General features: G+C 46.1%; 1 long non-coding RNA gene across 1 annotated transcript; it reads left to right on the top strand.

Annotated features, from left to right (window-relative positions):
- Positions 1-42,154: 42,154 nt before the first annotated feature.
- On the top strand, positions 42,155-122,954 carry LOC139274758 (uncharacterized). The gene is made up of 3 exons (XR_011595594.1): positions 42,155-42,190; positions 64,347-64,583; positions 122,218-122,954. It is a non-coding gene; the product is annotated as an uncharacterized lncRNA (long non-coding RNA).
- Positions 122,955-144,179: the final 21,225 nt, after the last annotated feature.

Genomic DNA, 144,179 nt, shown 5'->3' with positions numbered 1-144,179 from the left:
TGGTAAGCGAGTGGGGTCATGTCGTGTAATTGATCAGCACCCTGGATAGGCGGGTTTGTAAGGAGCCTTCTGTGATGCGTTTCAAGCTCTGTTTTATGGTTTGGCTTCCCGCTCCGCTTGGCCATTGGATTCAGGATTGAACGGGGCAGCCCTGACATTCTTGATGCCATTGCGGGTCATGAATTTATTGAAGTCCAAGCTGGTGAAACACGGACCATTGTCGCTGACCAGAATGTCAGGCAAGCCATGGGTGGCAAATATGGCCCTGAGGCTTTCAATGGTGGCGGTGGACATGCTGGATGCCATTATTATACAGTCGATCCACTTAGAGTAGGCATCCACTACAACGAAGAACATTTTTTCATGAAAGGGGCCCACATAATCTACGTGGATCCTGGACCATGGTTTGAGGGCCAGGACCACAGACTAAGTGGAGCCTCCCTGGGGACATTGCTCAATTGTGAGCAAGTGTTACACTGGCGCACGAACGACTCCAAGTCTGAGTTAATACCGGGTCACCAGACGCGGGACCTGGCGATAGCCTTCATCATGACTATGCCTGGGTGGGCACTGTGTAGATCGCGTATGAAAGTTGCCCTGCCTTTTTTTGGCAGGACGACGCGGTTATCCCATAAGAGGCAATCCGATTGGATGGACATTTCATCTTTACGATGGTGAAACGGCTTTATCTCGTCTTGCATTTTCCTTGGGACCGCTGACCAGCCCCCAATGAGGACGCAACTTTTTACAAGAGATAACACGGAGTCCTGGTTGATCCAGGTCCTGATCTGGCAGGCCATTACAGGTGACCCTTCGCTTTCGAAATGTCCATGATCAGGCACAGGTCTGCGGGCTGCACCATTTCCACCCCGGTGGTGGGCAACGGTAGCCGGCTGAGGACATCGGCGCAGTTCTCGGTGCCTGGCCTGTGGCGGATCATATAATCGTAGGCCAACAGTGTTAGTGCCCATCTTTGGATTCGAGACGAAGCATTGGTGTTTATGCCTTTGCTTTCTGAAAACAGTGAGATTAGGGGATTTCTAACTCGAACCTGAGTCCAAACAAACACTGATGCATTTTTTTTACCCCAGAGACACAGGCCAAAGCCTCCTTCTCGACCATACTGTAGGCTCTTTCGGCCTTGGATTGACTTCTAGACCCATATGCAACCGGTTGGAGCTTGCCCGCTACATTTGCTTGCTGTAAAACACACCTGACACCGTACGACGATGCATCACATGCTAAAACTAGACGTTTGCCTGGGTCATACAATACAAGCAACTTGTTAAAACACAGCAAGTTTCTGGTCTTTTTGAAGGCGGCCTCTTGATTTTGACCCCAAACCCAGTCGCCTCCCTTGGGTAGCAACTTGTGCAAAGGTTCGAGCAAGGTGCTCAACCCTGGAAGAAAGTTACCGAAATAGTTGAGGAGTCCCAGGAACGAGCGCAACTCCGTTACATTTTGTGGTCTGGGTGCATTCTTGATGGCCTCTGTCTTCGAGTCCATGGGCCTGATGCTGTCTGCCGCAATCTTCCTCCCCAGAAATTCTACCTCTGGTGCCAGGAAGACACACTTGGATCGTTTCAGCCGGAGTCCGACTCTGTTTAGTCGACTTAAAACCTCTTGCAGCTTGTGCAGCTGGTATCACGACCAGTGATTAGGATGTCATCCTGAAATACAACGGTGCGTGGAACCGATTTCAACAGACTCTCCATGTTCCTTTGGAAGATGGCTCCAGCCAAGTGAATCTCAAACGTGCACCTGTGATACAAAATCAGTCCCTTGTGTGTGTTAATGCAGGTTAATTTTTTCGACGACTCAGCCAGCTCCTGGGTCATGTAAGCGGAAGTTAGATCCAGCTTGGTGTACGCCTTTCCTCCTGCTAATGTCGCATCGGCATTGGGTAGCGGGTGCTGGTCCTGTAATGAAACTCGGTTGATCATTACCTTGTAGTCGCCACAGATTCTGACCATGCAATCGCTCTTAAGTACCGGAACAATTGGGCTGGCCCACTTGTTGAATTCGATTCCCTCGTGTTGAAGTCTGTCCAATTCGATCTCCACTTTCTCCCTCATCATATAAGGGACCGCTCGAGCCTTGTGATGAACAGACCATGCTTCGGGGACCAAGTAGATCTGCATTTTGGTGCCTATGAAGTTGCCGATGCCTGGTTCAAATAGGGATGGGAACTTGCTCAGCACTTGAGCACAGGAAGCATCGTTCACTGAAGATAGCGCTTTGACGTCTTCCCAGAATCTTCCCCATCCAGCTTCTGCCATGCAGTATTGGCCTGTCGCCTGGTACAACCCACAGTGGCAATTCATGTATCTTTCCATCATAGGATACCTTTACGTTCGCACTGCTGATAACTGGGATCAGTTCCTTGGTGTAAGTGCGCAGCTTTGTCTGAATTGGGCTCAGCTTGGGTCTTTGTTCGTTGTTGCCCCACAGCCTCTCAAATGCCTTCTGGCTTATAAGTGACTGACTCACCCTCGTGTCCAACTCCATGGAAACAGGAATGCCATTTATCTTGACTTTCATCATCATGGGGGGACTTTTGGTAGTGAAGGTGTGCACCCCGTGCACTGCTTCCTCGGGCTGAGTCGCCTATTTAGCTTGTACTTTATGATCCTCGCTGGATCGGAAACCTCCTGCCAACTCCTCTGCCACGTTTTGAGTCGCAGTTCTTCTGCACATTCGCTGTGGGTGGCCCTTTTGGCCGCAGCCTTTGCACACATAGTGTCTGAATCGACACAGATGGATCCGATGGTTACCCCCGCAATGCCCGCATGTTAAACGATTCACATTTACACCCCTTGGCGGACTCTGATTCGGACTAATTCTTTGATAAATAGTTATTTTCTGCACAGTACTTGCAAGTGAGTTTTGATTCTGGGAGAATCTCAACGTTAAGGTCGTGAACGCCTGGTTTAAGGTGATGGTCCGCTTCACGTCCCGTCCCGTCGCGAAAACATCCCGCAACATATTGTTGAGGAGTTCGCCAAATTCGCCTGGTTCCGGGAGCCTTCATAGGTTTGCGACATATTCCGCTAAATCCTGGCCTTTGGTGCGGCAGTGTGTGTAGAAGCAATACCTGGCCAGTGAAACCCGAGTAAAGGCTTCACCCTCTGTAAACTTTTCTAAACTACCAACGGCAGCCATCTCTGCGTGTAAGTCCGTGATCTATTCTCGTCGCCAGTTAATATGTCTCTACTTATCTGTCGAATACCTCCACAAGGCCTAGTGCTATGCTTGAACTGCTGTGACCTTAGTCCTTTATTAGTTAACTCCAGAGTGAGGCAGCAATGTGGTGACCAGCCTTTTATACCGCTCCTGCCTAGGCCTCCCACAGTTGCATCCTCTAGTGGTACCAGCATAGTATGTACAGAGTAAACATATATGACAGACGTCGGCCTATATGACGCAGGAGTTGGTCGAGATGTCAAAGAGACTTACATGCATTAACACGTGCAAAGGACTGTTTATTTACCACAGGTGCCCATTTGGAATTCACTCGGCTGCAGCAATATTCAAGAGGAATATGGAAAGTCTACTGAAGTCCGTTCCCAGAACCGTCGTGTTCCAAGATGACACCCTGATCACCGGTCGTGACTCCAAGGAACATCTGAACAACCTGGAAGAGGTTCGACTGCGTTTGGACAGAGTGGGACTCAGACTTAAACGCTCGAAGTGCGTCTTCATGGCACCGGAGGTCGCATTCCTTGGGATGGAAATCGCCGCTGATGGCATCAGACCTACTGATGTGAAAACCAAAGCCATCAAGAATGCTGCGTTCATTCCTGGCTCTACTCAACTACTTTGGTAACTTCCTACCTAAATTGAGCACCTTACTTGAACCACTGCACATGCTATTGAGAAAAGGCAACAACTGGGTGTGGGACGCATTGCAAGACAGAGCTTTCGAGAAAGTCACCAATCTGCTTTGCTTGAACAAGCTGCTGGTACATTATGACCCATGTAAACATTTAGTTTTGGCCTGTGACACATTGTCATATGGAATTGGTTGCGTGTTACAACAAGCCAATGAGTCGGGGAAACTTCAACCTGTCGCGTATGAATCCAAAAGTTTGTCTAAAGCAGAAAGAGCCAACAGTATGGTAGAAAAAGAAGCTTTAGCATGTGTGTACTGTCATGTATTCTACTGTCATTGTAATCCATGTCTCAACTGACCTAAGTTGTACACCGTGAGAACACTGACCACTAGGTGGTGAACTTGTGGGAAACACTGCTAACCTGGACTTTCAGGTATAAAAGGGGAAGCTCCACCCATCTTCTCCACTTCAATGCTGGTGAATAAAGGTTACTGGTCACAGAGTGACCTTCTCTCAAGTATGGGCCTCGTGTGCATTTATTTATACTGTATAGTAAGGACATATTATGTACGGTGTTAAAAAGATGCATCAATACCTGTTCGGTCTGAGGTTCGCAATGGAGACCGATCACAAGCCGCTCATTTCATTGTTTTCCGAGAGCAAAGGTATCAATACCAACACTTCATCCCGCATCCAAAGGTGGGCGCTGACATTATCTGCCTATGATTATGTCATTCGCCACGGACCTGGCACAGAAAATTGTGCCGATGCTTTGAGCCGGTTGCCGTTGCCCACACCCAAGGTGGAAACGCCACAACCGACAGATTTAATGTTAATCATGGATGCTTTTGAGAGTAAAGGTACCCCTGTCACGGCTCAACAAGTTAAGACCTGGACCAGCCAGGACTCGATATTATAGGTGGTAAAGGGTTGCATCCTCAAAGGGGATTGGTCTGCCATACCTAAGCAAATGTGCGAGGAGGCCAAGCCGTACATTCATCGCAAGGACAAACTGTCTATTCAAGCAGATTGTATATTGTGGGGCAATTGTGTTGTAATGCCTAAGAAAGGGAGAGAGAAGTTTGTGTTTAAGTTACACAGCACACATCCTGGTATAGTGATGATGAAGGCCATCGCCAGGTCCCATGTATTGTGGCCAGGAATTGATTCTGAGCTGGAAACATGCGTGCATCAGTGTAACACCTGCATGCAGCTCAGCAAAGCACCAGCGGAATTGCTGCTAAGTCTGTGGTCGTGGCCATCCAAACCTTGGTCCAGGATCCATGTAGACTTTGCAAGTCCCTTCCTGGGCAAGAGGTTTTTGGTGGTGGTGGATGCTTATTCGAAGTGGATAATCATGTCATCCAGTACATCCACGGCAACCATGGAGAATCTCAATGTCATGTTCGCGACACATGATCTGCCTGACATAGTGGTGGGCGACAATGGGTTGTGCTTCACCAGTTAGGAGTTTCAGGAGTTTATAAAACTTAACAGCATAAAACATGTAAAGTCAGCACCGTTCAAGCCTGCGTCCAACGGGCAAGCAGAACATGCAGTACAAATTATCAAGCAAAGCATGAGGAGAGTAACCCAAGGGTCACTGCAGACCCACTTGTCTTGCATACTGCTGAGTTACAGGCCAAGACCCCACACACTCACAGGGGTCTCGCCTACTGAACTCATGATGAAAAGAGGCCTTAAGACCATGTTATCTCTTGTACACCCGGATTTAAGTAATCATGCTGAATACAGAAGACAGAGTCAACAAGGGTACCATGATCGCGCAACTGTGTCACACGAGATTTCTGTTAATGATCCTGTATATGTGTTGAATTATGGTCAGGGTCCCAAATGAATCGTTGGTACGGTCATGGCCAAGGAGGGCAACAGAGTATTTGTTATTAAGCTCAAGAATGGGCAAACTTGCAGGAAACACATGGATCAAACAAAGCTGAGGCACACAGACGAGCCAGAGCAGTTGGACGAAGAAACTGTCGACGACCGACCAGCAGCATTCAGTGAACTCAAGGGTCATCAGTGAACTCAGAATTTCCATCACGGACTTGCTCAATAAAAATGGACTTTCAATTCCTGACATGGTCACTGCCACACCCAACAAGTCAGCCATCCAGCCACAACAGACTCCGCACACTCACCCAAGGCCGGAATTGAACTGAGACAGTCAACCCGGGAGAGTAAAGCACTGAACCTGTGAAAGACTGTGTTAAGATCTCAGAGGGCGGGTATTGTCATGTATGTACATACTGTTTGTAGCCACCAGATGGTGTCATTGTTGGAGACCACTTAGCAGCACGCACATGGTGCTGCTCGGTTATAAAAGGCCAGCCATTTTGTGAGTCAGGCACTTTGGGACTAAATAAAGCACAGGTAAGGGAGTACCATGCTTAGTTAAACAGTACTCAGGTTGAACCTTTATTGCATACATAATGTTACGTTTAGAATATCTCCACAGGACTGTACATCTTCAGCTTAAACTATTGTGACCTTGGCCTCTTTATTGTAACTCCAGAGTGAGGAGGCAGCATGGTAGTCTGCTTTTTATACCTGCTTGCCCAGGGTGTGCAGCTGACCTTTGGCTCTTCCACAGGTGCGCCCCCTGGTGGCAAGTCTTACACTTTGGTAGTGTTTACATAAATAACATAATTCCCCTCAAAGTCTTATGCACAAGTTGTTTGCAAGTTGAGGCGATCCGGGGCTCTGCGTTCCCAGGTTGATCGCCTGAGTTGAAGTCCTGGCATGGGTGAATTGGTCGGATCATTGCTGCACTGCGGTGTGGCTGGTCTGATCGGACTGTCTGGCATGGTGGGTTCATCCTCGTGGTTGACCGCGAGGTCGATTGCTGATTGGGTGTGTGTGGGTGGATCAATGATGGTAATGTCCTCTTCAAACTGTTCTTGGTTGTCAGTGAATCGCAGTTTGGTCTGATCGAAAGTTTGATAACAACCACTCTATTCCCCTCCTTGGCTAACACAGTGCCAGCAACCCATTTGGGACCATGACCACAATTAAGAACAAACACAGGGTCATTAACTTCAGTGTCACACGATACACCCGTGCGATCGTGGTACATGTTATGCCGGTGATGCCGGGTTTCTACATGATCATTGAGATCCAGGTGAACTAAGGAGAGCCTGGTTTTGAGTGCTCTCTTCATTAGCAATTCTGCAGGGGGAACCCCAGTAAGCAAGTGGGATCATGTGCGTTAGCTAAGCAGAATCCAAGATAACCGGGTCTGCAGGGAACCGTCCGTCACGCATTTCAAGCTCTGCTTGATGGTTTGGACTGCCCGTTCCGCTTGACCATTGGATGCAGGCTTAAACGGCGCAGACCTGACATGCTTGATGCCATTGCGGGTCATGAACTCGTTGAATTCCGAGCTGGTGAAGCATGGTCCATTGTCACTAACAAGGACGTCGAGCAAACCATGGGCGGCGAACATGGCCCAGAGGCTTTCAATGGTGGCAGTGGACCTACATGATGACATTATTATACATTCAATCTGTTATATATGCAATCCTATGCAACCTGTATCATACCACCACCAGAGGGCATACCTGTTGCAGTCCGAAGGGGTCCCAGCATCCCTTGGGAGCACTGTATATAAGCAGGCAACCCATGCTGTATCAGCACTCTAGAGGTTGAATAAAGGAGCTAAGGTCACACTTACTCACACTTACACAGACGAGCCTGAGCAGTCGGACGAAGAAACCGTCGATGACCAACCAACCTACCAGCAGCATTCAGTGAACTCAAAGGTCATCAGTGAACCCAGAATTTCCATCACGGACTTGTTCAATAAAAATGGACTTGCAATTCCTGACATGGCTACTGCCACACCCAACAAGTCAGCCATCCAGCAACCAGCCACAACAGACTCCGCACACTCACCCAAGGCCGGAATTGAACTGAGACGGTCAACCCGGAAGCGTAATGCACCGGACCATCTCAACCTGTGAAAGACTGTGTTAAGACCTCAGAGTGGGGTATTGTCATGTATGTACACACACATGGTGCTGCTCTGGTATAAAAGGCCAGCCATTTTGTGAGTCAGGCACATTGGGTTTAAATAAAGCACAGGCAAGGTCATACCTTGCTTTGTTAAACAGTACTCAGTTTGAACCTTTATTGCATACATAATGATACGTTTAGAATAACTCCACAAGACTGTACATCTTCAGCTCGAACTGTTGTGACCTTGGTCTCTTTATTGTAACTCCAGAGTGAGGAGGCAGCATGGTAGACTGCTTTTTATACCTGCTTGCCCAGGGTGTACAGGTGACCCTTGGGTCGCCCACAGATGCACTCCCCCGGTGGCAAGTCTTACACTTTGGTCGTGTTTACATACATAAAATCATTCCCCCCCCCGCCAAAGTCTTATGCACAAGTTGTTGACAAGTTGAGACGATCTGGGGCTCTGCATTCCCGGGTTGATCACCTGAGTTGAAGTCCTGGCATAGGTGAGTCGGTCAGATCATTGCTGCGCTACGGTGTGGTTGGTCTGATTGGACTGTCTGGCATGGTGGGTTCATCCTCGTGGTTGACCGCGAGGTCGATTGCTGGTTGGGTGTGTGTGGGTGGATCAATGATGGTAATGTTCTCTTCAGACTGTTCTTGGTTGTCAGTAAATCGCAGTTTGGTCTGATCCAAGTGCTTTCTGCACGTTTGTCCATTCAAATGTCTGATGACAAACACTCTATTTCCCTCCTTCGCTAACACTGTGCCAGCAACCCATTTGGGACCATGACCATAATTAAGAACAAACACAGGGTCATTGACCTCAATGTCACATGATACAGCCGCGCGATCGTGGTACATGTTGTGCCGGTGACGCTGGTTTCTACGTGATCATTGAGATCCGGGTGGACGAAGGAGAGCTTGGTTTTGAGTGCTCTCTTCATTAACAATTCTGCAGAGGGAACCCTGGTAAGCGAGTAGGGTCGTGTGCGATAGCTGAGCAGAATCTGAGATAATCGGGTCTGCAGGGAACCGTCCGTCACGTGTTTCAAGCTCTGCTTGATGGTTTGGACTGCCGGTTCCACTTGACCATTGGATGCGGGCTTAAATGGCGCAGACCTGACATGCTTGATACCATTGCGGGTCATGAACTCGTTAAATTCCGAGCTGGTGAATCATGGTCCATTGTCACTAACAAGGACGTCGGGCAAACCATGGGTAACGAACATGGGCTGGAGGCTTTTTAATGGTGGCAGTGGATGTACATGACGACATTATTATACATTCAATCTGTTATGTATGCAACCCGATGCAACCTGTATCATATCGCCACCAGAGGGCATACCTGTTGGTGTCTCAAGGGATCCCAGCATCCCTTGGGAGCACTGTATATAAGCAGGCCTCCAATGCTGTACCAACACTCTGGAGTTTTAATAAAGGAGCTAAGGTCATACTTACTCATGTCGACAGTACTCAGTTACATTGCTTTTTATGAACATAAAACAATCCATTTAGAGTAACTGTCCACTGCTACTAGGAACATCTTTCCAAGAAAGGGGCCAGCAAAATCTACGTGGACCCTGGACCACGGTTTGGAGGGCCATGACCACAGACTCAGTGGGGCCTCCCTTGGTGCGTTGCTCAACTGTGAGCAAGTGTTACATTGGCGTACGCATGACTCCAATTCCGAGTCAATGCTGGGCCACCAAACGTGCAACCTGGCGATAGCCTTCATCATGACTATGCCTGGGTGGGTACTGTGAAGTTCGCGTATAAACATTTCCCTGCCTTTTTTTGGCAAAATTACACGATTCCCCCATAGGAGGCAGTCCCAATGGATGGACATTTCGTCCTTGCGTCGGTGGAACGACTTAATTTCGTCTTGCATTTCCCCTGGGACCACCAACCAGCTCCCATTGAGGACACAGCTTTTTACTAGTGATAGCACCGGGTCCTGGCTGTTCCAGGTCCTGATCTGGCGAGCCGTGACGGGTGACCCCTCGCTCTCAAAAGCATCCATTACAAGAAGCAAGTCTGCGGATTGCGCCATTTCCACCCCGGTGGTGGGCAATGGTAGCCGACTGAGGGCATCGGCACAGTTCTCAGTGCCTGGTCTGTGGCGGATTAAATAATCATACGCAGATAATGTTAGAGCCCATCTTTGGATGTGGGATGAAGCATTGGTGTTAATACCTTTGCTTTCTGAGAACAACGAAATGAGCGGCTTGTGGTCGGTTTCGAGCTCAAACCGGAGCCCAAATAGGTATTGGTGCATTTTCTTAACCCCGTATATGCATGCTAATGCTTCTTTCTTAACCATACTGTAGGCTCTTTCAGCCTTAGATAAGCTTCTGCACGCATATACAACCGGTTGCAGTTTGCCTGACACATTGGCTTGCTATAACACACAACCGACCCCGTACGAACATGCATCACAAGCTAGTACTAAACATTTACATGGGTCATACAATACAAGTAACTTGTTAGAACATAGCAGGTTTCTGGCCTTATTAAAGGCTGTCTCTTGAGATTTATCCCAAACCCAGTCGTTACCCTTGCATAGCAATAAATGCAATGGTTCCAGCAAAGTGCTCAACCCCGGGAGAAACTTACCAAAATAGTTGAGGAGTCCCAGGAACAAATGCAGCTCCATCACATTCTGTGGTCTAGGTCCATTCTTGATGGCCTCCGTCTTGGGGTCCGTGGGTCTGATGCCGTCCGCTGCAATCTTTCTCCCCATAAATTCGACTTCTGGTGCCAGGAAAATACACTTGGAGCATTTCAGCCTGAGTCCCACTCTGTCCAGTCGCTTGAGAACTTCTTCTTATGTTCCAGGTTGTGCAAGTGTTTGGTGGTGTTGCGGCCAGTGATCAAGATGTCATCTTGGAACACCACGGTGCACAGAACCGATTTCAGCAGACTCTCCATGTTCCTCTGGAAGATGGCCACCACCGAGCAAATCCCAAAGAGGCATCTGCGGTATATGAACAGTCCTTTGTGCGTGTTGATTCACGTCAATTTTTTCCTGTGTCATGTAAGCAGAGGTTAGATCCAGCTTGGTGAACAACTTCCCCCTTGCTAGCGTTGCGAATAGGTCATCCGTTTTGGGTAGTGGGTACTGGTCCTGTAACGAGACTCGGATGATCGTTATCTTGTAGTCCCCGCAGATTCTGACCGTCCCGTCGCTCTTCAACACCGGCATGATTGGACTGGCCCATTCGTTGAACTTGACTGGCGATGTGATCCCCTCTCATTGAAGTCCGTCCAGCTCAATCTTGACTTTCTCTCGCATCATGTATGGAACCGCTCAGGCCTTGTGATGAACGGGTCATGCATCAGGGACTAGATGGATCTGCACTTTGGCCCTGTGAAGTTGTCAATGCCTGGCTCGAATAACGACGGGAATTTGTTTAGCACTTGGGCGCACGAGGCGTCATCCTCCGAAGACAGTGCTTTGATGTCGTCCCAGTTCCATCGGATCTTTCCTAGCCAGCTTCTGCCAAACAGCGTTGGTACAACCACAGTGGTAAATTTTGCACAGCTCCATCGTACGATATCTTCACTGCCACACTGCCAATGGTTGGTATGAGCTCTTTGGTGTAAGTGCGCAGCTTGGTGTGGATCGGACTTAGTTTTGGCCTTTGTGCCTTATTGCCCCACAGTTTCTCAAAAGCCTTCTGGCTCATAATTGACTGACTCACCCCCGTGTCCAATTCTGGAACCTGGAATGACGTTTAATTTGACTTTTAACATTATCGGAGGGCTTTTGGTGGTGAAGGTGTGTACCCCATACACTTCCTCTTCAGCCTCGGGTTGAGTTGCGTCACTTACTCATTCAGCGTGATCCGCGCTGGATCGATCATCTTCTGCTGACTCTGCCACGTGGTGAGTCGCAGCATGTCTGCACATTTGCTGGAGGTGCACCATTGTTCCACAGTCCTTGCACACGTAGTGTTTGAATTGACATTGATGGGCTCGATGATTACCCCCGCAGTGCCAACACGGTGCTAATGAATTCGCATTCACACCCCACGGCGGGCTCTGAGTCATCCTAGGTCTGGCCTCTGCGGGCGTGTAGGTGCTGCCATGTACAGTTCTGCCCACTGAAGGCATTATTTTATGCATAGTACTTGCTGGTAAGTTCCGATGCTGCAATGATATCTGTTTAGTGTTATCGTTCGTGGACAAAAAAGCTTGGGCTATCGTGATGGCCTTGCTCAGATCTAGAGATTCGGCAGACAGCTGTTTTCGAAGAATGACCTTGTGGCCGATTCCAAGCATGAAAAAGTCCCGCAACACTTCCCCCAAAAATCCAGCAAATACGCACAGTCCCACAAGGCGTTTTAGGTCGGCGACATAGCTTGCCACATTCAGGCTCTCGGAGCGGTGGTGTGTATAAAAGCGATCCCTGTCCTTCAGCTTGGGGTGTTCCCAGACCACCGTGCACAACTCTTCATATGTCTTCTCCGTTGTTTTCGTCGGTGCGAGCAGATTTTTGATGAGGCCATATATCGTGGACCCGCAAACGGTGAGGAGAATCGCTCTGCGCTTGACCGCGGTTTCTTCCTTTTCCAGCTCGTTGGCCATTAAGTACAGGTCAAGACGCTCAACGAAGACTTCTCAATCATCAACCTCAACAAATCTCTCAAGAATACCAACGACACTCTAACTGCGTGAAAGTTCGTGATCTGTTCCTCGTTGCCAATTGTTACGTTTAGAATAACTCCACAAGACTGTACATCTTCAGTTCAAACTGTTGTGACTTGGTCTCTTTATTGTAACTCCAGAGTGAGGAGGCAGCATGGTAGACTGCCTTTTATACCTGCTTGCCCAGGGTGTGCAGGTGACCCTTGGGTCTCCCACAGATGCGCCCCCTGGTGGCAAGTCTTACATTTTGGTCGGGTTTACATACATAACACATAATAGCGGGTTTGGCCGCAGTCGCCATCAGCGGAAGTAGGTCTCCATCCTGTGTAAATCCCTGGACAGGGTCTTTTCGGTGATGGACAAATGTGTGTTTTGTGTGGCCAAGGCAATGTCATCAGCGTATACGAACTTGCGGGACTCTGTTTCGGACAGAACACTGGTGCAAATGTTGAATAACATGGGTGCCAGGACAGAACCCTGTGGGAGTCCATTGTTCAATGTCCTATCTGTGCTCTTCTGGGTGCCAGAGTACACCCGGAAGCATCAGTCACTAAGCATGGAGTTGAGAAGATGGGTCATTGTTCTGCAGGGTAAAATGGTGGAGAGTTTGAAAAGCAGTACATGCTTCCACACTGTGTCATACGCCGCTGACAGGTCCACATGTGCTACGTCAGTCTTGAGCTGGCGCTGGAAGCCTGCTTCGATGTGTGCTGTTAAAATTACCACTTGATCGCAGAAGTTACAGCCGCTCCGGAAGTCTGTTTGCTCCTTAGGGATAGTTGGCTCAATGATGGGAGTTAGTCTATAGAGCAGTAGCCTCTTCAGCACTTCATAACAAGTGCAAAGTAAGGAGATAGGGTGGTAGCTGGAGGCTTCACCAGCATTCTTCCCCTACCTAGTAGAATAGATAAAAGGGAACCAACAGATGTGGTGTATTTGGATTTTCAGAAGGCATTCGATAAGGTGCCATACGAGAGGTTATTAAAGAAAACTAGGGCTCATGGGATTGGGGGTAATATACCAGCATGGATTGAGGATAAAAACATAGAAACATAGAAAATAGGTGCAGGAGTAGGCCATTCAGCCCTTTGAGCCTGCACCACCATTCAATAAGATCATGGCTGATCATCACCTCAGTACCCCTTTCCTGCTTTCTCTCCATACCCCTTGATCCCTTTAGCCATAAGGGCCATATCTAACTCCCTCTTGAATATATCCAATGAACTGTCATCAACAACTCTCTACGGTAGAGAATTCCACAGGTTAACAACTCTATGAGTGAAGAAGTTTCTCCTCATCTCGGTCCTAAATGGCTTACCCCTTATCCTTAGACTGTGACTCCTGGTACTGGACTTCCCCAAAATCGGGAACATTCTTCCTGCATCTAACCTGTCCAGTCCCGTCCGTATTTTATATGTTTCTATGAGATCCCCTCTCATTGTTCTAAAGTCCAGTGAATACAGGCCCAGTCGATCCAGTCTCTCCTCATATGTCAGTCCTGCCATCCTGGGAATCAGTCTGGTGATTCCTGCACTCCCTCAATAGCAAGAACGTCCTTCCTCAGATGAGGAGACCAAAACTGAACACAATATTCCACGTAGGCCTCACCAAGGCCCTGTACAACTGCAGTAAGACCTCCCTGCTCCGATACTCAAATACCCTAGCTATGAAGGCCAACATGTCATTTGTCTTCTTCACCTCCTGCTGTACCTGCCAAGTTTCAATGACTTATGTAACATGATGCCCAGGTACCATTGCACCTCCCCTTTTCCTAATCGGCCGCAATTCAGATAATATTCTGCCCTCGTGGTTTTGCCACCAAAGTGGATAACCTCACATTTATCCACATTATACTGCATCTGCCATGCATTTTCCCACACACCTAACCCGTCCAAGTCACCCTGCAGCCTCTTCGCTTCCTCCTCGCAGCTCACATCGCCACCCAGCTTAGTGTCAGCTGCAAACTTGGAGATATTACGCTCAATTCCTTCTTCTAAATCACTGATGTATATTGTAAATAGCTGGTGTCCCAGCACAGAGCCCTGCGGCACCCCACTAGTCACTGCCTGCTATTCTGAAAAGTACCCATTTATCCCGACTCTCTGCTTCCTGTCTGCCAACCAGTCAATACATTATCCCCAATACAATGTACTTCAATTTTGCACACCAATCTTTTGTGTGGGACCTTGTCAAAAGCCTTTTGAAAGTCCAAATACACCACATCCGCTGGTTCTCCCCTGTCCACACTACTAGTTACATCCTCAAAAAATTCTAGAAGTTTTTCAAGCATGATTTCCCTTTCATAAATCATGCTGACTTGGACTGATCCTGTCAATGCTTTCCAAATACACTGCTATTTCATCTTTAATAATTGATTCCAACGTTTTCCCCACAACTGATGCCAGGCTAACCGGTCTATAATTCCCCGTTTTCTCTCTCCCTCTTTTCTTAAAAAGTGGTGTTACATTAGCTACCCTCCAGTCCATAGGAACTGATCCAGAGTCGATAGACTGTTGGAAAATGATCACCAATGCATCCACTATTTCTAGGGCCACTTCCTTAAGTACTCTGCGATGCAGACTATCAGGCCCTGGGGATTTATCGACCTTCAGTCCCATCAATTTCCCTAACACAACTTCCTGAATAATAAGGATTTCCTTCAGTTCCTCCTTCTCACTAGACCTTCTGTTCCCGAGTATTTGCGGAAGGTTATTTGTGTCTTCCTTCGTGAAGACAGAACCAAAGTATTTGTTCAACTAGTCTGCCATTTCTTTGTTCCCCTTTATAATTTCACCTGATTCTGACTGCAAGGGACCTACGTTTGTCTTCACTAATCTTTTTCTCTTCACATATCTGTAGAAGCTTTTGCAGTCAGTTTTTATGTTCCCAGCAAGCTTCCTCTCATACTCTATTTTCCCCCTCCTCAGCAGAGGAGGACAAAGACTTAAACCCTTTGTCCTCCTCTGCTGAATTCTAAATTTCTCCCAGTCCTCAGGTTTGCTGCTTTTTCTGGCCAATTTGTATGCCTCTTCCTTGGTTTTAACACTATCCTTAATTTCCCTTGTTAGCCACGGTTGAACCACCTTCCCCGTTTTATTTTTACTCCAGACAGGAATGTACAATTGTTGAAGTTCATCCATGTGATCTTTAAATTTTTGCGATTGCCTATCCACCATCAACCTTTTAAGTATCATTCGCCAGTCTATTCTAGCCAGTTCACGTCTCATACCATCAAAGTTACCTTTCCCTAAGTTCAGGACCCTAGTCTCTGAATTAACTGTGTCACTCTCCATCTTAATAAAGAATTCTATCATATTATGGCACTCTTTCCCAAGGGGCCTCGCACAACAAGATTGTTAATTAATCCTTTCTCATTTCACATCACCCAGTCTAGGACTGGTTAACAGACAGAAAACAGAGAGTAGGAATGATCTGGTCATTATTTGTGTTGGCAGGCTGTAACTAGTGGGGTGCCACAAGGATCAGTGCTTGGGCCTCAGCTATTCACAATCGATATCAATGATTTGGATGAGGGGACCACATGTAATATAACTAATTTTGCTGATGATACAAATCTGAGAATGCAAGTTGTGAGGGAGATGCAAAGAGGCTTCAAGGGGATATAGACAGGCTAAGTGTGTGGGCAAGAATATGGCAAATGGAAGATAACGTGGAGACATGTGAAGTGATCAACTTTGGGAGGAAAAATAGAAAAGCAAAGTATTTTTTAAATGGTGAAAGATTGGGAAATGTTGATGTTCAGAGGGACCTGGGCGTCCGTGTACATGAATCCTGAACATTAACATGCAGGTACAGCAAGCAATTAAGAAAACAAATGGTATGTTGGTTATTGTAAGAGGACTTGAGTATAAGAGTAAAAACATCTTACTGCAATTACATCGGGCACTGGAGATACTGCGCCTGGCGTACTGTGTACAGTTTTTGTCTCCTTGCCATTAAGGCAGTGCTATGAAGGTTCACCAGACTGATTCCAGGCATGGGGGGATTGTCCTATGAGGAGAGATTGAGTAGACTAGGTCTATGTTCTCTGGGGTTTAGAAGAATGAGAGGTGATCTCATTGAAACATTCAAAATTCTTCCAGGCTTGACAGGCTAGATGCAGGGAGGATGTTTCCTCTGGCTGGGGAGTCTAAAAGCAGGGGTCACACTCTCAGAATAAGGGGTCAGCCATTTAGGACTGAGATGAGGAGAAATTTCTTCACTCAGAGGGTGACGAATCAATGGAATTCTCTACTTCAGAGGGCTGTGGATTCTCAGTCTTTGAGTATATTCAAGACAGAGATCGATAGATTTTTAGATATGAAGGGAATTAAGGGATATGGGGATAGTGTAGGAAAGTAGTGAGAGAGGGGAGAGAGAGAGGGGGGAAGAGAGAGAGCGGGAGAGAGAGAGAGGCCGAATGGCCTACTCCTGCTCCTAATTATTATGTTCTTATGTTCTTAAAAAGAACAAAATAAGCACTGGGTTTCAGTTCAAGAGAAATAGCATTGCAAAGCTGAGAAGTTCTGTTAAACTTGAATCGAACTCTGGTTAAACTACACTTAGAGTACTGTGCACAGTTCTGGTCTCCATATTATAAAAAGGATATAGTAGCACTGGAGAAGCTGCAAAGAGATTCACGGTCTGCTGCCAGAACTGAGAGAATACAGTTAACTGGAAAGGCTGAACAGGCTGGGGCTCTTTTCGCTGGAAAAGAGAAGGCTGAGGGGTGCCCTTATAGAAGTCTTGAAAATTATGAAGGAGTTTGATAAGGTAGAGAAAAGAAGAAAGAAAGACTTGCATTTATATAGCGCCTTTCACGACTACCCGACGTCTCAAAGCACTTTACAGCCAATGAAGTACTATGAAGAGGTAAAGAAGATGTTTCCACTTGTGTGGGAGACCAAATCTATTAGCCATAAATATAAGATAGTCACCAATTAGTCCGAAAAGGAATAAGGATCAATGGGACATTCCCCCCCACCGCCCGCCACTGGATCAATGGGACATTCCCCCCCACCCCCGGTCACTGGATTAATGGGACATTCCCCACCCCCCCGTCACTGGATCAATGGGACATTCCCCCCCCGTCACTGGATCAATGAGACATTCCCCCACCCCCTGTCACTGGATCATTGGGGCACTCCCCCCCCGGTCACTGGATTAATGGAACATTCCCCCCCACCCCTATCACTGGATCAATGGGACATTCACCCCCCCGTCACTGGATTAATGGGACATTCCCCCCCACCGCCGTCACTGGATTAATGGGACATCCCCCCCCACCACTGGATCAATGGGACATTCACCCCCCCCCGACCGTGGGGCATCTCCAGCGCAAGTGTCCGCAGATGAGCAAGCGTGCTGCAACACACCACGTGGCAGATGATGGTCAGACTAACGCGGATATGGATACACAATCTGAGATACCAGAGGAGGAAGTGAATGGACTGTACGCATTCCTAACGAAGAGCAAACCAATAATGATCACCAGTGAAATTTAATGGGGTGCCGGTATCGATGGAACTGGACACGGGGGCGAGTCAATTGATAATGAGCCAGAGGGCATTCGACAAGCTGTGGGATACTAAGGCTGTGAGGCCCAGGCTGAGTCCAGTCAATGCCAAGTTGTGCATGTACACCAAAGAACTCATAATGGTGACTGGCAGTGCCACAATTAAAGTGTCATATGACGGTGCGGTTCACGTGTTACCGCTATGGATTGTCCCAGGCAATGGCCCAACGCTGTTTGGCAGGAACTGGCTTGAAAAAATCAGATGGGACTGGAATGACATCAAAGCGTTCTCATCAGAGGAAGATAAATGTGCCCAAGAATTGAGCAAATTCCCCTCGCTGTTTGAACCAGGCATCGGCAACTTCATGGGAGCCAAGGTGCAGATCCACGTGGACTCGGATGCAAGATCCGTCCATCATAGCTGTTGTGTATGGAGAAAGAGTCAGACTGAATACTGTGAGCTCAAATTAATGTGTGACCTTAATCTTTTATTGCAAGTCCCCAGTGTGCCTCTCCAACCTGTGAAGCCTTCTTAAATACCTGTGCTCCCAAGGGATTATGGAATCCCTTGGGACTCCAGGGAATGAGCCCTCTGGTGGCTTTACAGAGTAAATACAAGTCCACATATATAACAAATTCCACCCCAAAGTCAATAATGTAACTATTTACAATGTGAGTCGATCTGTGCCCTTCTTGCCCTGATTGATCGTCTCTGTGTGAAAGCTGGTGTTGTTGAATTATTTGTTGGGCCCTCGCTGGGCTGTGTAAGGTTCGAAAATCCACGGCCACATTTGAAACACCCTAAGGACAAGAAAACTAACATGGGATCATTCCATACACTAAATGAACATTTTTGGCCAAGTAAAAGCAGGCTGGGAAAACGTGTGGGTGGACACAGACATTGTGGAGTCTGGCTCACAAGCGAGACAGAGGCACTGGCCAATGGGGAAAAAGTTCATTCTGGCAGGCCAATCAGGGGTCGAGTCGGGCCTGAAGTGGGGAAATCCTCAACCAATAAGGACTCCCCGGCCCAGTTTGAAAATGACTTCCCCCCCTAAATCAAACGACGAATGTGGACCATTATCTACCTAATTAATATGGACAATAGCTCTGAATAAAAACTATGAATCACTGCAGGAATGGCCCACTGACTCCCAGGACTATAACAAAGGACCCACAGACTTTCAGGCACCAATGTGCCCTGTAACAATAACCTGGTCCTCACACCTGCGTGTACCTGTGACATCTTCTGATTAAATATTCAAAGCTATCTCCCCGCACAAACTTACACAATGGACCACCCACTGGGTTTGAGCGCGAAAAGACCAGAACTGAATTGAACACAAATATAGGACACAGAACCACCAGAAAAGGAGTTGTGGACCAAAAAAAGAGTTGTGGGCAGAGTTCACAGGGGAGGAAAGGTGTGGAGATGAAAAGACTTGCAGGAGTGATGGAGAAAAACAGTTTGGGGTCAGTTCTTGAAAAGGCTGCTGGCTGCTGGGGAGAAAGGAGCTGAGAGAGTTTTACAAACTTTGATTTTGGTCGAGACTAAAAACCCACGAGCTAACCTCCTGGTTGGTAAGTGGCAGCAGGTGCTGCTGTTAGCCCTGAACACACTGGACAGGGTGAGAATAACCGAAGCATCAGGCTGGGGCACGCAGAGCTGTGCAGACCTGGACACCTGGTTCAATAACCTGGATTCACAGCTGTAGTCTGACGATAACCGAGAGGCAGATAGAAGAAACCGACGCAACATCGAAGAGGAAAACCGAACAACAACATAAAACCCACCCCAGAGGGACCCCGAGCTGAAATAAGTGCCCCCAGAACCCCGGAGTTGATAGGATTGTGAGTAGAGCCCAAACCCCCTCACACACTCAATTTAGGATAGGAATTGGTAGGAAGGGTGGGAGTGGGAGGTGTGGTGGTGTGTGAGTGGAATGTTTTAACCTCTTGTTTCCCCCTCCCTGTTGCAAGATTTTTCGGGTTGTTGAATCAGATTTTGCCATTACTGCTATTTTATGACCTCTTCCTATGCCCTCAACCTTTGTGTTTACTATTCTAAATAAACAACATTAGCCATTTTGTACTCTTACCCACTGTGTCTGGTGCCTCGTTACTCACCCACCCTCATAAATAGCACGTACAGAACCCAAGGGGAGTGTGGATTCGAACCCACACCCCAAGCTCCCCTGACAGCTGCTGTGCAGCTGGCCTTGATGGGCTGCCTGGTGTGTTGGGCCCTGCAGGGCTGCTGTGGATGATGTGTTCTGCTTTGTGGTCAACCGTGGTGTCGGTTGCCACTGGTGTGTATGTTGGGGGGTCAAAGAAGGTAGGGTCCAAAGTGGGTTGCTCAGGATAGTCCGTGAATCTGAGTTTGATTTGGTCCAAGTGTTTCCAGTGAATGAAAGTTTGACCCGAAACACCCTGCTCCCCTTTTTGGCCACGACAGTGCCTGGAAGCCACTTGGGACCTTGTCCATAATTTAATACAAATACAGGATCATTGATTTCAATCTCGCGTGACACATTTGTGCTATCATGGTATGTACTTTGTTGAAGCCACCTGCTCTCTACCTGTTCATGTAGATCAGGGTGAACTAACGAGAGCCTTGTCTTGAGTGCTCTTTTCATGAGCAGTTCAGCAGGTGGGATCCCAGTGAGTGAGGTCTCGTGCGGTAGATAAACAGGACTCGGGATAGGGGAGTCTGCAGTGAGCCTTCAGTTACCCTCTTCAAGCCTTGCTTGATGGTTTGCACTGCTCTCTCGGTCTGACCATTGAACGCTGGTTTAAACAGGGCAGATGTGACATGTTTGATCCCATTACGGGTCATGAATTCTTTGAACTCAGCACTGGTAAAACATGGCCTGTTGTCGCTCACCAGGACATCGGGTAAGCCGTGTGTGGCAAAGATGGCCCGCAGGTTTTCAGTCGAGGCAGCGGATGTGCTAGCCGATATTACCTCACATTCAATCCACTTGGAGTCCACGTCTACAACCACAAGGAACATTTTACCCAAGAACGGGCCTGCATAGTCGACGTGTACCCGAGACCACGGTTTGGAGGGCCAAGACCATAAACTTAGCGACGCCTCCCTGGGTACATTGCTTAACTGCGAGCATGTATTACATCTGTGAACACAGGACTCTAAGTCCGCATCGATACCGGGCCACCACACGTGGGATCTGGATATCGCTTTCATCATTACGATACCTGGGTGGGTACTCTGGAGGTCATTGATGAAGGTGCCTCTGCCCTTCTTGGGGACCACTACTCGATTGCCCCACAGAAGGCAGTCTGCCTGTGTAGACATTTCATCTTTGCTGGAACGGCTTTATCTCTTCCTGCATTTCCACTGGGACACTGGACCAGCTCCCGTGAAGCACACAGCTTTGGATGAGAGATAATAAGGGGTCCTGGCTTGTCCAGGTTTTGATCAACCGGGCAGTGACGGATGATTGCTCACTCTCAAATGCTTCCATAACCATGGCTAGATCTGCGGGTTGCGCCATTTCCACCCCCGTGGTGGGCAATGGCAGCCTACTGAGAGCATCGGCGCAGTTTTCTGTGCCTGGCCTGTGGCGAATGGCGTAGTTGTATGTGGACAACATGAGCGTCCATCTCTGGATGCGGGCCGATACGTTCATATTTATCCCTTTACTCTCGGAAAACAAGGATATAAGTGGCTTATGGTCAGTTTCTAATTTGAATTTTTGACCAAACAGCTATTGATGCATTTTCTTTACCCCATAGACACACGCTAACGCTTCTTTTTCATCATGCTGTAGGCTCTCTCAGCCTTAGACAGAGTCCGGGATGCAGAGGCAACCGGTTGCAGTTTCCCGAAATCATTAGCTTGTTGCAATATACACCCGACGCCATATGACGATGCATCACATGCTAGTACCAAATGCATACATGGATCATACAACACAAGCAATTTGTTTGAGCATAACAATTTTCTCGCTTTTACAAAGGCATTTTCTTGGCTTTTGCCCCAAACCCATTCGCCCCTTTTTCGTAGTAAGACATGCAGTGGTTCTAGCAAGGTGCTGAGACCCAGTAAGAAGATACCAAAGTAGTTCAAGAGTCCCAGAAATGACCACAGCTCCGTCACGTTCTGTGGCCTTGGTACGTTCTTGATTGCCTCCATCTTCGCGTTGGTGGGCCTGATGCCGTCCACCGCAATCCTCCATCTCAGGAACTCCACTTCAGGCGCCAGGAAAATGCACTTCGAGTGTTTTAACCTGAGCCCCACGTGGTTGAGTCGACTAAGAACCTCCTCCAGGTTCTGCAAATGCTTGACTGTGTTCCGACCTGTGACCAAGATGTCGTCCTGAAAGACCACAGTTTGCGGGACCGACTTCAAAAAACTTTCCATGTTTCTCTGGAATATCGACGCCGCTGATCGAATTCCAAACGGGGACCTGTTATAAACAAAAAGACCTTTGTGCGTTTGATGCAGGTGAGGGCCTTTGATGATTCCTCCAGTTCCTGTGTCATGTCGGCTGAAGTCAGATCCAGCTTTGTGAACATCTTTCCTCCCACCAGCGTTGCAAAGAGGTTGTCGATTTTAGTCGTGGGTATTGTCCTGCAGGGAGAAACGATTGACAGTTACTTTGTAATCGCCACAGATTCTGACAGTGCCGTCTCCCTTGAGGACTGGGACAATGGGACTGGCCCACTCGCTGAACTCGATCAGTGAATGATGCCCTCTCTTTGCAGCCAGTCGAGCTCGATCTCTCCCCTTTCTCTAGTCATGTGCGGTCCTGTTCTCGCCTGTGATGGATGGGTCACGCCCCCGGAATTAGGTGGATCTGCACTTTTGCTCCTTGGAATTTCCCGATGCCTGTTTCGAACAGCGAAGGAAATTTGTTTAAGACCTGGGTACATGAAGTGTCGTCAGCGGGCGATAGTGCTTGGACATCATCCCAGTTCTAGTGTATCTTTCCCAGCCAGCTCCTGCCGAGCAGTGTGGGACCATCGCCCGGTACCACCCAGAGTGGTAGCTTGTGTACTGCTCCATCGTAAGAGACCTTTACAGTAGCACTGCCGATTACAGGAATCAGTTCTTTTGTGTAAGTTCTTAGTTTCGTGCGAATTGGAGTTAAGGTCTTGAGGCCTTGTTGCACCACAACCTTTCGAAAGTCTTTTTTCCCATGGTGGACTGGCTTGCCCCCGTGTCCAGCTCTAATGACACCGGGAGTCCATTTAGTTCAATATTCAGCATTATCGGGGGACAATCCATGGTAAATGTGTGTACCCCATGTGTTATGTATTGTCCGTGTACATTAAATGTATAGTTACAATGGTGCGCCACAAGGGGCATTGTGGTGGGAGACCCGAAAGTACCTGCGAGACAGAGTATAAAAGGCTGCCCACCACACCTGAGGGACACTCTGGAGTTACACAATAAAGGACCAAGGTCACAGCAGTTACTACAACACCAGACTGTATGGAATCAGTAATTTGACTGCTACATACATCACAAATTGGCGACAAGGACATGGACGAGCTCTTCACGCAACCATGGCTACTTTGGGCATGTTAAAGGATTTCACAGAGGGTAATGACTGGGATGCCTTTACGGAGAGGCTCAAGTACTATTTTATAGTGAACGACCTGACAAGAAACACGAACGCACTGATAGAGAAGCGTAAGGCGATATTGCTGTCCAGTTGTGGTGAAGAGATTTACCGTCTCATCAGGGATTTGCTGGCACCCGCGAGCGCCAAGGACAAGTCACATGAGGAGCTGATTGAACTCATTCGTAACCAACTGAAACCGAAGGAGAGCATCCTCACGGCCAGGCACAAATTCTACCAGCACTGCAGACCTGAGGGTTGGGGTCTCTACAGTCAAAAGTTTACGAAGTATGGTTTCGTGGCCAATGCCAAGTACGCAAAAGTCTCTAAGCATGTGCTCCAAATGTCCTTCAAATTCGCAATGTCCTGTAAGGCGTCTTAGCTCGGCGACATAACTCGCCACTTCCTGGCCTTCAGGCCTTTTGTAGCTGTAGAACTGGTATCTCGCCATCAGAACGCTTTCCTTCGGGTTCAAATGCTCTCGGACCAGTGTGCACAAATCGTTGTACGATTTCTCCGTGGGTTTCGCAGGAGAGAGCAGATTCTTCATGAGGCCATACATTGGTGAGGAGAATCACCCTTCGTTTGGCAGCGCTCTCTTCCCCATCTAGTTCGTTGGCCACGAAGTATTGGTCGAGTCGCTCCACAAAAGTTTTCCAATCATCTCCCTCCGAAAATTTCTCCAGGATGCCCACTGTTCTCTGCATCTTTGGGTTCGCTATCTCTATCTCGTCGCCAGTTGTTGTGTATGGCGAAAGAGTCAGACTGAATAATGTGAGCTCAAAGTAACGTGTGACCTTAGTCTTTTATTGCAGGTCTCCAGAGTGCCTCTCCAACCTGTGAAGCCTTCTTAAATACCTGCGCTCCCAAGGGATTATGGAATCCCTTAGGACTCCGGGGAATGAACCCTCTGGTGGCTTTACAGAGTAAATACGAATCCACATATATAACATTCACGTCCTCCTCACAGCTCACATTGCCACCCAGTTTAGTGTCATCTGCAAACTTGGAGATATTACACTCAATTCCTTCATCTAAATCATTAATGTATATTTTAAAGAGCTGGGGTCCAAGCACTGAGCCCTGCAGCACCCCACTAGTCACTGCCTGCCATTCTGAAAAGGACCCGTTTATCTCGACTCTCTGCTTCCTGTCTGCCAACCAGTTCTCTATCCACGTCAGTACATTATCCCCAATACCATGTGCTTTGATTTTGCACACCAATTTCTTGTGTGGGACCTTGTCAAAAGCCTTTTGAAAGTCTAAATACACCACATCCACTGGTTCTCCCTTGTCCACTCTTCCAGTTACATCCTCAAAAAATTCCAGAAGATTTGTCAAACATGATTTCCCTTTCATAAATCCATGCTGATTTGGACCGATCCTGTCACTGCTTTCTAAATGCGCTGCTATTTCATCTTTAATAATTGATTCCAACATTTTCCCCACTACTGATGTCAGGCTAACCAGTCTATAATTACCCGTTTTCTCTCTCCCTCCTATTTTAAAAAGTGGTGTTACATTAGCTATCCTCCAGTCCATAGGAACTGATCCAGAGTTGATAGACTGTTGGAAAATGATCACCAATGCATCCACTATTTCTAGGGCCATTTCCTTAAGTACTCTGGGATGCAGAGTATCAGGCCCCGGGGAGTTATCGGCCTTCAATCCTATCAATTTCCCGAACATAATTTCCCGCCTAATAAGGATATCCTTCAGTTCCTCCTTCTCACGAGACTCTCAGTCCCCTAGTACTTCCGGAAGGTTATTTATGTCTTCCTTCGTGAAGACAGAACCAAAGTATTTGTTCAACTGGTCTGCCATTTCTTTGTTCCCCATTTCCTTTCCTCATCGCACTGGGACCCGCAGCCTCGGACGGTGGGGCCCTGGGTGTGCCTCGCTGCACCCCACTGGAATTTCCAGCCTCGGATTGTCACAATCCATGGAATGTCCCAACACTCGTACCACTCAAGAAAGAGCCTGGCACCTCAATGGCCAGCATCTGCACCTCCTCCAGAGTGAGTACAACAGTGTGAGCTTCATCCATCACCTCCCCCTCCCCTCACCCCCATGCTCTTGGTCTGGAAGGTCAGATTGGAAGATGTTCTCCTCTTCAGGCTCGTCCGTGTCTGAATCTTCTTCTGCATTGGCTTCAGCCTCCTCAGGGTTGGCCTCAAGTTCAGCAAACTATAACAGAACAAACAAATGGTTAGCAGCATAGGAGGGAGCAGGGTGGCAAGAGTAGGCTCACACAGCGCAGGCACCAGGCTAATTTGAAGGACCATGATGAATGATAGCACATTGCATCACACCGAAGCGTAGCTGACGGAGACATCCCCATGAACCGAAGCATGGCTAGCCCGTGCAATACTTAACAGTTAGTAAAGTCAGACTGTAGAATTTGCAGGACTTACCCTCTCCCTCGAGTGTGGGCCCAACTTGTGCAGTGGCGGTTGCTTTTCTCCAGGCAGGACCCATCAAAGCAGCGACCCTGTCTTCCAAGTGTGTCAGTGGGTGCAGATTTGCCGGACCTCCTCCTGTTCGAGTTCTTTCCCTTTCGTTGTGTGCCACCTTCCTCTGCAAAGATGGAAATATAACTTTTTAGAGAGGTTGTCTTTTTGCTGGGTGGGATATATACAGATGGTCCCATTTACAATTGCAATTCCATTGAATAAATGAAAATATTGCTTACACTAACTAATTGACCAAGGTCCTGCCACTTCTTTTTGTACTGGCCTCCAGACCTCAGGGTGGTCACCATTGCACAGTAATCTTCTGCAAGCTGGTTCCAGCACTTCTTCATTTCTTTTGGTGAAACTTTTATGTGACCTCGGCTGGTGTCCAGCTTAAGACATCTGGCCTCAATTACAGTAACCAGTGCTTCCACTTCATCCTGTAAGAAATTCTTGGTCCTTGAGCAGCGTTGCATATTGTATTGCAGCTCCAATTTTTCTAACGTGAATTAAAGTTCTCACACACAACTGGCTCTTTAAAAATGGCTGAATGCAGACAGGGAGCTGCATTGGGCATGCGTGCCCATAGCAGTCACATCAAAAACAAAATGTTATTTTTCGCGCATATGCTGAATGGGGGGGGGGATCGTTTTTTCGGTGCAGACATTAGGCTGCCCCCCTCCCCCCATCCCCCCGAAGCTGAAGGACAGGCTGTGCGGCGCCAATTTCAAAAAATCGAATGTGGTAACTTGCTAGTTATTTCTTTGGAGTAGTCGGGGCCAAAAAAAAGGGGCATAACTCTTGCAATACGCCAAAAAAACGGCATTGGGGAAAATTGAGCCCTTAGTCTTTGAGAACAACTTTCCATCATTGCAGATGGTCTCAAATAATACTTTTCTTTCAACATTATTTTAATAATTTGTTGTTATTGATCTATTCTAAATCAATATTCACTTTAGTTACGGGTAATGAATTAGAAGTAGTTCACAACTTGGTGCTAAGGAAATGTCTTGGAAATATTGACCATAATATCACTGAATTCACAAACAGGCTTGCACGGGAGAATGGATGGTTCCCAAACATTGGGCTAGATTTTCCACTTTTGTTGCATGCTTAACGTCCACTTAATGCCCATTTTACCGCTGAAATGATGTATATTGCCCATATATCACCCAGTTAGCCACAAAATGGAAACTGACGGGCATTTTTCGGAAACTTATCGGCAAGTGTTACTTTCCCCATGTGCTTAACGCCGAGAAAAAATAAAACCGCCTGCCCACTTTTTTGGGGCAAAATCATCAGAATGGGCGAAATCAAATCTCCAAAATTGCAAACTTCAACAAGGTGCAGGGAGCAATAGGTTGTACGCACATTGCGATGCGGGCCACTTTTCAGGATGCAGAGGTTTTCAGGAACTGTAAGGGATCCCATTCCCTGAATGTCCAACTCGTTGTCGACCACCGGCAAATTATAATGGCAGTGAATGCTCAATTTCCGGGCAGCATCCATGATGTTCACATCCTGCATGAGAGCACTGTATCTGACTTGTTTAACAATCAGCCACAAGGTCAATGATGGATGCCTGGTGACAAAGGATATGGCCTCGCCACCTGGCTGATGACCCCCCTGCGTGACACCCACACCGAAGCCGAGAGACGATACGAGAGCCACAGGAGCACTTGCAATATCATGGAGAAAACCATTGGAGTGCTTAAGCAGTGCTTTGGATGCCTACCACTCAGGAGGCAACCTCCAATACCACCCTGAGCAGGTAGCTCAATTCATGGTGGTGTGCTCCATGCTGCACAGGAGGGGACAAGAATTGCCTGATGAGTCTGAGAGTCCACCTCATCAGAGAGAGGAAGAGGAGGACGAGGAGGCGGATGCTGACATCAGCCCAGACAATCAGGCTGACGCTGAAGCCATGCCCCCGTCCTCCATATGACCGCATGAAAGGGCCCGTGGTGGCATGATAGCTTCAAAAGCCTTACATCAGGAGCTCATTAATGAGCGCTTTGACTGAAAGAACGTTGGTGTTATTTACAAGGCTGACACACTGCTGGGTGTGAAGGTCATACATCAATGGTGGGCATCACCTTGGTGACACTTAAAGTTTAAGTTGATTGAAGTTAAGTATCATTATACCCTTTAATATTAAGGAATCACCAGCGTGTAACGGTGCAGCTATCTGAGCCAATGCGCAACAAGGTTTTGTTAAATAAAAAAATTTAAACCAAACATTTGTCTGAAATCATCAGTATTTCAGTAAAAACCAATCCTTTCCGCAACCACCCCCCCCCCCCCCCCCACCACCACCCTGCGCTTCTCCTCCCCACCTCTACCCCTTCCCCTTCCCCTCCTGACTTCAAGCCGTCTGGCCGAGGAGCTCCTCAAGCGATGCTTCATTTGGCGGGGGGATGACGGTATAACCGCTGCTTGGACGAATACCGGAGAGATGTTGCTCCTGCCTCGCATGTATGGTTGGCAATGGGGGTGCAGTACCTTGGGGTGCAGTGCCATGCTCCGGGACCACTGGGAGCCCTCAGTCACCAGTGTTCCTGGCTACCAGCTCCAGGCCGCCACCATTCCTTCCAGGTACATCAAGTGATCAGGAAGGCCAATGGTATCTTAGCCTTTATTGCAAAGGGGATGGAGTATAAAAGCAGGGAAGTCTTGTTGCAACCATATAAGGTATTGGTGAGGCCACATCTGGAATACTACGTGCAGTTTTGGTTTCCATATTTAAGAAAGGATATACTTTCTTTGGAGGCAATTCAGAGAAGGTTCACTAGGTTGATTCTGGGGATAAGGGGGTTGACTTTTGAGGAAAGGTTGAGTAGGTTGGGCCTTTACTCATTGGAATTCAGAAGAATGAGAGGTGATCTTATCGAAACGTATAAGGTTATGAGGGGGCTTGACAAGGTGGATGCAGGGAGGATGTTTCCACTGATGGAGGAGACTAGAACTAGAGGGCATAATCCATTTAAAACAGAGATGAGGAGAAATTTCTTCTCTCATAGGGTTGTAAATCTGTGGAATTTGCTGCTCAGAGAGCTGTGGAAGCTGGGACATCGAATAAATTTCAGACAGAAATAGACAGTTTCTTAAATAATAAGGGGATAAGGGGTTATGGGGAGCGGGCGGGGAAGTGGAGCTGAGTCCATGATCAGATCAGCCATGATCTTATTGAATGGTGGAGCAGGCTCGAGGGGCCATATGGCCTACTCTTGTTCCTATTTCTTCTGTTCTTATGTTCTTATGTTATATCTTATTTGTTGGACAAAAATTCGGTGCCAACTATGTTCTGGGTGTTTAGTAGGCTTTTTGCTGCTGGTGAATCTCCCTCGTGCCTCTCACAACAGCCAAACAAGCACACACCACAGACAGACACGCCTTCAGTCCCTCTCAGCTCCCTCGCTCTCTGTCTCCTCTTTTGCACATATCATGATGACCCTTGACTTCCTGAATTGCGGGAATCGAGCGTTGCCATGCCGTTGCGAAGGACGGCGATACTTCCCGGCAGAAGGTCAGCGAGATTTAACGTTACCGCCTATTTCATATTTCCCGCGGCAATGACCAATTTCAAAAATGGAGACTAGGTGCTTTGAGAATGGGTGAGAAGCTGGCGATTTGAAAACCCATTTTTACCGCCCACCCGGAAATACCGCCCATTTTTGGGCGATAAGCACAAAAGTGGAACATCTAGCCAAATGATTTGGACTTAAATAAAGCTAGCTTTAAAGAGATAGGGAGGAATAGATCGCAATAGATTGGAACAAAAGGGAATAGATGCACTTTAAGGCAATGGATTCATGGTTGATGAGATGGTTGGGACCAGTATTAAAGAAAAGGGGAAGGATCGTGTCGGGGCAAAAATGTGAACTGAGAAAAAAGCCGAGCAATAAGGAGGATAAAGAAGAGTATGAAAGAAAACTTGTCAATTATTTCAACTATAATAGCAAATAGGTACATCAAAATGGACAATGGTAAAACAGGAGGTGTGCCTATTAAGAACATATTTAAATTTGACAACAGTGGAGGATAAAGGCATGGGAGAACCGCTGAATTAATATTCTTCTTTGGTTTTCACAGTGGAAAAGAACAATAGTAGAAGTACAGGGGAGACTAGAGAGTAGTGATGGAGAAACTTAGGGATTAGTATGAACTGGAAAATTGTGATGGATAAATTAAGAGAATTGAAACCAGACAAGTCTCCAAATTTAGACAATTTCTACCTGAGGTAATAAATCAACTAAGTGAGAAATTTGGTGATGTATTAGTTGTAATCTTTCAAAGCTCGCTGGATTTGAGGATAGCGTTGGGGATTTCAATGGTGGAAAATGTACTATTATTCAAAAAGAAAAAAGATGCAACTCAAGTAATTATAAATCAATTGACATGAGTCGTGGGAAATTGTTAAAATTCATTAGCAATAACAGAATGAGTGAGCAATTGGGAAAGTATGAACTGATAAGGGGCAGACAAATTGATTTTGTGACAGATAACCTAATAAAGTTCTCTGAGAAGGCACACTGATGTGGTTGATAAAGGAGGATTGAGGGATGTTATGTCGATAGATTTTCAGATGGGATATGATAAGGTTTCACAAAAGAGATTACTGGCCAAAATTGAGACATAAATTGATTGGGAGGTAGGAGGTAGAAAGTTAGGATAAAAGGGATTGTGATAAATTTGATTTTAACCTGGGTTGCCTGTGTTGAGTTTGTTAATATACTAAGATTTCTGTAAAGTTAAATTCAACATTTAAGGGGTTAATGTCCAAGTCTGCTCTCAACAGTAGCCCAACAGCGGTTAACCGGGTTTGGCTACAATTATGATTTGAAGTGTTAATTAGTAGGGTCATCATATACAAACACCAAAATTAATTGGCCAGAAGAGGTAGGTAAAGGCTCTAAGAGAATGGCATTCCTACAATGTGTACTGGATTCCTTTCTAACCCAGTATGTAACACACCCAACAAGGGAGAATTCACTATTGGACCTAGCAATGGGGAATAAATCAGAGCAGATATGAGAAGTGTAGCCAGGCCTGCAGCAAGAATGCACTTAACATAAAGTAAGCCTCGAAGAACCAATGGGACTTTTAAATGAACTTTTAAAAACAAGCTGTCAGCTGAACAGAATGCAGGAGCAGATTATTCAGACAGAGACACAGACATGATTGACTGACTTTATGAATACGCTAACCAAGGAAGGAGCTGGAGTGATCAGACCACACAATGACATGTATTTGTTTAAATGTAACTGATTGTCCTGTACATGCAACTCCTGTGGTCAGGCTGTAACAAGACTTACAACTCGACATGACAGGTAATGACCATGGCCCCACCACATCTGGAGTGGTCTCTTCACCCTTTGGAAATGCTAATATCGACATTGCTGCTGGAGTGAAAAACCCATTCACCAACCTTTCAGATGTTGATAGACCCGAAACTCCCCATCAAAACACTTGTGTGATAATGGTTGAACATCGAATAGGATTATGACATTTCCTTGTATGATAATGGACTATTCCTTGACCCAGGATGGGGAAGTGACCAAAGCACGCACTCAATAGATTTGCAGATGCAGATATTATTAAGATGGTACCATCAAAGGGGGGATTGCATCATTCATTGTCACGGGTCGGATCTTTGTTTAGGGACAAATTTCAACAACTTGCAAGGGAACTGCGGGCGTATTTGATCAACCACACATTTGGAAGGAAAAATAGGTAAACATCTAGGCAATAGTGACCATAATATAAGATGGTTTAAGATAATAATTGAGAAGGACATAAGCATGACAAAGACGAGAGTGCTAGATTAGAGAAAAGCTGAGTTTAAGGGGCTGAAAATAGAACTTGGGAAAATAATTTGGACAACAAAATTGGCAAGCAATGACACAGAACAGAAATAGGAAATAATTAAAATGGTGTTCAACAGAATCCAGGAAAAATATATTGTGCCAAAAAAAACAAGAACAAACTAAACACAAAAGAGACACCATGGATGAATGAAGAAATTAGGGGAAATTGGTAAGGAAAGAGGCATACATCAAGTACATAGACAGCAGGGTAGAGCATGACAAGGGAGAATACAAAGAGATTTGGAGAGAAGTCAATAAACAATTAGGAAGAGAAAGAGGAATATGAAATTAAATTATAAAGGAACATTAAAAAAGTAAAATATTCTACAGCCACATAAATAAATAAAGGAAAGTTGGGATGGGAATAGGGCCACTAACAGTTGATCAGGATAAAATCACAGGCAATGATAGCGAAATGGCAGAAATATTGACCTAGAAATTGTGGTCAGAGACGTACCTCCGGAGTATGCCTCCGACCCTTGAAACATTTACGAAATTACTTGCTGGCGCCCAGACTGCAAAACATAGTCTCAGGCGTACGGCAGCATCATGGCCCATGGAGCCCAGGAACACAGACATTTCAAAAGCATACCTGGGATAACATGGGCCTGATCCTCCATTGACAATGGAGAATACCATTGCAACTATTTACAAGGGGAATTCCCTAATAATATGCAATGGGTTCTCCAAATGTAAAATTTATATAATTAACAGAACTTTAATCATAATTACCTTAATTCCACCAAACTCAATAAAAATGTAATCTTTTGATAATAATTTCACACATCATTAAAGCTGTAAACTGGGCCAATATTTGCATAAACTCATTTAGTAAAGTGTATGTGCATAATTTTGGATATGTAAATGTTTAATTTAAGGCTTTGATGTACCCATATGTTGATGCAAGTGGGCCCTACAGAATCCGGAACGAAGGGCATTTCAGAAGGAATACGACGGCATACTAGCCGTTGCAGACACCACGATAGCAGGATCATTAAATAATTATTTTGCTTCAGTATTTACCAGGGTGACGGATCAGGTGGACATGACATTGAAAGATGAGATTAGAAATTATATAACCACATTGAAAATAAAAAGAGAAATGTTAATAACCTAATCAAACTCAAAGAGGATAAAACCCCTAGCATCTGTGCATTTTCAAAAGAATCTGATGAAAAGATAGCAGAGGCACTATTACACATATTTAATAATTTCTTAAATAAAGGTGTAGTGTCAGAGGACTGGCAGATAGCTAATGTTAGACCTTTATTTGAGAAGGAAGATAGAACATGTCCTGGAACTACAGACCATCAGCTTAACATCAGTGGTAGGAAAGTTAATGGAATCCTTACTAAAGAAGAAAATAGAAAAACATCTTAAAACCAAAATTATAATAATGAATAGTCAGCATAGATTTCAAAAGAAAAATCTTACTTGACCAACCTCAATTAATTTTTTGAAAAGGTAACAGAGAAAGTAGACAAGAGTAATGTAGTAGATGTAATATATCTAGATTTACAAAAAGGCCTTTGATAAGGTACCACATACTAGACAAATGAATGAGGACAGAGTATGTGCAGCCTGGGACAAGCAGCAGAATGGATAGCTATCTGGCTGCAAGACAGAAAGCAGACAGAAGGGGTAAATGGCAGCTGTTCAAAGTGGCAGAAGGTGGAAGTGGGGTCCCACAAGGATCAATGCTGGAACACTGTTGTTCACAACTTGTCTTAATGATTTAGACTTTGGAATAGAAACATAGAAACATAGAAAATAGGTGCAGGAGCAGGCCATTCAGCCCTTCTAGCCTGCACCGCCATTCAACGAGTTCATGGCTGAACATGAAACTTCAGTACCCACTTCCTGCTTTCACGCCATACCCCTTGATCCCCCGAGTAGTAAGGACTTCATCTAACTCCCTTTTGAATATATTTAGTGAATTGGCCTCAACTACTTCCTGTGGTAGAGAATTCCACAGGTTCACCACTCTCTGGGTGAAGAAGTTTCTCCTTATCTCGGTCCTAAATGGCTTACCCCTTATCCTTAGACTGTGACCCCTGGTTCTGGACTTCCCCAACATTGGGAACATTCTTCCTGCATCCAACCTGTCCAAACCCGTCAGAATCTTAAACGTTTCTATGAGGTCCCCTCTCACTCTTCTGAACTCCAGTGAATACAAGCCCAGTTGATTCAGTCTTTCTTGATAGGTCAGTCCCACCATCCCGGGAATCAGTCTGGTGAATCTTCGCTGCACTCCCTCAACAGCAAGTATGTCCTTCCTCAAGTTAGGAGACCAAAACTGTACACAATACTCCAGGTGTGGCCTCACCAAGGCCCTGTACAACTGTAGCAACACCTCCCTGCCCCTGTACTCAAATCCCCTCGCTATGAAGGCCAACATGCCATTTGCTTTCTTAACCGCCTGCTGTACCTGCATGCCAACCTTCAATGACTGATGTACCATGACACCCAGGTCTCGTTGCACCTTCCCTTTTCCTAATCTGTCACCATTCAGATAATAGTCTGTCTCTCTGTTTTTACCACCAAAGTGGATAACCTCACATTTATCCACATTATACTTCATCTGCCACGCATTTGCCCACTCACCTAACCTATCCAAGTCACTCTGTAGCCTCATAGCATCCTCCTCGCAGCTCACACTGCCACCCAACTTAGTGTCATCCGCAAATTTGGAGATACTACATTTAATCCCTTCGTCTAAATCATTAATGTATAATGTAAACAGCTGGGGCCCCAGCACAGAACCCTGCGGTACCCCACTAGTCACTGCCTGCCATTCCGAAAAGTACCCATTTACTCCTACTCTTTGCTTCCTGTCTGACAACCAGTTCTCAATCCACGTCAGCACACTACCCCCAATCCCATGTGCTTTAACTTTGCACATTAATCTCCTGTGTGGGACCTTGTCGAAAGCCTTCTGAAAGTCCAAATATACCACATCAACTGGTACTCCTTTGTCCACTTTATTGGAAACATCCTCAAAAAATTCCAGAAGATTTGTCAAGCATGATCTCCCTTTTACAAATCCATGCTGACTTGGACCTATCATGTCACCATTTTCCAAATGCGCTGCTATGACATCTTTAATAATTGATTCCATCATTTTACCCACTACTGAGGTCAGGCTGACCGGTCTATAATTCCCTGCTTTCTCTCTCCCTCCTTTTTTAAAAAGTGGGGTTACATTGGCTACCCTCCACTCGATAGGAACTGATCCAGAGTCAATGGAATGTTGGAAAATGACTGTCAATGCATCCGCTATTTCCAAGGCCACCTCCTTAAGTACTCTGGGATGCAGTCCATCAGGCCCTGGGGATTTATCGGCCTTCAATCCCATCAATTTCCCCAACACAATTTCCCGACTAATAAAGATTTCCCTCAGTTCCTCCTCCTTAATAGACCCTCTGACCACTTTTATATCCGGAAGGTTGTTTGTGTCCTCCTTAGTGAATACTGAACCAAAGTACTTGTTCAATTGGTCTGCCATTTCTTTGTTCCCCGTTATGACTTCCCCTGATTCTGACTGCAGGGGACCTACGTTTGTCTTTACTAACCTCTTTCTCTTTACATACCTATAGAAACTTTTGCAATCCGCCTTAATGTTCCCTGCAAGCTTCTTCTCGTACTCCATTTTCCCTACCCTAATCAAACCCTTTGTCCTCCTCTGCTGAGTTCTAAATTTCTCCCAGTCCCCAGGTTCGCTGCTATTTCTGGCCAATTTGTATGCCACTTCCTTGGCTTTAATACTATCCCTGATTTCCCTAGATAGCCACGGTTGAGCCACCTTCCCTTTTTTATTTTTACGCCAGACAGGAATGTACAATTGTTGTAATTCATCCATGCGTTCTCTAAATGTCTGCCATTGCCCATCCACAGTCAACCCCTTAAGTATCATTAGCCAATCTATCTTAGCCAATTCATGCCTCATACCTTCAAAGTTACCCTTCTTTAAGTTCTGGACCATGGTCTCTGAATTAACTGTTTCATTCTCCATCCTAATGCAGAATTCCACCATATTATGGTCACTCTTCCCCAAGGGGCCTCGCACAATGAGATTGCTAATTAATCCTCTCTCATTACACAACACCCAGTCTAAGATGGCCTCCCCCCTAGTTGGTTCCTCGACATATTGGTCTAGAAAACCATCCCTTATGCATTCCAGGAAATCCTCCTCCACCGTATTGCTTCCAGTTTGGCTAGCCCAATCTATGTGCATATTAAAGTCACCCATTATAACTGCTGCACCTTTATTGCATGCACTCCTAATTTCCTGTTTGATGCCCTCCCCAACATCACTACTACTGTTTGGAGGTCTGTACACAACTCCCACTAACGATTTTTGCCCTTTAGTGTTCTGCAGCTCTACCCATATAGATTCCACATCATCCAAGCTAATGTCTTTCCTAACTATTGCATTAATCTCCTCTTTAACCAGCAATGCTACCCCACCTCCTTTTCCTTTTATTCTATCCTTCCTGAATGTTGAATACCCCTGGATGTTGAGTTCCCAGCCCTGATCATCCTGGAGCCACGTCTCCGTAATCCCAATCACATCATATTTGTTAACATCTATTTGCACAATTAATTCATCCACCTTATTGCGGATACTCCTTGCATTAAGACACAAAGCCTTCAGGCTTGTTTTTTTAACACCCTTTGTCCTTTTAGAATTTTGCTGTACAGTGGCCCTTTTTGTTCTTTGCCTTGGGTTTCTCTGCCCTCCACTTTTCCTCATCTCCTTTCTGTCTTTTGCTTTTGCCTCCTTTTTGTCTCCCTCTGTCTCCCTGTATAGGTTCCCATCCCCCTGCAATATTAGTTTAACTCCTCCCCAACAGCACTAGCAAACACTCCCCCTCGGACATTGGTTCCGGACCTGCCCAGGTGCAGACCGTCCGGTTTGTACTGGTCCCACCTCCCCCAGAACCGGTTCCAATGCCCCAAGAATTTGAATCCCTCCCTGCTGCACCACTGCTCAAGCCATGTATTCATCTGCGCTATCCTGCGATTCCTACTCTGACTAGCACGTGGCACTGGTAGCAATCCCGAGATTACTACTTTTGAGGTCCTACTTTTTAATTTAGCTCCTAGCTCCTTAAATTCTTTTCGTAGGACCTCATCCCTTTTTTTACCTATGTCGTTGGTACCAATGTGCACCACAACAACTGGCTGTTCTCCCTCCCATTTCAGAATGTCCTGCACCCGCTCCGAGACATCCTTGACCCTTGCACCAGGGAGGCAACATACCATCCTGGAGTCTCGGTTGCGTCCGCAGAAACGCCTATCTATTCCCCTCACCATCGAATCCCCTATCACTATCGCGCTCCCACTCTTTTTCCTGCCCTCCTTTGCAGCAGAGCCACCTACGGTGCCATGAACTTGGCTGCTGCTGCCCTCCCCTGATGAGTCATCCTCCCCAACAGTACTCAAAGCAGTGTATCTGTTTTGCAGGGGGATGACCACAGGGGACTCCTGCACTATCTTTCTTGCACTGCTCTTCCTGTTGGTCTTCCATTCCCTATCTGGCTGTGGACCCTTCTCCTGCGGTAAGACCAACTCACTACACGTGATACTCACGTCATTCTCAGCATCGTGGATGCTCCAGAGTGAATCCACCTTCAGCTCCAATTCCGCAACGCGGACCGTCAAGAGCTCGAGGCGGATACACTTCCCACACACGTAGTCGTCAGGGACACCGGAAGTGTCCCCGAGTTCCCACATGGTACAGGAGGAGCATATCACATGACCGAGCTCTCCTGCCATGTCTTAACCTTAGATACCTTTAAATTGGTAATAACAATGTTATAGTTCACTTACTGATATAAAAAATAAAAGAAAAGCTACTCACCAATCACCAGCCAATCACTTACCCCATTGGCTGTGACGTCACTTTTTGATTACTTTCTACTTCTATTTTGCTTTCTCTCCCGCTGTAGCTGCACCAGTATGCTTTTGACAGGTCGCTCCCCTCTCACCAACTGCCGCTGGCTCTCGATCTCCCGCTGGGCTTTTGACAGGTCGCTCCCCTCTCAAAAACATAATTTCTAAATATGCAGACAACACTAAATTGGGGGATCATCAATACTGGGGAGGACAGTAATAAATCACAACAAGATATTTAAAAACTTGGGCAAAAAGAATGGGCATATAATTGGCAAATTAATTTCAACATAGATAAAATGTGAGGCATTGCATTTTGGTAAAAAAAATAAGGAGGTCACATATTACTTGGAAAATAAGAATCTAAATGGGGTAGAGGAGTAAAAGCATCTTAGATGCATTTAATGGGAAGCTAGATAAGTGTATGAGGGAGAAGGAAATAGAGGGTGATGCTGATCAAGTTAGATGAAGAAGGATGGGAGTAGGCTTGAGTGGAGCATAAACACCAGCAAGAACTGGTTGGGCCAAATGGGCTGTTTCTGTGCTGTATATTCTATGTAATTCAGAGAAGATGACTCCTTACAATATGGTCATAGAATCTTACAGAACGAAGGAGAGCATTTGGCCTGTCGAGCCATGCCGGCATTTTCAAAAAGCTATTAAATTTACCACATTCCCCTGCTCTTCCCCATGACTGCAATATTTTTCCTTTTCCAAGTATATATCCAATTCCCTTTTGAAACTTACTATTGAATCTGCTTCCATGACACTATCAGGCCCTCCAATCCAGATCATAACATAAAAATAGCTAACAATCGAAGGTGTCAATTTCTTTGATTAGCATAGCAAGGAACTTACTGATGCAAGTGCTGGGTTGCTTTCTGTTCCCACATCAAAGGGATTGTCTGTCATGTCAGGGCAGTAATTTTAATCGACTTGTCCTTGAGATGAACACCCCATCTCAAAGATTTAAAGAGGGACAGTCTCTATCTCATGAATGGATTGGTCTGTGAATTTATCAGCCATCAGCAGGGAGCCAAAGATTGGCAGCGGCTACACTCTGAAATTGTTGAACTCGATATTGAGTCCAGAACGCTGTAAAGTGTCTAAATGAAAGATGAGCTGCTGTTCCTTAAGATTGCGTTGAGCTTCGTTGGAATAGTTAAGGAGACCAAGAACGGAGAGGTCAGTGGAAATGGAGAGGAGAATTAAAGTGACAGGCGACCGGAAGCTCAGGGTCACACTTGCGGACTGAACGGAGGTGTTCTGCAAAGAGGTCACCCAATCTACGCTTGGTCTCCCCAATGTAGAGACCACATCGTGAGCAGCGAATACAATATACCAAATTGAAAGAAGTACAAGTAAATCGCTGTTTCACCTGGAAGGAGTATTTGGAGCCCTGGATGATGGGAAGGGAAGTTGTGTCTTTATTACTTTCATAACTCGAGACATCCAGGAAATATAATTTCTCATTGTGGAAACTGTAAACAGTTTTAAAAACTTTGTTCATGGGATCTGGGCATCGTTAGTAAGGCCAGCATTTATTGCCCATCCCTAATTGCCCTTGGAAGGTGGTGGTGAGCCGCCTTCTTGAACCGCTGCAGTCTATGTGGTGAAGGTATTCAATACCACCTGCTGTCCTTGTCCTTCTAGGTGGTAGAAGTTGCGGGTTTGGGATGTGCTGCCAAAGAAGCCTTGGCGAGTTGCTGCAGTGCATCTTGCAGATGGTACACACTGCAGCCACGGTACGCCGGTGATGGAGGGAGTGAATGCTTAAGGTGGTGGATGGGATGCTAAACAAGCGGGCAGCTTTGTCCTGGATGATGTTAAGCTTCTTGAATGTTGTTGGAGCAAGTGGAGAGTATTCTATCACACTCCTGACATGTGCCTTGCAGATGGTGGAAAGGCTTTGGGGAGTCAGGAGGTGAAACACTGGCTGCAGAATAACCAGCCTCTGACCTACTCTTGTTGCCACAGTATTTATGTGGTTGCTCCAGTTAAGTTTCTGGTCTATGGTACCTTCAGGATGTTGATGGGGGATTCAGCGATGGTAATGCCATTGAATATCAAGGGGCGGTGGTTAGACTTTCGCTTGTTGGAGATAGTCATTGCCTGGCACTGGTGTGGCGCGAATGTTACTTGCCACTTATCGGCCCAAGCCTGAATGTCATACAGGACTTGGTACATATGGGCATGGACTGCTTCATTATCTGAAGAATTGCAAATGGCACTGAAAACTGTGCAATCAGTAACAAACATCCCCACTTCTGACCTTATGATGGGGAGATGGTCATTGATGAAGATGGTTGGGCCTAGGGCACTGACCTGAGGAAACCCTGCAGCAATGTCCTGGGTCTGTGATGATTGACCTCCAACCACCACAACCATCTTACTTTGTGCTAGGTATGACTTCAGCCAATGGAGAGTTTTCCCCCTGATTCCCATTGACTTCAATTTTACTAGGGTTCCTTGAGGCCACACTGAGTCAAATGCTGCCTTGATGTCAAGGGCAGTCACTCTCACCTCACTTCTGGAATTTAGCTCTTTTGTCCATGTTTGGACCAAGGCTATAATGAGGTCTTGGCAGAACCGTAACTGAGCATTGGTGTGCTGGTTATTGGTGAGTAAGTATCACTTCATAGCACTGTCAATGACACCATCAATCACTTTGCTGAGTAGGTTGATGGGGTGGTAATTGGCCGGATTGGATTTGGCCTGCATTTTGTGGACAGGACATAACTGGGTAATTTTCCACTTTGTTGCGTAGATGCCAGTGTTGTAGCTATATTGAAACAGCTTGGCTAGAGATGTGGCTAGTTCTGGAGCACACGTCTTCAGCGCGACAGCCAGGATGTTGTCGAGGCTTATAGCCTTTGCTGTATCCAGTATGTTCAGCCATTTATTGCGATCATGATATGTGGCAAGTTTCTCGGGACTTTCAAAACCCAATAGCTGCCATTAGACTGATCAGTTTGGCAATAGGTCCAGAGCTATGATGGCGGTTGGAGTTCATATGCCTAATACTGCTGTCTCTCAGGACAACAGTACATGCCAGGCCTCCTCCTCACAGCACCATGCCAGTGAATCATGGAAAATTATATCAGGTTAACCAAGAGCACCTTCCAGAGATGCAGCCAACATGTCATGAGCCAGATTCCATGAGACGACGCATGACCCTTCTATACAGCACCAGAGGCATATAATCTCCCAGAATCCTAGCCCTCAAGTGGCACTTAGGAGCATGAGAATATGAAATAGAAAGGCACATCTAGATACTATGGGGATGCACAGGGTTAGGAAAGAGTAAGGTGATTATTTGTTTGCACTGGGCCATGATTGTATTGAAGTAGAATTGCACTTACCTTGTGCTTTACTATTGATGGAGATTACTGTAATGTATTATCACATGGTAAGGTGTGAGCATGCTCAGTTCGCTCCGGCCTAATAAAGCAAGTACATGGACGAGCAACTCTTCGTGTCTCTACTTGTTCTACCCACGTATATTACAGTTTATCAACAAGGATGGGATCCCAAAGCCATTTTAGGGATCATGGAAGGACAGAGTGTTCAACCGTTGAGTGGACAAGTTTAAGGTGAATTTTTGACACCTAAACTGAGTTTTTGCGATGTTTTACCATTAATGCTCATGCAGAATCGTCTGTGCTTCGCCTTCATGTGTATGTATACACAGCAACAGCGGCGTTGATTCTCACAAGTACACAGGTAGCGTGCTGAGTCACTGTTTGACGGGATTGGGACAATCATGGCCGCATCTATTGTATGACCAAGCTCGCAAATCATTCAGTTCTTACATGGAGCGATGGAGCAATAACATTATTGTGACTGAAGGTGCAAATGAGAATGTTCAAGCTCAAAATAAAGTAATTTGTGAACGGAAGAAAGCAATTTTTCTAACGGAGATTGGGCCAAATGTCTATTTAGCATTGACAAACCTATTCACACCAGGGAAAGCGAAGGATGCGTCGTTTGAAGACATTGTTGAGAAACTCAAGGACCATTTCGACCTAAAACCATTAGAAATAACAGAGAGCTATAAGTCTGGTATCAGAAACCAAAAACAGTGAAACCATCAGTGGGTACTTTGTAGCTCTTATGAGCTCAATTTTCCCCGAGCCCGTTTTCTGGCGTACTTGCCCGAGTTGCGCCATTTAATTACATGAATAGATGCGCCAGGAAAAAATCTTCGTAGTTTCCCCGATGTTTAGCCTCTAATATGCAGCCGCGCAGCGTGGCCAGTCGCCTCGGAGGGTGGAGCCTACGGTCTGCGCTGGAAAAAGGAGCCGGGCCTTCTGTACATGCGCGAGGGAAAAAAGTGACGTTCTTGACGTCGCTGAAATGGCTGCGCATGCGCAGTAGAGCTCCGAATCTGGAAGACTTCCTTCAGCCTCACATGGTGAGTAACCTTCGAGGCCTGTCAACAAGTAAGGGTTATATCACACAGTCTCCCCCCTCCACCCCCCCGACCCTTTCCAGTGCCTTCCCGCCGCTCTGTGACCCCCGATGCTGACCAGTTCACTGTCTCTCTCCCCCACCCCCCGAGCCTCTCCAGTGCCTTCCCGCCGCTCTGTGACCCCCGATGCCGACCAGTTCGCTGTCTCTCTCCCCACCACCCCACACCCCAAGTCTCTCCAGTGCCTTCCTGCCAATCTGTGGCCCCCGATGCCAGCCAGTTTGCTCCCTCCCCGCCCCCCTCCAATCTCCCGATCAGCTCTCCCACCCCTAGCCCTAGCCGAAGGGCTTGCAGGTGCGTTTTCCCGCTCCTAGCCCAGGCCGAGTGGCCTCCCGGTCCACTCCCTCACCCCTAGCCCAGGCCGAGTGGTCTCCTCCCTCCCGGTTTCCACACCTAACTACACCCAAAAGGCTTCCCACAACCCTCTCTCCATCCCCCGCCCCCTCTCTCCCTCTCTCTCTCTCTTAACTTTCCTGTTGCTGCTGTCCGGGCATCTGCTGCACTTATCTGCGCCGATTTCCTCACCTGCGCTGATTTCCTTACCTGTGCCGATTTCTTGAACTCTCCGCAAGAGTTTTCTCGAGTGGCCACAGAAATGGAGTAACTATTAGCTGGCCAAAATGGGCAGAATTGGCAAAGGTAGCTGGTAACGCACCCTTTTGAGGAAAAAAAAGCTTAGCTAAAAAAAACATAACTAAGTTAGTTATGCTGGTGCAAATAGATTGGGGAAACTGGGGATTTTTAAGTTAGGCCAGAAAAAGCAACCTACTCCAAAAAAATCAGAGCAAATACTGGGGAAAATTGAGCCCTAAGAACCTGTCTTTGCATTGTAACTGGCACATTTCTGGATCGTGCGTTGCGAGATAAGTGTGTGTGGATGAGCGCACACAGTCCACACTGGACACTCCGAACCGAACGTTTGACATAGCATGCAAAATTGCCCTATCTATGGAGATGGTGTCTAAGAATGCTCGGGAGCTCCGTCCAACTCCGGTGACTAGTGCAGCTGAGGTCGACAGCCACAAAGCCACCGCCAAATCTAAACCTGTGAGACTGAGCCAAAAGCATGCCATGAGAGCAGTTCAGTGAATTGTTATTGCTGCAATGGAAATCACTCACCACAGTCCTGTCAATACAGAAATGCAAAGTGTTTTCACTGCCAGAAGCAAGGCCATATTTCAACAGCTTGCAGAGCAGGAAGTAAGAACCATTCGAATGGCAATTCAAAGCAGCAACAACAAAAAGAAGGAGTTCACAATATTGAAGTGAACCTGATGTTGAAGAACTAGGCATCTACAGTATCTATTCCACCAGCAGCAACGCTAGCAGTTGTGAGAAAGACTTCCATACAAAACTTCTGATCAACGAGAAATATATTGGTATGTGTATCAACATGACGGCGGACTGCTCTATCATGTGCAAGGACACATATTTAATCAAATACCATTTACAAAGAGTACCGTAGAGTTAAAAATCTACTCTGGAGAAACCCTAGAGACATATCGACAAATGGAATGTACAGTTCAACACAATGGCCAGTCAGTAAAGCTGCCGATTATTGTAGCGAGCTGCAACAACAGGCCAACTTTCATGGTCAAATACTGGTTGAGAAAGTTAAAACTAGACTGAAAAAACACCTTCAGTGTAGATGCTTCAAAGAAGCGACTCAACACAATGCTCAACAAGTACGAAAGCATGTTCACAAACAGTTATGAGATCATCACTGGGTATGCCGCGCATATCCGTATCAAGTCCAACACGGAGCCTGTCGATTGTAAGGCAAGGCTGGTTCCCTATGCATTGAAAAGTGAGGTGGAGGAAGAGCTGGCACAGCTCAGAGAAAGGAATGCTAGTAAAAAGTGACAAAAGTAGATTAAACTGTACACTTGTGCAGTGACTACAAAGTTACTATCAACCAAGTAGCAGTACCCGTTATCTACAACCCAAGATTTGTATGCAGCACTCTCTGGGTCCAAGCTTGACCTGTAACATGCTTACGCTCAGCTGAATGCTGACAGAGAGTCAAGAGTATCTCACTATCAACACACACAAGGGACTGCAGCCACACACCAAGCTGCCCCAAATCTCCCCCAAAATCCTCCAGGCTACAATGAAAATGATTTTGCAAGGAGTTGCAAATTGCAATCAAGAAGATGTGCTGATCGCCACAAGCAGTGAGGAAGAAAATCTAGAAGTGTTAGGTATTGTGCTTCAAAGATTGAATGCCCACAATGTGAAATTGAACTGGAGCAAATGTACTTTTGAGCAGCCTGAGGTTGTGTAGCTTAGTCTGAAAGTTGATGTAAGGGCTTGCAACCAGTGAAGGAAAAGGTTGATGCTGTCATCAATGCTCCAAAGCCACAGAACGTGTCCGAGTTAAGATCTTTCCTTGGAATGGTCCAGTACTGCGTACGTTTCTTACCTGAGTTAGCGGCCATCGTAGCTCCATTGCACAAGTTCCTCAAGTAGGATGTCCAGTGGAAGTGGACGAAAGCACAACGGGAAGCTTACAACGCTTGTAAAACTAGTCTCTCTATCGATGCTAGACTTGTGCATTACAACACAGAGCGGAGCTGAAGTTGTGATGCTTCCAGCTACAGTGTGAGAGCTGTCATGAGCCATGTAATGGATGATAGCCAAGACAAACCAATCATGTTGATTGTAACTATGCGTAAATTGAAAAGGAAGCACTTGCATAGTGTTTGGAATCATGAAATTCCAACAGATCGGCGGAAAGTTTACCCTGATAACCTATCACAAACCGCTCCTAGCTATATTGGGGCACAAATCTGTTATCCTTGCAATGGCCGCATCAAGAATGCAATGTTGGGCAATATTGTTTTCACAATATGATTACACTTCAAAGCAAAACGCAATCGCAGATGCCTTGTCCAAGTTGCCACATAAGGACTCATGTGTTGGGTGAAGGTGCTATTTTCATGCTAGGTGCAGTTGACACAGACTTTCCCGCGAATGAAACTGAGATTGCTGATGAGACTCAAAAGCACTCAGTACTGAAAAGAATGTATGAAAACATCTTGAATGGATGGACTGGTCACCACACATTTGGAAAGATATGAAAGTCCTTGAGAGGGTGCAAAGGAGATTTACCAGAATTATTCCAGGGATGAGGGATTTTAGCTACAAGGTTAGGTTGGAGAAATTGGGGTTGTTCTCCTTGGAGCAAAGGAGGTTGAGAGAAGATTTGATAGATGTTTACAAGATTATGTTCGGTTTGGGTAAGGTAGACAGAGAAAGGCTCTTCCTATTAACTGATGGTACAAGGACTAGGGGACACAGATTTAAGGTTTTGGGCAAGAGATACAGGGGGGATGTGAGGAAGAACATTTTACACAGTGAATGGTAATGACCTGGAATTCGCTGCCAACAGAGTGATGGAAGCGGAGACGATCAATGATTTCAAAAGGAAATTGGATAGGCCCTTGAGGGAAATAAACTTGCAGGGCTACGGGGATAGTGCGGGGGAATGGGACTGACTAGATTGCTCTACAGAGAGCCGGCATGGACTCGATGGGCCGAATGGCCTCCTTCTGTGCCTCTATGACTCTGACTTAGTTGGTGCTGATTTGTTCACTCAGGGGATGATTATTGGCAAAGTATTGTCAGGGCAAAAAAGATTGATGTGCTGTACTGTAGTAGGATGGGCATTGGTTTGAAGTAATATCTCTTTATTTACCAGTGAAGGAGAAGGAAATAAGGATGTGGTGTTCAGGTAGACTGAATAACAGAGAAGCCTTCTGAGGGTATTTGCCCTTTGCAGCTGTCAACGAGGACTCCTCTGAATGAATGTCATCCTGATGTTCTGTTCCCTGAAGTTCAGGATCTTCCAGAGCCACCACCTATATCAAATTGCAACGATGGAAAAGTTTGGAAGAGCACAATAGGCCATGATAATTCTGGAGATTTTATCTGGCCCATACTGCAGAAACCAATGCGAACTTTCTAGGCAGCAAAAGTATACTTTTAACACTCCAATGGTGCTCTCAATCACCAGTCTGGCAGCTACACGTGCCTTGTTGTACTACTATTCTGCTTCTGTTCAGGATAGTTAGAGCGGGATAATAAGGCATGACAGCACCGGAGGGAAAGATTTGTCGCCCATGAGCCAGCAATTATTATGGTTTTCTTCCTTGAAGATGTTAGGGAGGGCTGAATGCCAGAGGATGAAGGCAACATGGCAACTTCCTGACACATGGTGTCAGCCTTGGCTCATTGGTCGCACTCTTGCTTTTGAATCAAAACATCGTGGGATCAAGTCCCACTCCAGAACCTTGAACACATAATCAAGGCTAACATTTCAGTGCAACACTGAGGGAGTGCTCCCAATTCATCCATTCCTTGATTTTAAATTTTGTGTCCTTATGTTCAAATCCCTCCATGGCCTTACTCCTCCCTATCTCTGTCACCTCCTCCTGTCCTACAACTCTTGCCACTTTTGCATGCCCCATTTCCCTCGCTCCACCATTGGTGTCTGTGCCTTCAGCTATCCACGTCCAAAGCTCTGGAATTCCCTCCTTCAACCTCTCCCTCCATATCTACCTCTTTCATCAAGCTTTTAATCACCTGTCCTAATATCAAATATCTTCTTTTTGTCTCGATGTCATTTTTAGCCTGATTGCACTCTATTAATCACCTTGGGAAATGTTACTATATTTTAAGATGCTCATATAAATGTAAGTTGTTCCTGTTCTGATTCACTACCATGAGTTCAATTTCAGAAAATCTTTTGTGTTTCCAGCAACGAGCAGGGTCAAAATTATGCTCATTACAGTTGGCAAATATCCAAATAATAAAAGGAACACCTAACTTGTGACAAAATAAAAACAGAAAATGCTGGCAATCTCATCTGGTCAGGCAGCATCTGTGGAGAGTTAACGTTTCAGGTCGATGACCCTTCGTCAGAACTGGCAATAGTTTGAAATGTAACAGATTCTTAAGGAAGTGCAGGGGCCCTGAAAAGCGCGGGGAGGGCGGGGGCGGGGGGTAGGTGGAAAGAACAAAAGGGAAGGTCTGTGATAGGGTGGAAGGCATAAGAGATTTGAGAGACAAACGGGATGATGGGTCGAATTGAGATGGTAACAGCACAAGCTAGGAAACAAAAGATGAGTCTAGATAGGGTGTGAATGGTGGAATAATGACCAGCAGCCATGGGAAACAGAGAAACAAAATTTTAAAAAAGGGGGTGAGTTTTTATGAAAAAAAGCAAGGGACAAAATGTGGACAGAGGTTGTGACATTGGCCTATTTCAGTATCAGTGGGAACACTCTCAATTTTGAGTCAGAACGTCTTCGGTTCAAGTCCCACACTTGGGTTTGGATTTTCAGTTGCCTAACGCCTCAGTTAGCAGCCAGAGGGGGCATTAATTAGAGTACAAGAGGTTACCAACTGGGACCGCAGCAATTAGCACCCTGACCGAAAATTCATTAGAGGCTCACTGGGGACACAGACCTGCAGTGCCTGGCTGCTGATGATCACTCCGATCATGACGTATTCCTGGTGCAATGCCCATGCTTGCACCCAGGTCAGAAAATTAGATACAGCCGCCTCATTTAAGGCAGTCACCAAGAACAACATCTGGAAAAACAGTCGGTACAGTCTTGCAGAGTCGTTAACTGGTGACTACTTAAAGGGATGAGCAAGCAGTTCCCTCGGAGGTCATAGTCAGTGCAACGTTTACGCACAGCACTGTGGTGAGCCTCCTAGTTTGCAGCAGCAGACTGACATACCAGTTGAGCTTGAGAGAAACCTATTTCTGAAACTTAAATGGGAGCATTACTTATTCGCCATCGTTGCATTGTACATGCTCTAGCAAGGCGGCGTGAAGAGAGAAGGGCTGTTGGCCATATCGGCATCAGAAGGAGGAGAGCCCCTAGACGTCAAAGCAGGAGGCCTTACCCCCCACGGCTTTACCGACAGCAACGCTCATACCTGGGCCTGTCCAAGGAGCAGTGTGTCAGAAGGCTGCGCTTCTGAAAGGAGGTCATTATAGAGATATGCCATCTCCTGCAGGAAGACCTGCAGCCTCACATCAGCACCAGGACTGCGCTGCCCATCGCAGTGAAGGTCACAGTGGCACTCACCTTCTATGCCTCCGGCTCCTTCCAGGCTGCATCAGGAGATATATGCTGCATCTCACAATTCGCAACACATCGCTGCATCCACAACGTCACACAGACTCTCTACAGCCGTCGAATGGACTTCATTATGTTCCCGATGACCAGGGAGAAACAGGATGAGTGCGCATGTGGGTTTGCCAGGATAGCAGGCTTCCCGAGGGTGCAAGGAAGAATTGACTGCATGCACGTGCACCATTCCAGAATGCCAACGTATTCAGAAACAGAAAGGGATATCACTCCCTAAATGTTCATATGGTTTGCGGCCACTCGCAGAGCAGTCAATGCTCGCTATCCTGGAAGCGCACATGACGACTTTATTCTGCAGGAGAGCACTGTTCTTCGACTATTTCAGCCACCTCAGCAAGGCCGAGGCTGCCTGATCAGGGACAAGGGAAACGGCCTGGCCACCTGGCTAATGACCCCACCTCTGCAACCCATCACAGAGTCGGAGGAACGCTACAATGACAGCCATGCCACCACCCGCAACATCACAGAGCAGACTACGGGGGTGCTGAAGCAGTGATTCCAACGCCTCGACCGCTCTGGAGGCAGCCTTCAATATTCCTCTCAACAGGTCTCAGTATTCATTGTGGTGCGCTGCATGCTGCACAACTTGGCCATCATGAGGGCCCAGGCTTTGCCAATGTTGGCGGCATCAGGCCTATTCGGTGGCGATTCATAATGGAACGCTTTGCTTAAATGCAGTGTCCTGAGGAATGCAGCTATTAATGAGCGCGCATTGAGGCACGATAATGCCACCTCTCCGTTACGTCAACAGTCATACACCAGAGGCTGAAGGAAATGTTCAATGTAACATTTTATTCCAAACATATCCCTCAAACAACCGCACAAACTTCACAGTCTGAAAACATACAAAATCGAGCACCCACCCCTTCAAATCATACAACAAACAAGCATCAGGCCATGGCCATTTTCCTCACAACCCCATCCCCTGAAAATAAACAAAATGGAACACACTCCCCTTCAAATTAAACAACATATGAAAGACTTATGCACCATTGGCCCCTGGGGCCACCTTCAATTAGTTTGTTTTTCGTACACATTTGACATTCCTCTGCCTCAACCCCACCCCCCGCACCCCCCCGCCCTCACCTACTGCTCCTCCTCAATGGTTCCTCAGTGGTTCCAGCAAGGCTGCTTGAGGGCTGCTGTGCCTCTGAAGAATGCAAGTCATATGGCCTTGGAGAACGCCCTCGATCAGCTGTGAGCATGGAGGGCCCGACGGCTGACTGCATCACCTCAGGATGGGCAGCAGCAGTGTGGGATAGCTGAGGTGCAGGCCGTGTTGGATGCAACAGTGGACTGGCAGTGGCGGGAGCCAGAATACTGTCTTCGTGAGGAAGAACAGCACCTTCCATTTCCAGCGGCACACTGCCAGTCCTCCGGTGCGGCGCCCGAACATTAGAAGCAATATGTGCCCCTACAGATTGGTGACCTGCTGCGGCACCATCTGTTCCCCATCCGACTGTGGGGAAGACAGAGAGGATAGCAGCAGACAAAGCTTGCATGGCATCACTCTGCAACTGAAGAAATGCTGGGAGCGCTTGAACCGCTGCAGTCTGAGCTTCAACCGCCGCAGTCTGAGAGTGCATGTCAGCAACCAATATCTGCATGACATCACGAAGACCTTGCGTGGCATCGGCCTGTGATATCATGGCTGCTGCCATGTCAACGATGGCACGTGCTTGTGAAAAAATCTTACAACATCACAAACAACACACTTTAAAAGATCACTCCAATATATCATGAACTTGTCAGGTGACCTTGTCACATGATGCTTTTATTGTATTTGCATCAGCAGTTGCATTACCACAGTGATCCACTAGGTGGAGCAGTAGTCCACCAGGTGGAACTCTATGTCACACTTCTCCCTCCGTAATGAAGAAGTAATCATTATACATAACTTGCATGGTTATACACAACAAAAGATATGAACTTATTTTGCCATATTTACAATTCAAACTTAACCATTGGTTTTCTGTCTTGCAGAGGATACCTTCGCTCTCGAACAGAACTTTTCAAACTTGGTGTTGAACTTAGACTCATTCAACGCTGATCCTGAGGAGGATTTTTCTCCAAGGGATGCCCTTGATCTACATTTGAACACTTTACAACTTCAGACTGTTTGTCTGCCTGACTCGGACTCAGACTTAAATTCTGACTTTCTCTTGGACTTGTTTCCAGTCCATCTGATGTAGGATTTTTTCATGATACTCTACTTGTATCAAGACTATCTGACTCATCAGAAATAATCAAAACATTCCAACTTTCAACTCCTTCCACATCTGTAGGTAAAATATAATCAATGTAAACAAACCTAACCTTTCCATGATCAAACATCTTGACCAAATATGTGCGAGGACCACATATCTTCACTACTCTTCCTGGAAACCACTTTAACCATTTATGGTGATGATCCTTCACTCTCACCTTTTGATTCAATTTCACACTTCTCTCCCTTACGCGACCTCTATCATGACTCTCTTTCTGTCTTAAATGTTTCTCTTCGACTACTGAAGTTTGGCTTTAATAACAAGAACCTGGTTCGTGGCTGTCATTTGAGAAACGACTCTGCTGGTGATCGACCAGGAGTTGTTTCAGGAGAATTCCGATAAGTAATTGGAACATTTTCCAATTTGTGGTCTAACGACAACTGCTGTTTCCTTGGATTTGGATCCAACATTTTCTTGATGAGGTTACGTTTTACAATTTATCTGTGCGCTCTGCTGCACCATTTGAAGCAGGGTGTCATGCTGGAACACTGGTATGTTTTACACAGTTTCTGCTCATGAACTGTGCAAATTCTTCTGAACAAAATTACGGCCCATTATTAGACACAATTTCTTCGAGGAGGCCATATGAAGAAAACAATCTTCTCAAATTGTCAAGTGTTTTACTTGTTGTTCTTTTCCGCATCGGCAACACCTCTACCCACTTTGAATGGCTATCAATCACAATGAACAATTGTCCTTCTCGTTCAGCAAAATCTACATATAACCTTTTCCACATACTGGGAGGCCATTTCCATGGCTGTAATGGTACTGATGGTGGTTCCTTGCTTACCGATTGACATGTTGTACACTGACTGACGATGTACATGATATCTTTATCTAAACCTAGACACCATAATTAACAGCATGCAAAACTCTTGGTCAAACACATCCCCAGGTGCTGGTCATGAAGATCTCCTTATAATTTGGACCCAAACTTATTTGGAATAACTACTCTTGCACCCCACATGATAAAATCTTTACCCACTGATAATTCATTCCTACGAATGAAGTATGGATGAATATCTTTCTTGATAGCTGGATTGGCCATCCATTTGCTGTGTAAACATATACCTTTGCCATAAATGGGTCACGTTTGGTTACTCAACCAATCTCTTCAGCTGTGACTGGCAGTTCATCAATGTATGAAAATAGAACACTTCCTCCATATTGGGTGTAACTTGTGATGATGATAGCAAGCTGGACATAGCATCAGCATTACTGTGATCAACATTACTGAGATCTACCTTAGAGATAATGTTCTCAGTTTCTAGTCTTTTGAGTTCTTGCTCAACTTTCTCCTTGAGTGCGTATGGTACAGGACATGGCTTCCAGTAAACTGGCCTAGCGTCCTTCTGTACCCTGACACTCACCTTGAAGTCTTGGATCGGACTGCTTGTTTTGCAGAACACTTTCGGATATTGCTTGATGACATCATCCTTCGATGCAAATCTCATTTCAACACGAAAAATCTAATTCCAATCCAGTTTCAGTGATCCCAACCAATTTTTACCTCTTCATCATTATAGGCAGTCTCTCGGGATCGAGGAAGACTTGCTTCCACTCCTGAAGTGAGTTCTTTGGTGGCTGAACAGTCCAATATGAGAGCCACAGACCCTGCCACAGGTGAGACATATAGCCGTTGAGGGAAGGGGTGGGTGGGACTGATTTGCCACACGTTCTTTCTGCTGCCTGCGCTTGATTTCTGCATGCTCTCGACGTTGAGACTCGGGGTGCTCAGCGCCCTCCCGGATGCACTTTCTCCACTTAGGGCGGTCTTTGGCCAGGGACTCCCAAGTGTCAGTGGTGATGTTGCACTTTATCAGGGAGGCTTTGAGGGTGCCCTTGTAATGTTTCCGCTGCTCACCTTTGGCTCGTTTGCCGTGAAGGAGCTCCGCATAGAGCAAGTGCTTTGGGAGTCTTGTGTCTGGCATGCGAACTATGTGGCCTGCCCAGCGGAGTTGATCAAGTGTGGTCAGTGCTTCAACTCTGGGGATGTTAGCCTGGACGAGAACGCTGATGTTGGTGCGCCTGTCCTCCCAGGGGATTTGCAGGATCTTGCGGAGACATCATTGGTGATATTTCTCCAGTGACTTGAGGTGTCTACTGTACATGGTCCATGTCTCTGAGCCATACAGGAGGGCGGGAGGGCGGGTATTAGACCATGAGCTTGGTGGCAGTTTTGAGAGCCTGATACTCAAACATTCTTTTCCTCAGGTGGCTGAAGGCTGCACTGGCGCACTGGAGGCGGTGTTGGATCTCGTCGTTGATGCCTGCTCTTGTTGATAGGAGAATCTCGAGAAATGAGAAGTGGTCCACGGTGTCCAGGGCCGCGCTGTGGATCTTGATGACCGGGCGGCAATGCTACGCGGCGAGAACAGGCTGGCGGAGGACCTTTGTCTTACGGATGTTTAGCGTAAGGCCCATGCTTTCATATGCCTCAGTAAGTACGTCGACTACGTCCTGGAGTTCAGCCTCTGTATGTGCGCAAACGCAGACATCGTCCGGGTACTGCAACTCGACGCCAGAGGTTGGGGTGGTCTTGGCCCTGGCCTGGAGATTACACAGGTTGAACAGGTTCGCATTGGTTCTGTAGTTTAGTTCCACACCAGCGGGGAGCTTGTTGACTGTGAGGTGGAGCATGACAGCGAGAAAGATTGAGAAGAATGTTGGGGCGATGACGCAACCCTGTTTGACCCCGGTCCGGATGTGGATTGGGTCTGTAATAGATCCATTGGTAAAGATCACGGCCTGCATGTCGTCGTGGAGCAGGTGGAGGATGGTGACGAACTTTTGGGGGCATCCGAAACGGAGGAGGACGCTCCATAGACCCTCGCGGTTGACAGTGTCAAAAGCCTTTGTAAGGTCGAAGAAGGCCATGTATAAGGGCTGGTGCTGTTCCCTGCATTTTTCCTGTAGCCTTCACTCTGCAAAAATCATGTCCATTGTGCCCCATAGGGGACGAAACCTGTACTGTGACTCCAGGAGGAGTTCCTCTGCCACGGGAAGAAGACGGTTGAGGAGGACTCTAGCGACGACTTTCCCAGTGGCTGATAGCAGGGAGATGCCTCTGTAGTTGCCGCAGTCGGACTTGTCTCCTTTTTTAAAGATGGTCATGATTACTGCATCTCTGAGATCCCCCGGCATGCTCTCCTCCCTCCAGATGAGAGAGATGAGGTCATGTATTCGCGCCAGCATTGCCATACTTCAATGCCTCAGCAGGGATTCCATCCGCACCTGTAGCCTTGTTGGGGTCTTACTGAAGTGGTGGCAGATAGCATGATGCAGGATGGAGTCGAGAACACTTGAGTCAAAGGCAGAGTCTCTATTGAGGAGATCTTCGAAGTGCTCCTTTCAGTGGGCCCTGACTGCCTCGGTGTCCTTGATGAATGTTTCCCCGTTCTTGGCCAGCAGTGGGGTGGGGCCTTCAGAGATTGGCCCGTAGGTGGCCTTGACTGCAATGAAGAATCCTCGCACATCATCGCTATCGGCCAGCTGCTGTATCTCTTGTGCTTTCTCCATCCACCACCTGTTCTTTAGGTCCTGAGTTTTTTGTTGGACCTCAGCCTTGAGCTGTATGTAATGCTGCTTTGCTGCTCCCGCTTTGGGTTGTTGTTTAAGGCTCAGAAATGCCCTGCGTTGCGATCTATTAGCTCTTGGATCTCCTGATCATTCTCATCAAACCAGTCCTGGTGTTTCCTGGTTGAGTGGCCGAGCGTCTCTTTGCAGGCACTGGTTATGGAGACCTGGAGGGCAGACCAAGCGCTGTGGGCATTCTGCGTCTCGGGATCATCAAGGCATGCCAGGTTAGCTGTGAGACGCTGGCTGTATAGGACTCTCTTAGCTGGGTCCTTAAGTGCCCCGGCATTGATTTTTTTGCGGCACTGCTTCTGCTGCCCCCTCCGCTTTGGAGCTATGTTGATGTCAATGATGGATCAGATTAGGCGGTGTTCCGTCCAGCAGTCGTCGACTCCTGTCATGGAGCAGGTGATGCGCACATCTTTGCGATCCCTGGCTCGAACAATGACATAGTCGAGCAGGTGCCAGTGTTTGGAGCGAGGGTGTTGCCACAATTCCTTGTATTTGTCCCTCTGGCGGAACAAGGTGTTGGTGATGATGAGTTCATGTTCAAGACATTTTGTCAGGAGTAGGGTACCGCTGGAGTTGGCTTTCCGTACCCCCTCTCTGCCAATTACTCCTCCCCAGAGGTCTGTGTCCTTGCCAACCCTGGCGTTGAAGTCACCGAGGAGGATCAGTTGTCATCCGCAGGGACGCAGGACAGGGATTTTTCAAGGTTGGAGTAAAAACCCTCTTCGGTCTCATCAGTTGCATTGAGTGTTGGGGCGTACGCACTGATGACAGTGGCACACTGGTTCCGGGATAGGGTGAGTCACAGAGTCATGAGACGTTCGTTAGCCCCGCAGGGGGAGTCTTTGGCGGTCAACCAGCTTGTTTTTAATGGCGAAGGTGACTCTGTGGATGACGCGTTCTTCCTCTAGTTTCCCTTTCCAGAAGAAGGTGTAACCTCCACCTTGTTCCTTGTGCTGGCCTTCCCCTGCCCGCCAGGTTTCGCTTAGGGCAACGATGTCGATAGCAAAGCGTCTAAGTTCCCGGGCAACTATGACAGTGACGGTTCTGGCCTGTCGCTGTTGGAGTTGTCCATGAGGGTCCTGACATTCCAGGTCCCAAACTTTATGTTAACGGAGTGGAAAATGCCTGTGCATGAGTTCTTTTAACGTGGGGTGGTCATTGCACACTGGCTACCACATGGGCTTAGCTGAGCAATGTCTTGATCCAGTGGCAAGGGGGTCCAAGGTGACTGGAGACCAGGCACTGCTATATGGGCCTAGTTGCCTACAGCGAGATGTTGGCCGCAGGCTCGGCGCTGGGTAGTGCCCTTGCTGATAGGTGGTCTGAAGCCTGGTTAGGGACAGGCATTGGGAGGGTCAGTGGCCCACCGGGGTTCAGGGTGGGAGGGCAGGGGGATCACAGCCATGGTACTCACTACGTGTTGAAGAAGGAGAAGAGGCCAGGTCACCAGTGGCGAAGGAGAGCTCCAGTCGTCGCTGAAGGAGGAGGGGAGGCCAGGTGCCGACGTAGGAGAAGGGAACCCGGTCATCGTTGAAGAGGAGGTCATCTGTTGCCATGGGAGGTACAGCCATCGTCAAGGAGGCCCAGACTCCATCGTGGAGGAGAGTCCCATCTTCCGTTGCTGGAGGTGTGCCGATCACCACTGGGGGGGGAGGTGGAGATCCGATAGTCAGGTCCAGGTCGAGGACGCCGCCTCCGGAGATTGTCGGACGTCGTCGGGGGTTGCCGTAGGTCGTCCAGATACAGCAGGAGGCCCAGTCACTGTCGCCGATGGGTGATGTGATGGAAAACCTGAGGTAGGCCCGAATGGCCCTAACTCGTGGGGCTCGCCGAAGGTCATTGGAGGTCGCCGGAGGTCGTCGGGGTTACCGGAGATCGTCCAGATACCGCAGGAGGCCCAGTCTCCTGCCACTACTAAGAGAGGCATGCTCTGAAACTGATCCTTTTATTTCACCGGTAGGGTGATACATCCTACCACGGGAATTTGCTCTCCTGAGTAGCCTCGCAGTTCTATCTTCAATTTCTTCATCAGAAAAGCACTCAACCTGTCGCGATATAGTGATTCCGGTACTATGCTCAAGAATGCACCAGTGTCAATTTCCTTGGGTATCCTGGTTCCTGCAACGTCTACTTGGATGACGATACATCATGAATCACTGTTAGATACCCTCGTCTTCCTGATAACGTGCATCTCTAGAACCTCTTCATCCTGTTGCTTCTCTTCAATTTTATGTCGTGTCTGCCAATTTCTACCTTTAACATTGAAAGCTGGTTTACTTTTCAGTCGGCATGCCTTCACAAGGTGCCCAATTTACTTGCAGAAGAAACACTCTGCCTTGACATATGGACAGCTTTGAACGATGTGTTGTCCCAGCCACTGATAGCACGACTTCAATGTGGCCAGTTGCTGAGGCCTTGGGGCCCAACTGCCTTTTACTTTAAACCTGCAGGTAATTCACTCGGTTGTCTGATGACTGGAAATGGTGCGAAATTCTCAGGAGTATTGGTCGGCCATATCTATCGATATAGCTGACTGACAAGCTAAATCAAAAGTCAAGTTCGGGGATGTCATCTCATTGCTTCATTTTTCATCCCACAATCAAAGCGGTCACACAATACTCGGTCTTGAAAGTTTCCAAAATGACAGTGAATAGATAGCTTTTTTAAAGCTACAATGTACTCACTAATACTCTCGTCAGTCAATTTATCTCGTATTCCAAAACGATAACTTTCAGCAATTTTCAGGGGCTCTGGACTGTAGTGCTGTTCTAACTGGATTAGAATCTCCGTCAGTGGCGTGTCCTTTAGCTTCACAGGAACAAGCAAAGTTTTCCGTGTTTCATACACCTCCGGTACTGCTTCAGTCAGGAAAATAGTTTGATTTCTTTCTAACACCACCCTGTTATGGTTTTCATTATCGAGGACTTTGACGATACTAGTTGTGGTGAAAAACATGTCGAGCCACTCCACATATGTTCCAAAAGTCTCTCGATTGAGATGGTATGCACCCAAGTGCCCTATTACTCCCATTGGCATGGCCATCTGGACTCTTCAGTTCAGCCAAGTATGCTTGAAATTTACCTTGGATTTTTAGCTGTGTTGCAAATCAAAGAACCTCTCAAAGTTTCTCTGTTGTTTGGTTGGATGATCCACCAACAAAAATTTCAGCAAAGGAATCCGATTATCCTATCTTTGTCGCCAATGTGATACATTCTTACGACATCACTAACAAACACACTTTACAAGATGGCTCCAATACATCATGAACTTGTCAGGTGACCTTGTTATATGATGCTTTTATTGTATTTATATCAGCAGTTGCATTACCACAGTCGTACACTTGAATGGACAAGTCCTAACTTTTTGTGGCATGGCGTGTTTAGTGAGTAACTTCGTGCCCTTCCACATACCCCTTGCCAAATATGTTATTATCTATATATCTGTATTAATCAAGACAGTTAAGAGGCAAGTATCTTCGATTTAACTGCCTATTATTTATCTTTAACTTTCTGATATTTAGTTAAAATAAATGTAACTTCCAATTGAAACCTTTACAGGCACAGAAAAATATTGCATTAAATCCACAAAGTTTGTTTGAATGTTCATAGCAAAAGATTATGCAGCAATTTCCTCTGTACAATTGTGAGTTTTGCAAGTCTTGTCTAAGATATTCTCTTTGGTACAGCAGTGCTAGTCACTCCTGAGCAGTCTGAGCATTTTACATATAGGGGTATATGTACACACACCACTTAATATTTTACTATATAATATTTTACTATATAACCCAAGTAATAGCGCTCTGAACTGAATATTTGCGTCTTTCACACATGCCCCAAAGTGCACCTTGAAGGCAGACCAAGAAAACGCTTTGTAAGATGGGGTTAGATATGCAGCGTTAAGCTGTTTTGTTTCACATTAGAACGAGCCGCACTCCGAGCCAAGCTGCCACAGTGCAGCTACAGCACTGGCATTTAACCGACAATGTGAAAAATTGTCCAGGTATGTCCTGTCCACAAAAAGCAGGATAATTCCAATTCACACCATATCAGCCAACTTCCAATCATCAGCAAAGTATTAGTAGAAGTAATAAACGGAACTATCATGGCACTTGCTCATCAATAATCTGCTCATCAATGCACAATTTGGGTTACGCCAAACCATTCAACTCCAGACCTCATTACAGCCTTGTTCTAAAGATGGACACAAGAGCTGAATTCCAGGGATGAGGTATCAGTGTGACTGTTCTTGACATCAACCCTGTCTAGCACCAAAAAGGTACAAGTCAGGAGTGTTATGGAATGCTCTCCAGTTACCAGAATGTCTGCAGCTCCAAAAACACTCAAGCAGCTCAACACTATCTGGGACAAAGTAGTCCACTTGATCGGCATCCAATCCGTTGGCTTAAACTTCTATTCCCTCCATCATCGGTGTACTGTGGCTACAGTGTGTACTGTCTACAGGATGCATTCCAGCTACTCACCAAGGCTTCTTTGGCACCTCCTCCAAACTCACGACCTTCACCACCTTGAACAACAAGGGCAGTAGGTGCACAGGAACACCATCATCTCTTAGTTCCCCTCTAAGTCACACACCATTCCGACTTGGACATATATCACTGTTCCTTTATTGTTGCTGGTTCAAAATCCTAAAACTTGCTACCCAGCAGCATTGTGGAAGCACCTTCTCAAGGGCAACTAGGGGTGGCCAATTAATGTTGGCCTTGCCAGGGACACTCACATCCGAAGAATAAATAAAAATTGTTTTAGTTCACTCCATATGACATTAAGAAGTGGCTAAGCATACCTGGCAAAGATTATGAATTGAATAACATCTTAATGACTGCTGAAATCAGCGCACCATAACTCCCCTTATCTAAGCTGTTGTAGTGCAGCTGTGACACTGATATCTACCCAACAATGTGGAAAATTGCCCAGTTATGTCCTATTTACAAAAAAACAGGAAAAATCTCACCTGGCCATTTACCACCCGATCATTTCCCAATCATCAGCAAAGGGATGAAAGGAATCAGCAACAATGCCACCAGTTAGCACATACTCACCAATAACCTGCTCACCAAGCATCAGTTTAGGTTCTGTCACAACCACTCAGCTCCAGACATAGCCTTGACCCAGACATGAATACCAGAGGATGGTGTTTGCTATGCTGTGAGGGACGAGCCTGGAAATCTTATCTTTGTGCCAGGACTGAGAGTTTTAGATGCAGAGTCTTTCGTTTACAGATATATTAGAGGAAATTATACCTACAGACATCATGCGAAAGCAGCAGGAGACCTCACATTTCAGTTGCTGAGCTCAATCACAGAGTGATTAGTCCCTGGGTCGTCCCTAACTTCCTGTGACACTTTTAGGCTATTCCATCATGTCCTAAATTCTGTGACCTTTTTATTTCGATTAACTTACATCAGCTCAGCATTCCAAAGATGTGTTGACTTATATAGTATCAGTGGGTGAAACATTCATGGCTTACTCACCTATGCTTATGGTGGTCTTAAGATAGTAGCACAGATAAGTTCATCAACAAAGACGTTGAAGCTACACAAAGAACATTTGTATGACTCTAGCTCACTCTAGCTGTATCAGACATTGAGGGCCTTGAGTGTCTAGGCTGGTTTGGGGCATATTCCAAGATGCTATTGCGAGCAGATTCTGGAAAAGCTGTCTATTTGTTACAAAATGGAAGCTTTAACAAGGGAATTAAGGGTTACGGGGAGCGGGCGGGTAAGTGGAGCTGAGTCCACAGCCAGATCAGCCATGATCTTGTTGAATGGCGGAGCAGGCGCGAGGGGCGAGATGGCCTACTCCTGTTCCTAATTCTTATGTTCTTATATAATGGATTCTTTTATACAACCTTGCTGATGAGCTTTCCTATCAGATAGGTGAGAGTAACTATGCTTGACATCAAAACAGTAATTGCCCAAGTATGGCTCCAAGGAATGCAAGTAAAATTGAGATCAAGAAGATCAAAGAAAAAAACTCTCCAATGGTTGGAATCATACCTAACACAGTGTAATATAGTCATTGTTATCTGAGGCCAATCATCCCAACCCCAGGACATCACTGTAGCAGTTGCTTGAACAGCATGTCTAACCCAACCACCTTGAGCTACCTAATCAATGGTCTTCCCTTCATCATAAGGTCACAATTTGACATCTCCATTCACAACTCAGCTGATGATAAAGCAGGCCTACAGTAGGACTCAGGTAACATCCAAACTTGGGCCGACAAATGACAAGAAACTTTTGTGCCAAATACATGTCAGGTGATGATGTCTCCATCAAGAGAAAGCATAAATTACCTCACTTGACTTCCAAAGGCATCACCATTCTTGAGTTTCCCCAAACAACACCTTAGGAGTCACCATTTACCAGAAACTTCCAGCCATATGAACACCATGACTTTGTTAATAGGGAAAAGATTGTGTTCTCTGTAATGAGTGGCTCACCTCCTGATCCCTAAAAAACATCTGCACAATGTTCAAGTCAGGAGTGTGATGGAATACTCACCACTTTGCTTGATAGGTGCAACTACAGCACTCAAGAGGATAAACGTCATCCAGGATGAAGCAGTCCAGTTGATCGATGCTACTGCCACTGGACTTAATGACCACCACCTCCACAAGCAGTGCACTATGGCTGAAGGATATACTATCTACAAGATGAACTGCAGCAAATTCAATAGCTTACATCAATAGCATCTCGTAGCCCTTTGACATTTATTATTGAGAAGAACAAGAGCAGAGATATCATGGAAACACTATACTCCAAAACCCCTGTGCCACTTGTCACTTACCCTCTTGACTTAGACATAAATCACCATTCTTTCATCATCATTGGGTCAATATCCTAGAATTCCCTTTTTAATATCATCATTAGAATGTGATCATGACAAGGACTGTAGTGACTCATGAAGAATCAGAACAACCTTGTCGGCAACTAGGATGGGCAATAAATGGGACCTTGCCAGTGTCACACACATCCTGAGAACAAATCAAAAAGGCAACATCAATGAATAGCAACACCTGTTATTGTCATTTATTTGTTGATGGCTAGAAAATAAAAGATTGTTTTTCTAGAATAAATTGTTTTTGTCAATTGTCTCTTTATTTTGCTTGTATGTATTCCGTTAAAAATGTATATTCTTTCATGTTTTTGAGGCATAAGAAATGTTTTCTACAAACACTTGGAAACTACATAAATGATGAATGTTTTACCATTGTACAAGATCATTTCTGTCTGTTTATGGAAATTTATGTTTACTACACACTTGTAAGTCAGCAAACTCACTGATAGTGTAAATTTACTCTTCTGTGGACATGCCACCAGGATTGCAGAGCAGGTAATTGTGCACTCTTCATTCATGAGTTTTCAAACCATTCTTTCAAAGCAAAATTTTTACCCTTAAAGAAAAAAAGAAAGACTTGGATTTATATAGTGCCTTTCACAACCACCGGACATCCCAAAGCACTTTACAGCCAATGAAGCACTTTTAAAGTGCAGTTACTGTTGTAATGTAGGAAATGCGGCAACCAATTTTCACACAGCAAGCTCCCACAAACGGCAATGTGATAAAGACCAGAAAATCAGTTTTAGATGTTGATTGAGAAATAAATATTGGTTAGGGCACCAGGAATAACTCCCCTGCCCTTCTTCAAAATTGTACCTGAGAGAGCAACGTTTCATCCAAAAGACAACATGTCTAACAGTGCAACATGCCCTCAGTACTGCACTAGAGTGCCAGGATGGATTTTTATGCTTAAGTCTCTAGAGTGGGATTTGAATCCACAACTTTCTGATCCAGAGGGAGAGAGTCCTACCCACTGTACCTTAAATACATTAAGGTAGGGTGATAGACAGGAACCAGCTGATGATGAGCAAAGCAGTTGGGTGTACCCATGAGTGCAAAAAAGACTGCAAATGCTTCGAGAGAAGAGGCCAATTTGTTGAACTGCAATACAAGGTTGGGGTCTGATAGTTTGCAAGGGGCATATAGCAGTTTGGATCGCATTCTCCTTGACCCTGCCCGCCATCCCCCCTCCCCGCCCCCCGCCCCACCCCAATCCAGAAACTCGCAATGAAGCCAGACTCTGGCCTCACAGTGCTTCAAAACCTTCTCTCCATTTCTATTGCACCCTAACAGACCCTCAGACAACACCCCCATCCCCAACACTTCCAGATTGGCGGCGTATGTTGTTGATTTGCCATCTGCCGACCTTCGAGGGACCTCGGCGATGAAAACCCCGCCGAAAGTACCATCCGGTACCTCGGCGGCCATTGGCGGCACTTTGGGCGGGTGAATGCCTTCACCAAATTTAGCCCCTAAAAGTTTTGTGTATAGCACGTACTTCCTGTAAATGTCATATTTATTTCCTAGAATATTCTCCCCATCATATTTTCTTTATAAAATAGTTTATCTTCCAAATCATTGGTAGTAATGCAATAATGATCTGCTCGTAATATATTAAAATTCTTCCTGTAAATGTCACACTTACTTACTGTAAAATTTTTCCTGTGACATTTTATTCAAACCATCCCTATTGTTGTAAAACATCATGTCCTCTGATTGTTGTAAGCAATGCCGCAGGAGTTCTGAATAGAGAATATCTCAACTGCAGACTGTTTTGTTCTGTTGGTTGTTTTTGATAAACTTATAATAATAATGTCACAACAACTTATCCAGCACTGTGAATATTATTGTGTAACAAGTACAAAGAACGTAGTGAAGGTTGCATCTGCAGCGATGCACAGTGCAGCACAAAAATTGAACAAAAGTCAGATTGAAACCTGTACATAAATAAACAGTATAAAAATATATCAAGTAATTATATCAAAGATGTAATCTAATCTGGGGTTCAGCTGGCAGTTATAAACTGCTTGATATTCACGGTTGTAGTTTATGACATTATCAAAGTCCCACCTGATTGATTAATTTGATTAACTCAGTTAATTAATGTCTTGTAAGCTCTCTTAGGTATCCATTCATTCCTGTGTCTTCAAAGATTCTAAATCTAAAGAAAACATTATTAGTTGATTAAATTTGATGTCCTTTGTGAATATTTAACACAACATATGCGACATATGGCTCTCACTTAAATCATATCTCTTCCAGTTTTGTTGACTCAAGGAAATAACTTCTGTTTCATTCACAGTGATATTTAATTTCCTATAGTTCAATTAACATGTTCCATTGAGGAAATAAAGAAAACTTTATTTACAATAAGAATGAAAAGTTGTTTTAGCAGAATTAGTTCCTTAAATTTGCTCTTCCAAGTAATAAATCAATTTGATCTATTATCATTATATAAAATTAAGCTGACCTCACATCATCCGATTTGCTCAGAATTGGTCTCACGTCTAATCCAAGTCCATTATCTTTTTGTGACCCAAACAGCTTCGTGTTAAATTGTCTCTGTACTTCGACAAAACAAAAATAAGTGCTGGGGTCAGTTTTGGTCAATGCATTAGAATGAGTTTTGCTTCTTGTTAAGGGGTGATATTTTTCCAAACGGGACTAACTTGTTGAGGTGGAGCTTGGAAAAATCTGGAGATAATCAACTTGCAATATATCAAGTTATTCTGCAGTGGTTCACTGAGAACATATGTATGACTTTGCACTGGAGGTAGTAAGGAAGAGAGATGCCTTGCATCCTCAGGGACGCAGGAGGCCCTCCAGATAGTGGGAAGGCAGTGGGAACAGATAGCCACAGGAGTCAATGCTAGGAACACAGCCCCAAGGACATGGGTGCACTGCCAGAAGATGTTTAATGATCTCACATGAGTCGTCAAGGCCAGTGAATGCATCTTCAAATGCCATATCCTTCCTACTGCACCACTAGCCTCAGACGCTGCTCAATTCACCATGCCCTTATCACTCACCTACCAACAATCTCTATCAATAAGGACTTATACCTAACATTCATATGCTTCACCTCGCCCTTACACAGGTTGCAAGCCTTAAACCCACATCTCTCAGTCTGCATACAGTGGCAGCTATTCAACTATGACAGTCACATCACCCAAATAAATTGTAAGACACTACTGACACGCTTCTCTCTCTGTTACAGGAGAAGGTGGTGAACAACCAGAGGCAGCTGGAACTACCCAGAGCGGGAGAAGCACGCTGAATGTTCCAACCCACATGGTGGAGACTGTCCTGGCCATTATAGGAAGGGTCATTGCAGAGACGGTGGCCACTGGCAGGGCTCAAGCCATTGAAGATGACGGTATCCTCACACCTAATCCTCCTTCCAACATCCGACTCCTCCCTTCTGATCGCTTCTGACTTACAAACTACAGATCATGTAAGTATGCACTTCTTACTACATCCTTTTCCCTCCCCACAACCCAACCCTTGTCCTTTTTTCACTTCAGATACCTTAGAACTGCAACTTGCTCAGACAGTGATGGAAGAGCAAAAGTGCATGAAAATGAAGACACATGTGCCTGGATTTTCAGCATTGGAGATTTTGGGACGTTAATTATGGTGGGGCTGTCATGAAAGTGCCTGGAAAAGTTTACCCCTCCATCTGTAAAATTCGGCTGAAACTGAGGTTCAATGATCGGGGGCACTAAATCAGGTATTACACACCTGTGCTTGGCCACCCCAGCTGAAAATCATGATGCAAAAAGTGCTATAAAGTTAGTGCAAGTGCTCAAATCTTCCTGGGCCCAGGTGAAAGTTTAGGGCGCACCAACTTAGTTTGTGCATGCACTGATGCACCGGCCCACATCGCTCAGAGCGGGAGACATGGCGCAGCAGGAGGGACGACAGAGAGCTCATTGTTTCTCTGCAATGGCCGCTGAGGCCCTAGTTCAGGCCCGCACTGCATCTAGTGAGAGGAAAGAAGCCTGTGCCAAGGGTGTTCAGGATATGAATGGAGATAGCCCTGGAGGTGTCAGCGGCAGACACGGTGGCTAAAACTGCCACCCAATGCCGCAAGGTGTTTAACAATGTCACAAGGTCATCAGGGTTAGTACCCTTTACATTTATGGACCCCTGTCATAGTTGCAAGATTACTGTCTCACACAATGTAAAGTCTTTGATGGAGATGCCCCTTCTCTGTGTGTTCCAGGCCATGATGTGGGTTGTTGAAGCCACCTGAAAGCTGGAGGCTCACTTCACCAGACATGCCCTCGGCGCAGACCCTCTTGTCCCCTAATAATTGTCACCCCTCCTCAGACTCCCCTTCCACTGTTGATATGCGTTGGCCAAACATCACCCTGAGCCGCAATCCTACCTGGCTCTCACCTCCTCACAGGTTTTCCATATGCTCAGTCATCAGTCATTCATATTATACTGAACACATTTGCACTTCCAGACAGTGGCAACTATTCTACGAAGGAAGGCACATGTGGCACAAGAGGAACTGCACACTTACTGGGCACAGGGGAGATGACGAGGGAGGGGACGACAGTGTGCTCCCTGAGCATAAGACTCCATCAATCTCACCGTGTGGGGACACTACATGGGGGCGGGGGGGGAGGGCGGGGAGGCTGATTTTGAGGAATTTGATGACTCTGAGGCTCCCAGCCCCAGTGGCCTAGAGCAACACTCAGCGGGAGGAGAACCTCGGAAGCCAGCTCCCCGGAGGGTGAGTCGGCACAGTAGTCCTGCTCAGAGACAGGCAGACGTGGACTTGAACTTGGAGGCAATGTCAAGGGAGAACACGGAAATGCACCGCGACCTCATGAGTGCATTGGGTCCCGCAGAGTATAGACGCACTTGCTGTGAGTGTGGCGGAGGCAGCCTTATGCATTGCCAATGCATCTGAGTACTCCAGCGAGCCCATCCTTGTCCACTCACAGAGGCCGATGGGCTCCAGCAGCGATAGTGGAGTCCCAGAGGGATGACTCGTGCCATGGGTGACATGACGGCACTGATCGCATCGCAAGCTCAGGCCACGCCATGTGATCACTGACTGCTGCCGTCCTCTCTGTGTTCCCCATTGTCCAATGGGAAAGTGACGGTGCTGAAGCAGGCCAGCGAGTTGTGGTCACACATCATGCTCCGGATGCTGAGGCTCAGCCCCATGTGAGTGGCAGTGGTCCCCAGGAAATGGAAGTTGCTGTCCTTCCTCAAGATGACAGCATTCCAGCTCCCACCACTGCCACTCTGACCTTGCACCCAACGCGGACCACACCCGAGCCATCTTAGACTGCTGCTGCCGATGCTGAGACAGAGGAGTCTGCAGCCGGGCCTTCCAGGTCCAGAGCTGGTCCAGGGCGCCCTTATAGGCTGGCTGTAATGTCTTGCCCACTCACACAGCAGCCCTCAAGCAGTCTTGCTGTAGGCACTGAAGCCTCATTGAGGAGGGGCAGTAGGCGTGGGAGGGGGTTAAAGGATAGAGGGAGCAAAGCTCAGGCCAAGTCAGATTAAGGTCTCGGGCCAAGTTGGGGAGATGCACTGAAAATTGTTAATGCCACCTGGAAATAGTTATGGTAAATTGCTGCTCTTCATTGTTGTTGAGTGTGTTGTATTTTGTATGTTTTTTTTCAGGGGTGGGGGGTGGTTGTTCATTTGTTCCAGTAAAATATTACTTTGACCGTTTGCCATTGGCGTCTTGTGTGTATCATTCCAAAGTTCACCGGAGATGTGCCACTATGGTGGCACATAGCGGGGCCAGTATTAGCTGCATCTCTTAGCTTCCTCCGTTCAAGAGAACCGATCCATTATGAGCTGCCGACGTGTGGCTCTTGGTCTGGCAGCATCTCTACGCTGCCTTCCCGTGGATGATGCGGCTACCCATTTTGTCCCGTTCATTGTCCCCCTCCTCCTGGGGTGGGGCTGCAATCCTCACTTGCAATGCCTGGCCCCTCATGAAGGCCAAGTTGTGCAGCATGCAGCATACCACAATGAATTCCGAGACCTGTTGAGGGGAGTATTGAAGGCTGCCTCCAGAGCAGTTCAGGCATTGGAAACGTTGCTTGAGCACCCCAATTGTCTGTTCGATGATGTTGTGGGTGGCCGCCTGGTTGCAATTGTTGCAATGCTCCGCTTCTGTGATGGGGTTGCGGAGGGGGTTCATGGGCCAGGTGACGAGGCCGTATCCTTTGTCCCCAAGAAGCCAGCTGCACCGTTCCCTTTGTTGCTGAAACAATCGTGAGACAGTGCTCTCATGCAGGATGAAAGCATCATGTGCACTCCCTGGATAGCGGGCATTCACTGCACGGATGTGCTGCGTGTGGTCATACACCAGCTGCACCTTTAGGGAGTGGTATCCCTTTCGGTTTCGGAATACCTCTGTGTTGTGTAATGGTGCTCACACTGCAAAATATGTGCAGTCAATGGCTCCATGAACCCTCGGGAAGCCAGCAATCCTGCCAAAACCACATGCTTGCTCATTCTGGTTCTCGCTGCTCAATGGGAACGTTATGAAGTCCATTCTGCGGGTGTACAGAGCCTTTGTGACGGGGCGAATGCAGCGATGTGCAATGTATTGAGAGATGCCGGAGGCATAGCAGGCCAGTGCAACAATCAACTTCACTGTGACGGGTAGCACAGTCGTGTTGGCGCTGTAAGGCTGTAGGTCTGTCTGTAGAAGATGGCATATCTCTGTCAGCACTTCCTTTCAGAAGCACAGCCTTCTCACACACTGCTCCTCAGAGAGCTGGAGGTATGAGCATTGGTGCCTGTAAACCCATGGAGGGAAGCCCTCCTCCCGAGACATCTTCGGCCTCTCCTCATCTGTGGATCAACATGGCCAAGAGCCCTTCATCTATCCTGACGCCACCTAGCAATAGCATGGATCGTGATATGCTGGCGAACTAGTAATGCCCCCATTAAATTTTTTCACTGAAGTTATAAGGACACTGTAATGGCAGATAAAGCTACCGCTTTAAAGTCTGAGGTTCACACAGTGTGCTGTGCACAAATGTTGCAGTCAATGTGACCTCCGATTTAGGATCCTCCTCCCTCAATTTAAAGACGCGGCAAATACAGAGCGAGGCGGTAAGATTTTGCACCGTTGCAAACCCTGAGCCAAATTTGCTGGCAGGGCGGTAAAAGCTAGCTGCCCGCGTTAAGCCTTTAGACACCTTTTACTGTCCCTGTGGGGCACTAGCAGAGGCACAATGGAGCAAAAAATCCAGCCCACAGTCACTCAGTTTCACAGTCGCAGCCACCAGCTTAGATACTGACACTGTGTGTAACATAGAAGCAGGATCTGCATGTGGTGAGACACCGGGCACAAGTGTGCTGCACGGACAGGGGGAAAGGAGAATGCAGGCTCCAACTCACCAGTGGGCAAGGTCGCACACTAGTTCTGCTGCAGGGGACTCATAGGAGGACTTTGATGGACCATACTACAGAAGAAGGCTGATGGGTGTACACACCAAAAAGCTTGTTGCATTAGGAAGCTTGCCAGAAAGCCTGTGTTCAAATTCAAGGAGCATAGAGGAATCTGGCACCAACGTGGCAAAGGGCTTTGCGCAGAGTTTGTTGGCCAACTCCATCAACACATTTATGACACCTACCATGATGCAGCGTCTGATAGCCAATATATCAGCTTCCATTGCAGCACATCCAACATCTGAGTGCTGCAGTGGAAGCTCAGACTGCTGCCCTCATGGCTTTGGATACCAGAGTTCAAAGGGCCGTCCAGTGTGTCACAACACTCCATCAATCTGTTCTCCAACACATTACGAGGATTTCTGAAGCACCGCCCCAGGAGAGTGGCAGTGGCTCCATAGATCACGAACCTGCTGTCCTCTTTCAGGATGACAGCATTAGTGCGAGCAGTTCTGCCACTCCGCCAGTGCCCTTGCCGTTGCCAATCAGCCAGCCAGTTGCAGACTTTTGAGATTGCTTGTCAGACAGCGAGGTCGATGGGCATGGCCAAAAAATATTTTTATGGTCATCAGTCAACCGAGGTAAATCACCTGCAGGTTCAAAGTAAAAGACGATGGGGGCCCAAAGTCTCAGAAACTGGAAATTCTAACAGAGCGTCGAAGTCGTGCTACAGGTGCCTGGGACAACACATTGCTCAAAGTTGTCCATATGTGAAGGCAGAGTGTTTCTTCTGCAGAAAGACTGGGCATCTTGCGAAGGCATGCCGACTGAAGGATAAACCAGCTTTTAAAGCTATGAGTAGAAATCCCCAGAGACTACACAGCATGGAAGAACAACAACAGGACGAGGCGATGTTAGAGTTACACGTCATCAGGAGCACATGGTTAATGGACAGCGATTCTGAAAGTATCAAAATCCACATAGATGTGGGATTCAAGATACCAATGGAAATCGACACGGGTGCATCCGTGAGTGTAGTACCGGAGTTGCTATACCTCGACAAATTGCGTGATTTCCAACTGGAGAAATCCAAGATGGAGCTGCGAGGCTACTCGGGAGAGAAAATTCCTGTGGTAGGTCGTATCACTATACTGGTGAAATACAAGGATCAATTTCAGAACTTGCCTCTAATAGTAGTGAAAGGAGACAAGCCTGCCTTACTAGGAAGAAATTGGTTGAGATCACTGAAGCTGGATTGGAGTGAGATTTTCCATCAGGAAGCGAGATTTGCATCAACGGATGATGTTATCAAGAAGTAGCCGAAGGTGTTCTGTGAAACGGCAGTCCGATCCAAGGCTTCAAGGCAAGTGTCAGGGTACAGAAGGACACTAGACCGGTTTACTGCAAGCCACGTTTCGTACCATATGCACTCAAGGAGAAAGTTGAGCAAGAACTCAAAAGACTAGAGGCTGAGAACATTATTTGTAAGATAGATCGATGTAATTGGGCTACACCCATTGTTGTTGTACCTAAGTCCAATGGTAAGGTAAGATTGTGTGGTGATTTTAAAGTAACCGTAAACCAGGTTCGAGAGGGTAATGTCTCCAATTCGTTGCCGAATATAGAGATTTGTTCACAATACTGACAGCTGTTCAGATCTTCTCAAAACTGGATCTCACGAATGCCTACTTACAGCTTGAACTAGATGAGGAGTCCAAGTCATGTTTGATGATAAGTACTCATCTAGGCCTATATCAATTTAATAGGCTGCCGTTTGGAGTGTCTTCCACCCCTGCCATATTCCAAGGGGTGATGAACCGGATTTTGCAAGGTATTGAAGGGGTAGTATGTTATTTGGATGACATAATAATTTCAGCACCAAATAGGAAAATTCATAATAACATATTGAATGAAGTCCTCAAACGGCTAGAGAAGCACAGAGTACGAGTGTCTGCTCATAAGTGTGAGTTATTTCAAAACTCAGTGGAGTACTTAGGGTACAGAGTAGACAAAGATGGTTTACATCCAACCATGGGAAAACTGGATGCAATTAGAAATGCACCCACTCCCAGGAATGTCACTGAACTTCGTTCATTCTTGGGTCTTTTGAACTATTATGGGAAGTTCCTACCAAATTTGGCTACAGTATTACATCCACTGAATGAACTTTTGAAAAAACAGGTCCATTGGAAGTGGTCAAAAGAATGCGATACAGCATTCAAGGAGTGTAAAAGCAAATTGGTAGAAAGCACCATGTTAGTTCACTTTGACATATCTAAGGAGATTAAGCTAGCATGTGATGCCTCTCCATATGGAGTTGGTGCAGTAATCTCTCATATATCACGTAGTGGGGAGGAGAGACCAATTGCTTTTGGTTCACGCACTCTCAGTGCCAGTGAGAGCAATTATGCGCAAATTGAAAAGGAAGCTTGGCATTAATTTTTGGGGTCAAGAAGTTCCACAAATAGTTGTATGGTCATAAGTTTACCATCATTACGGACCATAAGCCCCTAACAGCAATCCTCCATCCAAAGTCCCCAGTTCCAACATTAGCTGCAGCCCAAATGCAAAGATAAGCTTTGATTTTGTCGGCATATACATATGATATTGAATACAGATGATCATCTGATCACAGTAATGCTGATGCTATGTCTAGATTGCCTTCCCCATCACAAGTTACACCCGATAGGGAAGAAGTGTTTTATTTTTCATACATTGATGAACTGCCAGTTACAGCTGAAGAGATTGGTAGAGCAACCAAATGTGACACAGTGATGTCAAAGGTATATGATTATATTGCAAATGGATGGCCAAATCAGGTAACAGACAAAGATATTCATCCATTCTTCATTCGTAGGAATGAATTATCAGTCGATAAAGATTGTAGCATGTGGGGTGCAAGAGCGGTTATACCAAATAAATTCAAGTCCAAATTATTAGGAGACCTCCATGACCAACACCTGGGACTGTGCTTGACCAAGCGTTTTGCACACAATTACTTATGGTGGCCAGGTCTTGATAAAGATATCGAGTACATTGTGAGTCAGTGTACGACATGTCAATCGGTAAGCAAGCAACCACCATCAGGACCATTAGAGCAATGGAAATGGCCTCCGTGGGTGTGGCAAAGGCTACATATTGATTGTGCTGTGATTGATAGCCATTCAAAATGGGTTGAGGTGTTTCCAATGTGGAAATTAACAACAAGTCAAACACTAGACATTTTGCGAAGATTAGTTTCTTCATTTGGCCTCCCAGAAGAAATTGTTTCAGATAATGGACCACAATTTCATTCAGAAGAATTTGCACAGTTCACAAGCAAAAATGGTGTGAAACATACCAAGGTTCCACCATACCACCCTGCTTCGAATGGTGCAGCAGAGCGCACTATACAAATTGTAAAACGTGCCCTCATAAAACAAATGTTAGATCCAAATCCAAAGAAACAATAGTTGTCTTTGGATCACAAATTGGCTAATTTTCTGATTACGTATCGTAATACTCCTCACATAACGACTGGTAGAACACCAGCAGAGTTGTTTCTCAAAAGACAGCCACAAATCAGATTCTGGTTGTTAAAATCAAATTTGGCACAGTCCGTAGAAGAGATACAATTAAGACAGAAAGAGAATCATGATAGAGGGAGAGTAAAAGAGAGAAGTGTGAAATTAAATCAGAAGGTGAGAGTGAAGAACCATCACCATAAATGGGTAAAGTGGTTACAAGGAAGAGTAGTGATGATATGTGGTCCTCGCACGTATTTGGTCAAGATGTTTGATAATGGACAGGTTAGGTTTGTTCATATTGATCATATTTTATCTACAGACATGGAAGGAGCTGAAGGTGGGAATGATTCGATTATTTCTGACTCATCAGATAGTTTTGATAGACCAGTAGCATATCCTACATCTAGTGTACTGGAAACAAATCCAAGAGGGATGAGGTCCTACAATCTGAATTTAGGGAGCTAGGAGTTAAATTAAAAAGTAGGATCTCAAAGGTAGTACTCTCAGGATTGCTACCAGTGCCATGTGCTAGTCAGAGTAGGAATTGCAGGATAGCTCAAATCAATACGTGGCTTGAGGAGTGGTGCAGAAGGGAGGGATTCAAATTTCTGGGACATTGGAGCCGATTCTGGGGGAGGTGGGACCAGTACAAACCGGACGATCTGCACCTGGGCAGGACTGGAACCAATGTCCATGGGGGCGTGTGTGCTAGTGCTGTTGGGGAGGGGTTAAACTAATATGGCAGGGGGATGCAAACCTATGCAGGGAGTCAGAGGGAAGTAGAATGGGGGCAGAAGCAAAAGATAGAAAGAAGAAAAGTAAAAGTGGAGGGCAGAGAAACCCAAGGCAAAAATCAAAAAGAGCCACATTACAGCAAAATTCTAAAGGGGCAAAGTGTGTTAAAAAGACAAGCCTGAAGGCTCCGTGCCTCAATGAGAGGAGTATTCGTAATAAGGTGGACGAATTAACTGCGCAGGCAGCAATTAACGAAAATTATATAATTGGCATCACGGCGACATGGCTCCAGGGTGACCAAGGCTGGGAACTCAACATCCAGGGGTATTCAACATTCAGGAAGGAGAGACAGAAAGGAAAAGGAGGTGGGGTAGTGTTGCTGGTTAAAGAGAAATTTAACACAATAGTAAGGAAGAACATTAGCTTGGATGATGTGGAATTTGTATGGGTAGAGCTGCAGAATACCAAAGGGCAGAAAACACTAGTGGGAGTTGTGTATAGACCACCAAACAGTGGTAGTGAGGTTGGGGACAGCATCAAACAAGAAATTAGGGATGCGTGTAATAAAGGTACAGCAGTTATCATGGCCGACTTTAATCTACATATAGATTGGGCTGACTAAACTGGTAGCAATACGGTGGAGGAGGATTCCCTGGAGTGCATTAGGGATGGTTTTCCAGACCAATATGTCGAGGAACCAACTAGAGGGCTGGCCATCCTAGACTGGGTGATGCGAAATGAGAAAGGACTAATCAGCAATCTTGTTGTGCGAGGCCCCTTGGGAAAGAGTGACCATAATATGGTAGAATTCTTTATTAAGATGGAGAGTGACACAGTTAATTCAGAGACTAGGGTCCTGAACTTAAGGAAAGGTAACTTCGATGGTAGAAGGCATGAATTGGCTAGAATAGACTGACGAATGATACTTAAAGGGTTGACGGTGGATAAGCAATGGAAAACATTTAAAGATCACATGGATGAACTTCAACAATTGTACATCCCTGCCTGGAGTAAAAATAAAACAGGGAAGGTGGCTCAACCGTGGCTAACACGGGAAATTAAGTATAGTGTTAAATCAAAGGAAGAGGCATATAAAATGACCAGATAAAGCAAACCTGAGGACTGGGAGAAATTTAGAAATCAGCAGAGGAGGACAAAGAGTTTAATTAGGAGGGGGAAAATACAGAATGAGAGGAAGCTTGTTGGGAACATAAAAACTGACTGCAAAAGCTTCTATAGATATGTGAAGAGAAAAAGACTAGTGAAGACAAACGAAGGTCCCTTGCAGTCAGATTCAGGTGAATTTATAATGGGGAACAAAGAAATGGCAGACCAGTTGAACAAATACTTTGGTTCTGTCTTCACGAAGGAAGACACAAATGACCTTTTGAAAATACTAGAGAACCTAGGGTCTCGTGAGAAGGAGGAACTGAAGGAAATCCTTATTTGTCAGGAAATTGTGTGAGGGACATTGATGGAATTGAAGGCCAATAAATCTCCAGGGCCTGATAGTCTGCATCCCAGAGTACTTAAGGAAGTGCCCTCGAAATAGTGGACGCATTGGTGGTCATTTTCCAACATTCCATAGACTCTGGATCAGCTCCTATGGATTGGAGGGTAGCTAATATAACCCCACTTTTTAAAAAAGGAGTGAGAGAGAAAACAGGGAATTATAGACCGGTTAGCCTGATATCAGTAGTGGAGAAAATGTTGGAATCAATTATTAAAGATGAAATAGCAGCGCATTTGGAAAGCAGTGACAGGATCGGTCCAAGTCACTATGAAGGGATACTAAGGGAATGACCAGCCATGATCTTATTGAATGGCTGTGCAGGCTCGAAGGGCTGAATGGCCTACTCCTGCAACTATTTTCTATGTTTCTATGTTTCTATGATTTATGAAAGGGAAATCATGCTTGACAAACCTTCTAGAATTTTTTGAGGATGTAACTAGTAGAGTGGACAAGGCAGAACCAGTGGATGGTATTTGGACTTTCAAAAGGCTTTTGACAAGGTCCCACACAAGAGATTGGTGTGCAAAATTAAAGCACATGTTATTGGGGGTAATGTACTGACGTGGATAGAGAACTGGTTGGCAGACAGGAAGCAGAGAGTCGGGATAAACGGGTCCTTTTCAGAATGGCAGGCAGTGGCTAGTCAGGTGCCGCAGGGCTCAGTGCTGGGACTCAAGCTATTTACAATATACATTAACGATTTAGATGAAAGAATTGAGTGTAATAGCTCCAGGTTTGCAGATGACACGAAGCTGGGTGGCGGTGTGAGCTGTGAAGAGGACGCTAAGAAGCTGCAGGGTGACTTGGACAGGTTAGGTGAGTGGGCAAATGCAGTATAATGTGGATAAATGTGAGGTTATCCACTTAGGGGGCAAAAACATGAAGGCAGAATATCTGAATGGCAGCATATTAGGAAAAGGGGAGATGCAACGAGACCTGCGTGTCATGGTACATCAGTCATTGAAAGTTGGCATGCAGGTACAGCAGACGGTGAAGAAGGCAAATGGTATGTTGGCCTTCATAGCTAGGGGATTTGAATATAGGAGCAGGGAGATCTTACTGCAGTTATACAGGGCCTTGATGAGGCCTCACCTGGAATATTGTGTTCAGTTTTGGTCTCCTAATCAAAGGGCTGAATGGCCTACTCCTGCACCTATTTTCTGTGTTTCTTTGTAAGAGAAAATCAGAATGTAAGTCTGAGTACGAGCCAGGAAAACAAAGAGTCTGAAGTTATAGTGAGTTCAAATGAAAATCAAGGAAATTCCTTGAAGGAAAACGTTTCTCAGGATGAGCCTCGAATGAGTTCAGATCCGACACCATGTTTGGAAAGTTCTGTTTGAGGGCGAAGGTATCCTCTTCGAAACAGAAAACAAGTGGTTAAGTTAAATTTGTAAATATGGAAAAAAATAAGTCTATATCCTGTGTTATGTATAAACATGCAAGTTATGTATGATGTTGTTATAATAACTTCTTCATTAAGGAGGGAGAAGTGTAATGTCTGTGAGCTTGTAATGTTTGTAGCTCCACACTGTGGATATGGACATATTGTGTACTGCAACTACAGAGTTAATAATTGAACAGAAGCAGCAGGTTCCGGAGACTTCCGAGAGCTGCCTGCCATGTTAGAAAGCTGTGTGTGCTTGTGCTCTGTGAATATATCACACTACGCTGCATTCCCTTTCAGGCCAATATATCCTTCCTAAGGTGTAGTGCCCAGAACTCCAGGTGTGGTCTAATCAGGGATTTGTATAGCTGCAGCATAACTTCAACCTGTTTGTGTTTTAGTCCTCTAGATATAAAGGCCAGCATTCCATTTTGATTATTTTCTGCACCTGTTCTTGACATTTTAATGATCTATGTACCTGGAACCCTAAATCTCTTTGGACCCACACTGTTATTAGCTTTTCACCATTTAGAAAGTACCCTGTTCTATCCTTTTTAGGTCCAGAGTGGATGACCTCACATTTGCCATCATTGAAATCCATTTGCCACAATTTTGTCCATTCACCTAATCTATCAATATCACTTTGTAATTTTATGCTTTCATTTACACTGCCTACAATGCCACCTATCTTTGTGTCATCGACAAATTTAGAACATATGACTTTCGAAGCCATCATCTAAGTCATTAATAAATACTGTAAATCGTTGCAACTCCAGCACAGATCCCTATGGGAAACCACTTGTCATATTCTGCCAATTAGAGTACCTACCCATTATCCCAATCGCTGTTTCCTGCCGCATAGCCATTTTCCTAACCAGGTCAATAATTACCTTTGATTCCATGGGCTTCTACAGTTTCTTATGAGGGACTTCATCAATTGCCTTCTGGAGGTCCGTATAAATAACATCCATAGACATTCCCTTGTCCACTACTTCAGTCACCACCTCAAAAAGTTCAATCAGGTTCTTCAGGCATGACCTACCCTTTACAAATCCATGCTGGCTGATCAGCTGAAAAGCTTTGAAGTGATTCTAGTAATTTCCCGACAAAATATATTAGGCTAACTGGTCTATAATTCCCTGGTTTCCCTCTCTTGACATTCTTAAATAGTTGAGTAACATACACAATTTTCCAATCTAAAGGAACGGTTTCTGAATCGAGAGAACTTTGGAAGATTAGAGTTAGGGCATCTGCTATGTGCTTTATCTACTTCCTTTAAAACCCTGAGATAGAAACCAGCTGGTCCTGGGGATTTTTTTACTCTTTAGTGCCATTATTTTCATCATAACTGATATTTTACTTACATTAATTTTGTTGAGTCCCTGTCCCTGATTCAACATTAGTTTCCTTGGGATTTCTGCCATGCTACCCTCTTCCTCTACTATAAATACTGACACAAAGTAATTATTCAACATGTCTACAACTTCCTTATTATCATTGACAATATCACCGTTATCAGTTTTTAAAGAGGCCAACATTGCTCCTGACAACCCTCCTTTTCCTAATATAACTGTAAAAATTCTTTGCATTAATTTTGATAGCCTTTGCAAGTTTCTTTTTATACTCCCTTTTTGTAGCTCTTACTATCTGTTTTGCCACTCTTTGCTGTACTTTGTACTTTTCCCATTCGCCAGAAACTGTGCTATGTTTTGCATTTTTGTATGATTTTTCTTTTAGTTTTATGTTATCTCTGACCTCTTTAGTCGTCCATGTCTGTTGAAATGGCAAGTAGAGCTCTTGCCCCTCAGGGGTATAAATTGGTTCTGAACACAATAAGTTATTTTTTGAACATCTCCTGTCATTTTACCCATTAATAGATTTGCCAAGTTTATTGTGGACAGTCTCTGTCTCATCCTGTTGAAGTCGGCCTTATCCAAATCTAGAATCTTAGGGCTCAAGTTTCGGTTCGAGTTGCTCCTATTTTTTTGGAGTGACTAGTTTAGTATGGAATATCTTAGAAATTGCAATTCTCGGCATTTAGTTTGCTTCAATTCTAGTTAGTTCGAATAGTTTCGTTTTAAAACAGTTTTTTTTTCAAAAGGGGGCATTACCAGCCACTTACGCCTGTTTTTCAAGTTTAGGCAGCAAAAACTTACTCCAAACTAACTTAGAATGGAGTAAGTGTAGATTTTTGTACACTCAGAAAAACCTTGCCTACATTTTAGGAATTAGGCGCAGGGAGCGAGAGATAGGAGCGGGGAAGGGAAGTTAGAGGGAAGTTAGGGGATTTTAAAAGCAATAAATACTTCACTTTTACCAATAAAGAGCCATCATCAATAATAAATGATAAATAAATCAATAAATCAACCAATAAATCAATCAATCAAAAAAAAAATGATAAATCAATTAACAAATAAAAAATTTAAAGTTTCTACTCACCTACTGCAGCACCGGGAGCCCTTCAACAGCCTGCTGAAGAGCTGCTCGGGCGGGGCCCGCCCCCGAGGAGATGACGGTCGGGCAGGCCCCGCCGCCGCCGAGGAGTTCGGGCAGGGCCTGCTCCCAGGAGATGCCGGGCGGGCGGGCCCGCCGCCGCCGAGGACTTCGGGTGGGCCCCGCCGCCGAGGAGTTCGGGCAGGGCCTGCCCCCAGGAGATGCCGGGCGGGAGGGCCCGCCGCCGGCAAGGACTTTGGGCGGGCCCCACCGACGAGGAGTTCGGGCAGGACCCACCCCCAGAGATGCCGGGTGGGCCTGCCGCGGAAGAGGTAAGGGCAGTCAGGCCACTCGGCCCGGGATAGGGGCGACGTCCCTTCAGGCAGAGATAGGGTCGTCGCCCGGAGACAGGACACGCTGGGAGAGCCCTGAGCCACTGCGCACGCGCGCAGCTGCTGGCACTCTTTTTGGCGCAGGGCTGTAGCTCCACCCCCAGCAGCTCTTGCTGTGCTGCACCGAGCTGGAAACGGGTCGACATATATCCGAGAATCGCGAGGTAAGTATTCGGCGCACTTTATATTCCACAAATTAGGCGGGCCTCTCCGATGTGTGCCGTTCTAGCAGGGGTCCGAAACTTGAGCCCATTGAAACTGGTTCATGTTTCTCCCTTTCAAACACTACGTTGAACTTGATCATATTGTGATCACTATTGGATAAATGTTCAGGCACTGTTAGGCTGTTAACTATATCTGGCTCATTACTCATTACTAAATACAACATGGGCTGCCTTCTTATTGCTGCGAAGACATATTGTTGTCGAAAACTATCTTGGACATGCTCAAGAAATTCACTACCTTTCTGATAGGTGCTAGTATGCTTATCCCAATCAATTTGAAAGTTAAAATCCCCCATTAAAACTATTCTGCCTTTGCTCTATGCTTGTTTAATCTCAGCATTTATACAATCTAGCACTTCACAGCTGCTTCCAGGGGTGCTATACACAAATTCCACTAGTTTTACATCCTTTCCTATTTCTTAATTCTACCCTTAACGTCTCCACTGCCTGCTTACATTTCGTTGCATCCTTTCTTATAATTGAAGTGATTTCATCCTTAATCACTGAGGCTACTCCTCCTCTTCTACCATCTTCCTTATTTTTCCTGTAGACCTTATAACCTGGTACATTTAAGTGCCAGTCCTGACCATCTTGCAGCCATGTCTCAGTAATGGTTACCAAGTCATACCCTCCCATTTGAATTTGTGGCTGCTTTTCATTCAATTTTTCCTTACACTCTGTGCGTTTGCATAAAGAACGCTTATTTGGGCCACACACCCTAACCTGTCCTTCAGTGCTAATGTTTTAATCACATGGTTCTTAGTTCTCTCTCCCAGTTTAATCACTTTACATCTTTCAGTTTTCCCTTTACTTGTAGTGCCTAAAGCACAATTTCTGACTGTTACTCTACTCGCTTCCTTTTTGTTTGTTTTTGAACGATTATTTGTACTACAATTTCCACCCGATCCCTCCACCATCCCCCGTTAACTGCTAATTTAAAGCCCTGACCACCCTATTTATCCTTTCCACTAGGACCCTGGTCCCAGACCAGTTCAGATGGAGTCTGTCCCAATGGTACAATTCCTCCTGTCCCAATACTGGTGCCAGTGCCCCATGGAATGGAGACCCTCTTTCCCACATCATTCCTTCAGCCACGGGTTCACCTCCCTAATCTGCTTATCCCTTTAATTAGCAATCTCATTGTGCGAGGCCCCTTGGGGAAGAGTGACCATAATATGGTGGAATTCTGCATTAGGATGGAGAATGAAACAGTTAATTCAGAGACCATGGTCCAGAACTTAAAGAAGGGTAACTTTGAAGGTATGAGGCATGAATTGGCTAAGATAGATTGGCTAATGATACTTAAGGGGTTGACTGTGGATGGGCAATGGCAGACATTTAGAGACCGCATGGATGAATTACAACAATTGTACATTCCTGTCTGGCGTAAAAATAAAAAAGGGAAGGTGGCTCAACCGTGGCTATCTAGGGAAATCAGCGATAGTATTAAAGCCAAGGAAATGGCATACAAATTGGCCAGAAATAGCAGCGAACCTGGGGACTGGGAGAAATTTAGAACTCAGCAGAGGAGTACAAAGGGTTTGATTAGGGCAGGGAAAATGGAGTACGAGAAGAAGCTTGCAGGGAACATTAAGGCGGATTGCAAAAGTTTCTATAGGTATGTAAAGAGAAAAAGGTTAGTAAAGACAAACGTAGGTCCCCTGCAGTCAGAATCAGGGGAAGTCATAACGGGGAACAAAGAAATGGCAGACCAATTGAACAAGTACTTTGGTTCAATATTCACTAAGGAGGACACAAACAACCTTCCGGATATAAAAGTGGTCAGAGGGTCTATTAAGGAGGAGGAACTGAGGGAAATCTTTATTAGTCGGGAAATTGTGTTGGGGAAATTGATGGGATTGAAGGCCGATAAATCCCCAGGGCCTGATGGACTGCATCCCAGAGTACTTAAGGAGGTGGCCTTGGAAATAGCGGATGCATTGACAGTCATTTTCCAACATTCCATTGACTCTGGATCAGTTCCTATCGAGTGGAGGGTAGCCAATGTAACCCCACTTTTTAAAAAAGGAGGGAGAGAGAAAGCAGGGAATTATAGACCGGTCAGCCTGACCTCAGTAGTGGGTAAAATGATGGAATCAATTATTAAGGATGTCATAGCAGCGCATTTGGAAAATGGTGACATGATAGGTCCAAGTCAGCATGGATTTGTGAAAGGGAGATCATGCTTGACAAATCTTCTGGAATTTTTTGAGGATGTTTCCAATAAAGTGGACAAAGGAGTACCAGTTGATGTGGTATATTTGGACTTTCAGAAGGCTTTCGACAAGGTCCCACACAGGAGATTAATGTGCAAAGTTAAAGCACATGGGATTGGGGGTAGTGTGCTGACGTGGATTGAGAACTGGTTGTCAGACAGGAAGCAAAGAGTAGGAGTAAATGGGTACTTTTCGGAATGGCAGGCAGTGACTAGTGGGGTACCGCAGGGTTCTGTGCTGGGGCCCCAGCTGTTTACATTGTACATTAATGATTTAGACGAGGGGATTAAATGTAGTATCTCCAAATTTGCGGATGACACTAAGTTGGGTGGCAGTGTGAGCTGCGAGGAGGATGCTATGAGGCTGCAGAGTGACTTGGATAGGTTAGGTGAGTGGGCAAATGCGTGGCAGATGAAGTATAATGTGGATAAATGTGAGGTTATCCACTTTGGTGGTAAAAACAGAGAGACAGACTATTATCTGAATGGTGACAGATTAGGAAAAGGGAAGGTGCAACGAGACCTGGGTGTCATGGTACATCAGTCATTGAAGGTTGGCATGCAGGTACAGCAGGCGGTTAAGAAAGCAAATGGCATGTTGGCCTTCATAGCGAGGGGATTTGAGTACAGGGCAGGGAGGTGTTGCTACAGTTGTACAGGGCCTTGGTGAGGCCACACCTGGAGTATTGTGTACAGTTTTGGTCTCCTAACTTGAGGAAGGACATTCTTGCTATTGAGGGAGTGCAGCGAAGGTTCACCAGACTGATTCCCGGGATGGCGGGACTGACATATCAAGAAAGACTGGATCAACTGGGCTTGTATTCACTGGAGTTCAGAAGAGTGAGAGGGGACCTCATAGAAACGTTTAAAATTCTGACGGGTTTGGACAGGTTGGATGCAGGAAGAATGTTCCCAATGTTGGGGAAGTCCAGAACCAGGGGTCACAGTCTAAGGATAAGGGGTAAGCCATTTAGGACCGAGATAAGGAGAAACTTCTTCACCCAGAGAGTGGTGAACCTGTGGAATTCTCTACCACAGAAAGTAGTTGAGGCCAATTCACTAAATATATTCAAAAGGGAGTTAGATGAAGTCCTTACTACTCCGGGGATCAAGGGGTATGGCGTGAAAGCAGGAAGTGGGTACTGAAGTTTCATGTTCAGCCATGAACTCATTGAATGGCGGTGCAGGCTAGAAGGGCTGAATGGCCTGCTCCTGCACCTATTTTCTATGTTTTTCTATCCCAACGCCAATTAGCACATGGCTCAGGAAATAATCCAGAGACTTTTGAGGTCCGGTTCTTTAATTTAACTCCTAGTTCCTGGTACTCCCCAAACAGGACCCCTATTTTGTTGGTCTCAACATGGGCTACAACGACTGGATCCTCCCACTTCCCTCTCCAATATCCTTTCAAATCAGTTTGAGATGTCCCTCACCCTGGCACCAGGTAAACAACGTACCATGTGGGACACTCGATGTTGTTTACAAAGGATGCTATCTGTCGCCCTAATTGTAGAATCCCCAACAACTACAACAAGCCTCAGCCATTGCTCTTGTCCAACAGGTTCGAGGCTCTTACTCCCTGGATGAGAGCAGGGACTGCAGGGATGATGAGCAAACTGACCACAGCACCGTGGTACAGGGGGCCATTCAAGTGGGGGGAGTAAAAAGAAACGTTGTAATGGTAGGGGACAGTATTATTAGGGGGATAGATAAAGTTCTCTGCAACTGAGAGCATGAGTCCTGAAGGCTGTGTTGCCTGCCAGGGTTAAGGACATCTCCTCAGGGCTGGAGAGGAACTTGGGAGGGGGAAGATCCAGTTGTCATGGTCCATGTGGGCACCAACGACATAGGTAGGACAAAGAAAGAGGTTCTGCTGAGAGAGTATGAGCAGCTAGGGGCTAAACTAAAAAGCAGAACCACAGAGGTAATAATCTCTGGATTACTACCTGAGCCACGAGCAAATTTGCAGAGGGTAAATAAGATTAGAGAGTTAAACATGTGGCTCAAAGACTGGTGTGGGAGAAATAGGTTTTGGTTCGTGAGGCACTGGCACCAGTACTGGGGTAAGAGGGAGCTGTTCTGTTCGTACGGGCTCCACTTAAACCGTGCTGGGACTAGGGTCCTGGCGAATCAAATAACTAGGGCGATAGAGAAGGCTTTAAGCTAACTATTGTGGGGGAGGAGTCAGGTGAGCGAAAATTTTCAAAATCAAAGAATAAGGAGAATGCAATAGGGCAGGGGAGCATTGGGGGAAATGAAAACCAGAGCGTGCCAGGAAGGGACAGAATGTAAAAACAAAAAGCTGAATCAGAAAGTGGGGTCAAAGCAGGAAAAAATGGTAAAAAACAAATTTAAAAGCTCTTTATCTGAATGCATGTAATAGATGAGTTGACGGCACAGATAGATTACAAATGGGTACGATCTGATAGCAATTACAGCGACGTGATTGCAAGGTGACCTGAACTGGGAACAAAATATTCAGGGGTATTTGACAATTTGGAAGGACAGACAGAAAGGAAAAGGAGGTGGGGTAGCACTATTAATAAAGGATGAGATCAGTGAGTAAGTGAGAAACGATATTGGGTCAGAAGATCAAGATATTGAATCAGTTTGGGTGGAGGTAAGGAATAATAAGGGGGAAAAGTTGCTGGTGGGCATAGGCTATAGGCCCCCTAACAGTAGCTACACTGTTGGATGGAGTATAAGTCAAGAAATAATGGAGGCTTGTAAAAAAAGAACAGCAAAAATCATGGGCGATTTAAACCTTCATATTGATTGGACAAAGCAAATTGCCCAGGGTAGCCTTGAGCAAGAGTTCATAGGGTGTATCCGGGATAGTTTCCTTGAACAATACATTGCGGAACCAACCAGGGAGCAGGCTATCTTAGATCTGGTACTGTGTAATGAGACAGGATTAATAAACGATCTCCAACTAAAGGAACCTCTAAGAAAAAGTGATCAAAGCAGGGATGAATTTCAAATTCAGTTCGAGGGTGAAAAAGTTGGATCTCAAACCAAATCTCTAAGCTTAAAAAAAATGAGATTACAAAGATATGAGGGCAGAGTTGGCTAAAGTGGACTAGGAAGATAGATTAAAGTATGGGACAGTTAATGAGCAGTGGCAGACATTTAAGGCGATATTTCATAACTCGCAACAAAAATATATTGCAATGAGAAGGAAACACTGTAAGAGAAGGGATAACCATCTGTGGCTAACTAAGGAACAAAGAAAATAAGGGATGGTATCAAACTGAAAATCAGGGCATACAAAAAGCCCGCAAAGAACGACTAAAAAATGATAGAGAGGGAAGATAGATTATGAAAATAAACTAGCATGAACCATAAACACAGATAGTAAGAGTTTCTACAGGTACATAAAAAAGGAAAAGAGTGGCTAAAATAAATGTTCATTCCCCAGAGCATGAGACTGGGGAATTAATAATGGAGAATAGGGAAATGGCAGAGATATTGAACAAATATTTTGTATCGGTCTTCACGGTAGAAGACACTAAAAACATCCCAATAGTGGATAATCAAGGGGCTATAGAGAGGGAGGAACTTAATACAATCACGATCACTAACGAAGTAGTACTAGGTAAAATAATGGGACTAAAGGCAGACAAGTCCCCGGACTTGATGGCTTGCATCCTAGAGTCTTAAATGGAGTGGCTGCACAGATAGTGGCTGCAATCTACCAAACTTCACTGGATTCTGGGGCAGTCCATCGGATTGGAAAACTGCAAATGTAACGCCCCTATTCAAAAAAGGAGACAGACAAAAAGCAGGAAACTATAGACCAATTAGCCTAACATCTATTGTTGGGAAAATGTTGGATTCCATTATTAAGAAAGAAGTAGTGAGACATTTGGAAAAGCATAATTCAATCACGCAGAGTCAGCATGGTTTTATGAAAGAGAAATCATGTTTGACAAATTTGCTGGAGTTCTTTGAGGATGTAACAAGCAGGGTGGATAATGGAGAACCAGTGGATGTGGTGTATTTGGATTTCCAGAAGGCATTCAGTAAGATGCCACATAAAAGGTTACTGCACAAGATAAAAGTTCACAGGGTTGGGTAATATATTAGCAAGGATAGAGGATTGGCTAACTAACAGAAAACAGAGAGTCAGGATAAATGGATCATTTTCCTGTTGGCAAACAGTAACGAGTGGGGTGCCGCAGGGATCAGTGCTGGGTCCTCAACTATTTACAATCTATATTAATGACTTGGGTGAAGGGATCAAGTGTAATGTGGCCAAGTTTGCTGATGATACAAAAATGGGTGGGAAACCAAATTATGAGGAGGACACAAAAAATCTGCAAAGGGATATAGACAGGATAAGTGAGTGGACAAAAATTTGGCAGATGGAATATAATGTGGGAAAATGTGAGGTTATCCACTTTGGCAGAAATAATAGAAAAGCAAATTATAATTTAAATGGAGAAAAATTGCAAAGAGCTGCAGTACAGAGGGACCTGGGGGTACTTATGCATGAAACACATCGGGCCCGACTTCGTCAAAGCCAAGGCCCACCCAATTGCCACTCAAAGGACCGTCGAGAGACCTGGCGGTACTTTGCCAGGAAGATTCCTCTAAAAGATATGGAAATACCGCCCGGCAGCAAACTAACAACTTACGCCGTCAATCTGGGCGGCAGCGGGCGGACTAGGGAGAGCCTGGTTTTGAGTGCTCTCTTCATTAACAATTCTGCAGGGGGAACCCCAGTGAGCGAGTGGGGTTGCGTCCGGTAACTGAGCAGAACCCGAGATAAGCAGGTCTGCAAGGAGGCTTACACAAATGACACTGCACGTAGGGAGGTTAAAGTAACAGTGACCTCAGTCTTTATTAAGATACTGCCGAGTGAGGTACAGGCCTTAGGGGCCGGCTTATATACAGTGCTCCCAAGGGATGCTGGGATCCCTTGGGACTTCAGGGGATGCGCTCCCTGGTGGCGGAACATGGGAGTGCATGCTTTACAGATACACAAAAGCACTCCCCACCCCCCTCAAAGTCAAAGTGAAAACTATTTACAAGGTGAGGCGGTCGGGAGTCTTTCTTTCCCTGGTGGAACACCTCAGTACAAATGTCTGTTCTGGTGTGTTGGCTGTGCCCTCGCTGGGCTGGCGTATTGTTGGCCCTGCAGGGCTGCTGGGTGAGCCTGGGCTTGCTGGGCTGTTGGGCGTGATGGGTTCAATTTCCTGGTCCGGGGTGGTGTCGTTGATCCTTTGGGTATGCGTTGTGGGCTCGAAAAAGGTGGTGTCTGCTGTGGGTTGTTCGGGTCAGTCTGTGAACCGCAGCCTCGTTTGGTCCAGGTACTTTCTGCAAATTTGTCCATTGTCTTGTTTGACTACAAACACCCTACTCCCTTCTTTAGCTATCACAGTGCCCGCGATCCACTTGGGACCATGTCCATTAGTTTAGCACATACACAGGGTCATTCAGATCAATTTCCCGTGACACAGTGGCGCGACCATCGTTTACATTTTGTTGCTGCCGCCTGCTCTCTACCTGATCATGCAGGTTGGGGTGAACCAGCGAGAGTCTGGGTTTAAGTGTCTTCTTCATGAGTAGCTTAGCCGGGGGCACCCCTGTGAGCGAGTGGGGTCTTGTGCGGTAGCTGAGCAGTACTCGGGACAGCTGGGTTTGGAGTGAGCCTTCTGTGACTCGTTTAAGGCTCTGTTTGATTGTTTGTACTGCCCGCTCTGCCTGCCCATTGGAGGCTGGTTTAAACGGGGCTGAGGTGACATGTTTGATCCCATTGCGGGTCATGAATTCTTTAAATTCGGCACTGGTGAAACATGGCCCGTTGACATTGACCAGTATGTCAGGCAGGCTGTGGGTGGCAAACATGGCGCTCAGGCTTTTAATGGTGGCGGTGGCAGTGCTTCCCGACATTATTTCACATTCAATCCATTTTGAAAAAGCATCCACCACCACCAGTAACATTTTACCGAGAAACAGGCCCGCATAGTTGACATCGATCCGCGACTATGGTCTGGAGGGCCAGGACCACAAACTTAGTGGTGCCTTTCTGGGCGCGTTGCATTGCCGTACACAGGACTTTAAGTCAGAGTCGATATCGGGCCACCACACCTGGGATCTGGCTATCGCTTTCATCATTACAATACTCAGGTGTGTGCTGTGGAGATCCGAGATGAACGTCTCCCTGCCCTTTTTGATTAGCACTCTGCGATTACCCCACAACAGGCAGTCTGCCTGAATGGACAGCTCGTCCTTTCACCGCTGCAACGACTTGATTGGCTCTTGCATTTCAACAGGGATGCTGGCCCAGCTCCCATGCAGTACACAGTTTTTTTTACTAGGAACAGCAGAGGATCTTGGCTAGTCCAAGTCCAAATCTGGCAGGCCTTGACAGGTGACTTATCATTTTCAAACGCTTCCATGACCATCAACAAGTCTGCGGGCTGCGCCACCATCAACAAGTTTGCAGGCTGCGCCATTTCTACCTCCGTGGTGGGCAATGGTAGTCGACTGAGAGCATCCACACAGTACTCGGTGCCTGGCCTGTGGCGCATGGTATAGTTATACGCTGATAGCGTGAGTGCCCACCTTTGTATGCAGGCTGAGGCATTAGTATTTATCCCCTTGTTTTCAGCGAACAGGGATATGAGGGGCTTGTGATCGGTTTCCAGCTCAAATTTGAGGCCAAACAGGTACTGATGCATTTTCTTTACACCAAACACACACGCTAATGCCTCTTTCTCAATCATGCTGTAGGCCCTCTCAGCCTGAGACAAGCTCCTGGAAGCATAAGCGACAGGTTGCAACTTCCCCACAACGTTAGCTTGTTGTAATACACACCCGACTCCATACAACGACGTATCACATGCGAGCACAAGTCTTTTACATGGGTTATACAATACAAGCAGCTTGTTGGAGCATAAAATGTTTCTGGCTTTCTCAATAGCAATTATTTGGGTTGTTCCCCACACCCAGTTCTCACCTTTATGCAATAACACATGTAGGGGCTCCAAGAGGGTGCTTAACTCCGGTAGGAAGTTGTCAAAATAGTTGAGAAGTCCCAGGAACAACCGCAGCTCCGTGACGTTCTTTGGCCTGGGCACGTACCTGATAGCCTCTGTCTTGGCGTCTGTGGGCCGAATGCCGTCTGCCGCGATCTTTCTCCCCAAAAACTCCACTTCTGTTGCCATGAAGACGCATTTCGACCTCTTCAGCCACAGCCCTACGCGATCCAGTCACTGGAGGAACTCCTCCAGGTTTTGTAGGTGCTTGACGGTGTCCCGACCCGTGACCAATATGTCGTCCTGAAAAACCACCGTGCGTGGTACCGACTTGAGTCGGCTCTCCATGTTTCTCTGGAAGATCGCTGCAGCCGACCGAATTCCAAAAGGGCATCTGTTGTAGGTGAACAGTCTCTTGTGCATGTTGATGCAGGTGAGGCCCTTCGAAGACTCCTCCAGCTCCTGCGTCATGTAGGCCGAAGTCAGGTCGAGCTTGGTGAACGTCTTGCCTCCTACCAGCGTCGCAAATCGGTTGTCTGCCTTAGGTAGTGGGTATTGGTCCTGTAGCGAGAAACGATTAATAATTACTTTATAATCGCTGCAAATCCTGACCGTGCCATCACCTTTGAGTAGTGGAACAATCGGGCTGGCCCACTCGCTGAATTCCACTGGGGAGATGATGCCCTCGCGTTGCAGCCTGTCCAGCTCGATTTCCACTCTCTCCCTCATCATGTGAGGTACCGCGCCTTGTGGTGAATGGGGCGTGCCTCTGGGACCAAGTGGATCCGCACCTTCGCTCCGGAAAAGTTTCCAATGCCTGGCTCAAAAAGGGAAGGAAATGTGTTGAGAACCTGGGTACATGAGGCCTCATCGACATGTGATAGCGCTCGGATGTCATCCCAGTTCCAGCGGATTTTGCCCAGCCAGCTCCTTCCAAGCAGTGTGGGGCCATTGCTCGGGACAATCCAGGGTGGCAGTTTGTGCACCGTGCCCTAGTAGGTGACCTTGACCATGGCACTGCCCAGGACAGTGATGAGCTCTTTGGTGTACGTTCTCAGTTTCGTGTGGATGGGGCTCAGGGATGGTCTGAGTGCCTTGTTGCACCACAGTCTCTCAAACATCTTTTTACTCATGATGGATTGGCTAGCGCCAGTGTCCAATTCCATGGCTATGGGTAAGCCATTCAATTTTACATTTAGCATTATAGGTGGACATTTCGTCAAAAATGTCTGCACCCCATGTACTTCAGCATCTGCCTCCTCTCTCTGAGGCTAGAAATTGCTTTGATCCACCATGGACCGATCTTCCTCTGCCACGTGGTGGTTAGCAGGTTTTGCAGAGCTTGCAGCTCATCTGCAAGCTCGTTGGAGGTGCCCCATTGTTCCACAGTCTTGCAAACATACCCGTTGAAGCGGCATGAATAGGCTGAATGGACACCTCCACAACGCCAACAAATTGCCTTGCATTCATCCTTTGTTGCAGACTCTGAGTCATCTGGGTCACCTGAGGCCTTTGTTGCAGACTCGTGGTTTCTGCCCTGTACATTTCTGCTCACAAACACGGTTCCAGTTAATTTATGAACATTGCTAGCACTTGTGTGCTGAGAGATTTGTTTGGTGTTATCACTGGTGGACATAAACACCTGTGCTATCGCAATGGCCTTACTGAGGGTCAGTGCCTCTACAGTCAAAACTTTTCGTAGGATGGTCTCGTGGCCAATGCCCAGTACAAAATAGTCTCTGAGCATCTGCTCCAGGTAGCCATCAAACTCACATTGTCCTGCAAGTCGCCTTAGCTCGGCAACATAGCTCGCCACTTCCTGACCTTCAGATCGCTGGCACGTGTAGAACCAGTACCTTGCCATCAGCACACTCTCCCTCGGGTTAAGATGCTTCCGAACCAGTGTACACAGCTCCTCATACGACTTATCTGTGGGTTTCACCGGAGCCAGAAGATTCTTCATGAGGCTGTAGATCGGTGCCCCACAGACCGTGAGGAGGACCGCTCTCCTTTTTGCAGCACTTCCTTCTCCGTCCAGCTCGTTGGCTACAAAGTACTGGTCTAGCTGTTTGACAAAGTACTGGTCTAGCTGGTCACCCTCTGAGAACTTCAGGATGCTCACTGCATCTTTGCATTGGATTTGTATGCTCGTCGCCAGTTATTGTGTTCCTAACAAAGGTGAGACTGCACACAGGGAGTTTAAAGTAACAGTGACCTCAGTCTTTATTAAGACACTCCAGAGTGAGGAACAGCCCTTAGGGGCCGGTTTATGTACAGTACTCCCAAGGGATGCTGGGATCCCTTGGGACTTCAGGGGATGCACTCTCTGGTGGCGGAACATGGGAGTGCATTCTTTACAGATACACAACACTTCCATCACGCGTTTCAAGCTCTGCTTGATAGTTTGGACTGCCAGTTTTGCTTGACCGTTGGATGCAGGCTTAAACGGGGCAGACCTGACATGCTTGATGCCATTGCGGGTCATAAACTCGTTGAATTCCAAGCGGGTGATACACGGACCATTGTCACGTGCTAGTCAGAGTAGGAATCGCAGGATAGCTCAGATGAATACATGCCTTGAGCAGTGGTGCAGAGGGAGGGATTTAAATTCCTGGGGCATTGGAACCGGTTCTGGAGGAGGTGGGACCAGTACAAACCGGACGGTCTGCACCTGGGCAGGACCGGAATCAATGCCCTAGGGGGAGTGTTTGCTCATGCTGTTTGGGAGGAGTTGAACTAATATGGCGGGGAATGGGAATCTATGCAGGGAGACAGAGGGAACCAAAATGGAGACAGAAGCAAAAGCTAGAAAGGAGAATAGTAAAAGTGGAGGGCAGAGAAACCCAAGGCAAAAAACAAAAAGGGCCAATTTACAGCAAAATTCTAAAGGGTCAAAGTGTTAAAAAGACAAGCCTGAAGGCTCTGTGCCTCAATGCGAGGAGTATTCAGGATAAGGTGGATGAATTAACTGCGCAGATAGCAGTTAACGGATATGATGTGATCGGCATCACGGAGACATGGCTCCAGGGTGACCAAGGTTGGGAACTCAACATACAAGGGTATTCAACATTTAGGAAGGACAGACAGAAAGGAAAAGGAGGCGGGGTGGTGTTGCTGGTTAAAGAGGAAATTAATGCAATAGTAAGGAGGGACATTAGCCTGGATGATGTGGAATCGGTATGGGTGGAGCTACGGAATACCAAAGGGCAAAAAACACGAGTGGGAGTTGTGTACAGGCCACCAAATAGTAGTCGTGAGGTTGGGGACAGCATCACACAAGAAATAAAGGTACAGCAGTTATCATGGGCGACTTTAATCTACATATTGATTGGGCTAACCTAACTGGTAGCAATGCGGTGGAGGAGGATTTCCTGGAGTGTATTAGGGATGGTTTTCTAGACCAATATATCGAGGAACCAATCAGAGAGCTGGCCATCCGAGACTGGGTGATGTGTAATAAGAAAAGACTAATTAGCAATCTTGTTGGGCGAGGCCCCTTGGGGAAGAGTGACCATAACATGGTAGAATTGCTTATTAAGATGGAGAATGACAAAGTTAATTCAGAAACTAGGATCCTGAACTTAAGGAAAGGTAACTTCGATGGTTTGAGACGTGATTTGGTTAGATTAGACTGGCAAAGCATACTTAAAGGATTGACGGTGAATGGTAAACCTTTAAAGATCATATGGACGAACTTCAGCAATTGTACATTCCTGTCTGGAGTAAAAATAAAACGGGGAAGGTGGCTCAACCGTGGCTAACAAAGGAAATTCAGGATAGTATTAATTCCAAGGAAGAGGCATACAAATTAGCTAGAAAGAGCAGCAAACTGGAGGACTGGGATAATTTTAGAATTCAGCAGAGGAGGACAAAAGGTTTAATTAAGAGGGGGAAAATAGAGTATGAGAGGAAGCTTGCCGGAAACATAAAAACTGACTGCAAAAGCTTCTGTAGATATGTAAAGAGAAAAAGATTAGTGAAGACAAACATAGGTCCCTTGCAGTCGGATTCGGGTGAATTTATAATGGGGAACAAAGAAATGGCAGACCAATTGAATACGTACTTTGGTTCTGTCTTCACAAAGGAAGACACAAATAACCTTCCGGATGTACTAGGGGACCGAGGGTCTAGTTACAAGGAGGAACTGAAGGATATCCTTATTAGGCAGGATATTGTGTTAGGGAAATTAATGGGATTGAAGGCCGATAAATCCCCAGGGCCTGATAGTGTACATCCCAGAGTACTTAAGGAAGTGGCCCTCGAAATAGTGGATGCATTGATGATAATTTTCCAACAGCCTATCGACTCTGGATCAGTTCCTATGGGCTGGAGGGTAGCTAATGTAACACCACATTTTAGAAAAGGAGGGAGAGAGAAAACGGGTAATTATAGACCGGTTAGCCTGTCATCGGTGATGGGGAAAATATTGGAATCAATCATTAAGGATGAAATAGCAGCGCATTTGGAGAGCAGTGACAGGATCGGTCCAAGTCAGCATGGATTTATGAAGCCAAAATCATGCTTGACAAATCTTCTGGAATTTTTTGGGGATGTAACTAGTAGAGTGGACAAGGGAGAACCAGTGGATGTGGTGTATTTGGACTTTCAAAAGATTTTTGACAAGGTCCCACACAGGAGATTGGTATGCAAAATCAAAGCACATAGTATTGGGGGTAATGTACTGATGTGGATAGAGAACTGGTTGGCAGTCAGGAAGCAGAGAGTCGGGATTAACGGGTCCTTTTCAGAATGGCAGGCAGTGACTAGTGGAGTGCCGCAGGGCTCAGTGCTGGGACCCCAGCTCTTTACAATATATATTAATGATTTTCATGATGGAATTGAGTGTAATATCTCCAAGTTTGCAGATGACACTAAACTTGGTGACGGTGTGAGCTGTGAGGAGGACACTAAGAGGCTGCAGGGTGAGTTGGACAGGTTAGGTGAGTGAGCAAATACATGGCAGATGCAGTATAATGTGGATAAATGTGAGGTTATCCACTTTGGGGGCAAAAACACGAAGGCAGAATATTATCTGAATGGCGGCAGATTAGGAAAAGGGGAGGTGCAGCGAGACCTGGGTGTCATGATTCATCAGTCATTGAAGGTTGGCTTGCAGGTACAGCAGGCGGTGAAGGCGGCAAATGGTATGTTGGCCTTCATAGCAAGGGGATTTGAGTATAGGAGCAGGGAAGTCTTGCTGCAGTTGTACAGGGCCTTGGCGAGGCCCCACCTGGAATATTGTGTTCAGTTTTGGTCTCCTAATCTGAGAAAGGACGTTCTTGCTATTGAGGGAGTGCAGCGAAGGTTCACCAGACTGATTCCAGGGATGGCTGGACTGACATATGAGGAGAGACTGGATCAACTAGGCCTTTATACACTGGAGTTTAGAAGGATGAGAGGGGACCTCATAGAAACATTTAAGATTCTGACTGGACTGGACAGGCTAGATGCGAGAAGAATGTTCCCGATGTTGGGGAAGTCCAGAACCAGGGGACACAGTCTTAGGACAAGGTGCTGGCCGTTTAGGACTGAGATGAGGAGAAACTTCCTCACTCAGAGAGTTGTTACCCTGTGGAATTCCCTGCCGCAGAGAGTTGTTGATGCCAGTTCATTGGATATATTCAAGAGGGAGTTAGATATGGCCCTTACAGCTAAAGGGATCAAGGGGTATGGAGAGAAAGCAGGAAAGGGGTACTGAAGGAATGATCAGCCATGATCTTATTGAATGGTGGTGCAGGCTCGAAGGGCCGAATGGCCTACTCCTGCACCTATTTTCTGTGTTTCTATATTTCTATGTCACGGACAAGGACATCGGGAAAGCCATGGGTGGCAAACATAGCCCGGAGGCTTTCAATGGTGGCAGTGGATCTGCTGGATGACATGATTACGCATTCAATCCATTTAGAGTAAGCATCCTCTACAACTAAAAACATCTTTCCAAGAAAGAGGCCAGCAAAATCTATGTGGATCCTGGACCACGGTTTGGAGGGCCATGACCACAGACTCAATGGAGCCTCCCTTGGTGCATTGCTCAGTTGTGAGCACATGTTGCACTGGTGTACGCATGACTCTTAAGTCCGAGTCAATGCCGGGCCATCAAACATGCAACCTGGCTATCGCCTTCATCATGACTATGCCTGGATGAGTAGTGTGTAGGTCGTTTCCCTGTCTTTTTTTGGCAAAACCATGCGATTACCCCATAAGAGACAATCCGACTGGATGGACATTTCATCTTTGCGTCAGTGAAACAGCTTAATTTCATCTTGCATTTCCCCAGGAACAGCCGACCAGCTCCCATTGAGGACACAACTTTTTACAAGAGCTCTCTCAAGAGCTTCCATGACCAGAAGCAAGTCTGCGGGCTGCGCTATTTCCACTCCGGTAGTGGGCAATGGTCGCCGACTGAGGGCATCACTTCAGTTCTCCGTGCCTGGTCTGTGGCGGATAACATAGTCATAAGCGGATAATGTTTGCGCCCATCTTTGGATGCGGGACGAAGCATTGGTATTTATACCTTTGCTTTCTGAAAACAGCGAAAAGAGCGGTTTGTGGTCGGTTTCAAGCTCAAACCGAAGTCCAATTCGGTGTGGTTCATTTTCTTAAGCCCATATACACATGCTAACTCCTTTTTCTCGACCATACTGCAGGCTCTTTCAGCCTTCGACTTCGAGACATGTATGCAATCGGTTGAAGTTTGCCCGATACGTTGATTTGCTGTAACACACAGCCGACCCCGTACGAAGATGCATCACAAACTAGCACTAATCGTTCACACAGGTCATCCAGTCCAAGTAACTTATCAGAACTAAGTAGGTTTCTGGCCTTCTCAAAGGCTGTCTCTTGAGATTTCCCCAAACCCAGTCATCACAAGAGTATGGAGTTTGCGTCAGAAGCCGAAGCTGCTGGCTTCAGCCTTTCCAAAGCTTAATTGGAGAAAATTTTGGTTCATCCAAGACTGGATGTTGGATACGCAGCTTGACAACAGAGGCAGTGGAGGATTTTTACCACTCTGAGAGAGAATAGGAGCGCTAAATCAAGTGCTGCACTCTTCTCTTAGGGCGATAGTATCGGCAAGTGGAACACTACCCTTAGTGCTAATCAATTTCAGCTGTGCTCATGTCCAGACTCATCGGACATGCTGCCTCCAACTAGATCTTTAAAGGGAGGGGCTACAATGTCACACAGCTTCAAATTCACCATTCCATCTCTGCTGTTGGTATTGAAGGAGCAACATGGCTGTTTGCCATGCGCTTTAGCGATGACGTCTTTGAGGCTCTTGTGGAGGCGGTGGAGAGGCGACAGGCCTCCATGTTTCCTGACACTGATAGGAGGCCAATGCCAGCTGCCTTTGACGCCTATTGAGGGAGGTAGCGCAATATGTGTCTGCCAAAAGTATGGTAGACAGGACAGTGACGCAATGTCAGAAGAAGTTCAATGGTCAGGGTGAGTACATCCTTCCATTACCTGTGCATGCCACAATGTCAAGCCAATTATATGTAGACACTCTAGAAAGTGCCTCATCCCAGCACTCACACACAAAATGTGGCTGCCTATGAAAAGTCACATCCACATCTCAGCACATTCATATATTAACAGCTATTCAACTACGGTATGCACATGTGAAAACCACATAGCTGCACAGTCACATAAACGCTTTTTTTTCTTTTCCAGGTCAAACTGGTGCACAATAGAAGGGAGCAAGAAAGGATATGAGGTGGTGAGGCAGACCTGAGGTCACTCAGTGACCTGGAACAAAGCGTCCAGGAGATCACTGGCCCAGAAGTCGTAGAAGCTGCAGCATGTGGCCATGCCGACCTCCATGGGCACCAAAGGCGGCTGGCATTGGCCTCCTATTAGTGTCAGGAAACATGGAGGCCTGTCACCTCTCCACCGCCTCCACAAGAGCCTCAAGGACGTCATCGCTAAAGCGCAAGGCGCACAGTCTGGGGAGACAACATCACTGGAGGAAGCAAATTCCTAGGATTTGATGAGGGTGATGCTCTGGGACCCAGCAGCATGCAGCAACACCACAGGACAAGGGAAGTTCGAGGGCCTGCTCCCCAGAGGGTGAGTCCGTGCGCGAATTCTGTTTAGTAGGACTCAGATGAGGACCTTGATGTGGAGGCTATGGCCAGACAGTCAGCGGGCATGCACAGCAAGCTTTTAGATACAGTAGTAAGGGTGCCCGAGAGCATGGGCGCACTTGCCAGGAGTTTAGAGGAGTCCACCTCCAACATTGCACGTGTCTCCCAGCACACCTTCGAGCCCATTTTTGCCAGTTTTCAAAGGCTGGTAGACTCGCAGAGAGACGGTGGGGACCCAGACCTTGTGTCGCGTGTCATGGGTGAAGTGGCAGCAGCTATTTCAGCACAGGCTGAAGCCACTGCTGTAATGGAGTCAGTGGTGGCATCCTTAACGAAGGATATACTTGCATTGGAGGCATCCTTAAGGAAGGATATACTTGCATTGGAGGCAGTTCAGAGAGGGTTCAGAAGGTTGATTCCTGAGATGAAGGGGTTGTCATATGAAGAACGGTTGAGCAGGTTGGGCCTATACTCATTGGAGCTTAGAAGACATAAGAGGTGATTTTATTGAAACCTATAAGATTATGAGGTGGATTGACAGGGTAGATGCAGAGAGGATGTTTCCCCTCATGGAGGAATCTAGAACTAGGGGGCATAGTTTCAGAATAAGGGGTCACCCATTTAAAACAAAACGAGGAGGAATTTCTTCTCTCAGAGGGTCGTGAATCTTTGGAATTCTCTACCTCAGAAGAGCTGTGGAGGCTGAGTTATTGAATGGATTCAAGATGGAGATAGACAGATTTTTGAACGATAAGGGAATAAAGGGTTATGGGGAGCGGGCAAGAAAGTGGAGTTGAGATCAGGATCCGATCAGCTGTGATCTTATTGAAGGCAGAGCAGGCTCAAGGGGCCAAATTGCTTACTCTTGCTCCTATTTCTTATGTTCATCCAATCTCAGTCTGCTCTCATGCAGACTCAGATTGATGCCACACAAGCACTGACTGCTGCCATCATTTCTGGGTTCCCCACAGACCGGCAGGATCTCATAGTGCCGCAGAAGGCCAGCAATCTGTTCTCCAGCAGATTGCTCCGGATGCTGAGGCGCTGCCCTGGGGGAGTGGCAGTGCGTCAGTTGAAATGGAAGGTGCTGTCCTCTCTCAGGATGACAGCATTCCGGCACCCACCACTGCCACTTCGCCATTGCACTTGGCGCTGTCTGCACCCCAGCCGTCCAAGACTGTTGCTGCCCAGCCTGAGGTAGTGCAGTCTGCAGCCGGGCCTTCCAGGCCTAGAGCTGGTTGAGGGTGTCCTGCTAGGCCACCTGCAGTCTCTGTGTCATAGAGTGAGCAGCTTGCTACCAGCCTGACTGCAGGCACTGGGGCCCCATTAAGGAGGTGCATTGCGGCGGGGAGGGGAGAGAATGGACCAGGAGGGAAATATGCCAAAAAAAGGAAGTAACCCACTTTTGATTACATGGGCAGATGATTACTTTGTAAATATATTCTTGCGGGTTGTGGGTTATGATTTTTGAATAGCAAATGGTTGTTTGCAAATATATTGTTGTTGTTATTGTTTGGGGGTACTTATGGGTGATGTTGGGAGTTGTAATAAATGGGTCATTTTAAAGTCCATGTAAAGCATATGTGATATGTGTTTTCGTGGAAACGCTGCACAATGAGGATGGTGTGTAACTTGGAGGGGAAATTGCAGATGGTGCTCCCATGCGCTTGCTGCCCTTGGCCTTCTCAGTGGTAGAGGTCCCGGGTTTGGGAGGTGCTGCCGAAGAAGCCGTGGCAAGTTGCTGCATTGAATCTTATAAATAGTACACATTGCAGCTACGGTACGTTGGTGATGGACGGAGTGAATGTTGAAGGTGGTGGATGGGGTACCAATCAAGCGGGCTGCTTTGACCTGGATGGTGTCGAGCTTCTTGATTGTTGTTGGAGCTGCACTCTTCCAGGCAAGTGGAAAGTATTCCATCATACTCCTGACTTGTGCCTTGTAGATGGTGGAAAGTCTATAGGGAGTCAGGAAGTGAGACACTCATTGCAGAATACCCAGTCTCTGACCTGCTCTTGTTACCACAGTAGTTATGTGGCTGGTCCAGTTAAGTTTCTTGTCAATGGTGACCCCCAGGATGTTGATGGTGGGGGATTAGGCGATGGTAATGCCATTGAATATCAAAGGAAGCTAGTTAAAATTTTCCTTGTTGGAGATGGTCATTGCCTAACACTTTTGTGGCACAAATGTTACTTGCCACTTACCAGCTCAAGCCTGAATTTTGTACGGTCTTGCTGCATGCGTGCATGGACTGCTTCATTTTCTGAGGAGTTGCAAATTGAACTGAATACTGAATCAGTGAAAATCCTCACTTCTAACCTTATGATGGAGGGAAGATCATTGATGAAGTAGTTGAAGATTGTTGGGCCTATGACACTGCCTTGAGGAACTCCTGCAGCGATGTCCTGGGGCTGGGATGATTGACCTCCAACAACCACAACCATCTTCCTTTGTGTTAGATATGACACCAGGCCAGTGGAGAGTTTTTCCGCTGATGCCTATTTACTTCAGTTTTACGAGGGCTTCTTGATGCCACACTCAGTCAAATGCTGCCTTGATGTCAAGGGCAGTCACTCTCACCTCAGCTCTGGAATTCAGCTCTTTTGTCCATGTTTGGACCAAGGCAGTAATGGGGTCTGGAGCTGAGTGGTCTTGATGGGGTGGTAATTGATTGGATTGGATTTGTCCAAGGTGAGTGTCAGAAGGACGCTAGATCGGTTGACTGCAAGTCATGTACTGTACCATATGCACTCATGGAGAAAGTTGAGCAAGAATTCAAAAGACTAGAAACTGAGAACATTATCTCAGGTAGATCTAATTAATTGGGCTACATCCATTGTTGTTGTACCTAAGTCAGATGTTGAGGTAATGTTGTGTGGTGATTATAAAGTAACTGTAAACCAAGTTCTAGAGGGTAATCTACCGTATTAGATACATTGCCAAATGTAGAAGATAAGTTCACAATGCTGACAGATGTCCAGATCTTCTCAAAGTTAGATCTTACAAATGTCGACTTATAACTTGAGCTAGATGAGGAGTCCAAGTCTTGCTTGACTATAAATATTCATCTAGGCCTATATCAGTTTAATAGGTTACTATTTGGAGTGTGTTCTGCCCTTGCCATATTCAAAGGGGTAATGAACCAGATTCTGCAAGGCATTGAAAGGGTAGCATGCTATTTAGTTGACATACTCATTTCAGCACCAAACAGCAAATCCATAATAACATGTTGAATGAAGTGCTCAAATGACTAGAGAACATAAGAACATAAGAAATAGGAGCTAGAGTAGGCCATTTGGCCGCTTGAGCCTGCTCCGCCATTCAATAAGATCATGGCTGATCTGATCATGGACTCAGCTCCACTTCCCTGTCTGCTCCCCATAACCCTTTACTCCCTTATCGCTCAAAAATCTATCTCCGCCTTAAATATATTCAATGACCCAATCTCCACAGCTCCCTGGGGCAGAGAATTCCATAGATTTACAACCCTCTGAGAGAAGACATTTCTCATCTCAGTTTTAATGGCTGGCCCCTTATTCTAAGACTATGTCCCCTAGTTTTAGTTTCCCCTATGAGTGGAAATATCCTCTCTGCATCCATCTTATCGAGCCCCCTCATTATCTTAAATAAGTTTCAATAAGATCACCTCTCATTCTTCTGAACTCCAATGTATATCGGCCCAACCTACTCAACCTATCCTCATAAGTCAACCCCCTCATCTCCGGAACCAACCTAGTGAACCTTCTCTGAACAGCCTCCAATACAAGTATATCCTTCCTTAAATATGGAGACCAAAACAGAACACAGTACTCCAGGTGTGGCCTCACCAATACCCAGTACAGTTGTAGCAGGACTTCTCTGCTTTTATACTCTATCCTTCCTTGCAATAAAGGCCAGCATTCCATTTGCCTTCCTGATTACTTGCTGTACCTGCATACTAACTTTTTGTATTCATGCACAAGGACCCCCAAGTTGCTCTGTACTGCAGGACTTTGCAATTTTTCTCCATTTAAATTATAAGATGCTTTTCTATCATTTCTGCCAAAGTGGATAACCTCACATTTTTCCACATTATACGCTATCTGCCAAATTTTTGCCCACTAACTTACTCTGTCTATATCCCTTTGCAGATTTTTTGTGTCCTCCTCACAATTTGCTTTCCCACCCATCTTTGTATCATCAGCAAACCTGGCTACATTACACTTGGTCCCTTCATCCAAGTCTATATAGATTGTAAATATTTGAGGACCCAGCACCGATCCCTGCGGCACCCCACTAGTCACTGTTTGCCAACCGGAAAATGACCCATTTATCCCGACTCTGTTTTCTGTTAGTTAGCCAATCCTCTATCCATGCTAATATATTACCCCCAACCCCATGAGCTTTTATCTTGTGCAGTAACATCTTGTGTGGCAGAGTCTGAGTGACTGCTCACAAATGTGAGTTATTTCAAAACTCAGTGGATTACTTAGGACACAGAGTACACAAAGATGGTTTACATCCAACCAAGGGAAAGTTGGATGGAATCAGAAATGCACCCCTCTCAAAAATGTCACTGAATTTCAATCATTTGGGGGTCTATTGAACTATTATGGGAAGTTACTACCAAATTTGGCTGCAATGTTACATCCACTGAATGAACTCTTGAAAAAACAGGTCCATTGGAAATGGTCAGAAGAATGCGACACAGCATTCAAAGAGTGTAAAATCCAGATGGTAGAGAGTACCATGTTAGTTCACTATGATATATCTAAGGAGATCAAGCTAACATGTGATGCCTCTCTGCATGGAGTTGAAGCAGTGATCGCTCACGGACTAGTTAGTGGGGAGGAGAGTCCATTGCTTTTGCTTCACGCACTCTCAGTGGCACTGAGCGGAATTATCGCAGATCGAAAGGAAAGCTTTGGCATTGATTTCTGGGGTCAAGAAGTTTCACAAATACTTGTTCAGTCATACATTTACCATCATTACTGGCCATAAGCACCTGACAGCAATCTTCCATCTTAAGTCCCCAGTTCCAACCTTAGCTGCAGCCCAAATGCAGAAAAGGGCTTTGATTTTGTCAGCATATACATATGACATTGAGTACAGATGATCAGCTGATCACAGTAATGCTGATGCTCTGTCCAGGTTGCCATAGGGGAGAAGTGTTATATTTTTTATACATTGATGAACTACCAGTCACAGCTGAATAGATTGGTAGAGTAACCAAACGTGACCCAGTTATGTCAAAGGTGTATGATTACATAGCAATTGGCTGGCCAAACCAGATATCAAAGGAAGATATTCATCCTTACTTCATTTGTAGGAATGAATTGTCAGTAGATAAAGATTGTATCATGTGGGGAGCAAGAGTAGTTATCCCAAATAAGTTCAGGTCCAAATTGTTAGGAGATCTTCATGTGTAGCACCTGGGAATGTGCTTGACCAAGAGTTCTGCATGTAGTTACTTATGGTGGCCAGGTTTCGATAAAGAGATAGAGTACATCGTCGGTCACTGTACAACATGTCAATCGGTGAGCAGGAAACCATCACCAGTACCATTACAGCCATGGAAATGGCCTCCCAGGGTGTAGCAAAGGTTATATGTAGATTTTGCTCAGCAAGAAGTATAGCAATTGTTCAAAGTGATAGATAGTCATTCGAAGTGGGTGGTGGTGTTTCCGATGTGGAAAATAACAACAAGCAAAACACTCGACAATTTGCGAAGATTGTTTTCTTCATATGGACTCCCAGAAGAAATTGTGTCTGATAATGGGTAGCAATTTTATTCAGAAGAATTTGTACAGTTCATGAGCAGAAACGGTGTAAAACATACCAAAGTTCCACCATACCACTCTGCTTCAAATGGTGCAGCAGAGCACACAGTACTAATTGTAAAACATGCCCTCATCAAGCAAATGTTGGATCCAAATCCAAGGAAACGGCAGTTATCGTTGGACCACAAATTGGAAAATGTTCTAATTACTTATCGTAATACTCCTCATACAACTACTTCCAGAACACCAGCAGAGTTATTTCCCAGATGACAGCCATGAACCAGGTTCTTGTTGTTAAAGCCAAACTTCAGTAGTTGAACAGAAATAATCAAGACAGTAAGAGAGTCCTCCTAAAAGTAGCATAAGAGAGAGGTGTGAAATTGAATCAGAAGGTGAGAGTGAAGAACCACCACCATAAATGGTTAAAGTGGTTACCAGGAAGGGTTGTGAAGATATATGGCCCTTGCACATATTTGGTCAAGGTGTTTGATCATGGAAAGGTTAGATTTATTCACATTGATCATATTTTACCAACAGATGTAGAAGAAGTTGAAAGTTGTAATGATTTGATTATTTCTGATGAGTCAGATAGTCTTGTTACAAGTTGAGTACCAGGAGCAAATCCTACATCAGATGTACTAGAAACAAGTCCATGAATTTAAGTCTGAGTCCGAGTGAGGCAGACAAACAGTCTGAAGTTGTAGAGAGTCCAAATGTAGATCAAGGGTTGCCCTTGAAGAAAAACTCTGCTCAGGTTCAGCCTAGAATGAGTCTAAGTCTTAAAACAAAATTGAAAAGTTCTGTTCAAGAAAAAACAGTATCCTATTCAAAACAGAAAATCTGTGATTAAGTTTGATTTGTAAATATGGAAAAAGAAGTTCATATCTTTTGTTGTATATACCAAACAAGTTATGCATAATGATTATTTTGTTATGATTACTTCTTCAATAAGGAGGGAGATGTGTTATAGAAAGCTCCAGCGAGTGGACTATTGATGTAATGCAACTACTGATGTATGAACAATAAAGGGTCATGTGGCAAAGTCACATGATGACAGTTTCTGTTCAGAGCCATTTTGTGTGTGTGTGCTTGTTTGTGATGTCGTAAAAATATCACGGGCACAAGTCCCCAGATGTTAGTGAAGAGGACTTTGCAGGGTCAACTGGTGTGGGTGTGCTGTTGTCGTGTCCAAATCTGGTGCCGAGGTCTTTGATAGTGCCAAGATCGATGATGGGTGGTCCATTCGGTTTTATTCTCATTATTGTTTCTTGCGCACGTTGACTGCCACTCTGGACTCGAGCCATTCAATACATTTCCACTTTTTCCCCTCTTTCCTTTTCTCTTTATCTCTCCCTGACCATTCTTTCCTGTCATCATGCCTCCTTTCATCTCTCCTCCCTCGGATACTCTGCCCTCCCAAATCCCTACCCCAATCCTTCATTACTCTTCGACCTTCCTACTCTCCTGCCACTGTCCCAGGCTTGCCTCCCTCCTAGATAAGCCTACAGCTTCTCTCTGTGTCGCTCTTTGCATCCTACGATGGGCCCATGGAAGCACTCGTCGCTGCCTCCTTATGAGCAGCAACCCCAACTGTCCCATCCTACTTTAGTCTTTCACCATGTCATCTCTCACTGGATGCCAAGATTATGATGGACCCATCTGGGTTTGGCTTCCTCTTCCAACTTTTTGTTCCTCCTGCTGTAATATACCTCCACTTGGTACCTCTCCATTTGACACGATTCAAATTAGGGACTGAACATAATTGGCCTCAGGACTTTAATTTACAAGACTTTTTTCATGAAGACATTGACTCCTTTTGGGTATGATGCTGCAGGTGCTAGTCACCTATGGTATCACATCCCAGCAGCAATAATGGTCTTGGTCATTAGGATACTAAAGCTGAGGAGGCTTATGTCTTCATTTGATGTACAATTTTATTTTAATCCCAAGTTGCTGGATAACATTTGTGAGCAAGAATGCTGCATTCATTCTGTCTCTGAAATACTGAAGGTAATTTTAGCAATTCTACTACCATCATAGCTAAGTTACCCCCATTTGCTGGACCACTGGGGTGTGAGAATGGTTTATTGTTAATTAATTTGTTGAGGGTGTAAAAATCAAGAATGGACAAAATCCTGCATTCCTGAGCAGGTGCGTAAGAAGATAGACTTCTCTTCACTTCTTTTCCCAGGTTACTTTACTATGACATGATTCTTAGCAGCTGCATCGGAAATCATTGTAGATTCACTGAACAGTGCATTGCAGAATGCAGTTTCAACACATGGTTCAAATAGGGAGGGGAGGAGAACAGAAGTTGAGAATTACTCATGGCAAAATGTAGGATGTGACAACACAAATCATTTTTGCCACTCCAAGATATTGGATTTCTTGCCTCTACCCTTTTCCTCAAAAGAAAAAGGGTAAAAGAGGGAAGGAGATAGTAATGTCTAACCTTTACATTAGCCAACTCACTAGGTTTGACTGAGGTTTAAAAAAAAAAGCAAGAAAACTACAAGTCCTGGGAATCGGAAACAAAAACTACTTGTATTATGTTACTTCACATCCTGCTTCTTGTAAAGACTCCATTCCTTTCTTCCCATTTCTAATCATATGCTCATGACTCCACCTGCAACGCCAGATTCAATTAAATGTTCCATTTTCTTCAGCCAAGGTCCTTGGCTGTATCCATCCCATTTCCCATGCCTCTGCTCTCAATCCCTCCCCCAACTTAAAATTATTATACGGCTGCCCTTGTCCTCATCTTCCATCCCAACAGCCTGCGCAATTGTCAGATCATCTTCTGCCATTTCCACCACCACACAATCCCACCACCAAACACATTCCCTCTGCTCTTCACTCATCAAAGGGACTGTTCCGATTACAATATCTTTGTTTACTATTCCACCATCCCAATTCCAGTTGTCCTTCACCTTGCACTCAGTCTTGTAACCAAAGAAAGTACATAACCTGTCTCCCACACCACAGTACAGGGTACGATTCACTCCTTCTGTAAGAGTAAGCAATTTCCTTCAATCGAATACAGCATATTCACTGCTTATGGTGAGGTCTCTGCACTGGAGAGACCAAACGTAGACTGGGTGATGGCTTTGCCGAACACCTCCATTCTATCTGCAAATGTGACCCACTGCAAGTTACCTTAACTCCTCATTCCAATCTGACTCCTCCAACTTTGGCATCCTACATTGTTCCAACCAAACTAACATTGACTTTAGTCACTTTGGACCTTTGCTGTAGCCACCATTTACTGTACTGCAAAAGATGCTGGTGATGTGGTTGGGCCTATCAATCTCCCGGGGTCGGGTGGCATGAGGTTACTTTTCTGGATGAACAGAGTTCTGTCAGGAGAGGATCTGGGTCCTTGGCATTTGGCTGCTTTTTCTGAATGCAGAACTGACGCACCTATTGTGAATTTCCAACATTTTAGCTTTCAACTTAGATCTACATCTGCAGGCTGTTTTATTTCTAATTTCCATTTTCTTGCCATTTCCCTTAGGAGGTCCCTTCACTGTTGCATTTTATTTCTTTAAAGTCTATTGCCTCACTGAAATTATCTTTTCGATCAAATAATGATCTCTTGCTTTTCTTTTAAGGATGCCGCAGGTCATTCAACCCATGAATTTCCTCTCTGTGTTTGTGAATGGACTATTTTTCCCCTTTCTTTTTTCTGATAGTAGTAAAATGCTTTTTGCCTTTAGTTTTCACTTCGAAGAGAAGTTTTCCCTGAAACTTCAAACGATCTTTTAGCTCGATAGAGGTTGAGTGACCAGCTGTGTATTTGAAGCATTTTCTGTTTTTGACCGAGGTCTAGCTGTCCAAGCCATCCTAAGATTCAAATGCAATTAATATTTCCTGAAAAGCACAAATGGTTCAAGCTGCTCCTTTAACAGAGACCGTCTCATGTAAAGCATTTCTAACAATTTGGCATGCAAATCAATGGGCAGATGACAAACACAATTGAGGAGGGAGGACAAATTGCTCTGGTTGTTGTATTTAGCACCATTGTAACTGCAATCAAACAGAACCACAATCATGCCGTGTTCTGCTTGGTTGGATACGTTGAGTATACTCCTCGGTCATTTTAAACTTCATCCTTAATGATTTCAAAACCTTTCATGGGCACATGTGCTGCACATTTTCCTTCCTATATACAGGACTTTACACTCATCTGCATTAAATTATATCTGTCAATGTCCTGCCAACTTACCGATGCAGTCTAAATTATTTTGTAATTTATGAGCTGCTTTCTAATTTGGTGTTATTTCTAAAATTAAATAATTTGCATTAAGTTTCTGAATCCAAGTAATTGATGTTAGCTAGAAACAGTAGTGGTCCCTACCAATGTTCCCGTTAAGCTGTGCGGCTTTTCAATGGAAAAACCGTACACGTGCAGAATCTTGAATGAGCTGTGCAGCCCGTTACAGGGGCCACACGGGCCATAATAAATTAGAGGGAACATTGGTTCCTACACCACCAGACTCTGACATAACTCTACTAATCATCCAGTTTTCAAACTGATTTATACACCTAGGGGGAAACAATGACTAGCTTAGCGACACCAATTAGCGCTTGCGAGGGGCGCTACAGGGGCAAGAAAGGGGTATCACCCAGGCACAGCGACATTAGCGCCGCTCACCAACTTGATTAGGGTTTTAGCAGCGGTGCTAATACTTAGCACCAGGGAATATTGTGCCAGTGTGGCACCACGGAAGCCAACTTGAATGTTTTCCACTGCCTTACGACCTGGCGCTAATCACGCCAGAAAAAGCAGGTGTGCAGAGCTGTCCCGGGGCACTAATGAAAGAGATTGGTGTATCAGGTAAGTTTGAGAGATTTTATTTAACTTTATTTACATTGATTTTACTTTATTTGGTGTTCCTGATGTTTAAATTAGTTGAATTGCAATTTTTTAAAAGTTTTTATGTTTTCCAGCTAACCTTCTCTTTGAGCGCCGGTATTTTAGTGCCAGAACTTCAATAGCATGACCGGCTTAGCGCCCGAAGAGAATTGTGAAACACTTCCCTGAGCACTCCACTCCACTCTTAGGGCGCTAATAAATCAATATGGGTATCGTCGAGGCAAAATATCTCCTGTCACTAAATTTAGCGACCAGGCAATATTAGCGCCCAAAACGGCATCCATTCAATTTTTCCCCCATATTAACCTGATGGTTTAACAAGAGGCCCAAGAAATGACAGATTTTGTTGTCATGTCAAAGATACTTTCATCAAATCAAGCAACACTTCTATTAGTTCATATTAAGACCTGTTCTCATAAGAGGCAATGCTCCGCAATTCGGATCAGACTTGAGTTTGATTGAGATTCACATACATTTAAATATCTTGCCAATATAACATGATTAGTGCACTAGAGTTCCAATCAATCATAGCATTAATTGAAATTCAATCCTGGAAAAGCCATTACTTGATTTTCATTTGCTTGTGCACTGTTATGTGATTTGTAAGAATCAAAAGCATTCATGGTTGTGTAAGAGATAATGGGCTGGATTTTGTGGTCAGTGGTGAATAAACGGCACCAGTCGTGTGTTACACTTGTACTTGTCTATCGACTTTTTATGGGTTTTTGCACTGGAATTTCCTCTCAGTGAACTATCCAAAAAGTGCGGCACATTCCACAGAGTGTCTGGAGCCTGTGTGAACAGGGCAAGCAACTGTGTGTTTCCTAAACCAATCAGAGTGAAGAATCATTCATAAGCAGCACTGAGTCTAAACCAGGAAGTGTCAATTAGAATATTTAGTTAAATGTCAAATCAGGTACAGAAAGCAAAATAAAGAGAGGGAAAGAAAGATTGAGAGAGAGATAAGAGATAGAACAAAATAGTTTTTAAAAGTTATTTTTATTAAACCTCTCCAACAACAATTAAAATTTGACGGAATGAGACTCCACACTTGCGGAAAGTTAATTTTAGGTGCCGTTAGGCAGTAATTAAGACTTACCACACCGTTAACAGCTACCACACCATTATAAGCTATAAAAAGGCCCAGCATTGTGAGTTCGGCCAGAGGAAGCAGGAGATCGAGCAGCATTGGTGAGGCAGCTTGGGGAGGCCTATAAAACGGCCCAGCGTGGTGAGTTCGGCGAGAGGCAGCGGGAGATCGAGCAGCGTCGGAGAGGCGTGCTTGTGCAGCTGCAGCAGGGAGAGAAGGCAAAAAAGAAGTAGAAAGAAACTGAAAGGTGACGTCACAGCCAAGGAGGTAAGTGATTGGCTGGTGATTGGTCAGTAGCTTTTCTTTTTTTTCTTTATCAGTAAGTAACATTCAGCATTGTTGTTGTCAAATTAAGTTTATCTATGGGTTAAGTCATGGCAGGACAGCTCAGACACATGTTATGCTCCTCCTGTACTATGTGGGAAGTCAGGGATGCCTCCGGTGTCCCTGACGACTACGTGTGCGGGAAGTGCATCCGCCTCCAGCTCCTGACGGACTGCATTGCGGCACGGGAGCTGCGGGTGGATGAACTCTGGAGCATCCACGATGCTGAGAATGACATGAATAGCACATTTAGTGAGTTGGTCTTACCGCAGGTAAAGGGTACACAGTCAGATAGTAAATGGGTGACCAGCAGGAAGAGCAGTGCAAGGAAGGTAGTGCAGGGGCCCCCTGCGGTCATCCCCCTGCAAAACAGATACACCGCTTTGGGTAATGTTGAGGGGGATGACGCATCAGGGGAGAGCAGCAGCAGCCAAGTTCATAGCACCGTGGGTGGCTCTGCTGCACAGGAGGGCAGGAAAAAGCGTGGGAGAGCTACAGTTGTTAATACGGATTCTTTTTCCCTCAATCTGTTTCAGCGAATACACTGACACACAAACACCTTGCCTTTTCTGTAAAGGACCTTTATTGAAGATTCTCCGGCCGGGACTTGTCAAGACAAAGGGACACTCTCAATCAGAGCCTGTTTACCTTCCCCTGGACAAGCCCCTTTTCAGCGCGAAAAGCACAGTAGATATACATTTTCAAAACAGAACACAGTTGATCAGCACTTGGTCTGTCCAATCCCTTTCTGCCTCCCCTCTCGAGTACGTCCAATGGCAGGCAAGAAAGTCTCCCAATTAGGGCTGGTGTCAGGTCAGGTTAGTTATAGCTTTGCTACACTGTCTTCCCTTATCAGTGAAGAACCCAATTAGTTTCCCTTCCTCCTTCTCAGTAGAAGCTATTACTTTTCCCTTCCTATCTAGGATTGCTTTCTTTCTTTGTGCTGCCTTGGGCTTTCTCATGACCCGTGTCTAACCTCAACTTCAACTCTTGGTAACCCCTTTTTTTTCTGTTGATTCTGCAGTTGTCTGCATCTTGACATTTCTTTAGCTATTTTCCCATAATTCCCTATCTCCATCCTTTTGCCACCTTTCTATCCATCTACCACCTTCGCAACCCTTCTTTACACATTCTCACAGTGATAGGGGATTCTATTGTAAGGAGAATAGATAGGCGTTTCTGCGGCCACAACTGCGACTCCAGGATGGTATGTTGCCTCCGTGGTGCAAGGGCGAAAGTGTCTCGGAGCGGGTGCAGGACATTCTGAAAAGGGAGGGTGAACAGCCAGTTGTCGTGGTGCATATAGGTACCAAAGATATAGATAAAAAACGGGATGAGGTCCTATGAGACGAATTTAGGGAGCTAAGAGCTAAATTAAAAAGGAGGCCCTCAAAGGTAGTAATCTCAGGATTGCAACCAGTGCCACATGCTAGTCAGAGTAGGAATTGCAGGATAGCTCAGATGAATACGTGGCTTGAAGTGTGGTGCAAGAGGGAGGGGTTCAAATTCCTGGGACACTGGAACCAGTTCTGGGGGAGGTGGGACCAGAACAAACCGGACGGTCTGCACCTGGACAGGACCGGAACCAATGTCCTAGGGGGAGTGTTTGCTAGCACTGTTGGGGAGGAGTTAAACTAACATGGCAGGGGGATGGGAACCTATGCAGGGGGACAGAGGGAAAGAAAATGGAGGCAGAAGCAAAAGATAGAAAGGAGAATAGTAAAAGTGGAGGACAGAGAAACCCAAGGCAAAAAACAAAAAGGGCCACATTGCAGAAAAATTCTAAAGGGGCAAAGTGTGTTAAAAAGACAAGCCTGAAGGCTCTGTGCCTCAATGAGAGGAGTATTTGGAATAAGGTGGACGAATTAACTGTGCAGACAGCAGTTGACGGATATGATGTAATTGGCATCACGGAGACATGGCTCCGGGTGACCAAGGCTGGGAACTCAACATCCAGGGGTATTCAACATTTAAGAAGGATAGGCAGAGAGGAAAAGGAGGTGGGGTGGCGTTGCTGGTTAACGAGGAAATTAATGCAATAGTAAGGAGGAACATTAGCCTGGATGATGTGGAATCAGTATGGGTGGAGCTGCGGAATTCCAAAGGGCAGAAAACGTTAGTGGGAGTTGTGTACAGACCACCAAACAGTAGTGGCGAGGTTGGGGACAGTATCAAAGAAGAAATAAGGGATGTGTGCAATAAAGGTACAGCAGTTATCATGGGTGACTTTAATCTACATATTGATTGGGCTAACCAAACTGGTAGCAATGCGGTGGAGTAGGATTTCCTGGAGTGTATTAGGGATGGTTTTCTCGACCAATATGTCGAGGTACCAACTAGCGAGCTGGCCATCCTAGGCTGGGTGATGTGTAATGAGAAGGGACTAATTACCAATCTTGTTGTGCGAGGCCCCTTGAGGAAGAGTGACCATAATATGGTAGATTTCTTTATTAAGATGGAGAGTGACACAGTTAATTCGGAAACTAGGGTCCTGAACTTAAGGAAAGGGAACTTCGACGGTATGAGGCATGAATTGGCTAGAATAGACTGGCAGAGGATACTTAAAGGATTGAAGGTGGATAAGCAATGGCAAACATTTAAAGATCACATGGATGAACTTCAGCAATTGTACATCCCTGTCTGAAGTAAAAATAAAATGGGGAAGGTGGCTCAACCATGGCCAACAAGGGAAATTAAGGATACTGTTAAAGCCAAGGAAGAGGCAGATACATTGGCTCAAAAAAGCAACAAACCTGAGGACTGGAAGAAATTTAGAATTCAACAGAGGAGGACTAAGGGTTTAATTAAGAGGGGGGAAATAGAATACGAGAGGAAGCTTGCAGGGAATATAAAAACTGAATACAAAAGCTTCTATAAATATGTGAAGAGAAAAAGCTCAGTGAAGACAAACATAGGTCCCTTGCAGTCGGATTCAGGTGAATTTATAATGGGGAACAAAGAAACGGCAGACCAATTGAACAAATACTTCAGTTCTGTCTTCACTAAGGAAGACACAAATAACCTTCCGAATGTACTAGGGGACAGTGGGTCTAGTGAGAAGGAGGAACTGAAGGATAGCCTTATAAAGTGGGAAATTGTGTGAGGGAAATTGATGGGATTGAAGGCCGATAAATCCCCGGGGCCTGATAGTCTGCATCCCAGAGTACTAAAGGAAGTGGCCCTAGAAATAGTGGATGCATTGGTGATCATTTTCCAACAGTCTACCGACTCTGGATCAGTTCCTATGGACTGGAGGGTAGCTAATGTAACACCACTTTTTAAAAAAGGAAGGAGAGAGAGAAAAAATAATTATAGACCGGTTAGCCTGACATCTGAAGTGGAGAAAATGTTGGAATCAATCATTAAGGATGAAATAGCAGCGCATTTGGAAAACAGTGACAGGATCGGACCAAGTCAGCATGGATTTATGAAAGGGAAATCATGCTTAACGAATCTTCTGGAATTTTTTGAGGATGTAACTAGCAGAGTGGACAAGGGAGAATCAGTGGATGTGGTGTATTTAGACTTTCAAAAGGCTTTTGACAAGGTCCCACACAAGAGATTGGTGTGCAAAATCAAAGCGCATGGTATTGGGGGTAATGTACTGACGTGGATAGAGAACTGGTTGGCAGACAGAAAGCAGAGAGTCAGGATAAATCGGTCCTTTTCAGAATTGCAGGCAGTGATGAGTGGAGTGCCGCAGGGCTCAGTTATGGGACCCCAGCTCTTTACAATATACATTAACGATTTAGATGAAGGAATTGAGTGTGATATCTCCAAGTTTGCGGATAACACTAAACTTGGTGGCGGTGTGAGCTGTGAGGAGGACGCTAATAGGCTGCAGGGTGACTTGGACAGGTTAGGTGACTGGGCAAATGCACGGCAGATGCAGTATAATGTGGATAAATGTGAGGTTATCCATTTTGGGGGCAAAAACACGAAGGCAGAATATTATCTGGATGGCGGCAGATTAGGAAAAGGGGAGGTGCAATGAGACCAGGGTGTCATGGTTCATCAGTCACTGAAAGTGGGCATGCAGGTACAGCAGGCGGTGAAGAAGGCAAATGGTATGTTGGCCTTCATAGCTAAGGGATTTGAGTATAGGGGCAGGGTGGTCTTACTGCAGTTGTACAGGGCCTTAGTGAGGCCTCACCTGGAATATTGTGTTCAGTTTTGGTCTCCTAATCTGAGGAACGATGTTCTTGCTATTGAGGGAGTGCAGCGAAGGTTCACCAGACTGATTGCAGGCATGGCTGAACTGTCATATGAGGAGAGACTGGATCAACTGGGCCTTTATTCACTGGAGTTTAGAAGGGGATCTTATGGAAACATATAAGATTCTGATGGGACTGGACAGGTTAGATGCAGGAAGAATGTTCCCGATGTTGGGGATGTCCAGAACCAGGGGACATAGTCTTAGGATAAGAGGTAGACCATTTAGGACTGAGATGAGGAGAACTTCTTCACTCAGAGAGTTGTCAACCGATGGAAATCCCTGCCGTTGTTGATGCCAGTTCATTGGATATATTCAAGAGGGAGTTAGATATGGCCCTTACCGCTAAAGGGATCAAGGGGTATGGAGAGAAAGCAGGAAAGGGGTACTGAGGGAATGATCAGCCATGATCTTATTGAATGGCGGAGCAGGCTCGAAGGGCCGAATGGCCTACTCCTGCACTATTTTCTATGTTTCTATGTTTCTATGTTTCTTACATTTAAATGGACAAGCCCTAATTTTTTCAGGCGAGTGTTGTGTGTATATATCAGGCAAGTACAGCCATATCACATTGTTCAATGTATTTCAATGGTGAATCTCTCGGCGAGATACCTTTATTGTGCAGCTTCCGGAGGAACAGGGCATCTCAGACACAACTTCCTGATTTTCGCATTTAACTGCGCTTGTGCGGTCACTGGAAGTTGCTGTCTGATTTACACGTTAATAACGGTGAGCACTGTTAGCCTCACCATTATTTCGACTGCTAAATTGGACCCATTATGTTACGTAGATTAAGTTGCAGTATTAAGTCTTCTGCAGTTTCTCACAGAATCAGAAGTGCAGTTTTTGATGTTTATTATGGTTACATTGTAGTTTAAATGCAACAGTGGTCCATCCATTGTTTTACTAAATTTGCTGTATGGTGGCAATGTCACATGACAGACAAGAGGCAATACTATTACACAGTGCCGATAGTGAAAGATAAAGGCTTCACATATATATTTATAATATTATTTACCTCCATTTACAAAGTTTAAAGATTTAAGAAATATGGGGGTTCAATTGGATAACCCCCGAAATTGGATGACGGATCATGGTTTGTGATTAACCCAGGCCCATTCATTGCGATGCATGCAGCCATTAAATTTGTGCTACCCACGTTGTTCATTGGCTGCACGCATCAACAGGGGACCTGATATCGCAAATGGCGAGTGCTAGTTAAAGTCAGCCTGCCACCTCTTAAAAAGGAGGTGAATTGTGGCTGCAAGAAATAGTCGGAGTTTTTTGAAAAGTGAATCTGTGCTGATACTTTGAGGATTGGCTGAACATGAGAGAAAGTGAGCACCAAGGTTTTTCGACGATGCAGTGGCGGTCTTGGTGCAAGATATGGAGAGATGAAGAGCCATACTATATCTGCAAGGGTACGAGGGGGTTGTGTCAGAGGCCTTCCAGACATACGCTCAGGAGGCAGTGTGAAGAAATAGTGGCTTTTGCTTCACGCACTCTCAGTGCCAGTAAGAGTAATTATGTGCAAATTGAAAGGGAAGCTTGGGCATTCATTTTTGGGGTCAAGAAGTTTCACAAGTACTTGTATGGTCATAAGTTTACCATCGTTACGGACCATAAGCCCCAAACAGCAATCCTCCATCCAAAGTCCCCAGTTCCAACATTAGCTGCAGCCCGAATGCAGAGATGGGCTTTGATTTTGACAGCATATATATATGATATTGAATACAGACGATCAGCTGATCACAGTAATGCTGATGCTATGTCTAGATTGCCTTCCCCATCACAAATTACACCCGATAGGGAAGAAGTGTTTTATTTTTCATACATTGATGAACTGCCAGTCACAGCTGAAGAGATTGGTAGAGCAACCAAACGTCACCCAGTGATGTTAAAGGTGTATGAGTATATTGCAAATGGATGGCCAAACCAGGTAACAGACAAAGATACACATCCATTCTGCATTCATAGGAATGAATTATCAGTCGACAAAATTTGTATCATGTGGGGTGCAAGAGTGGTTATACCAAATAAATTCAGGTCCAAATTATTAGGAGACCTCCATGACCAGCACCTGGGAATGTGCTTGACCAAGAGTTTTACATGCAGTTATTTATGGTGGCCAGGCCTTGATAAAGATATCGAGTACATCGTGAGTCAGTGTACAACATGTCAATCGGTAAGCAAGCAACCACCACCAATACCATTACAGCCATGGAAATGGCCTCCCAGGGTGTGGCAAAGGCTACATATTGATTTTGCTGAGTTAGAAGGACAACAATTGCTCATTGTGATTGATAACCATTTGAAGTGAGTTGAGGTGTTTCCAATGTGGAAAATAACAACAAGTAAAACATTGGGCATTTTACAGAAATTATTTTCTTCATTTGGCCTCCCTGAAGAGATTGTTTTGGATAATGGACCACAATTTCGTTCAGAAGAATTTGCACAATTCACGAGCAAAAATGGTGTGAAACTTACCAAGGTTCCACCATACCATCCTGCTTCGAATGGTGCAGCAGAGCGCACTGTACAAATTGTAAAAGGTGACCTCATTAAAAAAAAGTTAGATCCAAATCCAAGGAAACGTCAGTTGTCATTGGATCACAAATTGGCTAATTTTTTGATTATATATCGAAATACTCCTCATACAACTATTGGTAGAACACCAGCGGAGTTGTTTCTCAAATGACAACCACGAACCAGATTCTTGTTGTTCAAGCCAAATTTGGCACAGTCAGTAGAAGAGAAACAATTAAGACAGAAAGAGAATCATGATCGGGGTAGAGTAAAAGAGAGAAGTATGAAATTAAACCAGAAGGTGAGAGTGAAGAACCATCACCATAAATGGTTAAAGTGGTTAGCAGGAAGAATGGTGAAGATATGTGGTCCTCGCAGACATGGAAGGAGTTGAAGGTGGGCATGATTCAATTATTTCTGACTCATCAGATAGTTTTGATACATCAGTCGCATATCCTAAATCCAATGTACCGGAAACAAATCCAGGAGAGAATCAGAATGAAAGTCTGAGTCCGAGTCAGGAAAACAAAGAGCGTGAAGTTAGAGTTAGTTCAAATGAAAATCAAGGAAATTCCGTGGAGGAAAACATTCCTCAGGATGAGCCTCGAATGAGTGTGAAATAGACACCATGTTTGGAAGGTTCTGAGAGCGAAGTAATCCTCTTCGAAACAGAAAACAAGTGGAAAAGTTAAATTTGTAAATATGGAAAAAAATAAGTTTATATCCTGTGTTATGTATAAACATGAAAGTTATGTATGATGTTTGTGAAAATAATTTCTTCATTCAGGAGGGAGAAGTGCAATGTCTGTAAGCTTGTAATGTTTGTAGCTCCACACTGTGGATGTGGCTGTATTGTGTACTGCAACTGCAGAGTTAATAATTAAATAGAATCAGGCTTCCAAGAGAGCTGCCTGCCATGTAGGAAGCTGTGTGTGCTTGTGCTCTGTGAATATATCACAACACCAAGTTGAGAGATATAATTTAATTTGTTGTAAAATTCCACAATCTGGAGCAAGTCCATTAAGACCACAAATTAAAAAGAGATGGAAGAATACTTTATTAAGCTTAATAGTGTTATCATTGAAGCCAAAATAGTAAACAATGTCTCTTGCTCCCCATATTTGCAGTTAGGTTTTAAATCACTCACATTCTCAGCTATTTTCTTTAATCCACTGAGTTAATAGCCGAATTTATAAAATACCATTTACATACCAGGCGTGATGTCGAATGATATGATATTTTAAAAATTACTTTGAATTGTTGAGACCCACTATCTCATAGCCATGTTCCACCTCCCTCAACACTCAGACTTGATGATTCCACTTCCGTTGGTTGCCTCTATTCTATCAGAATTTTCCTTTGTTCTTCCCATTTAGCCTCGCGAGTTCTCTTTTACATGACGTTCAGCTTGGCTGTTCTGTGTGACATTTTTGCCATGCTCGTCCCCAACATTCAGCCTCAGTGGCCTCTCTCTCCCTCTTGCTGATATTTCTCTCAGTCCTTGATATTCAACGTGAAAAATAAATTACATAAGTCTCCAGACTTAGCCTAATGACCCTGAAATTCCGGTAACACCATTCCCACAGGCAAACAACCTAAAAAAAGAAATAAGATACGCACTTACCTGCTGCTGCTGCTACTGTCCGAACTTCCGAGGCCTGAGGCCCAGAGGTGACTGCGCGCGCAGCTCATGCACATGTGGACGTGCGCAGGCAGGGATCTAGTGAAGCAGCCAATCAGGTACAGTATAGTTTCTCATTCACAGCAATAGGAGTTCCATACGTACGGAACTCCTGTTGCTGTGAATGAGAAACCCCCACCCCCCGCAAACAGTTAAAAACCAACAAAACAGAGAAAATAAAGTACACAATTAACATGCATTTAAATTAAAATTGTTATAAAAAAAAGTTTTCTGACTTAAAAAAAGAAGTTTTAAACATAAAAAGTGCTTTTATAACTTTATTTTTTATTTGTATGTGTATTTTTAACCACTTGTGCCTGTAAAAGTAGGCTGTACGCCTGCTTTTTCAGGCACAGGATTTTAAAGGACATTTGCCGGACAAGATATTCGTAAATATCGGAAATCTTACCTTGCAAGTGTCCTAGCTCCCGAGATGCGTCCATCTGTCAAGACCAAAAACTTGACAGGTCGAAATGTCGGTTTCCAATGCATGCACATTGCGCGCTGGAAACCGGCTTTTCCAATGCCTTCCCAGGTCCGTAGGAACTTCTTACGGACCCAGGACATCGGAATTTCAGGGACAATATTTACATAGAATTGCATAAAAGATACAGCACAGAAACAGGCTATTCAGCCCAATCAGTCCATGCCGACATTTATGCTCCACTCGAGTCCTTCCTCATCTAACTCTATCAGCATAACCCTCTATTCCCTTCTCCCGCATATGCTTATCAAGCTTTCCCTTAAGTACATCTTGTCTATTCACTTCAACTACTACCTGTGGTAGCGTGTTCCATATCTTCACCACTCTCTGAATTCCCATTTGATTCCTTGGTGACTATCTGTTATTGATGGCCTCTAGTTTTGCTCATACGCGCAAGTGGAAACACTCTCTCTGCGTCTACTCTATCAATATCTTTCATAATTTTAAAGATTTTTCACGAGAAAAGAGACCCAGCCTGTTCATCCTTTCCTGATGGGCATAACTTCACAGTTCTAGGATCATTCTTGTAAATCTTTTTTGCACCCTCTCCAGTGCCTCTATATCCTTTTTATAATATGGCGACCAGAACTGTACACAGTACTCCAAGTGTGGACTAACCAAGGTTCGATACAAGTTCAGCATAACTTCTCTACTTTTTAATTCACTTCCACTAGAAATAAACCCTAATGCTTGGTTTGATTTTTTATGGCCTTATTAACCTATGTTGCTACTCTCAATGACTTGTGTATTTGTACTCCCAGATCATTTTGCTCCTTTACCCCATTTGGATTCTTATTTTCCAAGGAATATGTGAGCTGCTTATTTTTCTTACCAAAATGTAATACCTCACAATTATCAATTTTGAAATTCACTTGCCAATTATATGCCCAATCTGCAAGTTTATTAATGTTGTCTGAAAATTTAGAAATTGTGTTTTTGATTCCAAAATCTAAATAGTTAATATAACAGCAGTGCTCCCAGCACTGATCCTTGTGAGAATACATCCCACCTTCTGCAACTCTGAATAGCTGCCCTTTACCATATAATCAAAGAATCATAGAAAATTACAGCACAAAAGGAGGCCATTCAGCCCATCATGTCCATGCCGGCCGACAAAGAGCTATCCAGCCTAATCCCATTTTCCAGCTCTTGGTCTGTAGCTTTGTAGATTATGGCACTTCAAGTGCATATTCACGTTCTTTTTAAATGCTATGAGGGTATCTGTCTCTGCACCATTTCAGGAAGTGAGTTCAGGACCCCCACCACACTCTGGGTGAAAAAATGTCTCCTCAAATCCACTCTAAACGTCCGACCAATTACTTTAAATCTGTGCCCACAGGTTATTGACCCCTCTGCTGAGGAAATTAGGTCCTTGCTATTCACTCTATCTAAACCCCTCATAACCTTATAGACCTCAATTATGTCTCCCTTCAGCTTCCTTTGTTCCAAAGAAAACAACCCCAACCTACCCAGTCTTTCCTCATAGCTAAAATACTCCAGTCCAGGCAACATGCTCGTAAATCTCCTCTGTACCCTTTCTCATGCAATCTGACCCCTACTCTCTGCTTTCTGCCATGCAACCAGATAGCGATTCATTCTTCTCATTGTCCCCTGACTTCGCATGCTCTGACCTTATTCGTTCATCTATTATGTGGCACCTCATCAAAAGCCTTTTGTAAATTTAGATATATTGGGCCCAAGTTTCAGCCTCAGTTGCTCCTGATTTTTTGGAGCAACTGGTGTAGAACGGAGTATCTGAGAAATTCAAATTCTCGGCATTTAATTTGCTCCAGTTCTCGTCAGTTAGAACAGTTTCACTTTGGAACAGAATTTTTTTTTCAAAAGGGGGCGTGTCCAGGCACTTACACCTGTTTACAAAGTTTCGGCAGTGAAAACTTACTCCAAACTAACTTAGAATGGAGTAAATGAAGATTTTTGTACGCTCGAAAAAACCTTGTCGACACTTTAGAAAATCAGGCGTAGCGAATGGGGGATGGGGGGGGTTTAAAGGGAAGTTTACAAACATTAAACACTTCAGTTTTACAAATAAAGAGCCATCATCAATAATAAATGATAAAAACATCAATAAATCAACCAATAAATCAATCAAAAAAATTAATAAGAAATGTTTTTTTTAAATCAATAAATAAAACATTTTCTACTTACCGACTGCAGCACCAGGAGCCCTCCAACAGCATGCTGGGATGCCCCCCACCCAGTGTGTCTCTGTCAGTGTCTCTATCTCTCTGTCTGTCTGTCTGTCTGTGTCTCTCACTCTCTGTCAGTGTCTGTGTTTCTGACAGTGAGGGGAGGGGGAGGAGGAGGGTAGAGGGAGGTGGGGGGCAGGGAGAGGGGAGGGAGGGAGGCAGAGGGGAAGGGATGGGCTAGAAGGGGGAGGGAAGGGGGGAGGAGGAGGAGAAGGGGGGGAGGAGGAGAAGGGGAAGGGTGGGGAGGAGGAGAAGGCGAAGGGGGGGAGGAGGAGGAGAAGGGGAAGTGGGGAGGAGGAGAAGGGGAAGGGGGGGAGGAGGAGAAGGCAAAGGGGGGGAGGAGGAGAAGGCAAAGGGGGGGAGGAGGAGAAGGGGAAGGGGGGAGGAGGAGAAGGGGAAGGGTGGAGAGGAGAAGAAGGGTGGAGAGGAGAAGTGGCGGGGGGGGAAAGGAGAAGGGGGGGCGGAAGCTGAACGGGCCGGGTCCGGCCGGGCCAAAGACTTCGGGCAGGGCCCGTCCCCAGCACCAGATTTACAGGTAGGTGGCGTTGGGTCGGGTCGGGGCTCGGGGTCGGGAGCGCGGGTCAGGTCGGGGGGAGCGCGGGTCGGGTCCAGTCCAGGGGGCAGGGTGGCGGTCGGGAGCACAGGTCGGGTTGGTTCGTGGTTCGGGTAGGCAGGAGGGAGGGTGCGCGGGTCGGTTCGTGTCGGGGGCGGGGGGAGGGAGGTCAGGTTGGGTCGGGTCCGGTCCGGGGTGGGGAGGTCGGGAGCGCGGGTCGGGTCGGGGGGGGTGGTGGGAGGGAGGTCGGTTCGGTTCGGGTCGGGGGGGGAGGGAGAGAGAGGTCAGGTCAGGTGTGGGGGGGGGTGGGGAGTGCGGTCGGGTCCAGTCCGGGGGGTCGGATCGGGTCCGGGGGCAGGGGGGGGGTAGCGGCAGTCGAGTTGGGTCAGGAGGAAGCAGGAGCTGGGCGTGGGAGGCAGCCTTATGCACACAGCCCCAATGAGGCCATTTGGCCAGGGCTAGGGTCTGCATGCTTCGGGCCCCTCCCACACAGTTTTGGGCGCCTGGAGCTACTGCACATGCGCGCCCACTGTAGCGCGCATGTGCAGAGGTCCCGGCACTGTTTTCAGCGCAGGGACTTAGCTCCGCCCCCAACTACTCGTGCTGCACCACGCCAGGCTCAAGAGGACCTGCAGGGAGCCGGAGAATCTGGAAGTTTTTTTTCAGCGCACTTTGTGGCGCGAAAAACGGGCATCCAGGTCGAAACTTGGGCCCAAAATATCTACTACATTATCCTTGTCTACTCTCTCTGTTACCTCTTCAAAGAACTCAATGAGGTTGGTCAAGCAAGACTTTCCCTTTTGAAATCTGTGTCGACCCATTTTTTAATTACATTTTTGGTTTCTGGATGTTTTTCTATTTTCTCTTTTAGTAGGGATTATATTATCCTTCCTACCGCACCGATGTTAATCATAAATATATGTATGCTGTTAGCTATACGCCGGTCCTCTGGCTCTACACCTTTTTCTAATGAATTATTAAATATGTGTGCCTCTGCTATCTCTTCCCTAGATTCTTTTAAAATGCGCAGATGCAATCCATCCAGACCAGGGGCGAGACTTTCCACTTTTGTGCAGATCTGCCAAAAATGGGCATTATTTCCAGCGAGGGTAATAAAAATGGGTTTTGAGATTGCCGGAGTGTCGCCCATTTCCAAAACTCTAACTTACCATTTTTGAAAATGGGCGTTACCGCGAGCGATCTGAAATGGGTGTTCGCGTTAAACTTTTTTGACCTTCTGCCGTAAAGTGTCGCCGACCATAACAATGGCATGGCAATGCTCGTTTCCCGCATTTCAGGTCAGGGGTCATCATTACATGCGCATAAGAGGAGACACAGAGAGAGGGAGCAGAGAGGGATTGAACACGTGTGTGCGTGTGGTGTGTGCTTCTTTGGCTGTTGTGGGAGGCACGAGGGAGATTCACCAGCAGCAAAAAGCCTACTAAGCATAAAGTTGGCACCAAGTTTTTGTGGAAAAAATAATATTTAACATGGAAGGGATGGAGGAGGCAACCCAGCACGCTGTGGAGACTGAGGACGCTGGTGAAAGCAGTGAGCTGGGAGAGGAACAATTGGGAGGACGCAAAAGAGCAAGGAGGTTCTCGGACGAGGCAAATGCCTCCCTCATGCAGGAGGTTGAGACACGCTGGGGTAAATTGACCCAGGGAGGGCGTGGGAAGCCCACCTCAAAGGCCTACCAGAGGATATGGGCCGAGATAGCCGAGGTGGTCTCGTCAGGCACCAACGAGGTATGTGAGAGCAACCAATGCCGCAAGCGATGGAATGACCTTGTCGGATCCGCCAGAGTATTACATTTATTTACATGTACTTATATATTTATATCATTGGAATTGTAAGTGTAATGAGTGATTAAAATCAGATGTGATGTCTTGCACTTATACCGGGAAGGTTAAACTCAAAGCCTGCGGTCACGGTGTACGTCTTTAGGTAAAGAATGATCATTTTCATTATAATCATGATTACATCTGTCGGTTATGTGTTGTATCAGTCTCTGTGACAGTACCTAGCAATGATATCATGCAATGATCTCATGCCATGCCGTGCTGTTGTTACCTTTTACAGAAGAAGCTTTCGAGGAATAGGGCCGAGCAGAGGCAAACGGGTGGGGGGCCACCAGTCATCATTGACCTCACCGTCATCAAGGAGCGGTAGCTGGCACTAGTGGGGACCCACCCCTGGTCAGCCATGCAAGCAGCAGCAGAGCCTGATGTGATGCCACGTGAATAAAGTATACACCATTGCGTGATGTAAAGTCAATAGATGCCACAGCCACTCATATCCGACCAATATTATATGATAGATGAATCATAAAATTCTTCTCTAAATAATGATGTCCTCATGAGAATCATTGCAATGCAAAATTTGGTGATCATCATGAAATGTGATGCCTGTGATGATCTTGATAGCGGTGTTGCTATTGTCGTGCATATGCTGTGTGTTGCGCGGGACTCACCTTGTGACTCCAGCACCCCCTTCTCCTCTAATAAACTCATTTATGTTTTGCAGCTCAGCCAGCAGCACAGCCCCATCAGGAACACCGAGCCCAGAAGCTGGGGGCGGAAGGGACGGACTCGCCGGACTCTCCTCCATCTGGTGCTGATGAGCAATGATTCTTGCCCGTGCATCTGCTGGGTCCCTTCTCAATGGATGAGAGTGCCGACTTCGAGGAGCCTGCATCCCCAACCACCAAAAACATCTAGTGCTCCTGCGGCCATTCCCACTCCACCGTGGAGGTACCGGGCCCAAGCACCTTGCCACAGGGCACCCCAGGTGTCTCCAGGATGGCGCCGACCAAGCGGAGGTTGGTTCGACGCAGCAGGTCTGCTCCACGAGTGGCAGATCTGAGCGGGGACATGGTACACTTATCCAGGAGGAGTGTTGATATAGGTCAGCAGATCCAACAGACAATGGGGGGGGCGTATCCCTCCAGCTGGCCAGCATGTCCGTCACCAGGACCGAGTACGTGCTGCAGATGGCGGAGGCTCTGGAGCTGATAGCCAGGAACACTGGTGGCAGAGACCTCCCAGTGGTCCCGGAGCATGGTACTGCACCCCAAGGTGCCGCACCCCCATTGCTAATGACACGAGAGCCAGGAGGAAGATCTTGCTTCAAGCTCAGAGCACATTCCCACCTCGGAACCGTTCCCATCTCGGTACCGTCCAAGCAGCAGTACTGCCGTCATCACCCCCAATGAAGCAACACCTGAGGAGCTCTTCAGCCAGGCAGCTTGGAATCAGGAGGGGAATGGGTGGAGGTGGGGAGGAGAAGCGGGAGGGGGGGAAGGAAAGTAAGGTGCATGGCCGCAGGTGTTGTCTTGGGCATATTTTTATGTTGTTGATGCTATTTTGGAGGGAGTGCCAGGGGAAGGGGTGAGGGGGCTACCTTGCTGGTTTGCATTTGTGTTCTGTGTTGCTGGAAATGGTGACCAATCGAATTATGTAAATGTGATAAATTTGTTGTGGGGTGGGGCTGGGGTGATTTTTACAGTTATAATTATGATTTCACACAAATGGTTGGATTAAATGTTTTTTAGATCATATAACCTTGTTGTGCATTGTCTCAGATAGCTGCACTGTTACACACTGGTGATTCCTTAACATGAAAGGATATAATTACACTTAACTTGAATCAACTTAAACTTTAACTGTCACCAAGGTGATGCACACCATGTATGGCCTGCACACCCAGCAGTGTTGCAGCTTTGTAAATAACAGCAACGTTCTTTAAAGCAAAGCGCTCATTTATGAGCTGCTGATCTAAGAGTCTTAAAGCTATGTAGCCACCATGGGTACTTTCCTGCGGTCGAGAGAGGGGCGGGGGCATAGAGGATGTCGTGAATAGCACGTTTAGTGAGCTGGTCACACTGCAGGTAAAGGTTACACAGGCAGATAGGGAATGGGTGACCAGCAAGAAGAGTAGGGGAAGGAAGGTAGTGCAGGGGTCCCCTGCGGTCATCTCCCTCCATAACAGATATACCGTTTTGGGTACTGTTCGGGGAGATGGCTCATCAGGGGAAGGCAGCAGCAACCAAGTTCATGGCACCATGGGTGGCTCTGCTACACAGGAGGGCAGGAAAAAGAGTGGGAGAGCTATAGTGAAAGGGGATTCTATTGTAAGGGGAATAGATAGATGTTTCTGCAGCCGCAAACGAGAATCCAGGATGGTATGTTGCCTCCCTGGTGAAAGGGTCAAGGATGTCTCAGAGCTGTTGCAAGGCATTCTGGAGGGAAAGGGTAAACAGCCAGCTGTCATGGAGCATGTAGGTACCAACAATATAGGTAAAAAATGGGATGAGGTCCTACAAGCTGAATTTAGGGAGCTAGGAGCTAAATTAAAAAGTAGGACCTCAAAGGTAGTAATCTCAGGATTGCTACCAGTGCCACGTACTAGTCAGAGTAGGAATAGCAGGATAGTTCAGATGAATACATAGCTTGAGGAGTGGTGCAAGGGGGAGAGATTCAAATTCCTGGGACATTGGAACCAGTTCTGGGGGAGGTGGGACCAGTACAAACCGAACGGTCTGCACCTGGGCAGGACCGGAACAGATGTCCTCGGCGGAGTGTTTGCTAGTGCTGTTGGGGAGGGTTGAAACTAATATGGCAGGGGGATGGGAATCTTCGCAGGGAGGCAGAGGGAAGTAAAAAGGAGGCAGAAGCAAAAGATAGGAAGGAGAAAAACAAGAGTGGAGGGCACAGAAATCAAGGGCAAAAATCAAAAAGGGCCACATTACAACATAACTCTAAAAGGACAAAGAGTGTTAAAAAAACAAGCCTGAAGGCTCTGAGTCTCAATGCGAGGAGCCTTTGTAATAAGGTGGATGAATTAACTGCACAGATAGCTGTTAACGGATATGATGTAATTGGGATTACGGAGACATGACTCCAGGGTAACCAAGGCTGGGAACTCAACATCCAGGGGTATTCAATATTCAGGAAGGATAGACAGGAAGGAAAAGGAAGTGGGGTAGCGTTACTGGTGAAAGAGGAGATTAACGCAAGAGTCAGTAAGGACATTAGCTTGGATGATGTGGAATCTATATGGGTAGAGCTGCGAAACACCAAAGGGCAGAAAACATTAGTGGGAGTTGTGTACGGACCACCAAACAGTAGTAGGAAGGTTGGGAATGGCATCAAACAGGAAATTAGGGATGCGTGCAATAAGGTTACAGCAGTTATCATGGGTGACTTTAATCTACATATAGATTGGGCTAACCAAACTGGTAGCAGTGCTGTGGAGGAGGAAATCCTGGAGTGTATTAGGGATGGTTTTCCAGACCAATATGTCGAGGAACCAACTAGAGAGCAGGCCATCCTCGACTGGGTCTTGTGTAATGAGGGTGGATTAATTAGCAATCTGGTCGTGCGAGGCCCCTGGGGGAAAAGTGACCATAATATGGTAGAATTCTTCATTAAGATGGAGAGTGACACAGTTAATTCAGAACCTGAATTTAAAGAAAGGTAACTTCGATGGTATGAGACGTGAATTGGCTAGAATAGACTGGCGAATGATGCTTAAAGAGCTGACGGTGGATAGGCAATGGCAGACATTTAAAGATCACATGGATGAACTACAACAATTGTACATCCCTGTCTGGCGTAAAAATAAAAAGGGGAAGATGGCTCAACCGTGGCTAACAAGGGAAATTAGGGAAAGTGTTAAATCCAAGGAAGAGGCATATAAATTGGCCAGAAAAAGCAGCAAACCTGGGGACTGGGAGAAATTTAGAATCCAGCAGAGGGGGACTAATGCTTTAATTAGGATGGGGAAAATAGAATACGAGAATAAGCTTTCAGGGAACATAAAAACTTACTGCAAAAACTTCTACAGATATGTGAAGAGAAAAAGATTAGTGAAGACTAATGTAGGTCCCTTGCAGTCAGAATCAGGTGAATTCATAATGGGGAACAAGAAAATGGCAGACCAATTGAACAAATACTTTGGTTCTGTCTTCACTAAGGAAGACACAAATAACCTCCCGAAAATAATAGTGGACCAAGGGTCTAGCGAGGAGGAACTGAAGGACATCCTTATTAGTCAGGAAATTGTGTTGGGGAAATTGATGGGATTGAATCCCGAGGGCCTGTAGTCTGCATCCCAGAGTACTTAAGGACGTGGCCATAGAAATCGTGGTCATTTCCCAACATTCTATAGACTCTGGATCAGTTCCAGTGGATTGGAGGGTGGCTAAAGTAACCCCACTTTTTAAAAAAAGGAGGGAGAGACAAAACAGGGAATTATTGACCAGTTAGCCTGACATCGGTAGTGGGGAAAATGTTGAAATCAATTATTAAAGATGTAATAGCAGCGCACTTGGAAAGCAGTGACAGGATCAGTCCAAGTCAGCATGGATTTATGAAAGGGAAATCATGCTTGTCAAATCTTCTAGAATTTTTTGAGGAAGAAATTTCTAGTAGAGTGGACAAGGGAGAACCAGTGGATGTGGTGTATTTGGACTTTCAAAAGGCTTTTGACAAGGTCCCACACAAGAGATTAGTGTGCAAAAGTAAAGCACATGGTATTGGGGGTAATGTACTGACATGGATAGAGAACTGGTTGGCAGACAGGAAGCAAAGAGTAGGAATAAACGCGTCCTTTTCAGAATGGCAGGCAGTGACTAGTGGGGTACCGCAAGGTTCAGTGCTGGGACTCCAGCTATTTACAAAATACGTTAATGATTTCGACGAATGAATTGAATGTAATATCTCCAAGTTTGCAGATGACACTACACTGGGTGGCAGTGTGAGCTGTGAGGAGGATGCTAAGAGGCTGCAGGGTGACTTGGACAGGTTAGCTGAGTGGGCAAATGCATGGCAGATGCAGTATAATGTGGATAAATGTGAGGTTATCCATTTTGGGGGCAAAAACAGGGAGCCAGAATATTATCTGAATGGTGGCAGATTAGGAAAAGGGAAGGTGCAACGAGACCTGGGTGTCACGATACATCAGTCATTGAAAGTTGGATGCAGGTACAGCAGGCAGTGAAGAAAGCAAATGGCATGTTGGCCTTCATAGCTAGAGGATTTGAGTATAGGAGCAGGGAGGTCTTACTGCAGTTGTAGAGGGCCTTGGTGAGGCCACACCTTGAATATTGTGTTCAGTTTTGGTCTCCTAATCTGAGGAAGGACATTCTTGCTATTGAGGAGTGCAGCGAGTGCAGGGGGTTCGCTATCTGTATCTCGTCGCCAGTTGTCGTGTATGGAGAAAGAATCAGACTGAACACTGTGAGCTCAAAGTAAAGTGTGACCTTAGTCTTTTATTACAGGTCTCCAGAGTGCCTCTCCAAACTGTGAAGTCTCCTTAAATACTCTGTGTTCTCAAGGGATTATGGGATCCCTTGGGACTCCAGGGGATGAGCCCTCTGGTGGCTGTTCAAAGTAAATACAAGTTTACATAAATAACAACACTCCTCCCCCCCAAAGTCAATAGTGTAACTATTTACAAGGTGAGTCGATCTGGGGCCCTTCTTGCCCTGGTTGATCGTCTCGGTGTGAAAGCTGGGGTTGTTGTATCATTTGTTGGGCCCTCGCTAGGCTGCTGTGCAGCTGGCCTTGCTGGGCTGCCTGGTGTGTTGGACCCTGCTGGGCTGTTGTGGATGATGGGTTCTGCTTCGTGGTCGACCATGGTGCCGGTTGCCACTGGTGTGTATGTTGGGAGATTAAAAAAGATAGGGTCCAAGGTGGGTTGCTCAGGATAGTCTGTGAACCCGAGTTTGATTTGGTTCCGATGAATGAGTCCATTTGAAAGTTTGACCCGAAACACTCTGCTCCCCTCTTTGGCCACGACAGTGCCGGGAAGCCACTTGGGACCTTGTTCATAATTTTATACAAATACACGATCGTTGATTTCAATCTCATGTGACACATTTGCGCTATCATGGTATGCACTTTGTTGAAGCCGCCTGCTCACGACCTGTTCATGTTGATCAGGGTGAACTAACGAGAGCCTTGTCTTAAGTGCTCTTTTCATGAGCAGTTCAGCAGGTGGGATCCCAGTGAGTGAGTGGGGTCTCGTGCGGGAGCTAAGCAGGACTCAGGATAGGCGAGTCTGCAATGAGCCTTCAGTTACCCTCTTCAAGCCTTGCTTGATGGTTTGCACTGCTCTCTCTGCCTCACCATTGGACGCTGGTTTAAACGGGGCAGATGTGACATGTTTGATCCCGATATGGGTCTGAATTCTCTGAACTCAGCACTGGTAAAACATGGCTCGTTGTCGCTCACCAGGACATCAGGTAAGCCGTGTGTGGCAAACATGGCCCGCAGGCTTTCAGTAATGACAGCGGATGTGCTAGCCGACATTATCTCACATTCAATCCACTTGGAGTACGCGTCTACAACCATAAGGAACATTTTACCCAAGAACGGGCCTGCATAGTCGACGTGTACCCTAAACCACGGTTTGGAGGGCCAAGACCATAAACTTAGCGGCGCCTCCCTGGGTACATTGCTTAACTGCGAGCATGTATTACATCTGTGAATGCAGGACTCTAAGTCCGCATCGATACCGGGCCACCACACGTGGGATCTGGCTATCGCTTTCATCATTACGATGCCTGGGTGAGTACTGTGGAGGTCATTGATGAAAGTGTTTCCGCCCTTCTTGGGGACCACAACTTGATTGCCCCACAGAAGGCAGTCTGCCTGTATAGACATTTCATCTTTGCGCCGCTGGAATGGCTTTATCTCTTCCTGCATTTCCACTGGGGCACTGGACCAGCTCCCGTGAAGCACACAGCTTTTGACTAGAGATAATAAGGGGTCCTGGCTTGTCCAGGTTTTGATCTGCCGGGCAGTGACGGGTAATTGCTCACTCTCAAATGCTTCCATAACAACAGTTCTAGATCAGTAGGCTGCACCATTTCCACTCCTGTGGTGGGAAATGGCAGCCTACTGAGAGCATCGGCACAGTTTTCTGTGCCTGGCCTGTGGCGGATGGCGTAGTTGTGTGCGGACAACGTGAGCACCCATCTCTGGATGCGGGCCGATGCGTTGGTATTTATCCCTTTACTCTCGGAAAACAAGGATATAAGTGGCTTATGGTCAGTTTCCAATTCGAATTTTAGCCCAAACAGGTATTGATGCATTTTCTTTACCCCATAGACACACGCTAACGCTTCTTTCTCAATCATGCTGCAGGCTCTTTCAGCCTTAGACGGACTCCTGGATGCATAAGCAACCGGTTGCAGTTTCCAACAATCATTAGCTTGTTGCAATACATACCCGACGCCATATGACGACGCATCACATGCTGGTACCAAACGCTTACATGGATCATACAACACAAGCAATTTGTTTCACCATAACAATTTTCTCGTTTTTATAAAGGCATTCATCCCCTTTTCGTAGTAAGACATCAGTGGTTCTAACAGTGTGCTGAGACCGGTAAGAAGTTACCAAAGTAGTTCAAGAGTCCCAGAAACGACCGCAGCTCCGTCACGTTCTGTGGCCTCGGTGCGTTCTCGATTGCCTCCGTCTTCGTGTTGGTGGGCCTGATGTCATCCGCCGCAATCCTCCTTCCCAAGAACTCCACTTCAGGCGCCAGGAAAACGCACTTCGAGCGTTTTAACCTGAGCCCCACGTGGTTGAGTCGACTAAGAACCTCCTCCAGGTTCTGCAGGTGCTCGACTGTGTTCCAAGATCTCGTCCTGGAAGACTACGGTGTGCGGGACTGACTTCAATAAACTTTCCATGTTTCTTTGGAATATCGCCGCCGCTGATCGGATTCCAAACGGGCATCTGTTATAAACAAAAAGACCCTTGTGCGTGTTGATGCAGGTGAGGACCTTCGATGATTCCTCCAGTTCCTGCGTCATGTAGGCTGAAGTCAGATCCAGCTTTGTGAACATTGTTCCTCCCACCAGCATTGCAAAGAGGTCGTTGGCCTTTCGTAGTGGGTATTGGTCCTGCAGGGAGAAATGATTGATAGTTACTTTGTAATCGCCACAGATTCTGATGGTGCCATCTCCCTTGAGGACTGGGACGAGAGGACTGGCCCACTCGTTGAACTCGATTGGTGAAATGATGCCCTCTCTTTGCAGCCAGTCTAGCTCGATCTCTACCCTTTCTCTCATCATGTGCAGTACTGCTCTCGCCTTGTGATGGATGGGTTGCGCCCCCGGAATTAGGTGGATCTGCACTTTTGCTCCTTGGAATTTCCCGATGCCTGGTTTGAACAGCAAAGGAAATTTGTTTAAGACCTGGGCACATGAAGTCATCCCAGTTCCAGCGTATCTTTCCCAGCCAGCTCCTGCCGAGCAGCGTGGGACCATCGACCGGTACCACCCAGAGTGGTAGCTTGTGCACCGCTCCATCATAGATGACCTTTACGGTAGCACTGCCGATTACAGGAATCAGTTCTTTTGTGTAAGTTCTTAGTTTCATGCGAACTGGAGTTAAGACTGGCCTTGAGGCCTTGTTGCACCACAACCTTTCAAAAGTCTTTTTGCCCATGATGGACTGGCTCGCGCCCATGTCCAGCTCCATTCACACCGGGAGTCCATTTGGTTCAACATTCAGCATTATCGGGGGACAATTCGTGGTGAATGTGTGCACCCCATGTACCTCTGCCTCCTCGATCTGAGGCTCTGGTTCATCGTGATCCTCCGTGGATCTGTCCTCCTCTGCAACATGGTGGTTTGCAGGTTTAACAGGCTTTGCAGCTGGCCTGCACCCTCGTTGGAGGTATCCCATTGTTCCACAGCCTTGCAAACGTATTCTTTGAATCGGCATGAATGGAAACGATGATCACCCCCGCAGCGCCAACAAGGTGTTAATGGCCTTGCATTCATCACCCTTGATGGTGGACTCTGAGACATCTGCAGACATTCAGCTGCAGGCATGTGTGACCTGTCCTGTATGTGACGATTCGAAAACAACATCACTTTGTTCACAGTACTTGTAGCACCACTTGTGTGCTGAGAGATTTGCTCCGTATTGTCACTGGTGGCAATGAACGCCTGGGCTATCGCTATGGCCTTACTCAAGGTTGGGGTCTCTACAGTCAAAAGTTTGTAAAGTATGGTTTCATGGCCAATGCCAAGTTCGAAAAAATCTCTGAGCATGTGCTCCAAATGTCCTTCAAATTTGCAATGTCCTGCAAAGCATCTTAGCTCGGCAACATAACTCGCCACTTCCTGGCCTTCAGATCTTTTTTAGGTTTAGAACCGGTACCTCGCCATCAGAACGCTTTCCTTCAGGTTCAAATCCTCTCGGACCAGTGTGCACAAGTCGTCGTACGATTTCTCCGTGGGTTTCGCTGGAGTGAGCAGATTCTTCATGAGGCCATACATTGGTGCCCCACAGACAGTGAGGAGGATCGCCCTTCGTTTGGCAGCGCTCTCTTCCCTATCTCGCTTGTTGGCCATGAAATATTGGTCGAGTCACTCCACACAAGTTTCCCAATCATCTCCCTCCGAGAATTTCTCCAGGATGCCCACTGTTCTCTGCATCTTTGGGTTCGCTATCTGTATCTTGTCGCCAGTTGTTGTGTATGGAGAAAGAGTCAGACTGAACACTGTGAGCTCAAAGTAAAGTGTGACCATAGTCTTTTATTGCAGGTCTCCAGAGTGCCTCTCCAACCTGTGAAGCCTCCTTAAATACCTGTGCTCCCAAGGGATTATGGGATCCCTTGGGACTCCAGGGGATGAGCCGTCTCGTGGCTGTGCAGAATAAATACAAGTTTACATGTTTCACACTCCTGATAGCCAAGTTGTGCAGCATTGAGCACACCACCACGAATTGAGTTATTGTTCAGGATGGTATTGGAGCTCTCCACCTGAGTGGTCCAGGCATCTAAAGCGCTGCTTAAGCACTCCAATGGTTTTCTCGACGATATTGCGAGTGGCTCTGTGGCTCGCATTGTATCGCTCCTCGGCTTCGGTGTGGGTGTCACGCAGTGGGGTCATCAGCCAGGTAGCGACGCCATATCCTTTGTCACCAAGTATCCAGCATTGACCTTGTGGCTGACTGGTAACATAGAAACATAGAAACATAGAAAATAGGTGCAGGAGTAGGCCATTCGGCCCTTCTAGCCTGCACCGCCATTCAATGAGTTCATGGCTGAACATGAAACTTCAGTACCCCATTCCTGCTTTCTCGCCATACCCCTTGATCCCCCGAGTAGTAAGGACTTCATCTAACTCCCTTTTGAATATATTTAGTGAATTGGCCTCAACTACTTTCTGTGGTAGAGAATTCCACAGGTTCACCACTCTCTGGGTGAAGAAGTTTCTCCTCATCTCGGTCCTAAATGGCTTACCCCTTATCCTTAGACTGTGACCCCTGGTTCTGGACTTCCCCAACATTGGGAACATTCTTCCTGCATCTAACCTGTCCAAACCCGTCAGAATTTTAAACGTTTCTATGAGGTCCCCTCTCATTCTTCTGAACTCCAGTAAACATGTCAGATACAGCGCTCTCATGCAGGATGTGAGCATCATGGATGCTGCCCAGAAATTTGGCATTCACTGCCATAATTATTTGCTGGTGGTCGACAACGAGTTGCACATTCAGGAATCCCTTGCAGTTCCTAAAAACCTCTGCATCCTGAAAAGGTGCCCGCATAGCGATGTGCATACAGTCTATTGCTCCCTGCACCTTGGGTAAGTTGGCAATTTGGTAGAATCCTAAAGCCCTCTCAGTCTGAGCCTCAATGGTCATGGGGAAGCTGATAAAGTCCATCCTACAAGCGTAAAGGGCTTCAGTGATCTGTCTAATGCAGCAATGTGTGGCATGCTGAGATATAGCACAAATCTCACCAGCTGAGGCCTGAAAGGAACCGGCGTTGAACGACAGTGCCGCGGTGACCTTGACCTCGATGGACAGTGCGGTCCTGATGGTGCTGGCAGGCTGCAGATCTCACCTGATGAGCTGGCATATCTCACTGATAACCTCCTTGTGGAAGCGCAGTCTCCTAATGCAGGTGTTATCGGACAAGTTGAGGTAAGACCGCTTCTCCCTATAAGTGCGGGGGGGTGTAAGGTCTGGTCCTTCTCATCAGTCTGGCACGTCTTAGATTGAGTATATAATGCTGTCGAATATATCTTCTGCCATCTCTAGTCTGCAGCATGTGCGTACCCATCAAGACAGGCTGCGAAATGACAGGCCCCATTCCAATAACTATCAGTATTACACCGATCGTTCACAAACAATAAATGTCCCCACTAAGACACCTAAGGTAAATTCCAATCGTCCACAGTATGATAAGATGTTTGTTCAGATGTTCACATCACCTTAAAAGACCTCCAGAGTATATCCAAACTACCCCAAAGTTGAAGCAGAGCAGCCTTTTAAATGATGCGACCTGCGATTTAGAAAATGGCGTCCATCCCGCTTTGATTAATTCAGGTCAGAGCAACTTTTTCACAAAGTTTTTTTCGGCGCGCGATATTGTTGGCGAGATGTGTGCGAGGCGCCAAAAGTAACGCTGGCCGATTTTCTGGCCGTTAGTTTTGGCAAGTGTGATCTTTCCGCCCAAAAAAAATGGACGGGCAGTATTATTTTTTATCGGCGTTACGTACATACCGAAAGTAATGCTCAGCAATAAGTAACCGAGAAATGGGCGTTACTTTACATTTTGTGGCTAAGCGGGCGATATATGGGCGTTATACCTCATTTCAGCGTTAAATTGGACGTTAAGTGTGCAGTATGCATGCAAAAATAATGGAAAATCTAGCCCCAGGTATTATGTATGTTAACTGGATTTTACCTGCCACCAGCGGGCGTGACTGTCGGAGTCCTAATGGTTAATGGCAGACACATGCAAGCCATGCATATAATGTTGGCAGCCATGTCGAATCCTCACTTTGAGAGTAAATAAACTGGAATAAGGTCACGCCTGAACGAGCTCACCACACTTAGGCTCGTGAAGTTATTCGATACTTAACAATTGGCGATGAGTTAAAAATATGAACTTTCACGCAACCATATCTGTTGGAATTTTGGAGAGATTCGTGGAAGGAGAAGACTGGGAGGATTTCACTGAACGCCTTGACCAGTTCTTCGTAGCCAACGGATTGGAAGGAACCGATAATGCAATTAAGCGCAGGGCGGTTCTCCTCACCGTTTGTGGGTCAAACATTTATGGCCTTATCAAGAATCTACTCTCATCGACTCGACCAATGGATAACATTTACGATGAATTGTGTACGCTGGTTCAGAACCACTTTAAACCGAAAGAAAGCATCATCATGGCGAAGTATCGTTTCTCTACGCACAATCGCTCCGAGGGTCAGGACTTGGCGGAATTTATCGCCGACCTGAGACGTCTCGCTGGGCCATGCAACTTCAGAGCTGCGTTGGAAGAAATGCTGCAGGACTTTTCATGCTTGGCATTGGCCATGAGGTTATCCTTCGACAGCTGCTGGCTGCTGAATCTCTAGACCTGAGCAGGGTCATCACGATCTCCCAGGTATGCATGCCCACAGACGAAAACTCGAAACAGATATCTTCCCAGCATCGAAACTCACTGGCAAGTACTGTGCATAAAATAATATCGTCGGCTGGCAGAGCTGCACATGGCAGGGCCTACTCGTCCGCATTGGTATGACCTGTAACTGCTCAAAATCCGCCATTGCGGGTGAATCAAATCTCACCTTGTTGGCGTTGCGGGGGTTATCATCGGGCCCATCAATGCCAATTCAAGCATTACATGTGTAAAGGCTGTGCAACAATGGGGCACCTTCAGCAAATGTGTCCACAACCGAGCAAGCATGCTGCGACACACCATATGGCTGAGGATGATCGATCCAGCATGAATCAAGTGGCACAGGCAACTCAACCCGAGATACAGGACAAAGTAGTGTATGAGGTACATTATTTTACCAAAAGTCCTCCGATAATGCTGGAAGTTAAATTAAATGGGGTACTAGTATCCATGGAATTGGACACGGGTGCGAGTCAGTCAATAATGAGCCAGAGGGCTTTCGAAAAGCTGTGGGAAAACTAAGGGAAAAAGACCCAAACTGAGCCCAATCAATGCGAAGCTGCGTACCAACACCAAAGAGCTCATACCAGTCATTGGCAGCGCGGCAGTAAAAGTATCGTACGATGGAGCTGTGCATGATTTATTGTTGTGGATCGTTCCAGGCAATGGCCCAACGCTGTTCGGCAGGAGTTGGCTTGAGAAAATTAAATAGAACTGGAACGATATTAAAGCCTTATCATCAGTGGATGACACTTCGTGTACTCAAGTGCTGAGCAAGTTTCCCTCGTTGTTCGAACCAGGCATCAGCAACTTCACGAGAGCCAAGGTACAGATCCACCTGGGCCCGGATGCAAGACCCGTCCATCTCAAGGCTTGGGCGGTTCCGTACATGATGAGGGAGAAGGTCAAGATCGAACTGGACAGACTTCAACAGGAAGGAATCATATCACCAGTCGAGTTCAGCGAATGGGCCAGTCCAATTGTCCCGGTGTTGAAAAGTGATGGCACGGTCAGGATCTGCGGCGACTACAAGGTAACGATCAACCAAGTCTCGATACAGGATCAGTACCCTTTACCCAAAGCTGACAACCTGTTTGCAACACAAGCGGGGGGGAAGTCGTTCACCAAATTGGATCTGATCTCCATTTACATGACACAGGGGCTGGTCGAATCTTAGAAAAAACACGCCCAAAGGACTGTTTATATACCACAAAGGACTGTTATATACCACAAAGGACTGTTTATATACCACAAAGGACTGTTATATACCACAAAGGACTGTTTATATACCACAAAGGACTGTTTATATACCACAAAGGACTGTTTATATACCACAAAGGACTGTTTATATACCACAAAGGACTGTTATATACCACAAAGGACTGTTTATATACCACAGATGCCCTTTCGGAATTCGCTCGGTGGCAGCCATATTTCAGAGAAACATGGAGAGTTTGCTGAAGTCTGTCCTGAGAACCGTCGTGTTCCAAGATGACATCCTGATCACCGATCGCGACGCCACCGAACACCTGCACAACCTGGAAGAGGTTCTACGTCGTCTGGACAGAGTGAGACTCAGGCTAAAATGCTCCAAGTGCATTTTCATGGCACCAGAAGTCGAATTCCTGGGGAGAAAGATTGCAGCAGACGGCATAAGGCCTACGGACTCGAAGACAGAGGCCATCAAGAATGCATCCAGACCCCAGAGTGTGACGGAGTTTGTTCCTGGGTCTTCTCAACTATTTCGGTAACTTTCTACCGAGTTTAAGCACATTACTCGAGCCCTTGCACATGTTGCTGAGAAAGGATAATGACTGGGTTTGGGACAAATCTAACAGAGCTTTTGAGAAGGCCAGGATCCTGCTATGCTCCAATAAATTACTGGTACACGATGACCCATGTAAGCGGTTAGTGCTGGCCTGCGACGCCTCATCATATGGGATCGGTTGTGTGCTCCAGCAAGCCAATGTATCAGGCAAACTCCAACCAGTTGCATATGCGTCCAGAAGTCTTCTAAGGCTGAAAGAGCCTGTAGTATGGTAGAGAAAGAGGCTTTAGCATGCGTATATGGGGTTAGGAAAATCCACCAATGCCTGTTTGGGCTTCGGTTTGAGCTTGAAACAGACCAAAGCCGCTCATTTCATTGTTTTCTGAGAGCAATGCCTCGTCCCACATCCAAAGATGGGCACTGACATTATCCGATTATGATTATGTCATCCGCCACTGACCAGGCACTGAAAATTGTGCTGATGCGCTGAGCCAGCTACCATTGCCCACAACCGGGGTAGAAATGCCGCAGCCCGCAGACTTGCTGCTGGTCATGGATGCCTTTGAGAGCAAGGGGTCACCCTTCACGGCTTGCCAAATTAGGACCTGGACCAGCCAGGATCCTGTACTGTCAAACGTAAAAAGGTGCGTCCTAAATGGAAATTGGTCTGCCATTCCCAGGGAAATTCAGGATGAAATTAAGCCTTACAGCCACTGCAAAGATGAATTGTCTATTCAGTCTGATTGTCTGTTATGGGGTAATCATGTTATTATGCCAAAAAAAGGCAGGAAACTTTTGTGCGAGATTTACACAGTACCCACCCAGGCATTGTCATGATGAAGGCCATTGCCAGGTCTCACGTTTGGTGGCTCGGCATTGATTCAGACTTGGAGTCATGCGTGCATCAGTGCAACACTTGCAACCTGTGGAGGCTCCACTGAGTCTGTGGTCATGGCCATCCAAACCGCGGTCAAGGTCCACACAGACTTTGCCGGCCCCTTTCTCGGCAATATGTTTTTAGTGGACGCTTACTCCAAATGGATTGAATGCGTAATCATGTCATCCAGCATGTCCACAGCCACGATTGAAAGCCTCCAGGCCATGTTTGCCGCCCATGGCCTGCCCGATGTCCTTGACAGCGACAACGGACCGTGTTTCACCAGTTCGGAGTTCCACGAGTTTACAACCTGTAATGGCATCAAGCATGTCAGGACTGCCCCTTTCAAACCCGCGTCTAACGGTCAAGCAGAGCGGGCTGCTCAAACCATTAAGCATAGCCTAAATGGCATGACTCACAGCTCCCTACAGACCCGCTTGTCTCACATTCTGCTCAGTTACCGGACGAGACCCCACTCGCTTACCGGGATCCCTCCTGCCGAGCTGTTAATGAAGAGAGGCCTCAAAACCAGGTTCTCCCTTGTACACCTGAATCTCAATGATCATGTCGAAACCAGAAGGCAATGGCAGCAATGGTACCACGATCGCACGGCCGTATCACGTGGCATTGCTGTTCATGACCCTGTGTTTGTCCTGAATTATGGTCATGGTACAAAGTGGGTTGCTGGCACGGTTTTGGCCAAGGAGAGGAACAGGTGTTTGTAGTCAAACTATAAAATGGTCAAACGCGCAAGAGGCACATCGACCAAACCAAACTGTGATTCACAGACAACCCAGAACAAATTGAAGATGACATCATCATCAAACAACCAACACACATCCAACCATCAGTTGACCCTTGTGTCATTCACCAAGACGAAACTATCATCCCCGACAGCCCTGTCAGACTGACTGCTCCGCAATGCAGCAATGGTCCTATAAACTCACCCAAGCTTGGGTTCGAACTGAGAAGATCAACCAGAGAGCGGAAGGCCCCGAACCGTCTCAACTTGTAAATGCAACATGTACCAAGGACTTTGCGGGGAATGATGTTATGTATGTTAACTGGGTTTTACTTGCCACCGGAGGGCGTGACTGTCAGAGTCCTAATGGTTACTGGCAGACACGTGCAAGCCGTGTATATAATGTTGAATCCTCACTTTGAGAGTAAATAAATTGGAGTAGGTCATGCCTGAACGAGCTCACCGTACTTAGCCTCGTGGAGTTATTTGATACTTAACACCAGAGGTTTATCCTCCTAGAGTTTTATTAGCTTATTTAATATTTCTCCTCTTTTTATTTTAAATTAGGTTATATAATTTCTAATCTAATCTTCCAATGTCTTGTCCACCTGATCTGTCTCCCTGGTAAAAACAGAATCAATATAATTATTTAATATTTCTGTTATTTCGTTATTGCTGCCTGTCATGTTATCTCGACTTTCCTTTTTTATCTATGTGCCTGGAGAATATTTTACTATTTTGTTTTATGTTCCTTGATAATTTCATCTCATAGTTCCTCTTTGCCTCCCTGATTATTTTTTTTACTTCTCTCCTAATCTCTTTATATTCTCCCTTGCCATGCTTTCCCCTGCTGTCGATGTACTCTTTGTACGCCTCTTTCCTTACCCTCAATTTTTCCCTTCTGTCTTTATTCATCCATGATGTCTCATTAATGTTTAATCTGTTGTTTTTTTTTTTAGCCAAGTATATTTTCCCTGTACTCTTTTGTAAACCATTTTAAATGTTTCCCATTGCTATTCGACATCATTGTTTGCCAATATTGTTATTTTCCCAAATTCTATTCTCAGCCCACAAAAACAACTTTTCTCCAATCTATTACCCTGGTCTTTGCTATGCTTATGTCCTTCTCAATTATTACCTTATATTATGGTCACTATTGACTCGATGTTCCCATACTTTTATTTCTCTATATGCTCTTATGCATTTACCATTACTAGATCCAGGAGCAAATCCTCCCTTGTTTGGCTTACATCAGAACAAAACAAATAGGAGCAGGAGTAGGCCATTTAGCCCCTCAAGTTTGCTCCGCCATTCAATAAGATCATGGCTGATCTGATCTTGGCCTCAACTCCACTTCCCTGCCCGCTCCGCATAACCCTTGACTCCCTTATCATTCAAAATCTGTCTCTCTCCACCTTAACTATATTCAATGATCCAGCCTCCACAGCTCTCTGGGAAAGAGAATTCCAAAGATTCATGAACCTCTGGAAAAGAAATTCTTCCTCATTTCCATTTTAAATGGGCAACCTCTTATTCTGAAACATGGTGCCAGTGACCATAATTCAGTCAGATTCAAGTTGGTTATGGATAAGGACAAGGATAGGCCTGGAGTAAAAGTCCTGAATTGAGGAAAAGCTAACTTTGCTAAGTTAAGGAGTGATTTGGCCACAGTGGACTGGAAACAGCTACTTGTGGGTAAATCAGTGTCGAAACAGTGGGAGGCATTCAAGGAGGAGATCTGGAAGGCTCAGGCCAAACATGTGCCCTTAAAGAAAAAGGGTGCAAATAATTATTCTAGAGTCCCCGGATGTCTAGGGACTTACAGGAGAGGATAAAGAAAAAAAGGGATGCTTATGTCATATACCAATGGCTAAATACTATAGAATCTTTAGAGGAAAATAGAAAGTTAAGAGGCAAAATTAAAAAGGATATGAGAAATGCTAAGAGCACGGAAAGTTCTTGGCTAGTAAAATTAAGGAAAACCCTAAGATGGTCTCTAAATACATTAAGAGTAAGAGGGTAACTCAAGAAAAGGTCGGGCCTATTAGCGACCATGAGGGTAATCTTTGTGTGGAGGCGGAAGATGTTGGGAAGGTTCTTAACGAATACTTTGCCTCTGTTTTCACAAAGGAAAGGGGCAATGCAGATACTGCTATCGAGGAGGAGTGTGATATTCTGAATGAAATAAATATAGTGAGAGAGGAAGTATTGAGGGGTTTAGCAGCTTTGAAAGTAGATAAGTCCCCAGGCCCGGATGAAATGCATCCCGGGCTGTTGAGCGAAGTAAAAGAGGAAATAGCAGAGGCCTTGACCATCATTTTCCAGTCCTCTTTGGATTTGGGCGTGGGGTGCCAGAGGATTGGAGGACTGCTAATGTAGTACCCTTGTTTAAGAAGGGAAAAAGGAAGAGGCCGAGTAATTACAGGCCTGTCAGCCTAACCTCAGTGGTGGGAAAATTATTGGAAAAAATCCTGAAAGACAGGATAAATCTACATTTGGAAAGGCAAGGGACAGTCAGCACAGATTTGTTAAGAGAAGATCGTGTTTGACTAAGTTGATTGAATTTTTTGAGGAGGTAACCAAGAGGGTCGATGAGGGTAGTGCGTATGATGTAGTGTATGTGGACTTTAGCAAAGCTTTTGATAAGGTCCCACATGGTAGACTGGTCACGAAGGTTAAAGCCCATGGGATCCAAGGCAAGTTGGATCCAACATTGGCTTGGAGGTAGGACACAAAGGGTAATGGTTAATGGATGTTTTTGTGACTGGAAGGATATTTCCAGTGGGGTTCCGCAGGGCTCAGTACTGGGTCCCTTGCTTTTTGTGATATATATCAACGATTTAGATTTGAATATAGGAACGACACTAAAATTGGCTGTGTGTTTGATAATGAAGAGGAAGGTCATGGACTGCAGGAGGATATCAATCGAACTGGGACGCCTGCGGCGAGGATCAGGACTTCAGCGACGAAGACCGGGGCCTCCTGCGGCGAAGACCAGGGCCTCCTGCGGCAAAGACCCCAGGCCTCCTGCGGCGACAACTAGGGCCTCCTGCGGCAAAGAATGGAACCTCCTGCAGCGGCGACGTGGACCTGGCGATGGGAACACCTCCAGCAGCGGCAGATGGGCCTCTCCTCCCCGACGACAGCTAGACCTCCTGCGGCAACAGGTGACCTCCTCCTCAACGGCGACGCGACGACTGGGGCTCTCCTGCCCCACTGGTGACCTGGCCTCTTCTCCCCTTCCAACACGTGCTGAGCATCATGGCTATGATCCCCCATCACCTCCCACCCTGAACCCCAGTGGGCCACTGACCCTCCCAATGCCTCCTCCCAACCAGGCCTCGGACCACCTACCATCAAGAGCGCTACTCAGCGCCGAGCCTGTGGCCAACATCTTGCCGTAGGCAACTAGGCCCATATAGCAGTGCTTGGTCTCCAGTCGTCTTGGACTCCCTTGCCACTGGATCAAGACTTTGCTCAGCTAAGCCCATGTGGTAGCCGGTGTGCAACGACCACCCCACGTTAAAAGAACTCACGCGCAGGCATTTTCCACTCCTCTAACATGTTGTTCGGGACCTGGAACATCAGGACCATCATGGACAACTCCAACAGCGACAAGCCGGAAAGTCGCATCACCATAGTTGCCCAGGAACTTAGACGCTTTGATATTGATATCACTGCCCTAAGCAAGACGCGGCGGGTAGGGGAAGGCCAGCTCAAGGAACAAGGTGGAGGTTACACCTTCTTCTGGAAAGGGAAACCAGAGGAAGAACACCGCCTCCATGGAGTCGGCTTCGCCATCAAAAACAATCTGGTCGACCGCCTCAAAGACTCCCCCTGCAGGGTTAATGAACGCCTTATGACTCTTTGACTCACCCTATCCCGGAACCAATGCGCCACAGTCATCAGTGCGTACACCCCAAAACTCGATGCAACAGATGAGACCAAAGAGGGTTTTTACTCCAGCCTCAAAAAATCCCTGTCCCGCGTCTCCGCGAACGACAAACTGATCCTCCTCGGTAACTGCAACACCAGGGTCGGCAAGGACACAGACCTCTGAGGAGGCGTGATTGGAAGACAGGGGTTAGGGAAAGCCAAGTACTGCGGTACCCTACTCCTGACAAAATGTCCAGAACATGAACTCCTCATCACCAACACCTTGTTCCGCCAGTGGGACAAATACAAGGCATCGTGGCAACAACCTTGCTCCAAACACTGGCACCTGCTCGACTATGTAATCGTCCGAGCCAGGGATCACAAGGATGTACGCATCACCTGCGCCGTGACAAAAGCCAACGACTGCTGCACAGACCACCGCCTAATCCGATCCATCATTGACATCAACGTAGCCCCAAAGCAGAGGGGGTAGCAGAAGCAGTGCCGCAAAAACATCAATGCCGGGGCATTTAAGGACCCAGCTAAGAGAGTCCAATACAGTCAGCACCTCACAGCTAACTTGGCGCGCCTTGATAACCCTGAGATGCAGAATGCCCACAATGCTTGGTCTGCCCTCCAGGCCTCCATAACCAGTGCTTGCGAAGAGGTGCTCGGTCACTCAACCAGGAAACACCAGGACTGGTTCGATGAGAATGATAAGGAGATCCAAGAGCTAATAGATCGCAAGCGCAGGGCATTTCTGAGCCTTAAACAACAACCTAACTCGGGAGCAGCAAAGCAGCACTCCAGACGGCTCAAGGCTGAGGTCCAACAAAAAACCCGGGACATACAGAACAGGTGGTGAATGGAGAAAGCACCGGAGATTCAGCAGCTGGCCGACAGCCATGATATGTGAGGATTCTTCATCGCAATCAAGACCACCTACGGTCCAAATACCCAAGGCCCCACCCCACTGCTGACCAACAATGGGGAAACACTCATCAAGGACACTGAAGCAGTCAGGGTCCGCTGGAAGGAGCACTTCGAAGATCTCCTCAATCGAGACTCTACCTTTGACCTGAGTGTTCTCGACTCCATCCCACAGCATGCCACCTGCCACCACCTCGGCAAAACCCCAACACTGCAAGAGGTAGAAAAAACCATAAGACAACTTAAAAACAACAAGGCTACAGGAGCGGATGGAATCCCTGCTGAGGCACTGAAGTACGGCGGAGAGGCACTGTTGGCGCGAATACATGATCTCATCTCTCTCATCTGGATGGAGGAGAGCATGCCGGGGGATCACAGAGATGCAGTGATCATGACCATCTTTAAAAAAGGGGACAAGTCCGACTGCAGCATCTACAGAGGAATCTCCCTGTTATCAGCCACTGGGAAAGTCATCGCTAGAGTCCTCCTCAACCATCTTCTCCCTGTGGCCGAGGAGCTCCTCCCGGAGTCGCAGTGCGGATTTTGTCCCCTACGGGGCACAATGGACATGATTTTTGCAGCGCGACAGCTGAAGGAAAAATGCAGGGAACAGCACCAGCTCTTATACATGGCCTTCTTCGACCTTACAAAGGCCTTTGACACTGTCAACCGTAAGGGTCTATGGAGCGTCCTCCTCCGGTTTGGATGCCCCAAAAGTTCATCACCATCCTCTGTCTGCTCCACGACGACATACAGGCCATGATCCTTACAAACAGGTCCATTACAGACCCAATTCACGTCTGGACCGGTGTCAAACAGGGCTGCGTCATCGCCCCAACCCTCTTCTCAATCTTCCTTGCTGCCATGCTCCACCTCCCAGTCAACAAGCTCCCCGATGGAGTGGAACTAAACTACAGAACCAATGGGAACCTGTTCAACCTTCGCTGTCTCCAGACCAGATCCAAGACCACCCCAACCTCTGTCGTCAAGCTACAGTGCGCGGACGACGCCCATGTCTGCGCACATACAGAGGCTGAACTCCAGGACATAGTCGACGTAATTACTCAGGCGTAGGAAAGCATAGGCCTTACACTAAACGTCCATAAGCCAAAGGTCCTCCAGCAGCCTGTCCTCGCCGCACAGCACTGCCCCCCCGGTCATCAAGATCCAAGGCGCTGCCCTGGACAACGTTGACCATTTCCCATACCACGGGAGCCTCTTAGCAACAAGAGCAGGCATTGACGACGAGATTCAACACCGCCTCCAGTGCATCAGTGCAGTCTTCGGTCGCCTGAGGAAAAGGGTGTTTGAAGACCACACCTCAAAACTGCCACCAAGCTCATGGTCGACAGGGCTGTTGTAATACCCACCCTCCTGCATGGCTCAGAGATATGGACCATGTACAGTAGATGTTATATATGTGGACTTGTATTTACTCTGTACAGCCACCAGAGGGCTCATCCCCTGGAGTGCCAAGGATCCCATAATCCCTTGGGAGCACAGATATTTAAGGAGGCTTCACAGGTTGGAGAGGCACTCTGGAGACCTGCAATAAAAGACTATGGTCACACTTTACTTTGAGCTCACAGTGTTCAGTCTGATTCTTTCTCCATACACAACAACTGGTGACGAGATACAGATAGTGAACCCAAAAATGCAGAGAACAGTGGGCATCCTGGAGAAATTTACGGAGGGAGATGATTAGGAAACTTTTGTGGAGCGACTAGACCAATACGTCGTGGCCAGCGAGCTAGATCGGGAAGAGAGCACTGCCAAATGAAGGGCGATCCTCCTCACGATCTGTGGGGCACCAACGTATGGCCTCATGAAGAATCTGCTCTCTCCAGTGAAACCCA

The sequence above is a fragment of the Pristiophorus japonicus genome, chromosome 10 (genome assembly GCF_044704955.1).
Source record: "Pristiophorus japonicus isolate sPriJap1 chromosome 10, sPriJap1.hap1, whole genome shotgun sequence".
In the NCBI taxonomy this organism is placed as follows: Eukaryota; Metazoa; Chordata; class Chondrichthyes; family Pristiophoridae; genus Pristiophorus; species Pristiophorus japonicus.
This window is presented reverse-complemented; position numbering and strand designations above follow the sequence as displayed.